Source organism: Chrysemys picta, chromosome 17, assembly GCF_011386835.1.
Source record: "Chrysemys picta bellii isolate R12L10 chromosome 17, ASM1138683v2, whole genome shotgun sequence".
Lineage (NCBI taxonomy): Eukaryota > Metazoa > Chordata > Testudines > Emydidae > Chrysemys > Chrysemys picta.
This window is the reverse complement of record NC_088807.1, coordinates 20,475,945-20,611,052: the sequence shown is the minus strand read 5'-3', so window position 1 is coordinate 20,611,052 and position 135,108 is coordinate 20,475,945. Positions and strand designations below refer to the sequence as shown.

The 135,108-nt window shown below is 60.5% G+C and overlaps 10 protein-coding genes across 18 annotated transcripts in view; 4 read left to right on the top strand and 6 right to left on the bottom strand.

Annotated features, from left to right (window-relative positions):
- Positions 1 to 3,379, bottom strand: part of LOC101937053 (protein kinase C gamma type) — a 12,071-nt gene extending 8,692 nt beyond the window's left edge. Inside the window, 2 exon segments of the mRNA XM_065570948.1 lie at positions 1,457 to 1,706; positions 2,883 to 3,379. Coding sequence (XP_065427020.1) covers positions 1,457 to 1,706; positions 2,883 to 3,049 — 417 coding nt within the window. The 5' untranslated portion in view covers positions 3,050 to 3,379.
- A 263-nt stretch (positions 3,380 to 3,642) lies between these two features.
- LOC101942255 (beta-2-glycoprotein 1-like) lies at positions 3,643 to 14,453 on the top strand. Its single transcript, XM_042843221.2, has 8 exons — positions 3,643 to 3,770; positions 6,233 to 6,388; positions 6,742 to 6,927; positions 9,794 to 9,905; positions 10,201 to 10,277; positions 10,825 to 11,004; positions 12,320 to 12,535; positions 13,384 to 14,453. The coding sequence occupies exons 1-8, from the start codon at positions 3,653 to 3,655 to the stop codon at positions 13,446 to 13,448; spliced, it is 1,110 nt and encodes a 369-aa protein (XP_042699155.1). The 5' UTR covers positions 3,643 to 3,652; the 3' UTR covers positions 13,449 to 14,453.
- A 7,795-nt stretch (positions 14,454 to 22,248) lies between these two features.
- MYADM (myeloid associated differentiation marker) lies at positions 22,249 to 28,538 on the bottom strand. Of its 2 annotated transcripts, none has more exons than XM_005312168.3 (2): positions 28,321 to 28,538; positions 22,249 to 24,542 (listed from the first exon to the last, which is right to left on the bottom strand). In XM_005312168.3, exon 2 carries the CDS (start codon positions 24,529 to 24,531, stop codon positions 23,620 to 23,622), a length of 912 nt encoding a protein of 303 aa, XP_005312225.2. In that variant the 5' UTR covers positions 24,532 to 24,542; positions 28,321 to 28,538; the 3' UTR covers positions 22,249 to 23,619. The 2 variants fall into 2 exon arrangements, with proteins under 2 accessions (XP_005312225.2, XP_042699153.2); XM_042843219.2 differs by lacking the exon at positions 28,321 to 28,538 and adding an exon at positions 26,649 to 26,670.
- A 2,991-nt stretch (positions 28,539 to 31,529) lies between these two features.
- Positions 31,530 to 44,086, bottom strand: ODAD1 (outer dynein arm docking complex subunit 1). Of its 2 annotated transcripts, XM_005312186.5 has the most exons (15): positions 43,879 to 44,021; positions 42,672 to 42,764; positions 41,320 to 41,419; positions 40,125 to 40,314; positions 37,151 to 37,273; positions 36,612 to 36,725; positions 35,970 to 36,037; positions 35,159 to 35,346; positions 34,882 to 35,016; positions 34,550 to 34,632; positions 33,953 to 34,121; positions 33,492 to 33,655; positions 32,944 to 33,047; positions 32,493 to 32,571; positions 31,530 to 32,389 (listed from the first exon to the last, which is right to left on the bottom strand). In XM_005312186.5, exons 2-15 carry the CDS (start codon positions 42,736 to 42,738, stop codon positions 32,288 to 32,290), a joined length of 1,686 nt encoding a protein of 561 aa, XP_005312243.2. In that variant the 5' UTR covers positions 42,739 to 42,764; positions 43,879 to 44,021; the 3' UTR covers positions 31,530 to 32,287. The 2 variants fall into 2 exon arrangements, with proteins under 2 accessions (XP_005312243.2, XP_042699151.2); XM_042843217.2 differs by lacking the exon at positions 36,612 to 36,725 and having other exon boundaries at positions 43,879 to 44,086.
- A 3,703-nt stretch (positions 44,087 to 47,789) lies between these two features.
- Positions 47,790 to 55,320, top strand: EMP3 (epithelial membrane protein 3 (MAM blood group)). 3 transcript variants are annotated; one of them, XM_005312169.5, is made up of 5 exons: positions 47,790 to 47,946; positions 52,517 to 52,602; positions 53,034 to 53,136; positions 53,680 to 53,820; positions 54,181 to 55,320. In XM_005312169.5, the coding sequence occupies exons 2-5, from the start codon at positions 52,525 to 52,527 to the stop codon at positions 54,348 to 54,350; spliced, it is 492 nt and encodes a 163-aa protein (XP_005312226.2). In that variant the 5' UTR covers positions 47,790 to 47,946; positions 52,517 to 52,524; the 3' UTR covers positions 54,351 to 55,320. The 3 variants fall into 3 exon arrangements, with proteins under 3 accessions (XP_005312226.2, XP_065427551.1, XP_005312227.2); XM_005312170.4 differs by lacking the exon at positions 47,790 to 47,946 and adding an exon at positions 52,224 to 52,292; XM_065571479.1 differs by lacking the exons at positions 47,790 to 47,946; positions 53,034 to 53,136 and adding an exon at positions 52,165 to 52,292.
- Positions 55,321 to 55,594: 274 nt separating this feature from the next.
- On the bottom strand, positions 55,595 to 62,653 carry TMEM143 (transmembrane protein 143). Of its 4 annotated transcripts, none has more exons than XM_024112600.3 (9): positions 62,493 to 62,626; positions 61,851 to 62,303; positions 61,016 to 61,211; positions 60,470 to 60,577; positions 59,742 to 59,936; positions 59,061 to 59,194; positions 58,423 to 58,702; positions 57,712 to 57,901; positions 55,595 to 56,959 (listed from the first exon to the last, which is right to left on the bottom strand). In XM_024112600.3, the coding sequence occupies exons 2-9, from the start codon at positions 61,955 to 61,957 to the stop codon at positions 56,799 to 56,801; spliced, it is 1,371 nt and encodes a 456-aa protein (XP_023968368.2). In that variant the 5' UTR covers positions 61,958 to 62,303; positions 62,493 to 62,626; the 3' UTR covers positions 55,595 to 56,798. The 4 variants fall into 4 exon arrangements, with proteins under 4 accessions (XP_023968368.2, XP_065427547.1, XP_065427549.1 ...); XM_065571475.1 differs by having other exon boundaries at positions 61,851 to 62,276; positions 62,493 to 62,616; XM_065571477.1 differs by lacking the exon at positions 61,851 to 62,303 and having other exon boundaries at positions 62,493 to 62,653.
- A 34-nt stretch (positions 62,654 to 62,687) lies between these two features.
- On the top strand, positions 62,688 to 71,905 carry SYNGR4 (synaptogyrin 4). The gene is made up of 5 exons (XM_008176101.4): positions 62,688 to 62,967; positions 64,830 to 64,963; positions 68,055 to 68,292; positions 69,297 to 69,433; positions 70,898 to 71,905. The coding sequence occupies exons 2-5, from the start codon at positions 64,868 to 64,870 to the stop codon at positions 71,126 to 71,128; spliced, it is 702 nt and encodes a 233-aa protein (XP_008174323.2). The 5' UTR covers positions 62,688 to 62,967; positions 64,830 to 64,867; the 3' UTR covers positions 71,129 to 71,905.
- A 1,587-nt stretch (positions 71,906 to 73,492) lies between these two features.
- On the bottom strand, positions 73,493 to 78,792 carry KDELR1 (KDEL endoplasmic reticulum protein retention receptor 1). The gene is made up of 5 exons (XM_005312172.5): positions 78,260 to 78,792; positions 76,858 to 76,958; positions 75,823 to 75,981; positions 75,389 to 75,641; positions 73,493 to 74,325 (listed from the first exon to the last, which is right to left on the bottom strand). Exons 1-5 carry the CDS (start codon positions 78,348 to 78,350, stop codon positions 74,291 to 74,293), a joined length of 639 nt encoding a protein of 212 aa, XP_005312229.1. The 5' UTR covers positions 78,351 to 78,792; the 3' UTR covers positions 73,493 to 74,290.
- A 5,540-nt stretch (positions 78,793 to 84,332) lies between these two features.
- GRIN2D (glutamate ionotropic receptor NMDA type subunit 2D) lies at positions 84,333 to 110,957 on the top strand. Its single transcript, XM_005312189.4, has 13 exons — positions 84,333 to 84,615; positions 96,460 to 96,890; positions 98,306 to 98,898; positions 99,482 to 99,596; positions 100,486 to 100,697; positions 101,066 to 101,234; positions 101,737 to 101,890; positions 102,198 to 102,323; positions 102,466 to 102,695; positions 104,147 to 104,307; positions 104,866 to 105,053; positions 105,189 to 105,421; positions 107,406 to 110,957. Exons 2-13 carry the CDS (start codon positions 96,483 to 96,485, stop codon positions 108,900 to 108,902), a joined length of 4,086 nt encoding a protein of 1,361 aa, XP_005312246.1. The 5' UTR covers positions 84,333 to 84,615; positions 96,460 to 96,482; the 3' UTR covers positions 108,903 to 110,957.
- Positions 110,958 to 121,484: 10,527 nt separating this feature from the next.
- Positions 121,485 to 128,152, bottom strand: LOC135976184 (uncharacterized). 2 transcript variants are annotated; one of them, XM_065570868.1, is made up of 3 exons: positions 127,910 to 128,152; positions 126,345 to 126,634; positions 121,485 to 126,305 (listed from the first exon to the last, which is right to left on the bottom strand). In XM_065570868.1, exon 3 carries the CDS (start codon positions 125,707 to 125,709, stop codon positions 122,239 to 122,241), a length of 3,471 nt encoding a protein of 1,156 aa, XP_065426940.1. In that variant the 5' UTR covers positions 125,710 to 126,305; positions 126,345 to 126,634; positions 127,910 to 128,152; the 3' UTR covers positions 121,485 to 122,238. The 2 variants fall into 2 exon arrangements, with proteins under 2 accessions (XP_065426940.1, XP_065426939.1); XM_065570867.1 differs by having other exon boundaries at positions 121,485 to 126,634.
- Positions 128,153 to 135,108: the final 6,956 nt, after the last annotated feature.

Below are 135,108 nucleotides of genomic sequence, written 5' to 3'. Positions count from 1 at the left end.
CACGTGTGCAAAAGTCAGCACACTCATGCCCACCGCCGACATGTCTAGCCAGTCGCGCCAACAGTCTCCACATGCACCCACCCCCACCAGTGTGTAAAGGCACCCCCCACCTAGCCTCCGGCCACACACTTGTGCAAGGGTGTCTGTGTCACACACACCCCACGTGCCATCTTGGCACCTGCACACCTATCCCCACACCCTGACACACTCGTACACAGCCCCGGCAGCTTGACACTAACACCCCACTTGCTCTTGCACACCCGGCCCCCAAATACATCCACCACCACAGCCTTCCTCTCCATCACCATGCACAACCCGTCACGCCCCCCCTTGACCCACCTCATGAGCACACACCCCCACCCACTGTCACCCCCACCCCCATGTGCACACACCCCCATCCACCCGTCACACCCCCCTCCAACCACCCCCGTGTGCATGTTTCCCCCATCATGGCCCCCTCCACACACATGGCCCCCTCTTAGAGGACACTCTAAGAACCACCCCCATCCCATCCATTTGGTCCCCCCCCCCAACCACTTAACACTCATATCCCGCCCCCACCACACTGGGCCTCACGTTGCCAGCTGGGGGAGGGGCAGAGTCCCCTAAAAACTCTGCCCCCACCCACTCTAGGACTGGCAGGAACCCCCCCTCCCGCCCACCCTGCCCAGAGCTGTTCATCGCTTGGCAACCGCTCCCCCAGTTCATCACCGACCAATCAACTGCAGAGCCACACCCCCATTCGGAGCATATGGGGATTTCCCCATTATCCCCCGCCCCCCCACACACCTACCTGCAGGAGGGGGGAGGCAGGAAGAAATCTCCCCACCCCATCCAGAACCCCCAGATCCCCTACACAGCTGCCCAGCTAACCCCACAGGCCTCCTACCCCGCACGAAGCCCCCCCCGATACCCCATAACCCCCACAGAACTCCCCTAAACACAAAACCCCAGATCCTCCACTCCCAGCCCCCACAAATACACACTCTCCTCTCAGAGCCAGGCAGAGAACCCAGGCGTCCTGGCTCCCAGCCACCCCTCTGCTCTAACCCAGCAAGGCTGATGCCAAAGCCGCCCCCCATCCCTGGCTCAGGGACTCTGACCTCCTGGCCAGACACCCAAGAGCAAAACAATCCCACGTCACTGGAGAGAACCCAGGAATCCTGGCTCCCCTGCTCTAACCGCTAGACCCCACCCCCCTCCCAGAGCCAGGGAGAGAACCCAGGAGTCCTGGCTCCCCTGCTCTAACCGCTAGACCCCGCTCCCCTCCCAGAGCCAGGGAGAGAACCCAGGAGTCCTGGCCCCCAGGTGTCAAAGAAGCTTAAGGAATAAAGCATCGAGCATTTGAAAGGTCACCCGGTATTAGCTATTTTGGGGCGTTTTAAAAACAGAAACAGAATTTTCCAGCCAGTCCCTAAAATAGCCGGAGTCAAGAAATCTAGTTCAGAGCCTAGAGCGCCATGGGGCTCTGTGCTGGGAATGGGTGGCAATGTTCCCCTCCCAACCCGCCGACATGCGACCACATCTGGGGTGCGGCGTGGGGGCTGGTTATACCATCACCAGTAGCCAGAAGAGAGGACCCCAAGGCTGAGAGTGGGAGTGACGGTCTCCCCCCGAGCATGGCTCTCAGTGGAGCAGGGGGGTCACTGACCCTGCAGGCTGGGGGTCTCTTACCTAGACACTGCAGTCCCTGCTTCCCGATCCCCCTGAAAGCAAGAGAGCAACACAATGTTACTTTGGACCTCACCGCTGCAGTGAGCTGCTCACACTCAGTTCACCCCAATACACATATTTAACATGCGCCCCACTCCTCGCCTCCCCCAACATCTGCTATGCCACAAAGTAGGAGGCTGGGAGCCAGGACTCCTGGGTTCTGTCCCAGGCTCTGAACCAACCAGTCCCTCCAGATATGCTAAGACTAAAGGAAGGGTGGCAGCAGCAAACTCATTGGGGGGAGAGAGAATGGAGTTGGGGTATACTGGGGGGGTCTCACCAGATGAAGTCCGTGCAGTGGCTGCAGAACGTGGGCTGGGAGGTATTGGGGGGCGCTGGGGGCACTAGGAGGTGCTGGGGGGCGCTAGGAGGGTTTCACCAGATAAAGTCCGTGCAGTGGCTGCAGAACGTGGGCTGGGGGGGATACTGGGGGGCGCTAGGGGGCACTAGGAGGTGCTGGGGGGGCGCTAGGGGGGGTCTCACCAGATGAAGTCCGTGCAGTGGCTGCAGAACGTGGGCTGGGGGATACTGGGGGGCGCTGGGGGCACTAGGAGGTGCTGGGGGGCGCTAGGGGGGTCTCACCAGATAAAGTCCGTGCAGTGGCTGCAGAACGTGGGCTGGGAGGTATTGGGGGGCGCTGGGGGGCACTAGGAGGTGCTGGGGGGGCGCTAGGGGGGGTCTCACCAGATAAAGTCCGTGCAGTGGCTGCAGAACGTGGGCTGGGGGGGATACTGGGGGGCGCTAGGGGGCACTAGGAGGTGCTGGGGGGGCGCTAGGGGGGGTCTCACCAGATGAAGTCCGTGCAGTGGCTGCAGAACGTGGGCTGGGGGATACTGGGGGGCGCTAGGGGGCACTAGGAGGTGCTGGGGGGGCGCTAGGGGGGGGTCTCACCAGATGAAGTCCGTGCAGTGGCTGCAGAACGTGGGCTGGGGGGGCGCTAGGGGGCACTAGGAGGTGCTGGGGGGGCGTTAGGGGGGTCTCACCAGATGAAGTCCGTGCAGTGGCTGCAGAACGTGGGCTGGGGGGGCGCTAGGGGGCACTAGGAGGTGCTGGGGGGCGCTAGGGGGGGTCTCACCAGATGAAGTCCGTGCAGTGGCTGCAGAACGTGGGCTGGGGGGGATACTGGGGGGCACTAGGAGGTGCTGGGGGGGCGCTAGGGGGGGTCTCACCAGATGAAGTCCGTGCAGTGGCTGCAGAACGTGGGCTGCTTGAAGAATCGCGCCGTGAATTTGTGGCTCTTGACCTCGTGGATCAGTTTCTGGCGCAGCGCCCCCTTGCGGCAGAAGAGCGGCTTGGTCAGGCACTCCAGCTCGGTGGGCGAGGTGACCAGCGCCATGGCCCCACCTGGGCCCCCCAGCCTCGGGCGGGGGGAAGAAAGACAAAAAGAGGAAGGGGCCCTGGAGGGATGGAGGGAAGGGAGGGACTGGGTGGATGGAGGAGTGAATAGAGAGGAGGGATGGATGCAGAGAAGGGAGGTCGAAGGGATGGAGGGATGCACAGAACAGAGAGGGGAAAGGAGAAGGCGGGGGGGACGGAGGGGTGCAGGAGGGAGAGGAGAGTTGGAGAGAAGAGGAGGCAGAGGAGGGAGGGAGGGAGAGAAGGGGAAGAGGCAGGGGACGGAGGGATGAGAGAAGGAAGGAAGGGAGGGATGAGAGAAGAGAAGGGGAGATGGGGGAATAGAGAGAAGGTAGAGGATGGATGGAGAGAAGGGGAGAAGGAGGGGTAGAGAGAAGGAAGGAAGGGAGGGATGAGAGAAGGACGGATGTGAGCAGGGAAGATAGAAGAGGAGGCAAGGGATGGAGGGAGAGAAGGAGGGGTAGAGAGAAAGAAGGAAGGGAGGGAGAGATGAGAGAAAGGGATAAAGAGAAGGAGGGATGAGAACAGGGGAGGTAGAAGAGGAGGCAGGGGACCGAGGGATGGGGGGTAGAGAGAAGGAGGGATGGAAGGGATAAGAAAAGAAGGGATGAGAGAAGAAGGGATAGAAGAGGAGGCAGGGACCGGAGGGCTGAAGGCGACGGCGGAGCGGAGGTTTCCAGCAGGCGCCGCAGGAGGCCGAGGTGGGGACGGGCGCGCCGGTAGGGGAGCTGACGGCCGGTCGGGCCGTGTGTCTGCTGTGGGGGGAGAGCAGGGCGGGGGGAGGCGGGTCTCTGACGGCTCCGGGGGGAGGAGTCGGCCTTAAAGGAGAAAGGGGCGGGGGGGCGTTCCCTGAGGGGGGCCTGAGGACACCCCCAAATGTAGAACCCCACCGTCCTGACACCCGAATCCCCCCCCAGATCCCCTCAGATCCCCCCAGATCCCAGCTCTGGGAGGCTACGGGGAGGAAAGAGGAGTGAGGTGGCTGGGAGCCAGGACTCCTGGGTTCTCTCCGGGGCTCTGGGCAGGGAGCGGGGACTAGTAGTTAGAACGGGGAGGCTGGGAGCCAGGACTCCTGGGTTCTCTCCGGGGCTCTGGGCAGGGAGCGGGGACTAGTAGTTAGAACGGGGGGGCTGGGAGCCAGAACTCGTGGGTTCTCTCCGGGGCTCTGGGCAGGGAGCGGGGACTAGTAGTTAGAACGGGGTGGCTGGGAGCCAGGACTCCTGGGTTCTCTGCAGTGACGTGGGGCTGTTTTGCTGCTGAGTGCCTGGCCGGGAGGTCAGAGTCCCCGGGCGAGGGGTGGTTAATCGATAACCAGGGGGAGGGGGCGATATATACCCAGGCCTCGGGGGCACTGGCTTCACAGGGACGTCGCAGGACCCCGCCCGTCATGCCCCACGGTGCCCCCCTCCTCCTGCTGCTTCTGCTGCCCTGGGGCAGTCACTGCACCACAGGTGAGGGGCAGGGGACCCCCCCCCCCGGGCTCCCCATCCCTTCCCCCACCCGCTGGGCTCACATGCTTCCTCCTCCCCTCTCTGAGGGTTCCCCCCGACGCCCCTCCCCCTTCTCCCCTCCCTCGTCAGGGTAACCCCCCAGCTCACTCCCCCCCCCCCACCAGCCCAACTCCTACCCCCACCCCCGCTGCCCTCGCGTCCCCCTTCCCCCGTCCTCAGGCCTGTCCCCCTCCCCCACTAGGGAACCACCCCCCGCAGGCTCCCTGCCTTGTCCCCCTCCCTTCCCCCAAGGGGTCCTTCCACCCCCTTCCCTACCCCGCACCTCCAGGAAGGGGGGCTGTAGCCTGGGGGGAGGATCCCGCACCACCCCGGGAAGGGGGCTGTAGACTGTAGGGGGGATCCCGCACCCCCCCCCACCCGGGAAGGGGGGTACAGACTGGAGGGGTTGACCCTGCCCCCCCCCCCCCGAGGCTCAGACGCCTGCCCTTGTCCCATGTGATTTTGTTCCAGGTAATTGTCCCGGCCGGGTCTTTAGACAGCCCTTTGCTAGAAACCAGGGAGGGCCCCAGTTCTCAGCTCCAGAGAACCGACCCCGGGGCCCCCACCACGGGCTGAGCAGGGTAGATAGATAGAGAGAGGGGGTGGCTGGGGATAGATAGAGAGAGAGGGTGAAGGGAGATAGATAGGGGATGAAGGGGGATGGATGGATAGATAGAGGGGGTGGATGGGGATAAATAGATAGAGAGGATGAAGGGAGATAGATAGGGGATGAAGGGGGATGGATAGATAGATAGAGGGGGTGGATGGGGATAAATAGATAGAGGGGGTGAAGGGAGATAGATAGGGGATGAAGGGGGATGGATGGATAGATAGAGGGGGTGGATGGGGATAAATAGATAGAGGGGGTGAAGGGAGATAGATAGGGGATGAAGGGGGATGGATGGATAAATAGAGGGGGTGGATGGGGATAGATAGAGAGGGTGAAGGGAGATAGATAGAGGGGATGGCTGGGGATAGATAGATAGAGGGGGTGGATGGGGATAGATAGATAGAGAGGGTGAAGGGAGATAGATAGGGGATGAAGGGGGTGGATAGATAGATAGAGGGGGTGGATGGGGATAGATAGATAGATAGATAGATAGATAGATAGATAGATAGATAGAGGATGAAGGGGGATGGATGGATAGATGGGTGGATGGGGACAGAGGGGGGCGGGTATGAGGCTGGACGGTGTAAGGGGCCAGGTGGACAGACAGGTGTCTGGGGGATGGACACCCCTCCAGGCTCCCCAGCCAGTACGGAGGGGAGAATTCTGTACCCCTCCCGGCCCCCACCCAGCAGGGCCCAGAGGCACGTGCAGACCTGCGCCTCTAGCGGGTGGCTATGGTGGGGATTGCAGGGGCCCTTCCCGGTAAAGTCAGGGGGGCTTCAGAGGGAAATGTTTGTATGCGGCCCACCCCCTGCTTCAAACTTCTCCATTTCTAACAGTACGGGGTGGGGATCCCTGTGGTAACAGCTGGCTGGGAGCCAGAGCACCTGGGTTCTCTCCCCAGCTCTGGGAGGGGAGTGGGGTCTAGTGGGTTAGAGTTGGAGCAGGGCTGGGAGCCAGGACTCCTGGGTTCTATTTGCTGTGACATCCTTCCCCTCCTTTTGCGCCTCAGTTTCCCAACCCATACAAACCACTCTAACAGCTCTCCTTCGTGTCCTGCCAGGCACAGATGGGCCCAGTCTCTGCCCAGCCCGGAGAGAGGAGCCAGCGGAGGGAACAGGCCAGACCTGCCAGAGGACCTGCACCCAGGACCGCGACTGCTCAGGCCGCAGGCAGTGCCTGTGCGATGGGGCCTGCGGGCTGAGCTGTGTGACACCCGGTAGGGGCCAGGACTGCTGCTGACTCCCAGCCCCCCTCCCAGCTCTAACCACTAGACCCCACTCCCCTCCCAGAGCCAGGACAGAACCCAGGAGTCCTGACTCCCAGCCCCCCAGCTCTAACCACTAGACCCCACTCCCCTCCCAGAGCCGGGACAGAACCCAGGAGTCCTGGCTCCCAGCCCCCCAGTTCTAACCATTAGACCCCACTTCCCTCCCAGAGCCAGGACAGAACCCAGGAGTCCTGGCTCCCAGCCCCCCAGCTCTAACCACTAGACCCCACTCCCTGCCCAGAGCCGGGACAGAACCCAGGAGTCCTGGCTCCCTCCCTCCCAACTGTTTTTGTCCTTCCCAGGCCGGACCTGCCCATGGCCCGTGCAGATTGATAACGCCGAGACGCGTTTGGCCCAGGCTTCCCGTGGCTTCGGGGCCCTCATGGAGGTGACCTGCCAGCCGGGCTTCAGGCTGTCCAAAGGGGAGGGAGTGGCGCTGAGCCGATGCCAAGGGGACAGGAAGTGGAGTCTGACGGCACCCTGCGAACGTAAGGGACGGGAACGCCACCGCCAGTCACCAGCCAGGACCTTCACCATCATCCACCCTGCAGTGCCAAGCACCGTGACCCTACCTCCAGCACCGTCACCCAACATCCGCCCCCAACCCCGTCACCCCGCCCCCAACCCCATCACCCCGCCCCCAACCCCGTCACCCAACAGCCACCCTCAACACCATCACCCTGCTCCCAACACCATCACCCAACATCTGCGCCAACCCCATGACCCCGCCCCAACACCATCACCCAACAGCCGTCTCCAACTCCACCACCCTGCCCCCAAGACCATCACCCAACATCCTCTCTGGCCCCAACTCCCACCTCTGTCACCCCTCCCCAACCCCGTCACCCCGCCCCAACACCACCACCCAACAGCCACCCTCAATGCCATCACCCTGCCCCCAACACCATCACCCAACATCCACCCCCAACCCTGTCACCCTACCCCCAACACCATCACCCTGCCCCAACACCATCACCCAACATCCACCCCCAACCCTGTCACCTCACCCCAACACTGTCACCTTCTCCCAACACCATCACCCAACACCCGCCCCCAATACCATCACCCCACCCCAACACCATCACCCAACATCTGCCCCAACCCTGTCACTCCACCCCCAACACTGTCACCTTCCCCCAGCACCGTCACCCAACACCCGACCCAAACACCATCATCCCGCCCCAACACCATCACCCAACATCCGCCCCCAACCCTGTCACCCCACCCCAACACTGTCACCCCACCCCGAAGACTGTCACCCCGCCTCCAACACTATCACCCAACACCCACCCCAGCTCTGTGACCCTGCCCCAATACCATCATACAACACAATACATCTCAACACACTCACCCCACCCTTAACATTGTCTCCCAACAGTCACTCCCAACACCATCACTCCACCCCAACACTGTCACCCAATACCAGCCCCCAATACTGTCACCTTCCCCCAACACCATCATCCAACACCCACCCTCAACACCATCACCCCATCCCAAACAGTGTCACCCAGTCCCTGCCCCATCATGATCACCCCACCCCAACACCATCACCTGACCCCAACATAGTCACCACGCCCCAACACCTGTCCCCAACACTGTCACCCCAACACCTGCCAACAACACTGTCACCCTGCCCCCAAAACTCAACACCATCACCCACTCCCAGAACCCACCACCAACACTGTCACCCAACACAAACTACCAAAACACAATAGTGTCACCCACACCCAACACCTGCTGCCAACACCAACACCATCACCGTATATCAGTCACCAACACCCCACAACATCACTTCACACCTCCAGCCTTCTCCACCTTCCACCCTGCATCATCAGCTGCCAACACTGTAACAGAAAAACCAACACACAAGGTCCTGGATTGTTTTTTCTTGTTTCCTGGTCTCTTTACAGATGTCCCAAAACTGGGGAGAGAACCCAGGAGTCCTGACTCCCAGCCCCCCTGCTCTAACCAATAGACCCCACTCCCTTCCCAGAGCTGGGGAGAGAACCCAGGCGTCCTGGCTCCCAGCCACTCACGCTGGCAGTTGCCAAGGGCAGGTTGCTCTCTAGGCAGTGAACTGATCAGGATGAGTCCCGGGGCCGATTCAAGGGTAACGGATCCCCTGGCAAGCAGAGACCTAGATAGGGAGGCAAAGCAGCTATCCTGGTCCTGCGTCCTCCCCCAGCCCGCCCCCAGGCGGAGCCAGGGGACCCAGCATCTGGAGCAAGGGGGCCGGCGCTAAATAGGGTTAAGGGGCCGCCTCCCCGGAGGGATCGAGCTCTGGGCCAGATGGAAACTGTCCCATCGCCCCCACGACAGTACACTTGGGGGAGGGGCTGGGAGCCAGGACTCCTGGGTTCTCTCCCCGGCCCCGGGAGGGGAGTGGGCTCTAGTGGTCAGAGCAGGAGGGGCTGAGAGGCAGGACTCCTGGGGTCTATCCCAGCTCTGGAAGGACAATGCGGGGTGGGGGGGGGGGCTGGGAGACAGAACCTTCACTTCCAAAATCAATTGACTCCCCTGAATTTTCCCCTCAAAGCCAGGACTCTGCCTCCTCCCCTAAAATGCCAGTGAAATAAGAGAAACTTTCCCCTCCGAGCCCCAGATGCTGCCCCCCCAAAAAAAATTAGAGCCAGATTCTCAATCTAAACTCTGAACCCCCAAATTGGGTGACCCCTCCACTCCGAGGTGATCTCTGACCCTTGGGCTCCGAAGTCTTCTTTATTCTCCCCCTCCCCCTGCCACCCAGGAGAAAGATGGAGCCTGTTGGGGGGAGGAGAACCCAGGAGTCCGGGAGAAGCAGCACGCGGGGAGGGACCTACTCCCAGCGAAACCCATGGGGTTCCCCCCCTTGTCTGGGAATTACAGCCTCGGGGGCGGGAGGGGAAGGCTTTGGAGAAGGAGAGGTGGGGCTAAATAAGGGGAGGAGCCAAATGTGGAATGGGATGGGGCCTGCTGGGAGGGGGAGGAGGCAAATGGGGCAGAAGGGGAGGCATTTACACTGAGAAGGAGGGGCCCAATGTCTTACAATGGCAAATAAGGGAAGTGCAGGGTTTAATGCGACACTGAAGGGCCCAATGGGGATGGAGTCTACTAAGAGGGAGGGGCAAATGGGAAAGGGGAGGGGCCTATTGGAAGAGGGCGGGGCAAGGGCCTGTCTCTTAAAGGGAGACTGCCCCGCCCCCTGACGGTGTTTAAGGGGAAGGAACCTAAAAAAATCTTCCCCTTGCTGAGGCCTTTAATGGCTCTTTGTGTCTGGAGGATGCCAAGGGTTAAGGGGGGAGGAACTTGGCTGTGAGACAGGGGTGACCCCCCCCCCTCAGTTGACTCCCCTCCCCCTTCCGTCCTCTGTTCCAGGGGATCTGACCCCGGCATCCTTCTGCAGCCCCCCGCCAGAGACCGACAATGGCTTTTACAGTGGCGCCTCCTACAGGGCAGGCGGGGAGGTGCGGTACAAATGCAAGCGCGGGTGAGTTTCCCCCCCCCCAGCTCTGCCGGTGCCCCTCACTCCCGACCCGCAGCCCCTGCCAGCCCAGCCCAGGGCTCCCCCCCATCCCTGCCAGTGCCCCTCAATCCCGACCTGCAGCCCCGCTAGTCCAACCCTGGGCTCCCCCCAGCTCTGCCGGTGCCCCTCACTCCCGACCCGCAGCCCCGCTAGCCCAACCCTGGGCTCCCCCCAGCTCTGCCGGTGCCCCTCACTTCCGACCCACAGGCCCCCAGAGAGCCCAGCCCCATCTCCACCCTCACCTCTCCCTCCCATCCAGGTACCGGCTGGAGGGCCCAGAGACCATCCGATGCCAGGAGAACCAGGAGTGGTCTGGACCTGCCCCGACCTGCCGCCGTGAGTAGGGGGAAGGGGGGCATGAGGGGGGTCCCGGTTTCTCTCTGTCCCCGTCTGCCCCCATGCCAGGGCTGGCCCATCCTCCCAGGCTCCAGCGCCAGGCCAGGCCCCCTCCCAGCTGGGAGGGAATGTGGGGGGCTGGGACTGTGCTCTTGGAAGGGGGTGCAAGGGAGCCTGGGGGATGCCCTAGAGAGAGAGATCCCCCCCATATACCCTGCATCCCTGTACCCTCCACATCGCTTCCAGCCAACCAGCCCCCACACCCCCATTCGCCCCACACACCCCTCCAGCCATCCAACCCCACATCCCTCCAACCATCCACCCCCACACCCTCACCCACCCCATATACCCTGCATCCCGGTACCCCCCACATGGCTTCCAGCCACCCACACCTCACACCCCCATCCGCCCCCCTCATACGCCTGCATCCATGTACGCCCCACGCAACCTGCATCTCTCCACCCAGCCCTTTGTCCTTCCCTCCCTCCACCCCCCGCCCCACTCTGTCCATGCTCAGGGCCTGTCCGTGACCCCGTCTCTCCCCCAGCCGTGTTCTGCCCGCCCCCCGGGGACATCGCTGAGGGCTACCTGGTGGCGGTGGAGAAGCCTCAGTACCGGGCCGGGGAGCTGGTCTATTACCTCTGCAAGCGCAGCTACCTGCTGGATGGCACCAACCGGGTCACCTGCCGGGGCAACGGCACCTGGTCGCCCCGGCCCTTCTGCAGAGGTACCGCCCCTCCTCCGCTCCCCTCCTCCCCAGAACCCCCAGCCGGAGCCATGGGCCCATCTACCCCGGTATCCCGCCTCCTCCCATCCCCCCTGGATCAGCCCCCGGGCCCATCTACCCCGGTATCCCGCCTCCTCCCATCCCTCCTGGATCAGCCCCGGGCCCATCTACCCCGGTATCCTGCCTCCTCCCATCCCCCCTGGATCAGCCCCCGGGCCCATCTACCCCAGTATCCCGCCTCCTCCCATCCCCCTGGATCAGCCCCCGGGCCCATCTACCCCGGTATCCCGCCTCCTCCCATCCCCCCTGGATCAGTCCCCGGGCCCATCTACCCCGGTATCCCGCCTCCTCCCATCCCCCCTGGATCAGCCCCCGGGCCCATCTATCCCGGTATCCCGCCTCCTCCCATCCCCCCTGGATCAGCCCCCGGGCCCATCTATCCCGGTATCCCGCCTCCTCCCATCCCCCCTGGATCAGCCCCCGGGCCCATCTACCCCAGTATCCCGCCTCCTCCCATCCCCCCGGATCAGCCCCTGGGCCCATCTACCCCGGTATCCCGCCTCCTCCCATCCCCCCTGGATCAGCCCCCAGGCCCATCTACCCCGGTATCCCCCCTCCTCCCATCCCCCCTGGATCAGTCCCTCAGTCCATCTATCCTGGTATCCCGCCTCCTCCCATCCCCCCTGGATCAGCCCCCGGGCCCATCTACCCCGGTATCCTGCCTCCTCCCTTCCCCCCTGGATCAGCCCCCGGGCCCATCTATCCCGGTATCCTGCCTCCTCCCTTCCCCCCTGGATCAGCCCCCGGGCCCATCTATCCTGGTATCCTGCCTCCTCCCATCCCCCCTGGATCAGCCCCCGGGCCCATCTACCCCGGTATCCCACCTCCTCCCACCCGCCTTGGATCAGTCCCTCAGTCCATCTACCCCAGTATCCCGCCTCCTCCCATTCCCCACAGATCAGCCCCCAGGCCCATCTACCCCGTCTCCCGCCTCCTCCCTGTCCCCCGGATCAGCCCCCGGGCCCATCTACCCCGGTATCCCGCCTCCTCCCATCCCCCCTGGATCATTCCCTCAGTCCATCTACCCCAGTATCCCGCCTCCTCCCATCCCCCCTGGATCATTCCCTCAGTCCATCTACCCCGGTATCCCGCCTCCTCCCTGTCCCCTGGACCAGAGCCATGGGCCCATCTACCCCAGTATCCTGCCACCCCCTGTGATCAGCCCCACTAGCCATCTACCCCGTCTCCCGTCTCCTCCCTGTCCCCCGGATCAGCCTCATGGGCCCATCTACCCCGGTCTCCCGTCTCCCCGCAGCGCGCTGCCTGGTGCCGGCCCAGCGGAGCCGTGTGCTCTACCAGGGCCACAAGCTCTGGATCCACGAGATCCCACAAGGGCAGGTCCAGCACGGGGAGATCGTCACCTTCTACTGCCGGAGCCAGAACCAGACGCAGACCCAGACCCAGAGCTGCAGCTACCAGGCCCCCGCGCGCTGCTTCGATGGCCTGCTGCCCCTGCCGGCCTGCTACGACGGTGAGGGGCAGGAGGCTGGGGGGGCAGGGAGGGAGCCGTGGGGGAGCTATGGGGCAGTGGGGGGCAGGGAGGGAGCCCTGGGGGGAGCTATGGGGCAGTGGGGGGCAGGGAGGGAGCCGTGGGGCGAGCTATGGGGCAGTGGGGGCAGGGAGGGAGCTGTGGGGGGGCTATGGGGAAGTGGGGGCAGGGAGGGAGCCATGGGGGGAGTTATGGGGAAGTGGGGGGCAGGGAGGGAGCTGTGGGGGGAGCTATGGGAAAGTGGGGGGCAGGGAGGGAGCCCTGTGGGGGGCTATGGGGCAGTGGAGGGCAGGGAGATAGCTGTGGGGGGAGCTATGGGGAAGTGGGTGGCAGGGAGGGAGCTGTGGTTGGAGCTATGGGAAAGTGGGGGCATGTAGGGAGCCCTGGGTGGGGCTATGGGGAAGTGGGGGCAAGGAGATAGCCGTGGGGGGAGCTATGGGGAAGTGGGGGACAGGGAGGGAGCCCTGGGGGGGGCTATGGGGAAGTGGGGGCAAGGAGATAGCCGTGGGGGGAGCTATGGGGAAGTGGGGGACAGGGAGATAGCCGTGGGTGGGGCCTTAGGGAAGTGGGGGCAGGGAGGGAGCCGTGGGAGTGCGAGATTTACTGTGGGGACAGGGAGCTGTAGGGAGGCAGCAGGAGAGGGGTGGGGTGGAGAGCTGTGGGGGGAGGGGTATGTCCACGGGCAGGGGTGGGGGAGGTGGATCCTGGGGGGGAAGAGGGGAATCCTGGGTGGGGGGAGATGAAGAGGGGTGGGATTCAGAGGGGAGCCGTAGGGGTTCTGGGGGTATTTTTACCGCACTCCCCTCCTCACCCGCCCTGTCTCGTTTCAGAGCCCACGTGGCTGCAGTACCAGTTCTTCCCCAAGCGGGTGGTGTCCGAGATCCGCCCCTGCTGAGCCCCCCGCGGCCCCCCGACACCCACACACAGCCTGACCAGATGGACCGCCCACGCGGCGGGGAGGAGCCAGCAGCCAGCAGGGGACCCGTTGACAATGGTCCCTTCCTGGGAGGACCAATCGTGTGAAAGCTCCTCATGCGAGGACCCCAGAGTGCAAAGACTGCTTGTGCAAAGGTGCAGTTGTGTGAGGAGCCCGTCGGGCGAAGACCCCATTGTGCAAAGGCCCCATCATGCACAGACTGCAATGCCAGGGCCCCAGCGTGTGAGGTCTCATCGTGCAAAGGCCCTGTTGTGCAAAGGACCCATCGTGCGAGAGCCCCATCGTGCACAGGCTGCAGGGCCAAGGACCCAGCGTGAGACGGTCCCATCATGCGAGGTTCCATCATGCAAAGTTCCCGTCATGAGAGGGCCCATCGTGCAAAGGTCCCGTTGGTACCAGGGCCCCATTATGCTGGGCGTGAAAGAGCTGTGGGGGGTAGGGGCAGTGGTAGGGGGCTTCCTTGTCCCCATTCAGTGCATTCCAGCTGGCACGGGGATCCAGTCCTGGCTTTAGAGCCCATCTCCGACCCCAATAGAGAACTGGGGGGGGGAGGGGCTGGCATGCCATTCCTGGGGGGAGGATAGAAAATCCGGGCAACTCCATTCCAGCTGGCAGTGGAATCCAGTGCCGGGTTTTCCCTCCCTTCCCCCGCATGTCCCAGAGGACCAGTCCACGTGCGGGGAGGGGGGGCTGGGGAATCTAGTCGTGTCCATTCAGCAGCCAGGATAATCCAGTGCCAGGTTTTCTCCTCCATGTGGCCTCAGTGAAATCCCGGCCTGGATTTTCACACCTGGAGTGGACTCCGAGCCCATCTCTGTGGCAGGAGGTGGGGGGCCGCGCCGGGGAGGTCTCTGTTCTTTGGAGGGGGAAGGGGGCGGGCCGGGGGCTGTTTGTTCACTTGTATTTATTGGCTGTGAGTTTGCCATTTTTAGTAGAGAAATAAAACAAAGCAAGACGCTGAAATCTCTCCCAGAATCCTCCGGGGCCTGGAATGGGGTGGGGAGGGAAATGCCCCACTAAGGAATGATCTTGGGGTTCGCCAGAAGAACTCCCTGCTATGGGATAATATCAGAGTCACCCAGGGAATCCCTGCTACAGCATACCAGGGTTCACCCTGGGGGAATTCCACATATAGGATAATATGAGGGGTCACCTGGGGAACTCCCTGCTACAGGATAATAGCACAGGTCACCTTGGGAACTCTCCACTATGGGATATATCAGGGTACCTGGGGGTACCCCTCTGTTATCAGGGTTCACCCAGGGAATCTCCCCCCCCCCAAGGGTAATAGTTTTCATTCTCAGGGTCCCCCCAGGATAATATTGGTTCACCCAGGATCTCCCTGCTATGGGATAATATTGGGGGGTTCACCAGGGGACCCCTGCCCTGTGGGATAATATTGGGGTTCACTCAGGAGGACCCCTCTGGGCTCATAACAGGGTTCACCAGGCGAAATCTCCCTGCTATGGGAAAATATCCGGGTTGAACGCAGGGAATTACCCCTTGTAAGCTCATTTTGGGGTTCAGCCAGGGGAACGTTCCCTTGACAGATAATTTCAGGGTTCAGCTGGGAAGCTCCCTGCTCCAAGGGGTCCCCCTTTTCCCTCCTCCCCAGTGCTTCTGCCACCACATCCCAAAATCCCTCTCCCAGCAATCCCACATGGGGGGGGGAATTCTCCAGGGCTGGGTGGTGGTGTTGTGGGGGCTCACATGTCCCCTTCTCCCAGGCAGGCGGCTTCCTGGAATAGGGCCTGGGCAGCGTCCAATGCAGGCAGCCAGGGAACAAAAGGCCAAAGACCTGATACTATTCACGCACAAACAGAGCAGGGGCACGGAGGTGAAGGACTCTGGGAGGGGGGGGGGGACAAGGATGGAGGGGATCAGTGTGTCCATCCCTGTCCCACCCCAGACCACAGCCGCTTGCCTCCCCCAACCCCAGGAGCGGCGACCCCTGCTGTTAAACCCGGGACATGTCTTTAGCCTGCGGAACTGACCGCCACATGAGCACCAGGGGCTCAGGGGCAGCAGAACCTCCTGGGCCCAGCGTGAGGTCAGGAAGGGGTGTGGGGGTTCCCTCTTCCCCCAGACGCATTAAGTGCGGGGGAGTAGTGGGCTGGAGGAGCCTTTCCTTATGGGGAGTTATGCCTCCATTGCCCATGTGGGGCATTTGGGATCTTCCTCCTTTCACTTTGATACAGCTACAGCTGACCACTATCTGAGACCGAGGTAGATGGGCCCATGCCTCTGGTCCGGGGGGCAGGGAGCGGGTGGGATACCAGGGTAGATGGGCCCGTGGCTCTGGTCCAGGGGCCATGGAGGGGGCAGGATACTGGGGTAGATGGGCCCATGGCTCTGATCCGGGGGGCAGGATACCTGTCAGCTCTGTGTTCTTGGGGAACCAGGGCGCAGTATCCAGCCTGTCTGACTCACGAAAGACCTCGACTTCCCCACCCCCAGCCTCTGCTTGCACCAAAGTCGATCAGAGACAGACTTACAAAAAGCAATGGAAAGTCCGTGGGAGACCCACTGAAACCCCTGGGACAAGGGTGACAAGATTAAGGAAACTCCCCCTGGCCTCATCTGCATGGGAGATGGGACAAGGAGGCATCTCCATCAGCTACAGACTGGAGACCAGAGATTCCAAGGCAAGAACCGCAGGGAACTCTGGGGCCAGCGAAGCAGGGAAGCACGGCATGATGGGGGATCTCTGCTCCAGATGTTAATGAGCCCACGCCTGCACACCCCCAGCTCAGCAGTTATCAGACCAATTCTAGTAACGAATCCTTTATTGGTATCCAAAATACTGAAGCTCCCTAATTGCACTGTGAGCTCCCTCCAAGGAGCATCGTCCATGGCCAGGAATGATCAGCTCCTGTTGTGTAGCCTGAACAAAACAACTTTGGTCTTTTCCCTTGAGCCATCAGTTTACTCACAAACACACCTAGTGTCTCCCCTGAACCATTGTTCTTGCCCTACAAAAACCCCTTCCCACGCTCAAGTCAGTGCTCTGATGCCTGGACCCAAACTCTGCATCAGTTCCATTGGGACGACATCTTCTCCTGACTGATCGTGCCGGGGGCTCTGTCTGTCTCCAGCACTCCGGACCCTCAGCTACCACCATCCCCTGGGACCCCCGATCGAGTCAAGCTTCACGGAGTGGTGAGAACCCATCTCTCTCTCTCTAGGTGTAGCCTTCTGACCCTGACTTGTGTGATCAGTCATAATTTTTTAAACCTTTTATAATCAAATTTAAGTTTGATTTAATATTATAACGGTTTTGTTTGTTTGGCTCCCCTATGGTTATTACCTGGCAATAAATAACTGGTTGCTTCTCGCTCTGCCCCCCCTCCCCACCCCGTGGGTGTTGTTTGGCTTCCCCACTCGCCCTGCAGCGACGCTCCTCGTACCTAAGCTAAGTATCCCGGCAGCGCCCAAAACTCCTGTGGGGTTTGCTCATCACATGGGTTCCTGCCAGAACAACTGTGACGGGAAAGTGGGGACAGGGACGTGCTGAACCTGGGACATCTGGGGGTGATAGAAGTGCTCGACCTCCCTCTCCCCCAGCCCCCGAAGAGTAACTCTAATAAATGAGCAAACCCCAAAGTACCTGGCAAAGCTGGTAACACCGTGGCTCTGGTCTAGGGGGTAGGGAGGGCGTGGGATACCGGGGTAAATGGGCCCGTGGGGCTGATCGGGCGGGGTAGGGAGGGGGCAGGCTATGTCCTGCGCTCTAGGTTGCCCATGGCCCTGAGGGTTAATGATTAGAGGCTGGAGGGGAACAGGGGCCTTATCAGAAGTCCAGGGAACAGCTGCGGTGGAGGGGGGAGGATTTCCCAACCCAGGGGGCTGGGGGAAGGGGAGTAGAACAAACAGCACAGGAAGACGTGGTTCCCATCAGCCCTTGGGGCCAGGAGGGGCGGCACCCCCTCCCCAGGGCAATCGGGGAGCCTAACAGGGGAGCCAAGGGTGGGGATGCTGTGGCACAGGTAAGGAAACTGAGGCAGAGAGAGGGGCAGCGACATGGCCAGTGTCATACAGCACAAGAATGGAAGAGCCGGGGAGAGAACCCAGGAGTCCTGGCTCCCAGCCCCAGCCCCTCTAACCACTAGACCCCACTCCCCTCCCAGAGCCAGGACAGAACCCAGGAGTCCTGGCTCCCAGCCCCGCCCCCTCTAACCCATCACCCCCACTCCTCGCCAGGAGTCTCAGAGGCGGCGTTTGGGGTGGAAGCAAAGGGGTTGCCCTGGGTGCTGTTTTCTGTTGGTCTCACAGCAGCCAGCAGGTGTCGCTGCAGCCCCAGCGTTTCAGCCGGTTCCACACTTGGGGGGGCTGCAGCCCGGGCAGGGTTGGGGCAGGGCCGGATCAACCTTTTGTGGGGCCCCCGTGGGGGCAGTGGAGCATGATGTAGGGGGGGTTGGTCCCGGGAGCGAGGGGCCGGCCAGGGGCAATGGGACATGGCGAGGGGGGGGTTGGTCCCCGGAGCGAGGGGCCGGCCGGGGGCAATGGGGTCTGCCGAGGGGGGGTCGGTCCCCGGAGTGAGGGGCTGGCTGGGAGCAATGGGGCATGGCAAGGCAGGGGTCAGTCCCTGGAGCGAGGGGCCGGCCGGGGGTAATGGGGCCTGGCGAGGGGGGGGTTGGTCCCCGGAGCGAGGGGCCGGCCGGGGGCAATGGGGTCTGCCGAGGGGGGGTCGGTTCCCGGAGTGAGGGGCTGGCTGGGAGCAATGGGGCATGGCAAGGCAGGGGTCAGTCCCTGGAGCGAGGGGCCGGCCGGGGGTAATGGGGCCTGGCGAGGCAGGGGTCGGTCCCTGGAGCGAGGGGCCGGCCGGGGGCAATGGGACATGGCGAGGGGGGGGTTGGTCCCTGGAGCGAGGGGCTGGCTGAGGGCGATGGGGCCTGGCGACAGGGGGGTCGGTCCCCGGAAGGAGGGGCCGGCTGGGGGCAATGGGGCATGGCAAGGCAGGGGTCAGTCCCTGGAGCGAGGGGCTGGCCGCGGGCGATGGGGCCTGGCGACAGGGGGGTCGGTCCCCGGAAGGAGGGGCCGGCTGGGGGCAATGGGGCATGGCGAGGCAGGGGTCGGTCCCTGGAGCGAGGGGCTGGCCGGGGGCGACGGGGCCTGACATGACAAGGGCGGCCTCGCTCTGCCCAGCCCATGCAGGGCACTATTTACAAACCGGCGGTTAGCAGACGCACAGTGGCCTGCCTGGCCCTGTGCTACCAGCATGCCCCTTCCCTCTGGGGCAGGCCCATGCCGTGCCACACAGCCCCCCTACCCAACACTGGAACACACACACACCCCTGATTCCAGAGCCCTCCTAGCCCCGCTATGCCCAGCAGCCCCCCCCAAGCTCTCCCACAAATGCACAGCGCCCTGCACGCCACCACCCCTGCCCACAGCCCCACAACTGCCCACCCACCCACACAGACTCCCCACTCCCTCGTGCCCCAACACACAGAGATCTTCCCCACCCCCCTCACAGCTCAGCACCCCCTAAGATTTGCCAGAGACTCACTCCCACACGCCCTGCCTCCAGGCCACATTCTGGGCGGGGGGGGAGGGGGTGAATGGAGGGGTGAGCGGAGGGATGCAGGAAGGGGTGTGGGCAGAGGGATGGAGGAAGGGGTGCGGGGGAGGAATGGAGGGGTGGGTAAAGGGAGGGAAGGAGGAAGGGGTGTGGGGAAGGGATGGAGGAAGGGGTGTGGGCAGGATGGAGGGAGGCGTGGGGGAGAGGGAAGGAGGAAGGGCTGGGTAAAGGGAGGGATGGAGGGGCATGGGGGAGAGGGATGGAGGGGCATGGGGGAGGGATAGAAGAAGGGCTGGGTAAAGGGATGGTTGGGGGATGTGGGGATGGATAGGGTTGTGGGTAAAGGGAGGGATGGAGAGGTTGGGGGGAGGAAGTGCTGGGGGCGATGGCTGGATGATGCCCCAGTGCATGCTGGGCTAGGGCAGTGTGGGGTGTGCTGCTCGCTGTGGGGCACCCCGAGTAGGTCCCGTTCAGCCCCCGTACCAAGCAGCCTTCAGCGGGTGAAGGTGCCTACTGAGAATAGCTGGTCCCTGACTCACGCTGTGGACGCACCCCGCTTAGCTCATGTCCCCCTCCTCCCGGGACCAATAAACCTCCCTTTCCTGAGAACAGATTGACTCATCCAGGCTAAAAACAGTTGGGGGAGGGGGGGCTGGGACTGGGAGCCAGGACTCCTGGGTTCTCGCCTTGGCTCTGGGAGGGGAGTGGTGCCTAGTGGTTAGATGGGGGGGGGGGGCGCGGGGAGGCTGGGAGCCAGGACTCCTGGGTTCTCTCCCCAGCTCTGGGAGGGGGGTGGGGTCCAGTGGTTAGAGCAGGCGGGGGCTGGGAGCCAGGACTCCTGGGTTCTCTCCTTGGCTCTGAGAGGCTTCTTGGCCCAGAATCAAGGTTCCCACATCCTACATCTGGTCGGGAACCCCACTGCGCTCCCCCCCCCACCGAGGCCGAGCAGGGCTCCAGCCGCATTTCTCAGCACAACACATAAAGACAGAACCGCTCCGGCCCACACAAGGCCAGCAGAAATCCCGGGCTGCCTCGGCCCGGGCCTTGCCCATCTGCACGTACCCGTCCTCGGGGAGAGGCTGACCTGGCCCTGGCGTGGCAAACTGGCCCGCTGGCCCTCTCACCTGGGAGGCTGGCCGGTGTATTCAGTGCCGTGCCCAGCCTCCTGGCTGGGGTCCGTATCGAACCTTCGCACCCTGGCCATGTCGGCCTGCCCTTGTCCTAGACTTGAGGGTCTTAACGAGGGTCGCTTGTTACCACGCATGCCGGTCGGTTGCCAAGGCAGCTTCGGGGTTAAGCGACCCAAGAACCTGGTATCAAACACCCCCCCTTGAGCCCAGTGGTCCCGGCGCCCCAAAACTCAGGGTGGCTGCCGGGCCACTAGGCCTCAAAGCTTTACATGAACTGTTTACGCCCGTGCCTTATGGCATATAGGTCCAGAGGCTACTGCTACACCAAATCCAATGCCACCGCTAGTGGTATGGGCTACAGGTCTAGTGGTCAGAGCGCGGGGGCTGGGCTTGGAGCCAGGACTCCTGGGTTCTCTCCCTGGCTCTGGGAGGAGAGTGGGGTCTAGTGGTTAGAGCAGGGGGGCTGGGAGGACAGGACTCCTGGGTCCTCTCCCTGGCTTTGGGAGGGGAGTGGGGTCTAGTGGTTAGAGCAGGGGGGCTAGGAGGACAGGAGTCCTGGGTCCTCTCCTTGGCTCTGGGAGAGGAGTGGGGTCTAGTGGTTAGAGCAGCAGGAGCTGGGAGCCAGGACTCCTGGGTTCTCTCCCTGGCTCTGGGAGGAGAGTGGGGTCTAGTGGTTAGAGCAGGGGGGCTGGGAGGACAGGACTCCTGGGTCCTCTCCTTGGCTCTGGGAGGGGAGTGGGGTCTAGTGGTTAGGGCAGGGGAGGCTGGGAGCCAGGACTCCTGGGTTCTCTCCTTGATGCTCTCCCCTGACTGTGGAGGACAGGGCTGGCGGGGAGGAGAGGGCAGGAAGGGGTTAACACTAGCCAGACAGCAGCGCCTCCCGTCACTCCTTCCCCAGCCCAGACAGGGCTGTTTGAAGGAATCACCTCATTCCAGGCCGGCCTTGCCCAGCCCCTTCTGGCACCAGCCCCAGGAACGCACCCTAGCCAGCTCCTCCCCGCGCTGGAAAACAGAGCCCCCCAGTTATACATAGCAATGACCTCACCCGGCGCTGGGACGTGGCCACCTCTGGGGTGGGGCGCGGGGGCTGGGTATATGCGGACCCCTTGTCCAGGGCTGAGATGCAGCTGTCTCTGGGGTGGGGCGTGGGCCTCTGCTTGTCCCAGTGGGGTGACTGGAGTTGCCAGCGCGGGAGATGGTGACATATCCTCTCTCTGGGTCTTTCCCCGGCCCATCCCTACGCAACAACAGCTGCGTTCAGACAGCTCCCCACCGAGGAAACGGAGCTCTGAGCTGGAATTTCCACTGGGCCGGACGCCCGTCCCTTCTCCACGCCCAGCCTCAGCCTCTGCGGAGAAACAAGCCTTTCACTGCCGGGGGTTGCCCCACATGGCCCCTCCTCCATGTTCACCCCACCAGTCAGCCTGCCCCCCAACTCTTGGGCGGGATCAAAGCCAGCTCTCCCTGGAGGGGAAAGGTCCCATTCCCTGCCCCCCTGAGCCAGCCAGTCCCTGCCCTGGAGCCGGATGGGAGCCAGCGCCCCCCTATAGGGGAAAGGCCCCGTGCCCCATTCCCTGCCCCCCCGAGCCAGCCAGTCCCTGCCCTGGGGCCGGATGGGAGCCAGCGCCCCCCTATAGGGGAAAGGCCCTGTGCCCCATTCCCTGCCCCCCTGAGCCAGCCAGTCCCTGCCCTGGGGCCGGATGGGAGCCAGCGCCCCCCTATAGGGGAAAGGCCCCATGCCCCATTCCCTGCCCCCCTGAGCCAGCCAGTCCCTGCCCTGGGGCCGGATGGGAGTCAGCGCCCCCTAAAGGAGAAAGGCCCCATGCCCCATTCCCTGCCCCCCTGAGCCAGCCAGTCCCTGCCCTGGGGCCGGATGGGAGTCAGCGCCCCCTAAAGGAGAAAGGCCCCATGCCCCATTCCCTGCCCCCCTGAGCCAGCCAGTCCCTGCCCTGGGGCCGGATGGGAGTCAGCGCCCCCTAAAGGAGGAAGGCCCCCATACCCCATTCTCTGCCCTCCCTGAGCCATTTTCCCGTGTTCAACTTCCTGCCCTGGCTTATCCTTATCGGCAAAGCTCTAAACAGGAGAGACGACAGACAAACACAGAAAGTACCTTTCAGTCATTTATTGTTTTCTCTCTCTATATTTATACATATATAACCCACCCCCGGTAATTTGTTACGTCAATCGTGACACAAACACTTGCAACGAGGACCATAATACCTTTTGTCTGCGTTTATACCAGTGTAAAAAATAGATGTATAAAAAAACCAGATGAATGATACAAAAAGAGAGACTGGACAGATGTAAGCAGCTAGCTACATTCTAGCACTGTGAGGCACGGGTCCGGCGACATCACCTTTAAGATAATGGCCGCCAGGACTATTTAAAACCCCTGGATAAATATTCAAGAACCAAGCAAATGGGGGTTTGGGGGGGTTTTTTTGGTTTTTTTTTTGTTTGTGTTTTTAAATATCCAGCTAGAGGGCTGATTCTGTGATTTACCTTTAAGGCTCCAACAGGCAAGGGTTTTTGACCGCCAGACAAATATTTTCATTAAAGGCTGCATGCCGTTTAACCACTAGAGGCTTTTTATTAGGAAGGCACCAGAGTGCACCCATTACCTTTAAGACTCTGGCAGGCAAGCATTTTTAACCACCAGACAAATATTTCCATTAAAGGGGAGTGGTCACCTCTTTCCCATCCTCCCTCCTGTTCCTCCCCCCACTTCTGCTGGGATTGGAGGTGTTGGTTTAAAAGGCCCCAGTGGTCCCTGGGCCCTGCCTGTCAGGACACCAATTTTTCATCCGCCACAGCTCCCGCTGGAGAAAAGGAACAGAATGGCCCGTGGTCAGCCATGATTCCTCCCCCACTCCCACCCCCAGCCACTGTGGAGGGGAGGCAACGGGCATCTTAGAGGGCCGGGCTAAGGCAAAAAGGATAACATTGTTATTACAAGGGAGTGGGTACGCCTGGACGGGGAGTACTGGGGAGGGGGGAGAAGGAAAAAGAATGAAAGCGAGAAAATGAGAGAAAAAGAACAAAAGACCAAGTGAAAGAAAAGAAAGTGAGAGAGAGCTCCAAGAAAAGAAGGAATAAATGAGAATGATCAAAAGAGAGAGAAAGAAAATAAATGAATAAATACATGACAGGAAAAAAAGGAAACGAATAAATGAATGAATGAGAGGAAATGAAAGAAACGCAAGAGAGCAAAGAATAAATAAGAAAGACAAAGAGAGGGATCAAGGAAAAGAATACCTGAAAGATAAAGACAGTAAATGAAATAGAAAAAGAATGAATAATTATAAGAAAGAAAGACAATAAACGAGAGAGAAAAAGGATGCAAGAATAAGGAAAGAAAAGAAAAGAATGAATAAATAAACGAATGAGAGGACAAGACAGACAGATGAGATCCGGAGAACCCGGTGGGAGACCAGCCCTTATCCCCAGCCCTCAGCCGGCCCAGCAGCCCCCGGCGCGGCTAGGCCTGGATGAAGATGAGCCGGGCGGAGTACACCAGGTCGGCCAGGTAGACCAGCAGGTTGATGGCCGTCAGCACGGCGACGGCCACCAACTTATCCCAGTCGCAGAAGCGATTGCTGTGGCTGCTGCACCCGGGGGGCCGGTTCGGCACGCCACCCTGATTCCTGTTGAACTTGTAGATGGGCCAGATGACGGTGGCCGTGGCATACATGAGCACAGCCAGCAGCGTGTAGCCACTTAGGAACTTATTGAAGGCACAGGGCAGCCAGCCGGTGCACTCCCCGATGCACAGCACAATGACCACCAGCGAGAGGATGAAGCAGATGCAGTAGACGGCCAGGCACCACTTCAGCCCCTCGTGTTGCTCGTAGGAGACCGGCTCGCTGATGAAGACGAAGATGATGCAGGCCACGAAGGTCTCTACCACCTTCAGCAGCCCGGGCACGGAGGCCATGTAGCCCGTCACCTCGCCCGGCTTGGCCCGGGTCATGGTCACCTCCACCGAGTAGGCCAGGCAGGTGAGGCAGGAGAAGACGGTGGCAGCGATGCGGTAGTCCTTGGTTTTGCCATAGGCGGCGTTGTGCTGGATGTGGGTGACCGGGTAGATGACGGAGGCCGAGAGGCACATGAGGGTGGCGTACATGGCGAAGGTGATGGGGAAGTTCTTCCAGGAGACGGGTATGCGGTGCTGGAGCCCGACGAACTCCACCAGCAGCACCAGCAGCGTCATGGCAAAGCAGAAGCACCAGCAGAACATGCACCAGTCACCGTTACGGCCATTCCAGCCCCCCTGGTGCACCACCAGGCTGAAGGTGACGCAGGCGAAAAGCGCCTCCAGCAGGCGGACAATGCCCACTTGCGAGGTCAGGGCCTGTGTGTTGCCCACGGACTTGACGCGCTGGATCGGCATGGCGGGGTCACCTGGGGAGGAGGAGATGGGGGAGGAGAGTCAGGGCGCGGTACAGGAATCCGGCATATGCACAAAACTGGGCAATCTCTATCCACTCCAGCAGGGGGCAGCCGGGACGGATGGACGGACACACACATTCTCTCTCTCTCTCTCTCTCTCTCTCTTTCTAAGGGGGCTGTTTCAGTGCCTCTGGTCCGAGGTAGACACCCCATCCCCAGTCACCGGCAGGGCCCGGCTGAGCTGACCTTGGGGTTCATGACTCCAATGCCCTGTGGATAGCGCCAGGCTGAAAAGCTTGGGGAAAGGGGGCTGGGAGCCAGGACTCCTGGGTTCTCTCCCCGGCTCTGGGAGGGGAGTGGGGTCTAGTGGTCAGAGCAGGGGGGCTGGGAGCCAGGACTCCTGGGTTCTCTCCCCAGCTCTGGGAGGGGAGTGGGGGCTAGTGGTGAGAGCACGGGGCAGTGGGAATGTGCATCTCTGTAGCATGAATTGAGTGGGGAGGAGAAAGGGAGATGGAGGAAGAGAGGGAAAGAGAGAGCGGCCGAACGAAGGAGTGACTGAGGGCTCTGGGCTGGGACAGAAAGATGGGAGCATGATGGGGGCCCCCCAAGGCTGCGTGGCAGAGTGGGGGATGGGTCCAAGCCACCCCGGGGGCACTGCCAGGCATAGGGCAAATTCACAGGGGGAAAGATCCCCCCCCGACCGGTCCTGGGAGCCAGTGCCCCCCCTCCGGCCCAACCCAGTGTCCTGAGGGCCAGGGCCACCCCCTCCGGCCCCGCATGGATCCTGGGAGCCGGCCCCACACATGTCCTGGGAGCCAACAACTGCCCCCCTCCCCCGGCCCCACCAATGTCATGGGAGCCACCGCCCCCCCTCCGGCCCCACCCTGGGAGCCACCGGCCCCCCCTCCGGCCCCACCCTGGGTCCTGGGAGCCAGCGCCCCCCGCCACTCAGCCCCACACCATCTTAGGAGCCAGTGTCCCCCCTCCGGACCCACCCAGTGTCCTGAGGGCAGCACCCCCCACCCTCCGGCCCTGTCTGGATCCTGGGAGCCAGCGCCCCCCATCCAGCCCCACCCAGGTCCTGGGAGCCAAGGCCCCCCCCCCCGGCCCTGCCCCAGTCCTGGGAGCCAGCGCTCCCCCCTCCAGCCCTGCCCTGGAAGCCAGGGCCCCCCCTTCGCCCCCCCCCCCCCGGTCCTGGGAGCCAGGGCCCCCTCCCCCCAACTCCAACAGCTGGAACTGCTCAGCCAGGCCTAGAAATATCTTGTCATGGAGCAGGGAAGTGGGGGGGGGAATACACATAGGTCCCCTCCCCCCGAACCAAGCGGTCAGACGTCTGCTCCCCAATATGTCCCACTGCTCCCCATTGCCACCCAATGCTGCCCTGCTCCCTCCCCACCTAGCTTCCACCCACTGCCCCCCCCCCTCTCCCTGCTTGCTTGGATGCGGGGGTGAAAGGGTTTCAGCCACTGGGGCAGGCCAGGAACCTTCAGATTGAACTGGGGGGGGGGGGGACATATGGTTTATGAAGGGGGGGCAGGGAGGAGCTGAGAGCCGGATACTTGGAGGGAGACCTGTTCCCATACCCCAGTCCTGGGGTCCCTCCACAGCGGAGCAGTGGGCCCAGCCTGATGGTAGGGGAGGATGATCTAGTGGTTAGAGTGGGGCGGGGGGGCTGGGAGCCAGAACTCCTGGGTTCTACCCCTGACACACTGTGCACCCTTTGCACCACTCCTGCCCCTCTGCCTGCCTTAGTTTCCCCACCTCTGAGGAGAGGAGGGGCTGGGAGAACCAATCACTCAGTCAAGTTAATTAGTGACAGCGGGGGTGATGGAGATGGAGATGGTGAAGGCAGTTAACGGCTCCAGTAGGAGCCATGTCACTTCCTCTCGGTCCCTCCCTCGCACAGATCCGCTATGTCGTTGTCTGTCAGGCGGGAGCGGTGGCTGGAAACTCGCCCAGCCCCGGCCTTGCCCATGACGCTGGGAGCCAGACACCGGATCCCGCTCTGCCTGGGAAGAAACTAGGCAACTGGGCTGGGAGCCCTGCTCCTCCCTGACCATGGAACCCAGGAGTCCTGGCTCCCAGCCTCCCCAGCCAACCCACTAGACCAGTGCTTGCCTGTCTCAGAGCAGCTCCCTTGGTCTCTCGGGTAGTGCTGGGCTGGGGGCCAGAGAGGAGGGGCAAAGGGAGGGGGAGGAAGGGCAGTGTGGGGGGGCAGCCTGCAGCCGCTGCCCTTATAAGGCCTAGAGAAAACCCATCCCCAGCATGTTATTTTCCACCTCCCTTCGGCATTTCAGGGCCTTGGTCACAGGCCTGGAAGGAGGCTGGGCTTCCCCAGCCAGGCGAGCGCAGCAGGACGCCTGGGTTCTGTCCTGCCTCTGTGCAGGCAGTGGGGTCTAGTGGTTAGAGCAGGGGCTGGGCGCCAGGACTCCCTGGCCCTGCTGGGCTACCTGGGGCGAGCCACTACCCCACTCTGTGCCTCTATTTCCCCAGCTGTGAAACGGAGCTCACAACCCCGCGCCTTCCTGCCCCGAGCCCTTTGAGCGAGGTCTACGGGCACCCGGCGCTGGCCCAGGGCAGTGGATCCCCATAGTGCCAACAGCCCGGACAAAAGTCCCCGCACTCCCTTCTCCAACATTTCGATTCACGCCTCCCTGGGCACTGGCCCTGCTCTGCCACAGGAAGTCCAGGTCTCGGCTCTCTCTGGCAGAACCCACGGCCCATACAACCCTGCTGATGCCAGGGCCCCACCCACTCTAACCACTAGCCCACACTTCTCTCTCCCTAGCCTGCAGAACCCGCCAGGCGGGGCTCCTGCATTGCCATGTTGTGTGACCTCCACCCCACCCCACCAGGGGCAGTTCTGAGCCCTCCCTATAGGGGGCAGCGGGACAGACGGACACGCCCCACCAGCCCGCCACCCCCTGCAGGGCCCACCCGCCAGTGGGACAGACAGACACTGCCTGGTAAACTCCTTCCCCCAGCCGTGAGCCCCCCTCCCATGTCACTCAAGGGACCAAGAGATCAGGGGATGAATTATAGGGGCTCACAGTCATCCCCCCCACAGTCCCCTCTTCTGGGGGGCTGAGATTCTTCAGCTCCCTCCTTTTTGTGGGGTAACCGCCCCCGGCAAAATATTTACCCCAGTGTTGGGCCAAAATTCCTATGGGGGGGGGAATATGTTAAGAGGCATGGGGGCAGTGTCCTGTGGTGGGGCTTTTTGGGGGGGACAGAGGGGTAGCCCCACAAATGCTGCACCCCAGGTTTGACAGTCCCGCCCAAATCTCAGTGCAACCAGGGTGTGGCTGGACCCTGAGCTGCCCGAAATATCCTGCCATCCACAGGGCATAGCAACCCCCCCCAGAGGGACCAATCCCCCCCCCCAGAGGGGCTGTCCCCAGCCCCAAATCACAACGGACCCCTCTAATCTTGCAGAGCACCAAGTCACCCCACCCGCTGCAGCCCCCCCCACATGCTCCACTCACCCCCCACTAAACCCCCCACTTTTTGACCCAGCCTCCAGAAATCCTCCCAAGCCACACACCCCTCATTCTCCCCACAACCCCCCCAAAACGGTGATGCCCCCAAACCCCACATTGGGCTGGGTCCCCCAAAAAGTTCCGCTCATCCCCCCCCCCCAAAAATAACCCCTCGGTTTCGATCCAAGCCCCACACAGAGTCTGACCCCCCCACACGCCGCTCCCAGAGCTGGGGGTCCCCCAGACACGTTTCCATTGCGCTCTAGGCGCGATGCGTAGGAAGTGGGGGGCGCATGGAGCAAGAGATTTACCTGGCTGGGGGCCCGGAGAGGCGGCTGGGGTGCGGCGCTGGGGGCCCGGAGCGGATCTGGGGCGCTGGCTGCTCCGCTGCGCGCTAGCTGCAGAGATTTGGGAGCGCGGCGCTGGGCGGGGGGGTCTCTCCGCTCAGGGCGGAAAGGGCGTGTGGGGAGGGGGCAGACACCCCGCCCAGCCGGGACAGTGGCGTACACGTGCCATCCCGGGGAAGGGTGGGGCAGCGTGTGTGTCCCCGCCCCTCCCCTTCCCGCCCACAGGCAGAGACGGGACCCCCGGGCATGGACTAGGGACATAACCCCGTGCCCGTGTCCCCCGACTCCCCCCCATGTACCCCCACCTTCCCTCACCCCGGCAGACACACCCCAGAGCTCCCCCCATGCACACAGCCCCCCATCCCCCAGAGCTCCCACCCCCCTGTGCACACAGCCCCCCATCTCCCAGAGCTCCCACCCCCATGCACACAGCCCCCCATCTCCCAGAGCTCCCACCCCCATGCACACAGCCCCCCCATGCCCCAGAGCTACCAGCCCCCCATGCACACAGCCCCCCATCTCCCAGAGCTCCCACCCCCATGCACACAGCCCCCCCATACCCCAGAGTTACCAGCCCCCCATGCACACAGCCCCCCATCTCCCAGAGCTCCCACCCCCCCGTGCACACAGCCCCCACATACCCCACTGCTCCCACCCCCCCGTGCACACAGCCCCCCATCCCCCAGAACTCCACACCCAGGGGCAGGATACCAGGGTGGATGGGCCCCGGGGTCGGATCCGAGGGGCAGCATACCGGGGTGGATGGGCCCCGGGGGCGGATCTGAGGGGCAGGATACCGGGATGGCTTGGCCCCGGGGGCGGATCCGAGAGGCAGGGCAGGATACCGGAGTGGCTTGGCCCCGGTGCGGATCCGAGGGGCAGGGCAGGATTCCGGGGTGGATGGGCACCAGGGTCGGATCCGAGGGGCAGGATACCGGGGTGGATGGGCCCCGGGGGCGGATCCGAGGGGCAGGATACCGGAGTGGCTTGGCCCCGGTGCGGATCCGAGGGGCAGGGCAGGATACCGGGGTGGATGGGCCCCGGTGCGGATCCGAGGGGCAGGATACCAGGGTGGATGGGCCCCGGGGGCGGATCCGAGGGGCAGGATACCGGAGTGGCTTGGCCCCGGTGCGGATCCGAGGGGCAGGGCAGGATACCGGGGTGGATGGGCCCCGGTGCGGATCCGAGGGGCAGGATACCAGGGTGGATGGGCCCCGGGGGCGGATCCGAGGGGCAGGATACCGGGGTGGATGGGCCCCGGGGGCAGATCCGAGGGGCAGGGCAGGATACCGGGGTGGATGGGCCCCAGGGGCAGATCCGAGGGGCAGGGCAGGATACTGGGGTGGATGGGCCCCGGGGGCGGATCTGAGGGGCAGGATACCGGGGTGGATGGGCCCCGGGGGCAGATCCGAGGGGCAGGGCAGGATACTGGGGTGGATGGGCCCCGGGGGCGGATCCGAGGGGCAGGGCAGGATACCGGGGCGGATGGGACCCGGGGGCGGATCTGAGGGGTAGGATACTGGGGTGGATGGGCCCCGGGGGCAGATCCGAGGGGCAGGGCAGGATACTGGGGTGGATGGGCCCCGGGGGCGGATCTGAGGGGCAGGATACCGGGGTGTCTGGGCCCCTTAGGTGGATCTGGGGCAGAGAGGTGAAAAAGGAAGTGATCCAGGGAGGGTGCAGGGCAGGGCCGGGCCCTGCAGAACGGTTGTTATGGTGTTGCTCAGAGAATAAAGGTGTTTCCTGTGATTGCGGTAACTGTCACATCACTTCTGCAGTAGTGTCCCCAGCAGTGCCCCAGCCGAGGACTCCAGCGCTGCGAGCTTCGTCTCAGCAGTGCCCCACAGGCGGTAGCTGTGTTTGGTGGGACTGTTTTTGGTTTCCATGGTGACGGGAGTGGGGGATGGGGGAGGGGCTTCCCAGCTGCACTCCACATCTGGCCCAACTTCTGTTACCAGCGGGTGGGGCAGGGGTGACAGCAGCGCCCCTCCCCCAATACCGGGATGTCCCACAGGAGGCCCCGCCCCTACAGGATCTCAATATTTGGTTGCCCAGACAACCCTAGTGCCACCCCCAACTTCCAGCATCTGATCCAGGGGTTCTAAAACGTCATCGCACCCGGATCCGCTTCTGACAACAAAAATTACAGCCCCTAACGCCAGCCCTGCCGACCCCATTACAACGGGGTCGCGACCCACCGTTTGATAACACCCCTCCTGACCCCTATCGGGCCCCTCTCCCTGCCAGTGTGGCAGAGGGGAGCAGGGTCTAGTGATTAGAGCGGGGGGAGGGGGCTGGGAGCCAGGACTCCTGGGTTCTCTCCCCGGCTCTGGGAGGAGAGTGGGCTCTAGTGGTTAGAGCAGAGGGGGCTGGGAGCCAGGACTCCTGGGTTCTCTCCCCGGCTCTGGGAGGGGAGTGGGTTAGAACAGGAGGAGCCTGGGAACCGACAGAGCGCTCTGCGCTGCCTTTTAGCTCTGCAAGCCAGGAGGAACCCCCACAAATGAAAATTCCCAGCCCCCTCCCCCCACGACTGGCCAATCTGCCCCACCCCCCACACTCCCTCCTCAAGGCAGCCACTGGTTCCACTTCCCCTTTCCTTGGTGGCAGCAGAGAACAAAAGGTTCATTCACCCCCCAGCCCGGGCCCAAAGCTCCTTCCTGGAAGGGGGGGGCAGGGAATGGGGCTGGGGGCCTCTCCCCTGTGGGCACTGGCAGAAAATGGGACATGGGGCCTTTCCCCTCTTGTCAGGACCTGCCCAGAGCTGCCTCCTGTGCCCAGAGCCGGCATTGCAAGAAGCAGCCAACACCTTTCAGCAGCTCTCCTCCGGGCCCCTGCCCTCAGTCCACTTGGACCCCATTGGTTACAGCACGGACAGCGAGCCAGGACTCCTGGGTTCGCTAATTGGGCTCTGGGAGATTCTGGGCAGCAGGGAGCGGGGCAGGGGCTCAATAGGGGGCGCTCTGCTCTGGCTGTCAGCGCTGGCCCCAGTGCAGTGCTAGGGGACATCAAGCCAGCAGGCCCCGGATACCCAGCCCCCACACCCCACCCCAGAGGGGCCGCATCCCAGCGCCGGGCGAGGGGTCCCCGGATAACCAGCCCTCGCGCCCCACCCCAGAGGGGACGCACCCAGGGCGTGGGGAGCTCACACAAACGCCCAGCAGGGGGCAGCACTGTTTCACACAATACAACCTTGTGGCATTTATTACTGATTCCATCCCTCCACTGATACAATCCCACCGCTGGTTCCCATGCAGCATTCTTCACTTTGGGGTTGGGGGTCTGCCCTCTCCCGGTTCGGGGGGGAGGGGGAGGAAAAATTTCCATCTCACCAGGAGGGGGCAGCCTCACTCCGTATCTGGGCATGCTCCTTGGGGACCATCTGGCTGTGGTATGAGGGGGGCATGGTGTGCATGGGGGGGGAGGGGTCGTGCATCTGGAGCAGGTCAATTTCAGATTGTGAAATTAACCAGCTTCCATCCATGATTGATTGGCGGGAGAGACCTGAAGATTAGACAAGATTCCCAGAGTGGAGGTGTGGTTTGGGGGGGGACAGTGGGAGGGTCTCACCTCGCCCGACACCCACACCCTGCTGTTGGGCCAAAGGAACCGGCCACTTCAGCAGATGGAAAGGGGGACAGCTTGATCTGGTGTGGGGGAGGCGTCAGTACTGGGGGTTCCCACCATGGCTCCCCGAGATCTAGGGCGACAGGCAGCCCGGGAAGGCAGAGGGGACGATGGTGGCGGGGTGCGTTCAACTGGAGAGGCGCAGAGGTGGAATCCAGTCCCAGGACAGTGCAGATGGGGACAGGGCTGGGGGGGGAAGGTGGAGAAAGAGGGGAACAAGGGGGTGGAGGGAAGCAGCACACACTACAGGAGTCTGACCGGGATGCTATTTGCCAAAGGAGACCCAGCTCTGACCCCAGCCTCTGCCTCAGGCCTCCATGGGCCGCCGGGCCCCCCCAGCCGCCCGCAGCCCCCCCGGCTCGGTGAACTGGGTCTTCTTGGGGGACGGTGTCTCCTCCTTGCTCAGCACCTGTGGGGAGGCAAACAAGATAGCTTGATTCAGGAAGAACTGGGGAGGGAATCCAGGAGTCCTGGCGCCCAGCCCCCTGCTCTAACCACTAGGCCCCACTCACCTCCCGGAGGATGCGGTCTCTCAGTTCACTGTGGGTGAGGGGTCGCTCCTCTTCCTCACTCCCAGCTTCATATTCCTCCCTGGGGAGAAGATAAAGAGAATGAGGGGGCTAAGTATGTGTGAACCCCACTGCCTCCTGCGGGAGATAGAACCCAAGAGTCCTGGCTCCCAGCCCCCGCACCCTGCTCTCACCACTAGACCCCACTCCCCTTCCAGAGCCAGGAGAGAACCCAGGAGTCCTGGCTCCAGACCCCCATCCTGCTGTAACCACTAGACCCCACTCGCCTCCCAGAGCCGGGAGAGAACCCAGGAGTCCTGGCTCCCAGCCCCCCAGCTCTACCCCATCCCTCTCCTGGGTCAGGTCTTTCTAGACCATATGTGCTGTGGGTGGCAGGGGGGGAGCCCCCCCCCCCAATCCCATGGTTGTAGGGGGTTGGGGACACGGTGCTTACCCAGCAGTGGGGGGCCGCAGGGGGTACGCTGTGGGGGCGTAACCTGCCATCTGCCCCAGGAGCAGTCGAGCCGTCTCTTCGGGGTCGTAGGGCAGATCGTAGTTCTGGGGGGAGGCGGAAAAGGTTGGGGGATGGTCTGGGGGTGGGGAGCTCATTTCCTGCCCCCCCACATCCCCCTCAGATCATCCCATCCCCCTGATCTCTGCCCCAGCACACATCCTCCCCACCTCATCCCATCCCCCCCATCCCATCCCACTCCCTGCACCCCCTCACTTGGGACACATCCCCCCAGCACCGACCCCCGCAATTCCTCCCACCTGACATAGACCTGCCCCCTCAATCCTTCCCCCAGCACAGATCCCCCGCCCCTGGTTTCCCCATCCCATCCCATCCCCCAACGCCCCCCTCCCCGGCTCCCCCTCAGCTGGCACGGTCCCATCCCCCACCACTGTTGCCAGTACAGATCCCCCCCAGCTTCACCCCATCCACAATGTCCCATCCCCCAGCACCCCCCCATGCAGAACTCCCCCCCGCCCAGCTACCCGTACCTTGGAGGCCAGGTAGGAGCGCATGGCCAACAGCTCGTGGGCCCGCTGCTCCAGGAGACCCAGGAACACGGGGATGTTCCCATCCCGCACCACGGCCGAGCCCCCCAGTGCCTCGTCCAGCGCCGAGCACTGACAGTCCAGCTTCCTGAACAGCGACCTGATCCCTGCGGGGACAGACAGCCCGGACGCCTGGGGTCTACCCACAGCTTGAGGAGGGGGAGCTGGGAGCCAGGACGCCGGGTTCTATCCCTGGCTCTGGGAGGGGAGTGGGGTCTAGTGGTTAGGGGAGCAGGGGGGCTGGGAGTCGGGGCTCCTGGGTTCTCTCCCCAGCCCTGGGAGGGGATTTGGGTCTAGTGGTTAGAGCAGGGGGCTGGGATCCAGGACTCCTGGGTTCTACCACCGGCTTGCAGGGACGATGCGGGTCCCAGGACACGCCCCTCCCCCCCCCCCCGGCTCCGTACCCTCTTTGAGCTGTTCCAGGGTTTTCCTGGCCACCTTCTCTTTGCTCAGCAGCTGCTGGGCCTCCTGCACGACAGCCTCCTGCTGCATCTCCAGCGCCTGGGTCTGCGCCCGCTGCTCCTGCTGCTCCTGCTCGTCCTGGACCCGCGCCGCCTGGATCTCCCGGCGCACCTGGGAGGCCGCAGAAGGGTACAGGGAGGGCATGGGAGGGGGGAGAGGCAGGCAGAGCTGGGTATGGCCCTCGGAGGGGGGGCGGGATTTGGCATGGCCCTGGAAGGGAGCAGGGTTGTCTCTGGGGAACAGGGCCCCGGGGGCAGAGCCATGGGGGACAGAGGGGGAAGGGCTGTCTATGTGGGGGCAGTGCCACCATGCGGGGCATGGGGGGCAGGACAGTCTATGGTGCAGAAGGCCTTGGGAGAAGTTGGGAGGATGCAGGGCTTTCTGTGGAGGGGCAGGATGCTGGTGGTCAATGGGGGACAGGGTCTATGATGGGGGACAGTGGGGGGCAGGGCTGTCTGTGGGGGGCAGCGCCACCCTGGAGGGCGTTGGGGCAGGGCTGTCTGCGGGGGGCAGAGCTATCGGGGGCTGGCCCCCCTCACCTGGGCGATCCGCTCCCCCAGTCGCTCCAGCTCGTTGTTCTGCTCGTTGACGTAGTTGAACTGGGCGAAATTCCGGTCCTCAACTGGGAGGGGGAGGGAGGTGTCAGAGCCCCTGACCGAAAAGAGCCCCCCCCCTCCCCCGACAGACCCCTTCCCCCTGACTGGAGAAACCCCATAGACACACCCCCCCCCGGACCAGAGAGACATCTCCCCCCCTGACAGACCCCTCCCCCTCCCCCAGAGTCAGGTCCCCCATCAGAGCCCAGCCCGCGGACTGGAGAGAGAGCCCCCCGCCTGGGGCCGGATCCGAGCCAGCGCCCCCTGCCCGTCACCTGCTATGAATTTCTCCACCAGCACATCCAGGTCGTCCTCCCCTGTCATCTGTTGGATCTGCTTGAAGGCAGCTTCATAGGACTCCAGCAGCTCCTCCCTGGGGTCCCGGTGCTTCCCCTCGGCCTCCTCTTGCTCTGAACGGGGAGTAAACCGGACACGGTCAGAGCCCCTCAGCCACCGAACCCAGGAGTCCTGGCTCCCAGGCCCCGTGCTCTAAACACTAGACCTCACTCTCCTCCCAGAGTCAGGAGAGAACCCAGGCGTCCCGGCTAGTACCTCTCCTGCGCTTGGCCTCCAGCGCCTCCTGGGTGAACGTCCGCTCCTGCACCTTGACATCCAGGAAGTGGCGTAAGCGCCGGTCGTGGTCCAGGACCCGCTGCAGCTCCTTCATCTCGGCCCCATGCTGGGCCAAGTCCTTCTCCGCCTTCTCCCTCAGCTGCCCCAGCTTGGTCTGGGCCTCATCCCTGCAGGACGGGAGGGGAGCAATAAAAGTGGGTACCCTGCCCACAAACAGCCTGCAAAGCCCTGGACATAACCCAGGAGTCCGGGCTCCCAGCCTGCCCCCCTGCTCTAACCACTAGACCCCACTCCCCTCCCAGAGCCAGGGAGAGAACCCAGGCATCCTGGCTCCCAACCCCCAATCCCCTGCTCTAACCACTAGATCCCATTCCCCTCCCAGAGCCAGGGAGAGAACCCAGGAGTCCTGGCTCCCCCACTCTATGCAGTAGGAGATACCAAGACCCCGACCCTGCCCTTCCCGGGCTCCCATGGAGGGTGCAGGGGGCTCAGTTTCCACAGCCCGACTAGCCCTTGGCTTCTGCTGGAGGGGGCAGTGCCCTGAGGCAAGATCAGACAGGCCCGTGACATGTGTGCGGATGGGGTGGCCGATCCTGAGTGCACGGAGCAGCGGGTGGGGGGGAAGATTGTGGGGCCAGCAGAGGGGCACCCTGGAGACAGGAGGGGTTGCTGTGGGTCTCCTTGGCACCATGTGTCCAGCAGGGGGCACCAGGGGCCAGCAGGGGGCGCTGTGGGCCAGCGGGAGGCGCTGTGGGCCAGCAGGGGGCGCAGTGGGTGCCGGGGGCCCTACCTAGCATCAAAGGCCGAGGAGGAGGAGTCGATCACGGCTCCAATGGCTTTCCGCGTCTCCTGCAGCTCCTGGGAATCAAAGGGAGAAGGTCATAGGCTTCTCTCGGCCAATCAGCTCCTTCCGTTCTGGCCCCGTGTCATAGCGGGATCTCTGTCAGCCAATCAAATCCCTCTGTTCTGGCCCTGTGTCACAGGACCTTCACTGGCCAATCAGACCTCTCCATCCCACACCACTTTCTTAACAAGACCTTTGTTGGCCAATTAGATGCCTGCTTCCCACTGGGACCAGCATCAGCCAACCACAACCCTTCATTTTATGCACATCACCGGGGGGAGGGGTCCTATCAGACACCAATCAGAGCCCAACTGGTGGGTGGGGCCAAACCCTGTGTGCACCTCCCAGTGATGCCCATTGGTGCCTCAGTTTCCCACATTGGGCTCTGTGGGGACTGATGGGTCCCTGGTCACCATGTGACAGGCTGGGTACAGGGGGTACGTGCAGCTTGAACCATGAAGGGAAAAACGGGGTTAACAACCACCACCACCGGCTCTAACCTTTAGACCTCACTCCCCACCCCCAAGCCGGGGAGAGAACCCAGGCGTCCTGGCTCCCAGCCCCCCGCTCCTCTGGCAGAGCTCTCACCCTCTCCAGCCTGCGGTAAAGGTGTTCGAAGCGCCCACGTTCGATGCGCAGGGTCTCCAGCTCCTCGCGCAGGCTGGCGTTCAGCGCCAGCTGGGAGTTGAACCGGGCTGATGCCTGAAGAGAACCAGGGGTGCTGGCATTAGCCCCCCTGAGGGCCCAGGCACCTGGTGAAGCCTCCCAACATGGAACACAGCCTCACTCCCTGGGGCCGGCAATTACACCCCATTCCCCTCCCCGAGCCGGGAGAGAATCCAGGCGTCCTGGCTCCCAGCCCCTCTGCTCTAACCCCTATCCTCCACTCCCCTCCCCGAGCCGGGAGATAACCCAGGCATACTGGCTCCCAGCCCCTCCGCTCTAACCCCTATTCTCCACTCCCCTCCCCGAGCCAGGAGAGAACCCAGGCGTCCTGGCTCCCAGCCCCTCTGCTCTAACCCCTATCCTCCACTCCCCTCCCCGAGCGGGGGATAGAACCCAGCCCCCCCTCGCCTGCTCTAATCACTAGCGTCCCCTCCGGCAGTGACAGCCCTGCCCGCCGTCACCTTATCCAGCTGGTTCTCCAGGGTGCGCACCCTCCTCTGGCCCTGGGCCTTGTGCCGCTGGCTGACTCCTGCACTGCCCGCCTGCTTCGCCAGCCCTGCCAGCCGCTTCTCCCAGCTCCGGATCTGCCGGGGGGGGACACACCGTTAGGAACCACAGCCCGAGCCCCACGGCCTCACTGCCTTGGGTGCCCCATAGCACCCCCAAGAGCTTCTGGGTGATGCCCAGCAGTGCCCTTTGGGATGGATAAAGGAAGGGGGCACCAAAGCCAACCGCCAGCCAGAGGAAGGGGGACATCTTGGCCTGATCCCCCAGGCTCTGTCCCAGAGCATGCTGGGATGCACTGTAGCATCATAAGAACACAAGAACGGCCATACTGGGTCAGACCAAAGGTCCATCAAGGCCATTATCCTGTCCTCTGACAGTGGCCAATGGCAGGTGCCCCAAAGGGAATGAACAGACAGGTTATCATCAAGTGAGCCACGCCCTGTCACCCAATCCCAGCTTCTGGCAAACAGAGGCTAGGGACACCATCCCTACCTATCCTGGCGAATAGCCATTGGTGGACCTGTCCTCCATGAATCTATTTAGCTCCCTTTTGAATCCTGTTATAGTATTGGCCTTCACAACAGCCTCTGGCAAGGAGTTCCAGAGGTTGACAGTGTGTTGCGTGAAAAAAATATTTTCTTGTGTTTGTTTTAAACCTGTTACCTATTAATTTCACTTGGTGGCCCCTTGTTCTTGTATTATGAGAAGGTGTAAATAACACTTCCTTAATTTACTTTCTCTATGCCACTCATGATTTTATAGACCTCTATCATATCCCCCCTTAGACGCCTCTTTTCCAAGCTGAAAAGACCCCGTCTTATGAATCTCTCCTCATACGGCAGCCGTTCCATACCCCTAATCATTTTTGTTGCCCTTTTCTGAACCTTTTCCAATTCCAATATATATTTTTTTGAGATGGGGCGACCACATCTGCACGCAGTATTCAAGGTGTGGGCGTGCCATGGATTTATATAGAAGCAATAGGATCTTTTCTGTCTTATTATCTATCCCTATCTTGATGATTCCCAACCTTCTGTTCGCTTTTTTGACTGCCGCTGCACGTTGAGTGGATGATTTCAGACAACCATCCACAATGACTCCAAGATCTCTTTCTTGAGTGGTAACAGCTAATTTAGACCCCATCATTGTATATGTATAGTTGGGATTGTTTTCCAATGTGCATTACTTTGCATTTATCAACATTGAATTTCACCTGCCATTTTGTTGCCCAGTCACCCAGTTTTGTGAGATTCTTTTGTAGCTCTTCGCAGTCTGCCTGGGACTTAACTATCTTGAGTAGTTTTGTATCATCTGCAAATTTTGCCACCGCACTGTTTACCCCTTTCTCCAGATCGTTTATGAATATGTTGAATAGGACTCGGCCCAGTACAGACCCCTGGGGGACACCACTATCTACCTCTCTCCATTCTGAAAACTGGCCATTTATTCCTACCCCTTGTTTCCTATCTTTTAACCAGTTACCAATCCATGAGAGAACCTTCCCTCTTATCCCATGACTGCTTACTTTGGTTAAGAGCCTTTGGTGAGGGACCTTGTCAAAGGCTTTCTGAAAATCTAAGTACCCTGGATCCCCCTTGTCCACATGCTTGTTGACTCCCTCAAAGAATTCTAGTAGATTGGTGAGGCGTGATTTCCCTTTACAAAACCCATGTTGACTATTTCCTAACAAATTATGTTCATCTGTGTGTCTGACAGTTTTGTTCTTTACAATAGTTTCAACTAATTTGCCTGGTACTGAAGTGAGGCGTACCGGGTGCCTGTAATTGCCAGGATCACCTCTGGAGGCCTTTTTAAAAACTGGCGTCACATTAGCTATCCTCCAGTCAGTTGGTACAGAAGCTGATTTAAATGATAGGTTACAGATGACAGTTAATAGTGCTGCAATTTCATATTTGAGTTCCTTCAGCACTCTTGGGTGAATACCATCAGGTCCTGGAGACTTATTACTGTTTAGTTTATCAATTTGTTCCAAAACCTCCTCTAATGACACCTCAACTTGGGACAGTTCCTCAGATCTGTCACCCCAAAAGAATGGCTCAGGTTTGGGAATCTCCCTCACATCCTCAACAGTGAAGACCTATGCAAAGAATTCATTTAGTTTCTCTGCAATGGCCTTATTGTCATTGAGTGCTCCTTTAGCATCTCGGTCGTCCAGTGGCCCCACTGGTTGTTTAGCAGGCTTTCTACTTCTGATGTATTTAAAAAACCTTTTGCTATTACTTTTGGAGTCTTTGGCTAGCTGTGCTTCAAATTCTTTTTTGGTCTTTCTAATTATATTTTTACACTTCATTTGCCTGAGTTTATGCTCTTTTCTATTTTCTTCATTACGATTTATCTTCCACTTTTTAAAGGACGCCTTTTTGCCTCTCACTGCTTCTTTTACTTTGTTGTTTAACCACGGTGGCTCTTTTCTGGTTCTCTTACCATGTTTTTTAATTTGGGGTATACATTTCAGTTGAACCTCTATTATGGTGTCTTTAAAAAGTTTCCACGCGGCTTGCAGGGATTTCACTTTTGGTACTGTACCTTTTAATTTCTCTTTCACTAACCCCTACATTTATGTGTAGTTCCCCTTTCTGAAATCATTCAAGGCCTTGTGGGTAATTCCCCGCATAGCATTGTGGGATAGAGGAAGAGCCACACCGAGCCTCTCCTCCACGCCCATCCCATCCTGTTCACTCACCAGGGAACAGGAGAAGGGGGGAGCCCTGCCAGGGACACAGTCTGATTGCCGCAGCCCCACTCCCGTCCCCAAGCCAGGAGAGAACCCAGGTGTCCTGGCTCCCAGCCCCTCTGCTCAAACCATTAGACCCCACTCCCCTTCCAGAGGCAGGGAGAGAACCCAGGAGTCCTGGTTCCCAGCCCCTCTGCTCTAACCACTACATCACCCTACCAGTCCAGTGGTACCTCCTGGTCTAGCTGGGTCACCGTCCTCCTCTCGGCAGCCGCCTGCTCCTCCACCTGGTCCTGGTTCCGCAGCAGGGTGCGTAGGCTGCCGGCCTGCTCCTGCTCCCGCTGCCTGTTGGCACGGCCCTCCGCCACCCGCAGGTCCCACAGCAGCCCCTTCCGCTCCTTCTCTAGCCGCTGCAGGTCGGCCCTGTCGGAGACACCAGGGTGGCCAGCAGAGATGGGCGGCAGGGAGAGGCGCCGGGTGGCAGGCAGCGCTGGGGTGGGATGGTGGCAGTGGTGGGGCCCCATGGCGCAGGGTGGAGGGTAGGCGGGGTATGCTGGGGCCCAGCACGCAGGGGGCAGCGGGGGCTGGATCTACTGGAGGGTGTGGAGCATCGGGGGAAGAGGATGGAGAGAACTTGTGGGAGGGTGTGCGAGCTAGTGTGTGTGATTGTGTGTGTGTGTGATGTGGTGGGTGTCAGTGTGCGGGATCAGGTGGGAGATGGTGTGTGCGTGATCTGGTGGGTGTCAGAGAGATCTGGTGTGTGATCTATGGTGATCTGGCATGTGTTGGCGGGATCTAGTGTGATCTGGTGTCTGCGCAGTGTCGTGTGCGAGTGGGATCTAACATGGGATCTTGTGGGCAGGTAAGTCTGGGTCACCTGGTATGTGTGTGTGAGCTACGGTTTGAGTGTGGGTGTTCAAGTGTGCGAGTGTGATCTAATGTGAGCTTGTCTGACTGTATGCCTCTGTGTGATCTACTGCGTGTGATCCAATGTGGGACTCATGTGTGTGATCTCGTCCGAGTGAGTGTGAACATGTGGGGGGAGCGGGGCGGAGGGCAGTGACCCAGCCTAGTGTGTGTGTGTGTGGGGTGGGAGAGTGTTGCTAGGCCCACGTGGGTCGTTAGGGGGCTGAGTGTTACATCAATAACGCATCAGTGTGCAGAGGGGAGTGTGTCAGTCTGTGTTACGGTGTGTGGGGGGTGTCAGTTGCGTTGTATAGGTTTGTGTGTTGAACCTGCCTCCCAGCCCGGTGACCCCGACCCCTGGAATGTTTCCTGGGTCCCTCCCTCTAGCCTGGTGACCCCACCCCCTGGGGTCATTCCCAGGCCCCTCCCCCCAGCCCAGTGACCCTCCTCTCAGGGATAATTCCCAGGTCTCCTGCCCCAGCTCGGTGACCTGGGCCCCAGGGACCGCAAGGGGGTACATACAGCTGCTTGCGGATGGTCTCCTGGGACTGCAGGGTGTAGGCATGGCGGTCACCCTCTAGCAGCCGGAACTGGCGCTGCAGCTTGGCCAGCTCGCTCTCAGCTGGGGGGGGGGTGAAATGTGGGGGGGTCAGAAAAGGGGGAAGGGAATCGTTAGAGAAGGCAGCAGATGAGTCTGAGGCCTTTGTCATCTGAGGACAAGATTATCTTGTCACACCAAGGCCCCGTGACGTCACGCCAAGGCCATGCCCCATCATGCCAAGGCCCCATCATGTCATGCCAAGGTCTGCCATGGCCTCACCCTGTCACGTCAATACCCCATCCCATCACGCCAAGACCCCTTATCATACCAAGGTCCCACTTCCTCATTCCAAGGTCCCACATTTTGGGGTGAAGCATTGGTGTCATCCCAGCCACAAGACAATGCTCCGGACTGGGACAGAGTTGGGGGTGGGATATCAGGGGATCAGAGGGGCTAAAGGCAGAGGGCAGGGCCAGGTTCTCATCTCAGCCCCCGCCTCAGGGCCAATCCAGAGTCACTCCTATTTGCAATGGGGACAAAGCCAGGTTCTGATCTCAGCCCCCTGGGGTCAATCCAAAGTCTGTTAAGTTCAGCAGTCTGACTAAGTGGGGTGCTGCCCCCATCCCCAGAGGCAGGATTGGTCCTCTGGCCACCAGCCCTGCTGCCCCCCTCCCAGATGCCTTCCCCACAGCCTCTGGCTGCTGGGATGGCTCATCCCCAGGGCGGCCTGGCAGGGGGGGAACCCCTCACCCTGGCTGGGCTGATGGGGTAGTGCTGGGAGGGCCGGGGTACTGTTACCGCCAGCTCCTGGGACCGAGGGCATGGGGCAGGGATCGGACAGAGATGTGGGGCAGGGAGAGAAAACAGGGAGGGCACTAGAGTGGTGGGGTCACGAGAAGGGAGCCCCATGTGGCACTGGGACAACAGGCTGTGAAGGCGGGCACCCAGGGGGCTAGATAAAGGGGCGGGACCATGCTGGGGGGCACTGGAGCCAGAGCACAGGGGACAAGGCCGCACGGGGGGGCATCAGGGAGGCAGAGCACAGAGGGTGGGACCATGCAGAGTGCGTGGGGGGGGGGGCAGGAAGGTCATGTGATGGGTACCGGGGGTAGAGCACGGAGACGGGGCCGTGTGGAGTCACTGGGAGGACAGTGCACGGGGGCGGGGCCACACATGGGCACTGGGGGTGCAGTGCACAGGGGGCAGAGCCACGCAGAGGGCACCGGCGGCAGGTCCACGCTGGAGGCAGCGGGGTAGCTCCCATTCTGTCTGGTGGCAGCCTGGAGATGCCAATTCCTAGACTTCCCACAATGCCCTGGGGCAGAGCCTTTACCGATGCCCTCCAGGTCCAGGTCGCTGCCCTCCGAGCGGGTACTCGAGGCAGATCGGTGCAGCGGCATCTTCTCCTCCTCCTCTTCGCCGACAGCTGGCCAAGAAAGAGAGTGGGGAGAGAGAGAGAGAGGGCTTTTAACTGGACCCCGGCTGCCATGGCCCAGAGAGAGACAGGGGTGCAGGGGGCGTGGCTGGACACTGGGGGCACGCCGGGGGTGCCCAGCCCAGCACTGGGGCATCAGGAGAGGGGGCAACCTCCCGAGGCTCTGGGGCAGGCCTCGCACTGTCAGGCATGTGGCTGATTCTGGGGTGGGGCATCACAAGCCGAGGCTAACGCTGCCCCCGTCTCCCACCTCGTGCTTTGGAGGGGCTGGGGAAGGCGTGGGGCTGGTGCATAGGGGCTAGGAGGGTTTAAGGAGTTGGAGGGTGGAATGGGATTGGGGGGGGAAGGTTCAGGGAGCTGTGGAGTTTGGAGGGGGGTCATTTGGGAGCAAAGGATCAGGTGGTTCTGTGGCTGGGGGCAGATTCAGGTGGTCAGGGTGAGTTTGGGGGAAGGTTTGGAAGCTCAGGGGAGAGTTTGGGGGGAAGGTTCAGGTGGTAAGTGGGAATTTGGGTGGGTTATAATAAATATATGGAGATATACCTATCTCATAGAACTGGAAGGGACCCTGAAATGTCATCAAGTCCAGCTCCCTGCCTTCACTAGCAGGACCAAGTACTGATTTTGCCCCAGATCCCTAAGTGGCCCCCTCAAGGATTGAACTCACAACCCTGGGTTTAGCAGGCCAATGCTCAAACCACTGAGCTATCCCTCCCCCCTTGGGTTCAGGGGGTCAGTGGTGAATTTGGGAGGAAGGTTCAGGGGGTTGGGGTGAGTTTGGGGGAAAGGTTCAGGGGGCTCAGGGGAAAGTTCAGGGGTCAGGGTGAGTTTGGGGGGAAGATTTGGAGGCTCAGGGGAGAGTTTGGGGGGAAGGTTCAGGTGGTAAGTGGGAATTTGGGGGGGGTCAGGGGTCGGTGGTGAATTTGGGGGGAAGGTTCAGGGATCGGGGTGAGTTGGGGGAAGGTTCTGGGGGGTCAGTGGTGAGTTGGGTACAAGGTTTGGAGGCTCAGGGGAGAGTTTGGGGGGAAGGTTTAGGGTGGGGGGGAGATCTGGGATCCGATTTCCTTCCTAGCCCCAGTACCCCCCACCCCTGGGTGCTGGGATTTACCTCACTCTCCGGCAGCCAGTCCAGGGGGGATGGTCAGTGGGCTCGGGGGGAGCCCAGCCCGTGCCAGGCACAGGGAGGTGCGGGGATCACGCCTGGCCTCTCCTCGCCTGCCAGCATCGCCGCCCCCCACACCCGCACCACCCGAGTTGTTAGCAACCGTCTCCAGGAAGCAGAAATACCTCAGCCAATGGGGGGAGAGGACGGATCCCTGGGGGTGGGAGAAAAGGGGGACGTGTCAGATTAAGGAGAACAGGAGAGCCATGCTGGAAAATCCCCTTTATTCCCCCCACCAACCCCACACCTCCCTTTCCCCCACTCCACCCCACACCCATCCCCTCTCCCCACCGCACCCCAATCACAAACACACCTCCATCCCTCCCGCCCCCAGCCATGCAGAATGTTTACACTGCAGGGGACTGGGAGCCAGGACTCCTGGGTTCTATCCCGGCTCTGGGAGGGGAGTGGGGCCTAGTGGTTAGAGGGAGTGCAATGGCTGGGTTAACAGGGAGGCATTTATTTCCGAGCCAGGGAGCCCCCAGGTGCCTGAACCGGGGATGCCAGGTTGGGGTGGGGTCCTGCTGGGGTGCGGGGTGCCAGGATGTGGGGGAGGAGCCGAGGGGCTGTGGAGCTGGAGGCTACAGGGTGAGGGAGGACACGTGACACTGCTCCCTTCCCCAGCGGCTCTGTGTCCGGATGGGATGGCTGCTCTGTCACAACCACAGGGGGGCGCCACTGCTGCTCAGAGTTGTTTCATTTCACCTGGGTGCCCTCAGGTCGCTCTAAGACTCTGTCCCGTGTCCGCCCCCTCCTGTCATGCCAACATACCATCATGTCATGCCAAGACCCTACCCCAAAGACACATCAGGTCACACCAAGACACTGTCCCATCTCACCATGGCCCCAGAAACGCCCGCCACACCCCAGCTACAGAGGCCATGGCAAGCCAAGGACCCGTCATGCCAAGGCCCCATCAAGTCACACCATGGCCCCACTACACCACGGTCCTGACAGGTCACACCGAGGCCACATCACTCCAAAGACCTGTCACACCAAGGACCCGGCAGATCATGCCAAGGTCCCAGCAGGTCATGCCAAGGCCCCAGTGACCCCGTCTCGTCAAGGTACTGTCATGCCAAGACCCTGTCCAGTCACACCAAGACCCCGTCACACTAAGGTCCTGTCACGCCGAGGCCCAGTCACGCCAAGGCCACGTCAGGTCACACCAAGGCCCCGGCAGCTCACACCAAGGCCCCATCACGCCAAGGCCCCGGCCGGTCATGCCAAGGCCCCGGCAGCTCACGCCAAGGCCCCATCACGCCAAGGCCCCGGCCGGTCATGCCAAGGCCCCGGCAGCTCACGCCAAGGCCACGTCACGCCAAGGCCCCGGCAGCTCACACGAAGGCCCTGTCAGGTCACACCAAGGCCCTATATCCTGCCCTGGGGGGGTGATGGGGTCTCACCAGGAGGCCAGGCCAGGGGGCGGGGCTAGGCCAGGGGGCGGAGCCTGGCGCCACTCCCTCCCCCAGGCTCCTGAATCACCACTCTGAGCAGGGCCAGGCCGACATTGCGCATGCGCTATCCCAACAGCTCCCTTCTTCCTTCCCCCACCCTCCACCGAGGCCTCGCCCAGTGCGCAAACCCCGCCCCTTTCCGCTGCCCCCGTCCTCCCGCGGGCGCCCCGCGCATGCGCGGTTCCTCCTTCCCTTTTCTGTGGCGGGAGTCGGGATGCGAGTTGTGTGCTGAGACTGGGAAGTGGACGGAGGGCTGGGCCTGGGAGCATTGGGGCGCCACGTGCACAGCTGGGGCGCTGGATGCATTGGGGCATGTGCATAGCTGGGGGGGGGCGGGTGCATTGGGAAGCAGGGTGCACGGATGGGGGGGACAGGTGCACGGGTAGGAGGCCAAGGGCATAGGGAAGCAAGTGCACAGCTGGGGGGCTGGGCGCATTGTGGCACGTGAATAGCTGGGGGAGCCCGGTGCATGGGGGGGGGGATGCACAGCTGGGTTGCCGAGTGCATTGGGAAGTGGGGTGCACAGCTGGGTTGCTGAGTGCATTGGGGAGTGGGGTGCACAGCTGGAGGGCTGGGTGCATTGGGGAGTGGGGTGCACAGCTGGGGGATCTGGATGCAAGGCGGGGGGATGCATAGCTGGGTTGCCGAGTGCATGGGGGAGTGGGGTGCACAGCTGGGTTGCCGAGTGCATTGGGGAGTGGGGTGCACAGCTGGGTTGCCGAGTGCATGGGGGAGTGGGGTGCACAGCTGGGTTGCCGAGTGCATTGGGGAGTGGGGTGCACAGCTGGGTGCATGGGGGAGTAGGGTGCACAGCTGGGGGATCTGGATGCATGGCGGGGGGATGCACAGCTGGGTTGCCGAGTGCATTGGGAAGTGGGGTGCACAGCTGGGTTGCCGAGTGCATGGGGGAGTGGGGTGTACAACTGGGGAGGCAGGTGCATGGGCAGGGTCCTGGTACAGCTGCATGAATACAGCGAGGAGAGGGTGGGGCTGCTGGGGGCTGCGTGACTCACATGGGCCTCTGGTCACACACACACACACACCACGCGACACCCCAGCACAGGAAACCACCAAACCCCAACACCCCACCCACCCATCTGTGTTTGTCCCATCACAGCAGTTGCCATTCTGCTTGCGGTGCCTGTTGCCAGGGCACCGCGTGCCTGATTGGGCAGGGGACAGGATGTTGGGTGGGGAGATGATGATACCTAGGTCTGCTTTCCTATTGCCCGATCTCCGCCCCTTTGGGCTCTCAGCTTGGGCTACCTGGGGTCTCCACCGGGGGCCCCCACAACAGCCAGGCGGGGGGCGGGGGCGCAGCTGCATCCACGGGCATTTGCCTCCTGCTCACTGCTGAGTTCTAGACCCCGTTCCCTTCCCAGAGTTGGGCTAGAACCCAGGAGTCCTGGTTCCCAGCCCCCCTGCTCTAACCACTAGACCCCCACTGCCTGCACAGAGCTGGGGATAGAACCCAGGAGTCCTGGCTCCCAGCCCCCCTGCTCTAACCACTAGACCACCACTGCCTGCGCAGAGCTGGGGATAGAACCCAGGAGTCCTGGCTCCCAGCCCCCCTGCTCTAACCACTAGACCCCCACTGCCTGCACAGAGCTGGGGATAGAACCCAGGAGTCCTGGCTCCCAGCCCCCCTGCTCTAACCACTAGACCACCACTGCCTGCGCAGAGCTGGGGATAGAACCCAGGAGTCCTGGCTCCCAGCCCCCCTGCTCTAACCACTAGACCCCCACTGCCTGCACAGAGCTGGGGATAGAACCCAGGAGTCCTGGCTCCCAGCCCCCCCCCCCCACCCCATCCGCGCGTTTTAACCACTTCCCAAGATAAAAAGCTGTTTATTTCTATTCCTGGTTCCCCAGCACCGGCTCCTTATTTTGGGCAAACCTCAATGGGGAAGTGAAAGCCCCAGTTGCCCAGGGGAGGGGGAATCCTATTAACCCTTTACAAGTGGGGTCCACTCCACAGACCCCATTAACCTGCCCTCTTTGCTGTCCAGGAGTGGGGTCCCTGGCTGGCCCGGGGGGCGGGGGGGGGGGGGGGGCTAGTGTCCCATAGCCCTTCCCATCTGCCGTCCATTCGGGGGGGGGGAAGGGTTAGCAGTGGTGGGGACTGTGAAATTTACGGGGTTCTGTTCAAATGTTGGGGGGTCTTTTATGACGGGGCACAAACTCCTGCAGTTTGCTTCCCCACGTTACCTGGTGGGGGAATTTGGGGAGGAATGATTTTTGGCGGGCAGCAAAGTCTGAGTCTGTGTGTGTGTGTGTGGGGGGGGGATTCTGGGCATTGTTCTGGGGGGTTAGCACGTTGAGGGGGGTGGAAAGCTCTGGGGTTTCCCTGCGTTCGGGGATGCCCCCCCGGGGGGAGGGGAAATCTAGGGGGCTGTACTTCGCCAGACACACGCCAGCCCCGTCCGGCCCCTCCCTTCTGGGGCGGCTGCCAGGGGTAGGGCTGGAGAGGGGGGGACGATTCAGACGGGCAGAGAGAGAGGGTTAGAGACAGCCGGCGCGAAAGAGGAGAGACCCCCCCAGCCCGTCTGCAGCGCCAGGTATCCCCCACCCCCTCCCGCGCGGGGGATCTGCCCCCTGCCCCCCTAAACTCCCTTCTGCGGGATCTGCCCCCTGCCCCCCTTAACTCCCTGCTGGGGGACCAGCCCCCTGCCCCCCTTAACTCCCTGCGGGGGGACCTGCCCCCTTTCACTCTGTCCTGGGGGGACCTGCCTCCCTAAACTCCCTGCTGGGGGACCAGCCCCCTGCCCCCCTAAACTCCCTTCTGCGGGATCTGCCCCCTGCCCCCCTTAACTCCCTGCTGGGGGACCAGCCCCCTGCCCCCCTTAACTCCCTGCGGGGGGACCTGCCCCCTTTCACTCTGTCCTGGGGGGACCTGCCTCCCTAAACTCCCTGCTGGGGGACCAGCCCCCTGCCCCCCTTAACTCTCTGCTGGGGGACCTGCCCCCTTTCACTCTGTCCTGGGGAGGACCAGTCCCCTGCCCCCCTTAACTCCCTGCTTGGGGACCTGCCCCCTTTCACTCAGTCCTGGGGGGACCTGCCCCCCTTAACTCCCTGCTGAGGGACCAGCCCCGCCTAACTCCCTGCTGGGGGACCTCCCCCTTTCACTCTGTCCTGGGGGGACCTGCCTCCCTAAACTCCCTGCTGGGGGACCAGCCCCCTGCCCCCCTTAACTCTCTGCTGGGGGACCTGCCCCCTTTCACTCTGTCCTGGGGAGGACCAGTCCCCTGCCCCCCTTAACTCCCGGCTTGGGGACCTCCCCCTTTCACTCTGTCCTGGGGGGATCTGCCCCCTGCCCCGTTAACACCTTGCTGGAGGGGAGATGTCTCTGTCTGTCTGTCTTACTGGATCGGTCTCGATGTGGACATTTCCTTTGCGGAGTGTAGAAGTTCTGCGCTGGCTGCTGTGTGGGGAGGGGGGGCGGGGGGAGGATCCCAGGGCACTGGCTGCCCCCCTTTCCATGCTCTTGGTTTAGAGGGGAAGAAACAACCCCTGAACCCCTTGCCCCGTGCACTATGCGGCCCCTGGTATCCCCTCCCACCCACAGCATCCCTGCCCCTCCACAAACAGCTAGAGCCCCTCCCCCAACACACACAGCGACCTCACCCCACCCAACCCCCCCAGCACCCGCAGTGCCCCCCCAGGTATACCCAACCCCCCCAGCACACACAGTGTCTCCCCACCCCACCCAACGACCCCAGAACATGCAGCGCCCCCCCCGATATACCTCCCACAGCACTCACAATGCCACCCCACCCAAACCCCCCAGCACCCGCAGTGCCCCTCCCAGGTACATCCAACCCCTCCTGAGCACACACAGTGCCTCCCCACCACACCCAACCCCCCCAGCACACACAGCGCCTCCCCAGATATACCCTCCCAGAACACGCAGTGCCTCCCCACCCCACCCAACCACCCCAGAACACGCAGTGCCCCCCACAGATATACCCAACTCGCCCAGCACACACAGTGCCTCCCCACCCCACCCAACCACCCCAGAACACGCAGTGCCCCCCCAGGTACACCCAACCCCGCCTGAGCGCACACAGCCCCAGAGGAGGGCTCTGTCTCCGGATCCATCCAGCCCTTGGACTCTGCTCCAGTTGGTGTCTGTGGACCCCCATCCCACTAGAAGCTGGGCTGAGACCAACAGACACCCACAATGGGGTAGAAGCCGGTGCCCCCTGGAGGGGAAAGGCCGCGTGTCCCATTCCCTGCTCCCCATAACCAGGCAGTCCCTTCCCTGGGGCCAGGGGGGAGTCGACGCCCCCTAGAGGGGAGAGGCCCCATGCCCCATTCCCTGCCCCCCTGAGCCAGCCAGTCCCTGCCCTGGGGCCTGGTGGGACCCGGCGCCCCCTAGAGGGGACAGGCCCTGTGCCCGTTCAGTGAGGCAGCCAGTCACACCCAGGCCAGCACCACTGCAATCAATGGTCAAGTTGTTTGTGTCTCTTCAATGGTGTCTTGATTTAGAACAGAAAATACTAACTTGTGGCTGAATGGCCCCGGGCTGGGAGCCAGGCCGGTCACCAGTGCCGCCGGGCAGGGCTGGGGCTGCCTTTGAGGGGGTTACTGTGACTCAGAGTGCCCCACAGTGCCCCTGTGTGGGTGCCGTGCTGCAGGGAGTGGGGCTGGGGGCTCAGCAGGGGGGGCTGGGCTGTAGGGAGTGGGGATGGGGGTCAGAAGGGGGCGCTGGGCTGCAGGGAGTGAGGCTGGGGGCTCAGGAGTGGGTGCTGGGGAGCAGGGCAGGAGGCTGGGGGCTCAGGAGTGGGTGCTGGGGAGCAGAGCAGGAGGCTGGGGGCTCAGGAGGGGGCGCTGGGCTGCAGGGAGTGGGGCTGGCGGCTTAGAAGGGGGCACTGGGGAGCGGGGCGGGGGGACTCAGCAGGGCGCGCTGGGCTGCGGAGAGTGGGGCTGGGGGTCAGAAGGGGGGGCTGGGCTGTAGGGAGTGGGGCTGGGGGTCAGGAGGGGGCGCTGGGCTGCAGGGAGTGAGGCTGGGGGCTCAGGAGTGGGTGCTGGGGAGCAGGGCAGGAGGCTGGGGGCTCAGGAGGGGCCGCTGGGCTGCAGGGAGTGGGGCTGGCGGCTTAGAAGGGGGCGCTGGGGAGCGGGGCGGGGGACTCAGCAGGGCGCGCTGGGCTGCGGGGAGTGGGGCTGGCGGCTTAGAAGGGGGCACTGGGGAGCGGGGTGGGGGGAATCAGCAGGGCGCGCTGGGCTGCGGGGAGTCAGGCTGGCGGCTTAGAAGGGGGCACTGGGGAGCGGGGCGGGGGGCTCAGCAGGGCGTGCTGGGCTGCATGGAGTGGGGCTGGCGGCTCAGAAGGGGGCGCTGGGGAGCGGGGCGGGGGGCTCAGCAGGGCGCGCTGGGCTGCAGGGAGTGGGGCTGGCGGCTCTGAAGGGGGCACTGGGGAGCGGGGCGGGGGGCTCAGCGGCGTGCTGGGCTGCAGGGAGTGGGGCTGGCGGCTCAGAAGGGGGCGCTGGGGAGCGGGGCGGGGGGCTCAGCAGGGCGCGCTGGGCTGCAGGGAGTGGGGCTGGCGGCTTAGAAGGGGGCACTGGGGAGCGGGACGGGAGGCTCAGCAGGGCGTGCTGGGCTGCAGGGAGTGGGGCTGGCGGCTTAGAAGGGGGCGCTCTCCCCAGTCAGCACAGACTCTATGGGGCGTTGTGCTCACAGATGCAGCATGTTTGAAATGAGCTGTAATACTGAGTCTATGCTCTGTAAATATCCCCTATTTCCCCCACAAATTGGGGGGTGAACCCTGCCACAGTCACAACCGATTCATTTTGGCCTGCCTCAATTCACCGGCGGGGGGTCCCCGTATACCCAGTACCCGCGCCCCACCCCAGAGGGGCCGCATCTCAGTGCCCAGTGAGGGGTCCCTGTATACCCAACCCCCACGCCCCACCCGCAGAGTAGCTGCATTTGAGTGCCAGGTGAGGGGTCCCCATATAACCAGCCCCGCATCCCACCCCAGAGAGGCTGCGTCTCAGCGCCGGGGAAGGGGTCCCCGTATAAAGAGCCACCGGCACAGAAACATGAGGTGGGGGGAGCTTGCCTGAATCCAACCCCAAAGGCCGATGGAGTCAGGGAGAGGGCGGGATTCCCACACGCCCCAGCTGAGAGGCCAGCAACAGATTGGGAATTCCAGAGTAGGAGGAAATATTCAGTACTAAATTGATGGGCCCTGGTATCCCACCCCCTCCCTGCCCCCCAGATTAGACCCCCGGGCCCATGAACCCTGGTATTCCGCCCCCTCCGTGTCCCTCAGATCAGACCCCCAGGCCCATCTACCCCGGTATCCTGCCCCCTCCCTGCCCCCAGAACAGATCCCCAGGCCCATCTACCCTGGTATCCTGCCCCCAGAACAGACCCCCGGGCCCATCTACCCCGGTATCCCACCCCCTCCCTGCCTGCCGAATCAGACCCTCAGGCACATCTACCCTGGTATCCTGCCCCTTCTCTGCCCCCTGAATCAGACCCCCAGGCCCATCTACCCCAGTTTCCCGCCCCCTTCCTGCCCACCAGATCAGACCTCCGGGCCCATCTACCCCGGTATCCCACCCTGCCATCTGATAAATGGGGAGGTTGGGAGCCAGGACTTCTGGGTTCTCTCCCTGGCTCTGGGAGAGGAGTGGGGTCCAGTGGTGCAGATGGGGGCGGGATGCTGGCTAGGCATGTCCTACGGTGGCTGTGGGGAAATCCAGCCCCACACCCAGTGCTCACATGATCCTGGAGCATCTGGAACCCATTAGGGGAGGCTGGGACAGAGGGATGTTTGTGTGTGTACATGGGGGGGGGGAGGGGAGTCAGAGATTCGGGGCGGGACGGTGCCGGGGTGGGAGGGGGGCTGGGAACTTCCCGCCTCAGAGTTAGTCTTCCCCCTTGGATTGGAACCGGGAAGTGCGTGGGGACGAGCGGGAGACTGGGAAGTGGGGTGCAGAAGGACTGGGGGGTAGCCAGGAATCTGGGGGGACAGGGGTGTGGGCTGGCTCCTGGCTGGTTGGGGGAGGGAAGGCCTGGTGGGTGTCCTGACGAAGGGGGTGTGAGGATCTGGTCCAGGCCTCAGGAGGTGTTTGGGCATGGCCAGGTTCCCCATTGACACCCCCTATCTCTGACCCCCCCAGCACTCACCATGAGCTTCCTCCTCTTTGCCATCTCGGCCCTGCACGTCTTCATCCTCGTGCTGCTCTTCGTCGCCACTCTGGACAAGGTGAGATGCCCCCACTCCCAATGCCAGACAGAGGACCCAGGAGTCCTGGCTCCCAGCTCCCCTGCTCTAACCACCAGCCCCCACTCCCTCCCCAGAGCCAAGGAGAGAACCCAGGAGTCCTGGCTTCCAGCCCCCTCTGCTCTAACCACCAGCCCCCATTCCCTCTCAAAACCAGTCAGAGAAACCAGGAGTCCTGGCTCCCAGCTCCCCTCTTTTAACCACCAGCTCCCACTCCCCTCCCAGAGCCAGGGAGAGAACCCAGGAGTCCTGGCTCCCAGCTCCCCTGCTCTAACCACCAGCCCCCACTCCCCTCCCAGAGCCAGGGAGAGAACCCAGGAGTTCTGGTTTCCAGAGCTCCTGCGCTCTGGACCCCAGGCTGGGGGAGGGGAGGGCATCTCAGGGTCCTGTGCTAATCCCCCTTCTCCCCCCAGTCGTGGTGGGTGCTGCCGGATGATGAGACTGTCAATCTGTGGTATGACTGTCTGTACGACAACAACACCCAGAGCTGGGTGTGCGCCTCTGTTGCCGACAGCCGTGAGTGGGGGTCCCGGAGCAGGGAATGGCGGGAAGGGGGTGGTAAGCATGAGGAGGATGGTAGGGGAGTGCCACGGGGTGATGATGGGATGGGGCAGTCCCAGATATTCTGGGCCAGCCATGCCACACCCCAGAAGGGCCGCATCTCTGTGCCAGGCAAAGGGTCCCCAGATAACCAACCCCTGTGCCTCACCCCAGAGGGGCCGCATCTCTCTGCTGGGCAAGGGGTCCCCATATACCCAGCCCCCGTGCCCCACCCCAGAGGGGCCGCGTCCCAGTGCCGGGCGATGTCCCCATATACCCAGCCCCCACGCCCCACCCTAGAAGGGCCACATCCCAGTGCCGGTGGAGGGGTCCCGTATACCCAGCCCCCATGCCCCACCCCAGGGGGGCCGTGCCCCCGTATACCCAGCCCCCACGCCCCACCCCAGAGGGGCCGTGTCCCCGTATACCCAGCCCCCGTGCCCCACCCCAGAGGGGCTGCATTCCAGCGCCGGGGGAGGGGGTCTGTGGTCTCACCAGTGGCTGTTTTTCGGTCCCCAGAGTGGCTCCATGCCGTCCAAGCCCTCATGGTCCTGGCTATGCTCTTCTCCAGCTTTGCCTTCGTCCTCTTCATGTACCAGCTCTACACCATGGAGCGCGGAGGGCTCTTCTATGCCACCGGCGTCTGCCAGCTCTTGGCCTGTGAGTGCCCAGCCCCGCGCCATGTGACCAGCCCCCGCGCCCTGCCCCAGAAGGGCCGCATCACAGCACCACTTTTCTCCCTGGCTCTGGGAGGGGAGTGGGGGCTAGTGATTGGGTTGGGGGGGCGGGGCTGGGTGCCAGGACTCCTGGGTTCTATCCCCGGCTCTGGGAAGGGAGTGGGGGCTAGTGGTTGGGTTGGGTGGGCTGGGAGCCAGGACTCCTGGGTTCTATCCCTGGCTCTGGCAGGAGTGGGGGCTAGCAGTTAGTGGGGGTGGGCTGGGAACCCAGACGCCTGGCTGCTCTGGCCTGAAGCTGCCCCTCACCCCTCCTCTCTCTGTTGTCCCCCGTCCCCCGGTGCAGGTATCTCGGTGTTCACAGCCGCCTTGATCTACACCATCCACGTGGGCAAATTTCACCTGGACCGGCAGCCGGGTGGCTCCTTCGGCTACTGCTTCGTGCTGGCCTGGCTGGCCTTCCCCCTGGCGCTGCTCAGCGGCGTCATGTACATCCACCTCCGCAAGAGGGAGTGACCCCCACCCCTGTCACAGGGGGGCTGCTCCTGACCATGGCCCATGCCAGTGGAGGGGGAGTCACCCCCAGGGGCTGATCCCTTCCCCCTGCCCCACGGCGGCCTGGCCGTCACACGCTGCTGGGGGCCAGGAGCCTGTCCTGGTCACACCCAGCTCTCTTCGCCTTGCCCATGCCAGAGCCCCCAGGGTCAGGGCCCCCTTTGCATGGGCACCTGCTCTCCTCCTGCCCATGGCCAGGGCTCCCTCCTGCCTCCATGATAAGGCCCCATGGCCACCCCTGCTCCCCTCTCCGCAGCCCGTTGTGGGTGGGACAACCCTGGTCATGGAAGGGATCCCCCCCGGCTGGGGTGACACTGTCCAATCATCTCATTGAACATGCTGGGGATGGGGTTCCCCTGGCCATGCCTTATAAATATGGGTGCCACGCATACAAATCTGGGGGGGATCACACCCCTTGCCCATGCCTGGCAGAGATGCCCTGGTCTCAGACCACCACCAGACACATGCCCTGGTGTCAGATCCCCCATGGGCACACACCCTGGTCTCAGATCGAGTCAGCGCCGGCTTCCTGCGGCTGCAACCCCTGGCTCACTGCTTCATTCTGCTCCCACTTGGGCCTCTGGATGGGTGGAGCTGGGCACCAGGGCATTGGTGCCCAACTGAGGGCCCCCCCGCTCCCATCAGGGCATCTGCTCTCACCATCCTGGTCCAGAACGTGGCTTACAAATGTGGGCTCCACCCCTTCGTGACAGGTGTGGCACCCTCCCCTCCACAGAAAGGAGGTAGGCACCAGGGGGGTGGTCCTAGGGGAGGGACACCCCTTCTTCCCCAAGGTGGGGATTTCCGGGCTCCCATGGAGCCTTCCTTTGGCAGCATCTCAGTACACGGCTTCTGTCCAGCCCCGTGCCAGCCGCAGCCCCGCGCCAGGGCTCCATCATTTATACCTTTGGACAATAAAAAAGTGACCTTATTGATCCGCCTGGTGGCTTTGATAGCACTTATGCATGGAGCAAGGGATTGTGGGTACAGCCAGGCCAAGCGATTTGTGGCAGAGCCACAAACACCCCCGTGTGACTGATTCCCTCCAGGAGCAAGGGATTGTGGGTAGGGCCGGGCCATGTGGTTGCCCCCCTGGCCACACCAACTCTCTAGGTCACCCAATGGAGGTGGAAATCACCCACGCGCCGGGGAGGGGGGGGCAGCGGCTTTGCCCCCAGGCTGGCATGCCCTGCGAAGATCAGGGATCAAACAAGAAACCTCTTTATTGCACTGCAAATACAGTAGAAACTCCCTTCCCCGCCGAGAGGCTTTCAGGCCGGGGAATAAAGCTGGGCTCCTAGGGCTAAGACATTTTACCATCGCTCAGCGGGGGTGGGAGCCTGCGCTCCGGCAGGGGAGTGGGGTCTAATGCTCAGAGCAGGGGGGGCGGGAGCCAGAACTCCTGGGTTCTCTCCCCGGCTCCGGCAGAGGAGTGGGGTCTAGTGGTTAGAGCAGGCTCTAGGGAAAGGTGCTGGCTTAGAGCCTGACTAGTTAGGAGTCAACGTGGCCAGCTGCCCCCCTGGCGTGAACTGGCCCTGGCTCCATGGGAGGCAATGGGAGGTGTGCTGCATGCAGCCCCACCCCTGGCGACTAAAGTGCTTTCAGTTCGGGGAGGAGGCCCAGCGTTCTTCCACTCCTGCCTGAAAGTCTCTTTCTCACACACAAATCGAGGCCAGGCGCTGTGAAAATCGGCAGCAGAGGAAAGCGCGGGAGGAGCCCGAGCGAAGCAGCCCCTGCCACCCCGCCGGCAGGTCTGAAATCACGGCCTGAATTCTGCATGCAGCCCCGCTGGCTCGGGCGGGCCGATCCCGCTCCTCTCGCAGCAGTGCAGACGCTCGCTCCAAGAGAGGCGCCGGGTGCGAATCCATGTGCCACCGGCAGCCAGCGCTGGGGTCCGGGCACACAACAGGGAGGGTTCGGCCGGGTGGGCTTTGGGCGCACTCTTGCCGCCAAAGAGAAGGGGGATCCAGGGTCCAAATCCCTTGCTGGGGAGGGGGCTATAATAGGGCCAGAGCCCTCTGGGCTGAATGGGCTTTGATCCATTGGTGTCAATGGACCGGCGCTCCCCTGCCAATTTCCCAGCATCCTTCTTGAATGGTGGCCAACAGAACCCCTCGGGCACCAGGCGGCCTAGAGGGGGTTAATGACCCAGCAATCCAGCCCTGGCAGTAGCTGGGTAACGGCAGGGCCATGCCAAGCATGGGAGTTGGCGGGACTCCCAGAATGCACCAGGAACATGCTTAGAGTGTGTGCACGGGGGGGGGGGGCTCAGTTCTCCTCCCCCCCAAGGTGTTGCATGCTCGATAGAGGGCCCCCTCCGGTGCTGTCCCTGCCCTTCCCTCCGCAGTGGCTGTAGTGCAGCTGGGAGAAGGGACCGGGGGTGCCCACACTGCAAACAGCCAGAGGGCGTCAGTGGGACCCAGGGGCCATGGCAGGATCGGCCTGGTGTCCCCCCTCTAGGCTGAGCAGGTGCCGGCAGGCGCGGTCGGCGCAGAAGGAGACTTCCAGGCCCGAGTGGAGCTGCAGCCACGACTGGACGTGCTCCTGAAGGCCAGCCACGATCTCAGGGTCTGGGGAGAGAGGAGGCCTGGGTCACCCCTGGGGAGAGTGCCCCCTGCTGGGGAACCCCCCCCCACTGTCAGCCCTGCCCATAAGAGCGCCCCCTGCTGGGGAACCCCCCTCACTGTCAGTCCTGAAACACCCCCCCCTCCAGTGAGAGCGCCCCCTGCTGGGACCCCCCACACACACTGTCACCCTGCCCCGCCCATGAGAGCGCCCCCGGCTGGGGAACCCCCCCCCACACTGTCAGTCCTGACCCCGCCCCCATGAAAGCACCCCCTGCTGGGAACCCCCCCTCACTGTCACCCTGCCCTGCCCATGAGAGCACCCCCTGCTGGGGAACCCCGCCCACACTGTCAGCCCTGCCCCCCCATGAGAGCGCCCCCTGCTGGGGAACCCCGCCCACACTGTCAGCCCTGCCCCCCCCATGAGAGCGCCCCCTGCTGGGGAACCCCGCCCACACTGTCAGCCCTGCCCCCCCCATGAGAGCGCCCCCTGCTGGGAACCCCCACACACAGTCAGCCCTGACCCCCCATGAGAGCGCCCCCTGCTGGGGAGACCCTCCCAGTCTTAGCCCTGCCCCTCCTGGGTGATATAGCCCTCTGCTGGGAGACCCACACACACTCTCAGCCCTGGGGTCCCCCCAACCTGATGGGGAGACACTCCCACTCAGCCCTGCCCCCTGAGTGAGAGCACCCCCTGCCGGGGAGACCCCGTGTCTCAGCCCTGCCTCCCGCTGAGAGCGCCCCCTGCTGGTCCCTACCTGCAAGGCTGTGCGGGGGCCGGGCTGGCAGCCGGCCCAGGAAGCTGTGTGCCAGGATCAGCTCCTTGGCATGCTCCTCCTGCGCCCGCAGCACCAGCGCCCCCAGCAGCTCCGAGTTGTTGGAGGTGCTGCGGTAATACAGCATGTGCGCCAGCTCCAGGGAGTGGATGTTCCGCCGCTGCCCGAACACCTGCGTGGGGAGCACGGGGTCAGGACGCCTGGGTCCTAGCCCCTGCTCGGGGAGGGAAGTGGGGTCTAGTGGTTACAGCGGGAAGCCCGGACTCCTGGGTTCTATCTCTTAGCTCTGGGAGGAGAGTAGCTGCAGTGCCAAGGCCCGGCAACTCGGTGGCTCCTTTCAGACGCCGACGGGAGCTTTCAGGCCGTGTGGTCTCATGGGTAGGGCACTGGAGCCCTGGGTGCTCTTCCCAGCTCTACCCCTGACCTGCTGTGGGACGCCGTCAACTCAATTAGTCAAGCCGTGCCTCAGTTTCCCCTCTTCCTCTCTGCCTTGTCTATTTAAATTGTGAGCTCTTTGGTGCAGGACCTGTTTCTATGAGAGTACAGAGGACCCAGCCCAACGGGGTCTGCACGACGCGATGGGGGCCCCGATCTCGGGCGGGAGGCGGGGTCTGCGCGGCGCCCAGCATGACGGGGGCCCCAATCTCAGGTAGGAGGGGGTCTGTGCGGCCCCGACCTCGCCAGGGCACCTACCTTCCAGGCGCGGAAGGTCATGAAGGCGGCGAAACAGAGCAGCAGGAAACTGGTGCCGATCTTGAGGTCGGACAGCACCACCATGCCGACGTTGACGAAGAGGACCAGCCCGCTCACCACCAGCGTGACGTTCAGCAGCGTCTTGTAGAAGATGGACGTGCGGATCCTCACGGCCGGCAGCAGCTGCTCCAGCGCCTCCAAGGGGATGTCCTTGAAGCACTTCAGCACCAGGTGGGCGTTCCTGGGCCGGGCCGCCACCAGCACCCGCTTGAAATAATGCCTGGGGGTGGGCAGCACCATCAGCGGGGTGGGATCTAGGGCCAGGCACTGTGGGTGCAGCCCCCCAAATCATGGCTCGGGCCACGACCGACAGGGGTAGGGAAGGGAGGTCGCGACCCTGGATGAATCCGTGGGGCCAGCACTGATTGCTGGAGGAGAGCCCTCCACTCCACTCCTGAGGCACTGGGGTCAACCCTGACTCTGAGGGGAGAGCACCCCCTACTTTGGGGTGAATGCTGACTGCCAGGGGAGAGCACCCCCTATTAAGTCCCCTGCCCCATTCCCTCAGCACAGCACCCCCAAGCCATTCTGCTCCTAGAGATCCTGGCTGGAGGGGTTAGAAGAGGGGGCGTACTTGCCTTTCCGCGGGGGTCCGTGCCGTGCCGAACAGCCCCTTCCGAGGCCCCAGCGTGGATTTAATGGGGAGGACTCCAACACGCTGGCCAAGGGCCCAGAACCGGATGTACTCGTACTGATCCAGGTTGACCGAAACCTGGGGAACAAAGGGAAACCTACAGTCGCAACACACAACGGGACGGGTTGCTAAGCCTGGGTCCTCCCAACACGACTGGCCCTCGAATGCGGCCGCTTCTGGGGAGGACCACAAAACCTGGTTATACGGGGACCCCTTGCCGGGCACAGAGACGGGGCCCCTCTGGAGTGGTGCATGGGGGCTGTTTATCCAGCAATCCCTTGCCCAGTGTTGAGACGCAGCCCCTTTCGGGTGGGGCACAGGGGCTGTTTATACAGGGATCCCTGGCCTGTTGTTGAGATGCAGCTGCCTCTGGGGTGGGAAATAGGGTTTCTTTATTGCACAGCTCAGGGAGAGAAGGGAAATCCTGTATACCTGATGGGATTATAGGCAGGCAGGAGGGTCTATCCTGAAGTGGTAACCAAGGGAGGGGCAGTTGCAGGGGGCAAGAGGCCTGCTGGCTCAGTAGCAGGGCACGGGATCAGGGGCAGAAAGGAATTTGCTTTTCCCATGTGTTATACTGGGGCAGTGCCGGATGGGCCGTTCCCCTCCCCAGAGGTGGCCGCACCTGGACGTCATCCTGAGGGTGATGCACGATGAGGGCGTAGGCTAGGGCATCCTCCGACAGGCTGTTGAAGTTGGCTTGATCCAGCACCGGTTCCAGCTCAGCCAGGACCTGCCGCTCCTTAGCCAGTCGCTCGGTGTCGCTCAGAGCCAACTCTGGCAGGGTGTCCCGGTCGGGGTTAATGGGGTCATAGAGAGCCTGTGGAGGGGCAGCAGGAAGGTACAGCTGTGTGGGACACCCGGCCCCAAGGATCCCACAGCACCATGTCTGAAAAGGGATCTGTTCACGCCACGCTGAGATGCGGCCAGCCCTGGGGTGGAGCGCTGCGGCTGTTTATACAGGGACTCTTACCCGGTGCTGAGATGCAGCCAACTCTGGGGTCAGGAGCAGGGTCTGCTTATACAGTGATCCCTGACCCAGTGCTGAGATGCAGCTGCCTCTGGGGTGGGGAGTGGGGTCTGCTTATACAGCAATCCCTCACCCGGCACTCAGATGTGACTGCCTCTGAGGTGGAGCAGAGACTGTTTATAGAGAAAATCTACAAATGGGCCCTCCTACCGAGCCCCTGCCCTGCTCCCTACAGCACAGACCCCCTAGTGCTGCCCTGGGGTCATCGCTGACTGCCAGTGGAGAGCGCCCCCTACCCACCGTGTTTTCTTTCACCGGCTCCCATCTGAGCCCCAGCCCGGCTTAGCTATTCCGAAGGGGACTCCGTACAACAGACACCTTACCTGCAAGCGCACCAGGAGGGAATGGTAGCGATGCAGGAGGGAAGAGTCCACCCGCGCCACGAAGGTCAGGAAGGAGGCGCGCTCGGCGTCGCTGGAAGAGTGGAACTCCTGGAGGGACAGTTAGCGCCAAGTGTGGATTCACCAGGGACCAGCATCCCTGGATCTCAGAGGTATATCCTGTGCTGTGTGCGAGAGCCGTCTCCTGTGCTGCTCCGACCGCCTAATTGAGAGGCAGGCACCTCTGGGGTGGAGCGGTATGGCTGTTTATATAGAGACCCCTCGCCTGACACTGAGCTGCGACCGCCTCTGGGGTGGGGCTGTTTATACAGGGACCCCTCGCCCGGTGTTGAGATGCGACCACCTCTGGGGTGGGGCTCTTTATATAGCGACCCCTCTGGGGTGAGATCGGCTCTGACTCAGAGGGGATTGCCCTGTACCAAGTCACCCACCCTGCTGCCGCCAGGTGTTTCCCAACGGTCTCCCCTCAGCGTGCTGCCCCAGCCTGGCCCTGCTTCGCTTTGTGGCCCCCCGGGGAGCGCCCTGTACCTTGAGAAGGGTGCTGACCAGCTGCCCCTTGGTGAAGGGGATGAACCGCTCCCTGTATTGCTCAGCCCACCCCTGGGGCTCCACAGGCTTCCACATCCTCCGGTACTCTGCCATCCGGGAGGCGAGGGAGGCCGTGCCGCGGCGGGGCGGCCCCGGCACCCCTGTCCCCAGGGCGGCCCAAGCCACACCCAGCATCCTGCAAGAGAGGGAGGCATCAGCCCGACACAACACAGCCACCATAGCCCTGCAGTGGGCAGCTCCAGCTCTGTGGCCAGCTCGGTCCTCAGCCAAACTGCGGGTCTCGGGGCCGGTTTATATAGGGATCCCTTGCCGGGCACTTAGGTGCGGGTACAGGGGCTGTTTGTACGGGGACCGCCTCACCCGGTGCTGAGATGCGGCTTCTCTGGGGTGGGGCACAGCGGCTGTTTATACAGCAGCCCCTTGCTTGGTGGTGAGATGCAGCCTCTCTGGGGTCGGGCATGGGGACTGTTTATTCAGGGATCCCTCGCCCAGGAACCGGGCTGAGACCCAACCACTCAGTTCACACATGGGCCAGCAAGCAGAGGTCAGATGAGAATGACTTTTAGCACTCAGTTTGGGAGAGAGGGGAACCAACACGCTCTGGAAGAGGCAGGCCCCATGTCCCATTCTCTGCCCCCCCCTGAGCCAGTCAGTCTCCTGTCTTGGGGCCAGATGAAAGCCAGCACTCCCTGGAAAGGCCCTGTGTCCCATTCCCTGCCCCACTGAGCTGGCCAGTCCCCCACTCTGGGGCCAGAAAGGAGCTGGTGCCCCCTAGAGGGGAAAGGCCCCATGCCCCTGTTCCCCAACCACCCACCGCCGCCCAGCGGCCATATCCCTGGCCAGTGCGAGCCTGTTTCTCTGTTGCATCCGTTCCCAGGAGTCAGGTCTTGGGAGACTCTTCAGATTCCTCCATGGCACCATTTAAACCCTCTGCCCCAGCAGAGAAGCGGGTAGGGTTGCAGGAGCTGTGAGGGGGGGGGACCCCAGGAGAGTTCAAAGGTCGCCCGCCCCAGGGCAGGAGTAGCAAAGTTGGCTTGGCTGCTGTGCAAGGTTCAAAGGTCACCGAGGGTGTCTTGCCACTGTGCAGGGTTCAAAGGTCGCCAGCCGTGAGTGCAGGGTTCAAAGGTCACTGGCCATGGGTGCAGGGTTCAAAGGTCACCAGCTGTGGGATGGCAGCACCGAGGGCGTCTTGGCCGCTGTGCAGGGTTCAAAGGTCGCATCCATGCACCCGGCTTGACCGCTGCAGGAAGGTCAGAGGTCACCAGGCCTGCAGGGACCAGTCACAGAGGTCAAAGGTCACCAGGCACCACCTGCAGCGGGGGGCCACGTGCCCCCCTCCCGCCCAAGCCACGTGCCCCCTCCGCCCAAGGACCGCGACCCAGCCAGGCCCCTGGGGCTGGGTTAACAACGTGCAGAGCAGGAAGAAATCCCCATGCAACAGCAGCAGCCCCCTAACCTTGGGCAAGGCGGTGTTGACATTGAGAGTCTGCGCATGCGCACCAGAACCTCCTCTCTCGCTCTGTCCCCTTCCCTCTGCCCCGCCCGTGCCTTTCCACGGTGCGCATGCGTGCCTTCCTTCCTGCCTCCCAGGCTGCGCGTGCGCACCGGCAATCTCGCTCGGCTCTGCCCTCCCTCCCTCCCTCTCCCTTTCCCGGAAAGCCCGCGCGGCTGATTCGAAAACCCGGCGCGCGCTCCTGCTTCTGCCCTGGCTTCGGCCCAACCCACTCCAACGGGCGTTTCCAACCGCCGCCTCAGCGGCAGAGTTCGAAATAGGGGCGTGGCCAGGGTCTAGCCAATCAGGCGTCGAGCCCTTCGTTTCTCTTTCTCTCCCCTTCCCCCTCCCCTCGGGGATGCGGGGGGCGAGGACGCGCTTGAAGGGAAAAGGCGGGAAAAGGGGACTGAGGAGAGACTTTGAGTGGGGATAGGGACAGGTGAGCAGGGAGCTGGGTCCCTGAGGCGAGAGTCCCCTGGAACCTGCCATGAGCCCCCCAGTACCGGCCCCCATAGAGAAGCCACAACTGTGGTCATGCCAACCGCCCAGTGTCAGAGAGACATGAGGGGGCAACAGCTGAGGTCATGCCAACCCAACCCCCCCATGTCAGAGAGAGCTTAGGGGGGCACAACAAGGGTCATGCCAACCCTGCAGTGTCAGAGAGACATGAGGGGAGCACAGCTGGGGTCATGCCAACCCCCAATGTTGGAGAGAGCAGAGGGGGCACAGCCGAAGTCACGCCACCTATGTCAGAGAGAGCTGAGGGGGGCACAGTGAGGGTCATGCCAATCCCACAGTGGGAGAGAACTGAGGGGGGTACAGCCAAAGTCACGCCAACACAACCCCCCTATGTCAGAGAGAGCTGAGGGCGGTACAGCGGGGGTCACGCCAACCCCTCAATGTTAGATAGAGCTGAGGGGGGGCACAATTGGGGTCCCACCAACCTCCCAATGTCAGAGAGAGTTGAGGGGAGCACAGTCAGGGTCACGCCAATCCCCCGAATATCAGAGAGAGCTGGGTGGTGATAGGGGGCAAAGCCGGGGTCACGCCAACCCCTCTAACATCAAAGAGAGCAGGGCTGCGAATTGAAAGGGTACATAGGGCATAGCTGGCATCATGCCAGCACTGCTACTGTCAGAGATTTGGGTTGGGATGTGACAGGTGCTGGGGTGATGGCAACCTCCTTGCATCAGATGGTGCACCTGTTTGTGAGGGAAAGCAGGATGTGATGGGGGCACAACTGGGATCACACCAATCCTGCCTCTGCCAGAGACACGCTAACCCCACAGCCAGGGGTGGGCCAGAGAGCAGAGCCAGGGTTATACCAACCCCACCACGATCAGGAAGAGCCTAGAAGTTAGAGGGTCAGAAGCAGGGCTGGGGTCTCACCCCCGTCATAGCAGCAAAGGAGATCAAGGGTGGTAGCAGGCAATGCTGGGATCATGCTAACCCTGGTGCAGTCAGGGACAGGTCAGAGGGCACAACTGCGGTGATGCCATAACAAGGTCATTGGAGTTAAAGGAGAGGTGGGGATCACACCAACCCTGCCTTGTTTGGGTGCAGCAGGGTAGGGGGGGCTCAGATGGCAAAGACAGGGCCATGCCAAGCCTGCAGCTGTCAGGAATGATGGCAACGTGAGAGGCCGGAGGGAAAAGCCAAGATTATTCCCACCAGAGGGTCACGCTAACCCCATCCTCACCGTGGTCAGGGACAGCAGGAATCTGAGGGAGTCAGTGTGGTGTCACCCCTGCCATGTTCCTGGATACTCACCTGGGAGGAGGTCCCTGGCTGGGGAGGATCAGACAGCAGAACTGGGGTCTTGCCAACCCCAGTTCAGGCAAACTCTGGCATGGTCTGAGATAGTGGGATGGGTCAGCACAGAGTCCATGAGCCCCGCCACAACCAGAGTTACCTGGCTGCCAGGGGTCAAAGGGCAGAATCAGGGTCAAATCCCTGTGACTCACAGATACCTGGGAGGGGGGGAGGGCTTAGAGGGTAAAGTGAATGTCATACTTACTCCACCAAGTACTCTGGAATGCCTCCTGCCAAATCCCCTGCAGCCAGGCAGGGTTAGTCAGAAGTAGGAGAGGGATGAGCCGGGCTTACATGAACTCCATGGAGGTAAATTAGGGGCATCCCGCTGAAAATAGGACAGGGGAGCATTATTAGGGTTCAGCCGTTGGCCCTTTTTCCTGTGTGACTGAGGGAACTAAAGATCACCTAGCAATGGGAACACTAGACACCTCTCCTTGCTGTCTATCACCACTTCTAATCTCTTGTCTGTTGCCTTGCATCCTGAAGATCAATCTTCACCCTGAGGCAGGTGAGAAGACAGCAGGATGAGGAGGGTGAGCTTGAGTCCGCCGGAGCTCTCGGAGAACAACGTGGTCCACTTCCTGAGGCAACCTCGGACCATTGCTAGGATCCTAGCTGGGGTGAGAGAAACCAAGAGAAAAAGCCCACCTCCAGGCCCCGGGGGTGGAGATTTAGCCTCACAACCAACACTGGCTTAAACCTTGACAAAATATGCCCTAATAATTATGAACATGTATATGATAGTAGCGGTCAAAAGGCCCCAAGGAGGATTTGGTCCCATTGTGCTCGGTGCTGTCCAAACTCAGAGTCCTAGAGAGCTTGCAAACTGAAGTCCTCCATTCCCAGAGCAGATGGATGGACACAACAGACCCCTACCTACACCCCCTCTCATGGTGTTTCCAATTCTGTATGAAACTGGGGCTTTTGAAAATAAAACACCCCAAAGTAATAAATGTTTTCAAACTTCAGAGTTCACTCAAGCTTTGGGGAAGACGCCCAATCTCTTCATATTTCAACCAAGCCAGGCCAGCCCATCTGTCTATGTAAAAGGGGTGGTCCTACTGGACTGGATCTCAGGTGTTCTGGGTTCTATTCCCAGCTCTGCCACTGGCCTGCTGGGTGACCTTGTCTCCCACTCTGTGCCTCAGTTTCCCCATCTGTGAAATGGAGATAATAATACTGACTTCCTTTGTAAAATGCTTTGATATTGATTGATGAAAAGTACTAGCTAGAAGCTGCTTATCACTTTCTTTCACTGTTCATTGACTAGCAATTGATTCCTCCAGTCACATTAATTTTTGCTTCGTGGCTGGGATGCAAGTCTGGTGACAAGTGCTCAGGTCCTGCAATCATTATTATCAGTGTTCATTATATCACAGAGATGCCTCAAGGCCCCAGAACACATTATAAGCTTTTTGGAGTAGGGACTGCTTAAAATAGACAGGCAGGACTACAGCCCCCATTTCATAGAGTGGGACACAGTTATGAGGACACACAGAGCCTAGACTTGAACTCAGATCTACTGAGTCACAGTCTGTTGCCCTCCCCCAAGAACATCCTCTCATGAGAGCAAAGCTTATTCTTTTTTGCTACAGCAGAGTGGGAGGCCAGTGTTCAGGCACCCCCAACAACTCCTGAGCTACAAACAGAAAAGGTGTCCAAGGATTTCTCTGCCCAAGCTGATAATCTTTTATCAGAGCCCAGTGCTGTGAGGCGCTGAGCAACCTCAGCAACTGTTGAAGTAGATTGGAGTCACAGAATCATAGAAATTCAGGTCTGGAAGGGACCTCGAGAGGTCACCTAGTCCAGCCCCCTGCACTGAGGCAGGACCAAGTAAACCTAGACCATCCCTGACAGGTGTTTGTCCAATCTAGATGATTATGATGGACCCTTCTGGCTTTATAGTCTATAATCTGTTCTTAAAAACCTGTAATGACAGGGATTCCACAGCCTCCTTTGGAAACCAATTCCACAGCTTAACTTCCCTTAGAGTTAGAACATTTTTCCTAATATCTAACCTAAATCTCCCTTGCTGCAGATTAAGCCGATTACTTCTTCCCTACCTTCAGTAGACACGGAGAACAGCTGATCACAGCCCTCTTTATAACAGCCCTTAAGGTATTTACAGGCTGTTCTCAGGTTCCCCCTCAGGCTTCTTTTCTCTAGACTAAACATGCCTAGTTTTGTAACCTTTCCTCCTAGGTCAGGTTTCCTAAATCTTTGATCATTTTTGTTCCTCTTTATTATTTATATTGTGGTGGTGCCTAAGAGTCCCAGCCACAGAGCAGGACCCCTCTGGCGCTAGGTGCTGTACAAACACAGGACAAACAGACAATGCTTGCTCCAGAGAGCTTGACTGCTCACCACTTCATTTTAGGTTTCAGAGTAGCAGCCATGTTAGTCTGTATCTGCAAAAAGAACAGGAGTACTTGTGGCACCTTAGAGACTAACAAATTTATTTGAGCATAAGCTTTCGTGGGCTACAGCCTACTTCATCGGATGCATGTAGTGGAAAATACAGTAGGAAGATATATATATACACAGAGAACATGAAACAATGGGTGTTACTATACACACTATAAGGAGTTAAGGTGAGCTTTTATCATCAGGAGAGAAAAAAACTGTAGTGGTAATGAAAATGGCCCATTTCCAGCAATTGACAAGGAGATATGAGGAACTGGGGGGGGGGGGGGGGGGGGGAGAAATAAGCATGGGGAAATAGTTTTACCTTGTGTAATGGCCCATCCACTCCCAGTCTTTGTTCAAGCCTAATTTAATGGTGTCCAATTTGCAAATTAATTCCAATTCAGCAGTCTCTCGGAGTCTTGTTTTTGAAGTTTTTTTGTTGTAATATTGCGACTTTTAGGTCTGTAATCGAGTGGCCAGGGACAGTGAAGTGTTCTCCAACTGGTTTTTTAATGTTATAATTCTTGACGTCTGATTTGTGTCCATTTATTCTTTTACGTAGAGACTGTCCGGTTTGGCCAATGTACATGGCAGAGGGGCATTGCTGGCACATGATGACATATATCACATTGGTAGATGTGCAGGTGAACGAGCCTCTGATAGTCTGGCTGATGTGATTAGGTCCTATGATGGTATCCCCTGAATAGATATGTGGACAGAGTTGGCAACGGGCTATTACAGAATCACACAGTTTGGGATTGGGGACCCATTGTGGTGGGTGCTGAACAAATAGAGACAGTCCCTGCCTCAAAGATCTTACAGTGTAAAAGAGGAGCTGGCAGGACAATCATATTACCCACCAGTTGCCACAGCCCTACACATAAGAACATAAGAACGGCCGTACCGGGTCAGACCAAAGGTCCTTCTAGCCCAGTATCCTGTCTACCGACAGTGGCCAATGCCAGGTGCCCCAGAGGGAGTGAACCTAACAGGCAACGATCAAGTGATCTCTCTCCTGCCATCCATCTCCATCCTCTGACAGACAGAGGCTAGGGACACCATTCCTTACCCGTCCTGGCTAATAGCCATTAATGGACTTAACCACCATGAATTTATCCAGTCCTCTTTTAAACTCTGTTATAGTCCTAGCCTTCACAACCTTCTCAGGTAAGGAGTTCCACAAGTTGACTGTGCGCTGCGTGAAGAACTTCCTTTTATTTGTTTATTATTATTTATTATTATTACACAATCCCAGCAGTGTGTCTGTCTACCTGTGGTTAACTCTTTCCCTTTTTGCCACCCCAGCTCTTCTCGCTTATCATATTTGCCTCCCTGGTGACCGACGGCTACCAGAATTTGACAGCTTCATCCCAGCTGCGCTGCGTGCTGAATGACAATAGGGTGGCCTGCAGCTATGCCATCACAGCCGGAGTCCTGGCCTTCCTGCAATCCTTCCTCTTCCTGGCCTTCGACGCTTACGACAACATCATCATTAGCCAGAAGGTCAAATCTGTCATCCTGAGTCTGGACCTGACCTTCTCCAGTAAGTGATTACTCCCCCAAATCCAAACGTCCCTCTATGGGGTGGTCACCAACAGCTCAGCATAGCACAGCAGCAAGCTCCTCTTCACTCACGCACTTTCAACCTTTTCCACTTTGGCCAGAGCCAAAGGGCTTCAAATCTTGCCATTGAGACATCTTTGTTGCTGTCCCACTTCCCAGCTGGACTGGATCAGACCCATTGGTCTGTCTTCATCCTCTGCCAGTACCACATCAGATCAACTGTCTATTAAGCATGGTATCCTCTCCGCAGACATTTTCAATCAGAAAAGCAGCCCGTTTAAGGCAAGTACCCCCGCCATCAGGTCTGAGCAGAGGCGCGGTATCCCTAGCTCACCTGATCAGGCTAACGATCCGTCTAGTCTGCTGCATCTGCCCACAGTCTGCCTGCTGCACTGGATCACACCAATAGTCCTTAGCTAGTGTTTTTCATCAGTAGACCTCAAAGTGCTTCACAAAGGGAGGTAAATATCATCATCTGCATTTTACAGATGGGGAAACTGAGGCAATGAAGTGACTTACCCATGGCTGAGACAGGAATTGAACCCAGGTCTCCTGAATCCCACCTCAGGGGAGTCCAGTGATCCATCTAGCTTGGTATTCTGTCTCCTTCTAATGTCTCAGAGGAAGGCAAAACACCTCTTTAATACACACACCAATTTTCCAGTGATGTTCATCGGAGATAAAAATGCCCCCCAGCTCCTCAGGCAGCTTATCCCCTGGAGCAGTAGGTGTCATTGAGTTTCTCATTCACTTGGTTGTACAATAACCACCGGAGAGCATTTTATGATATTTTTCAGCTGCTTTATTCTTTGAAATGCAGCCCCATTCTCTCAGTCCCGTGTGGAGGTTTGCCTCAGACAAATGGGAAGGGGAACACTCACCCTGAGCTTTTGCATGGACCTTTGACAGCTCCATTCCCACCTCACCATAACTCCCCAACACACCTGTTTGCATTGCCCATAATCCCGCTCCCTGTCTTTCCAGTCATCTGGTCATGCATATGGTTCGTTGGCTTCTGTTTCCTGGCCAATCAATGGAACAGGTCTGCTCACCACTACCTGCTGGGAACCAGCTCAGCCCGCGCCAGCATTTCCTTTGCTTTCTTCTCCATCCCCTGCTGGGTAAGAAATTCTCACTTCTCTGTCTCGACTCCAGTCCTTTCCAGAGCGAATACACCCCGTTGATCCAGCAATCATAGCAGAGCCCCTGCTGCGCTGCCTTGTAAAAGGAATGTTTCACTACTGGGCAGGAAAGAAAGGAGATTTCCCCTCTTAACTGAGACAGAATTGGCCCTTTCTGGGAAATAGCACTAACTTAAGAATGAAAGTGGTATAGGGGTGCTACTGTGATTCCTGTCTATTTCTTTCTTCCTGCATTAGAAGGCTCATCACTTAACATGGTTGTAGCACTTTACATTTCCAAAGCAATTAACCCTTTTAACACACTCTGGAGGTAAGCAGGTATATGGGGAAACAGAGGCACAGAGCCAGCTGTGGTAAGAAGCCAAGTGCGCCTGGCTCATTTGCTGGCAGCACCCATGTTTACCCCACTAGTCCACACAGGTTCTACCCACAGCTGTGACTTCCCATCCTGATGACAGGAATCCTTGGCTTGTTTCATACCAAGACACCACCCCCTTTATATTTTGCCAGTTCACCCTTCTTCACGCCTGCCTTGAGAGGTGCCAGAAAGAAAGCCTGATGCCTTTGTCTTTAAGGGGAGCAGCAGCTGCTGAGCGCCTCTTGGGATCAGGCCCTTAACAGACACTTGCAAATGGGTGACTCATACTTTCCTCAACGGGCTGCGGACCTAGTCACTTGCTCTCAGGAGGGGCCTTCTCACCAGATCTGTTATGGACCTTTCCTGTCTCTCTCACTCATGCGCAGGCACCAAATGAATTGAATGATTCAGGATTCAGCTAGTATTCCAGATCAGGAAGTGGGGGATTCCAGTACCAGAAGGGGGAGCCTTCATCAGGAAGGGCTGAACTGACCAGTTTACAAACTGAGGGCCAGATCCTTAGCTGGAGTAAATCAGTTGTTACTCCAGTGAAGTCAACAGAGCTATATGGATTTACACTGCCCGGGGAACTATCCCTGGAAGTCATTCAGGGCCTGTCTTCACTGCAAAGTTAATCTGAGTGTTGCCACTAACTTGAGTCCCATACACACAACAGCCCTTGAGTGTGGGGTGGTGTTCCTGGCCCAAGAGGGGGCATAGGCTAAAACTCTAGGAAGCACAGCTCATCAGCTCCTAACACCTCTTTCCAGTGTAGAGGCAGGCTAGCTCCACTCAAGTGCTGCTACCCCCCTTTGCCCAGAAAGGACAGACAAGTTCTCCTGTAATTCACTGGGAAAGAATAGAGAGCAGCTCAGTTTACTGCAGTGCTCAGAACCGCCAGATGTGCCCCCCGAGGTCCGTGCACCGCACATGTGCCAATGCGGACACAGCTGGTAGTTGAGTTGTAATTTGAGTGTAGCTAACCTGAGTTAACTCTGCAGTGAGGCCATTCCTTAAGCCTAAATGGAGATGTTCGGACTAAGAATGACATGTGTGTGACAGGTCTCCCCATCTCTGCCTTGCAGGTGTACCTGGGCTACCGAGCCCTGAGGGGCCTGTGGGCTGAGCCCCCCATTCCCTACAAAAAATCCTTGGACGAAGGCGCTGTGGCCCTGACCACGCTCTCTTCTGTCACCACCACCTCCATCTCCAACAGCATGGAGTATCATAGCCCCACCGAAGGCAGAAGAGCCAGCTCCACCCCCTTCCCGCAGACTCCAAGGGGAAACCGGCTCACTTTCCTGAATGACAATTAGAGATCTATTTTTTTCACCCTGCAGTAAATAAAGAGAGGCTTTTGCTTTCTCAACCAGAACCTGAGTGGCTTAATTCAAATCATAAGGCAAGAGGGAAGGAGACTTGAGACACAGAGAAGCAGTGTTGAGATGAAAGCCAACAACCACGGGTGTCAAACTCATTTGATGCAAAGGGACAAATTCCGCGTATAGTTCTGGCCCTAAATACAGGGCTCCATTCCCCCGCCACCCCGCTGATGCCAATTGGAAGTTTGCAAAGATCGAGGATAGAATGTGTCTAAATTAGTTACCGTTCTTTGTCACATTTGGTGACACGAAAGTGAGAAAGATATACCCAACTCCTTAGAGGTCAGTGGTATTTCTGCACTCTTCCTTTCCCCCATCCTCCTTTCTCTCCCTCCTTCTTATCTTTGTGGCTGTGCTGTTCTTTCTGCCGCATTTCCTTCCCCGCACCAGCTGCTTCTGCTAAAAGGACCAGCAGCAACACAGTTACATTGACAATGTCGCGGCATTTGAATCAACATGTCAACAAGGTGCAGGAGCAAGGAGTTCATGCATCTCCAAGCTGTTGTTTCAGGCTGCCTGCAGACTCAAGTAGGCAGCGCTGCTTTGGTTTAACCCAAGGGTGAAAGTAGTTACAGGGACTTACCGGTACAGGGCTGGGCTGGGGCTGGCCCCCGGAAGGGGCGTGGCCTCGGGCGGAAGGGACGGGGGCGGGGGTCAGAGCCAGCCCCGGCCCACCTCATACCAGTAAGTCCCTGTAGCTGTTCCCTTTGCCCCCCCTACCCGGCGCTTTAAGGGTCCTTTGCCGCGGCAGTGCTTTAATGTTGCTGCGCCCCAAACCGGCAGGGCCGCTGATGCGGGAGGGGCGCAGCAGTGTTAAAGCGCTGCTGTGGCAAAGGACCGTTCTTAAAGCGCTGCAATGGCAGCGCTTTAACGTCCCTGCCTCTTTTGCCTCCCCTGTCGGGGGCCCTGCCAGTACGGACCCTACCAGCAGGGCCGCTGACTGGGAGGAAGGGGCAGGGATGTTAAAGCTTTAATGTTGCTGCCCTTCCCCCACCCAGTCGACGGCCCTGCTGGTAGGGTCTGCACCAGCAGGGCCCCTGGCAGGGGAGGCAAAAGGGGCAGGGGCAGGGACATTAAAGCGGTGCCGCGGCAGCGCTTTAATGTGGGGTGAATACGGGCCGGTACGGGTTCTTACCGGTACGCCGTACCGGCCAACTTTCACCCCTGGTTTAACCTCAGTTCCCAGGGGAAGGTTTTCTTCACAACCAGGAGCGCTGGAAACTTACTTTTAAAAAAATGGGTAAAGCTGAGATTTTGCATCATCTGAATGTGGCATAGGGGCTGTAAGTTCATTTGAAACCCCTGGAACAGGACTTACTTTGAGCTGAGCGGAAGTAAGTGATTCCCAAAGAACTCAGAATTACTGCTGGGCAGAAAATGGTTTCTATTGCCACAGACAATTTCCACTTTTGGGCAGGAAAAAATAAATCAAAACCTGAAATCTTCAGTTCAAATATGCTGCTGCGGTGTCTCATGGAATTTGTAGTTTGGGTGCCATTCTGCTCCATAAGACAGGCTCCCTGGTTGGATTCTATCTCCCATGATGTACGATCGTCTCTCCTCTCACTGAAGGGAGGTGGTGCATCATGGGAAATGAAACTCAGCTGGGAAGCCCAACCCATAGAGGAGACTGGAAATATTGAGGCACCCAAACTACAATTCCCATAAGGCACTGCAACAGCATCTCCATAAGAACTGCCATAGTGGGTCAGACCAATGGTCCATCTAGCCCAGTATCTTGTCTCTGACATTGGCCAGTACCAGAGCTTCAGGGGGAATGTACAGCACAGGACAATTTTGGAGAGATGCAGGCCTGTCTTCTCATCCCGCATTCTGGCAGCCAGAGCTTTCAGGTCGCCTGAAACATAATGTTGCGTCCCTGATCATCTTGGCTAATAGCCAGTGATAGACCTATCCTCCATGAACTTATCCAATTCTTTTTTGAAACCAGTTATACCACCTTTGGCCATCACAACATCCCATGGTAATGAGTTCCACAGGTTAACTGGGTGTTGTGTAAAAAAATCAAATAAAAATATTTCAGGTTTGAAGCATTCGTTTTTGGATGAAACAATTCAAAATTACCTGTAGAAAAAACAGACCCTTTTTCAACAAAAATTCCTTTAATCAAAACCCCACTTTTCCATGAAAAAAAAAAAATGTTCCAATGAAAAACATTCAATGGCACACACAGCAACACCATGTTTAGGACAGGAAGCGATGGGGAGCCCTGTATCCAATCGAAACTGCCAGAATAACAGAGGGGAGACAAAGAGGTGACCACACACAGGACAGGAAAACAAAGCAGGTTTCTCTTTTATTGATTTTTTTTCCAAAAAAAGGCACTAAGTTGATTAAAAAAAAAATGGTTTTCTTCTGTTTATTTAAAGTGAACAAGGAATTAACCATCAATTATGTACAAAACAAGGAGATTTACAGAGTTTAGTGTGTTGCACCCTCTTTGCCAATAAAAAAGAAGGAATAAACAGAGACAGATTCAATTCCCACCTCGAAATGAAAAAAAATGGATTTTTATCAAAAGGAACCAGAGGCTATTTCAATGCCTTCCCTGTGGTGTGAAATAACACCCCCACCCTATGCCTCGAAAACAGCACCCCAAAAAAACCTGGCCTCCATCCGAGCAGACATTGGCGAAACCGCGCCGCAGGCACCAAAGACCTCAGCGAGCCTGTCTGGCTACACAACCGGGGAATCAGCCAAGAGGGAAGAGAGGAGCCCATTTAAAACGTCCCCGGCTGTTTATAAAAATAAGGGAAGAGGGAGAAAAAGAGAAAGGGCAGGGGAGATGGGGTTGGGTGTTTTCAAAAGGCAAAAAACTACAAACTCTCAAACCCAGAGATCCGTCTCGACCAAAAAAGGCCTGTCGACTGTTTCCTCCCAAATCCCCACGGTCTCTCGCTCGAGTGGCTAACAGTTCCAGGTGACAGTAAATACAGGAGAGCTCAGCTCGACTTGTGGCTGGTTCAGTTGGTCAAAAAACAAAAAAAAAGAGTCAGAAACGGTACGTGTCTGTCGTCTGCATGTGAACAGGCTTCCTCCTAGGGGCTGACGGAGAGCAGCGGGAGCAGGAGGCCACTACGCTGGCAAACTCAGCTTCTTCCCCTTTAGAACTGTGGGAGGAAGGATTTCAGCGTTTCTTACACCTTTGGTCTCAAGGCATTTTACACCTTCACCCACTGAGAGGCAGCCCCTTCTAGGGTGGGGTGTAATAGCTGGTCACAAAGGACTTGCTGACCCAGAGGGGACATGCAGCCACCTGTGGGTGAGGTGCAACAGCTGCTTGTACAAGGAGCCCTTTCTCAGCACTGAGATGCAGCCACCTCTGGGGTGGGGGCATGGCAGCTAGTTAGCAGCACACAGCCATGTTAGAAAAGTATGACAAACGAGAACAGAGATCAAATGCCAAGTCCTGAATTTTAGGCACTCAAACAAGGGCCTGATTCGCAGAGGGGCTGAACACACTCAGCTCCCATTTACCTTGGAGCACCTGGTCCCTCTGACAAAATCCAGCCTCTTCCCCAAAGTGGATTTTGATGCCTAACTTTAGGCAGCAGCATTTGACAGGGTTGGCTGGCACGGTGGGCTGGCATAGCAGGGGCGACAGGGCCATGGGATAAAATTGCCACTGTACAGGGATTTGCCAGTCCGACTCCCCCAATGAAGTCCCACAGAGCCTTTAATGACCACACCACAGATCCCCGCTGAATTACCAGTGTTAGCCCCAGAAGCACAGGTCATTCGGCCCCAGCTCCTCACACATGCCCACCCTGGGAGGCGGGTGAGCACGGCTGTTTCCAGAAGTGCTAACTGGGGTATAGCGAGGGAAAGCAACTTGTTTTCTCCCCAGACCACACAGCGAATCAGTGACAGAGCCAAAATAGAACCCAGAAGTCCTCACTTCCAGCTGCCCCCCTGTAACCACTAGACCCCACTCCCCTCCAAGTGGAAGGACAGAACCCAGCAGTTCTGGCTCCTAGCCCCCACTGCTCAAACCCACGAGACCCCACTGCCCTCCTACAGCTGGGGATAGACCAGGAGTCCTGGCTCCGAGCCCCCCCTGCTCTAACCGCTAGACACCACTCCTCTCCCAGAGCTGGGGAGAGACCAGAGGAGTCCTGCTCCCAGCCCTCCAGCTCTGATCACTAGATCCCTGTCCCTAATCTCCGCACGCACCTTTTGTGATGTAGAGGTAGAAGAAGTCGCAGTAGAGGATGGTCTGCACCAGCCCGGCCACGATGGCGATCAGGTCAAAAAAGCCCTCCTGCTGGTAGCGCCAGATCCAGTTGAAGAGGTAGAGGGTGCGGTAGATGCCCAGGGCGAAGAGATAGTGGCTGGTGATGGTCTCCGCCTCGCCCGTCTTGCTCACCATGAACAACTGCGGCAGGATGGCCACCGACTCCAGGTAGATGGAGAATGTCCAGAGGATCTTAGGACCCACGCAGCGACGGGGAGAGAACCGGTTAGAACTTGCGCCGGAGTCCGTGGGATCCCCCCGCGCCAGGCTCTAGGCGGGGAGACGCCCTCCCTCCCTGCCCGCCCCCAGAGTAACCAAGCCCCGCCCAAACAGCCTGGCGGCGCCCCCACTGAGGGTGTGGGGCTGCCGTTACCTCCAGTGGAGTGAAGTCGTGGTTCACCAGGAAGGCCAGCACAGCCGTGGGCACCACAAGGAACTCCACCCGGAAGGTGTCGTGGTTCCCGTCGTATGTGGCCTTGAACTTGCTGTAGATCAGCCACACCGTGGCGTAGGAGCAGGCGATGTACACGACCTGGAGACAAGAGGCGGAGCTGGGTGGGAGCCCAATCCTTCCCCGCTGGTTATCCCGGGCGGCGGGGGAGCAGCCGCGGAGAGGAGCCCGCCATAGGCACTGCACAAACCCAGCACAACGAGGTAGCCCCCACCCCAAGGTGCAATGACATGGGTTGTATGCCTCTAGTGCAGACAGGGACCCTTCACCCAGCGCTGAGATGTGGCCCCTCTGGGGTGGGCGCTGGTTATATGGGGTCGCTTCGCCTGGCACTGGGACGCGGCCCCTATGGGCTGGGGCATGGGAACTGGGTATATGGGGACACTTAGCCCGGGGCTGGAATGCAGCCCCTCTGGGCTGGGGCATGGGGACTGGCTATATGGGTACCCTTTGCTGATACATGGTCCCTCTGGGGTGGGCGCGGGGGCTGGTTATACAGGGACCCTTTGCCTGGCGCTCAGATACAGCCCCCCTTGGATGGGGCACGGGGGCTGGTTATACAGGGACCCCTCGCCCGGTGTTGAGACGCGGCCCCTCTGGGGTGGGACTGATTATACAGGGACCCCTCGCCCAGTGTTGAGACGCGGCTCCTCTGGGGTGGGACGTGGGGGATTCTTACATGGGGCCCCCTCACCGGTGCTGAGACGCAGGTGTGGGGGCTGGTTATACAGGGACCCCCCGACTGAGACATGGCCCCTCTATGGTGGGGTGCGGGGGCTGGTTTTATGGGGACCCCTCACCCGGCACAGAGACAAAGAACCAAGCATCCAACGGAAACCCAGGGGAAGGCGGGCGGGAGCTGATGAGGGGTGTGTGCGAGGGGGTCGGAGAGGGCCTGGGGGGCAGATGGCGGGAGGGGGGGCTGGGGAGCCCCCAGGCACAGTGATCAGGCCTTACCTTCATGGAGGTGTTGTAGAAGGAGATGAAGTTGGTGACCAGGTCCAGGTAGCGGGTGGTGAACACGACAGCAAAGAGAATCTGGCTCTTCCCAGAGATCCCTGCCCGGGGGGAGAGAGATGAAGTGGGGGTCAGGGGGCTGCGGGTCGGGAGTGAGGGGCACCTGCAGAGCTGGGGGGGGGGAGCCCAGGGCTGGGCCAGCAGGGGGGCTGCATGTCGGGAGTGAGGAGCACCAGCCATTCCGGGCCTATTCTATCCAGGGCCTTTCCCATCTGCCCTGCCCGTAGATCGCTCTGCAGTCCAGGGGAAGCTGCTGACGCCAGCCTGGGGCTGCCCCACACATACCAGGCCTCTGGCTTCACCACATCGCAGCCCCCTGCAGTGTGTGTGTGTGCCTGGGGGTCTGTGCCCCATACAGACGTTCCCAACAGAGAGGATGGGGGGGGGGGGGCAGCAGGAGTGTAATTTGTGGGATCTCTGACCCCTCTCTCACCCAGCTTCCATATCACCACCTTCCTCCCCTTTCCCACAAATCAACCCCCCCCCCAAAGCCATTGGGGGTGGAATGACCCAATCATTGGGGCTTTAGATACCCCCTTTCCCCAGCCCTCCAACACCCCCCAGAGGAGGGGACATAACCCCTTAAACTTCCCCCAAAGGCAGCTCTTCAAGTGGGGAAACCCATTTCCTCCCGTACCCCAAGTCCTCCACCTTCCAGAACCCCATGCCCCTCAAAAAGGAGCCCCCAAAACCCAGCCGAGGCTATTCCCACCCCACCTCAAAAATACACGAGTGTGGGGGTGCACTGAACCCCGCAAATCAAAGGGCCCATCCCCCCCTTCACGAGGGGTGTCCGCTCCCCAATATGAAGTTTAATTATCCCCCAAATCTCTCCCCCAATTAGTTCTCCAAATAAGTCAATTCCAAGTCCGATCTCAAAAGGGGGGGGGGTCTGTTTGTGGGGTGAGGAGGCCCCCAATTTACTTATACACCTCCGTGCTCCCCTATAGTTTAGGGGCTACCTTGCTCCCCCAGAGTTCCCTCCACTTCCCAACTCCCCCCCAATCAAGGAGCCCCCCCCCATTTTGGCTTTATCGCACCCTCGCCCCCCAAATTTGCAAACCTGAGGGATGACCAGGCCGCCGAAGGATGGGCGGGCTGGGGAGCCCGGGCGCCCCCACAATGCCCCCCAAAGCCCAGTGACGGAGGGGTGCGCTGGGGGCCATGCACCCCAATAACTTCCCGTTGTCACATGGGAGGCGGAGAACCACCCTGCTCCGGGCAAGGGGCTGGGCTGAGCCAGCGAGGACCCCTCCAAAGTGAGCCCGGGGCAGTTTCCCAGGGGAGACCCGGAGGGGTAGTTTGGGGGTGCAGAGCAGGGGTAAAGGGGGGGCCTCCTTACCCGCACAGGACCTCGTCTTCCAGATCTTCATCAGCAGGATGATAATAGCCAGAAGGTGGGAAATGTCCCCCAGGAATCGGAAGATGTTCATGGCGGCTCGGGGAGGGGGCGCCGAGGGGGTTTTGGGGGGGCTGGCTGGCGAGATGGGGGAGGGGCGCCCCTTGCTGTCTGGGAAGGGCCCGGCTGGAGTGTGTGTGGGGCTGAGGAAACAAGGCCCGAGCAGGACGAGGAAGGAGGAGCAAAGAAAATCCCCTCCCCCCCGCGGGGCTGGGCTGAAAGCGGGGAGAGAGATGACAACGTGTCCTGCCCCTCCCGGAGCCGGGGAGAGAACCCAGGAGTCCTGGCTCCCCCCCGAGCGAGAACCCAGGAGTCCTGGCTCCCGCACCCCCCGTTCTAATCCCTATACCCCCCCCAGCCGGGGAGAGAACCCAGGAGTCCTGCCTCCCCCACCCCCCTGTTCTTCTAACCACTAGACCCCACCCCCCTCCTGGAGTTGGGAGGAGAACCCAGGAGTCCCGGCTCCCAGGCCCCACAGCCCTGCTTCAGGAAACCAAGCTGAAAGACCTGAATGCCACCCCACAGCTCCCCAAATTTGCTGTCATCCAGGTTGCCCCTCTCTTTCCAACAATCCTCCCCCTACCGGCCCCATAGAGGATATCCAGAGTAAATGGGGCTTTGGGAGGTCGTCCCCCTCCTCTGTTCTCAGCTCAGGGACACCCCTCATGCCTGCCCCCCAAATCTCAACCCAACCAAATACACAGTGATGTCACCTTGACAAGCACCTCTGGCCCCGATGCCCCAGGGGGGCGCTAGGGGGGCGCTGGGCTGCAGGGAGCGGGGCGGGGGCTCAGTAGGGGGCGCTGTCCCCCATTGTCTATGCTGGCCTCAATGCCCTAAGGCAACGCTAGGAGGCGCTGTGCTTTTGGAATTGCCACATTTCTCATAAAATGAGCACATCGGAGTCAGGACTCCTGGGTTCTCTCCCAGCTCTGGGAGGGGAGAGGAGTCCAGTGGTTACACGGTGGGGGGCTGGGAGCTAGGACTCCTGGGTTCTCTCCCTGGCTCTGGGAGGAGAGTGAGGGCTGGTGGTTAGAGCAAAGAGGGCTGTGAATTAGCTCTGTGGTTCTCCCATCCATATGGTGGGGGGGTATAACGTCTCCCTCTCTCCCCCAGGTTGCCCCAAGGGAATGGGTTCATGCTGTATGGGCATCTAGCCCCCACCCCCAAACAACCCCCCAGGTACAGCCCAGCTGGGCTTTGCCCATCCCCTGGAGCCGGAGGGTTGAGCCTGGGGGGAAGGTGTTTCTGCCAGGCTGCGGTGGAGCATCTGTCAGGGGGCATAGCTAATGGGGGGTGGGGTGATTTGGGGGTCCCCCCCCCAGGCTCCAGCTTCGTTGGATGATCAGCACACAGGCTTGTGCCACCCACAGCTCTCCATGCTGTGCCTTGCAGGAGAGCCGGGCCGGCAGTGCCCAGCCATGGGCAGAAGCCGGGTGGAGGAGTGCGAGCTGCCAGGTCACCATGCCCTGCTTGCAGTTGATGCAAGGAGCAGCTGGGAGGGGTGTGCCTGCCAGGGCTGGAGAGAGATGGTGGAGAAATTATGCTAAACCCCTGCTCTACCCACTAGACCACACTCCCCTTCCAGCCCCCCTGCTCTAACTCTCCACATGCCTTTTCCAGGGACCCCTTGCCCTGAGACGGCGCTGAGACAGGGGCTCTCTGGAATGGGGCATCGGGTCTGTTTGTACAGGGACTGCTTACCCAGGGCTAAGATGCGAGGCCTCTGAAGTGGGGTGCAGGGGCTGGTTATATGCAGAGGCTGGTTATACAGGCAGGGCTGCCCAGAGGATTCAGGGGGCCTGGGGCAAAGCAATTTTGGGGGGCCCTTCCATAAAAAAAAGTTGCAATACTATAGAATACTATATTCTCGTGGGGGCCCCTGTGGGGCCTGGGGCAAATTTCCCCACTTGCCCCCATCTCTGGGTAGCCCTGTATACAGGGACCCCTTACCCAGGGCTGAGATGCGGCCCCTCTGGGGTGGGGCACTGGGGCTGTGTAACAGCCACACAGAACGTTTAGGGCAGGAAGAGAAAGAGAATCCTGCATCAGATGCAGGCTCCAGCGGGGGATATAGGGAGGGCTATGCGGAGTCCCTCAGATTGTGGCATGGCCCGGACACCGGGGTCCGCTAAGGGAAAAAGGCTCTGTGGCCCATCCATGATTCTCAGTTAATGTAGCCGAGCCCCTTCTGGCCAGCAGGGGGCAGCGCCAGCTCAGGAACAGGCCTAGCCAGCCTTGGTGTGCTACCCAGCCAGCCGGCCCTGGGCAAACTCCAGCCACTGGTGTGTGCAGACACAGAGGGGTCGCTTCTGCCCCACTACATGGGGACGGAACCCTGGCATCCTGCCTCCCAACCCCCGCATGTGCTGGGGCAGACAGAGCCAGGCAGCAGAATATAGACAGGCCATGGGCCAGGTTTTCCCAGCACTAGCCACTAGGCCCCACTCCCTTCCCAGGGATAGAACCCAGGCACCCTGGCTCCCAACCCCACACGCTAACCACTAGGCCCCACTCTCCTCCCAGAGCCAGAGATAGAACCCAGATGCCCTGGCTCCCAGCCCCGCCCCCACTCTAACCACTAGGCCCCACTCCCCTCCCAGAGCAAGGGATAGAACCAGGTTTCCTCATAAGCTCATCTGTCCCCATGGGCTGCCCAGCAGCTGGGGGCCCTGGAGGCAGTGCCCTGGGCTGGGGGTGGGGGGAGTGATAGAGGAGAGGGGTGCAGGTGTTTATTGCCTCTGGCTAGAAAAGTGGGGAGGCAGCTGGTGCTGTGGGGGAGCTGGCGTGGGCGGGTACTATTCCCCTCACGCTGCCAGGGTCGAGCAGCTGGCGCTCTGCAACAGTCATGCTCCCCTGTTTGCTAACTACACTGGTTAATTGCTTTCCGATCCACATGAGGGGAATGGTAAGCAGGACAGCCAGCCTGCTGGGGGGTGGGGGGGAACCAGGACTCCTGGGTTCTCTCCCTGGCTCTGGGAGGGGAGTGGGGACTAGTGGTTAGAGCAGTGGGGGCTGGGAGCCAGGATTCCTGGGGGCTTGTGAGAGGAAATTCATTGAGGTTTCTAAAAGGCCTCGGGTAGGCACTTAGAAAAGGCTAAAGATAGATTAATAACACCAGTTATAGCTTTTATAAAATGCAGCTGCCTCTGGGCTGGGATGCAGGGGCTATTTATACAGGGACCCCTCGCCCAGCACTGGAACGTGGCCACATCTGGGGTGGGGCGCGGGGGCTGGGTATACGGGGCTCCTCACCTGGCACTGAGATGCAGCCCCTCTGGGGTTGAGTGCAGGGACTGGTTATATGGGGACCCTTCACGCCGTCCTGAGATGCGGCCCTTCTGGAGTGGGGCATTGGACATGGAGGCTGTGTAACAGCTCACGGGAACATCTGGGGCAGGAGATGAAGTTTCCCGTTGAAATGTCAGGAGAATTATGGGCACCACTTTTGGAGTGAAAAAGCCAAGGGACGGGGCGCTTGGCACCACTAGTAATAATACAGTGCCCCCAGGCCTGGGCAAGCAGCGGGTCACCGGTGGAGCTGCATGTGGGATGAGTTCCCCTCCCGCACTGTTCCTGGTGCCTAATGAAGGGGGTTTAGGGAGATGATTAAGGGGGCCATGGAACGCCAGGGGCCAACTGCAGGGCACCAGTGGCTTAGCACCACCTCCCCCCTTGAGGGACGGTCAGATCAGCCCCCCGTCCCCGCAGCATCCCAACTGCCCTAGGCCCTTTCCCCACTCAATCTCCTTCACCCCAGCCCTCCCAGAGCCAGGGAGAGAACCCAGGAGTCATAGCTCCCAGTCCCCCTGCTCTAACCACTAGACCCCACTCCCCTGCCAGAGTGGGGCTGGGACTGATCGGCTGTCTCCTCACACCCAGCTGGCGCTCTGCCGTTACATTTTCTATCGGCCGTGTCTATTTTTTCCTCCTTTCTTCCTCCTTCCCTTGTTCTCTGCAGAGAGCCCGAGCGTCACGAATGGGGGACGGGGCCTTTGTTCCTGTGAGCCGCCTTGCTCCCCGCTGCTCCTAACCAGCCCCAGTCGCAATCCGCAACAGCTTCCATCGTCGTGCCGGCTCCAGCGGGGCGTGGGGACTGGCCGGACAGCACCGAGAGAGAAGACAGCTGGACTGAGGTGCTAGGGGGGTACTGGGCAGGGGGTCAGCAGGGGGCACTCTCCTCTGCCGGTCATTGCAGACGCCGGTGCTCCAGGGCCCGGCTGTGCTGCAGGGAGGGTGTTCAGTAGGGGGTGTTCTTCTCCCCTGGAGGTGCTGCCCCAGGGCTAGGCATCTCCCCGGCTTGGCCCACACGGGTGAATCTTTCTGTAAACACCTACCCCATAGGGGCCTCTAGGTTCTGCCCCCCTGGCTTTGGGGTGAAACCTGGTGCAAATTTACCCCTCTACAGGCCTGTGAGCTTCTGAGCCCCCCCAGAACCACCCAGCCCCCCATAGCACAGCTCCCTTTTGGTTCAGGGCTCTCTGCCAGCCAGGGGAGTGTCCCCCTTTTTAGCACCACAGCCTCTAGGTTCAGCCCTGACTGCAAGGGGAAGCTATCCCACTCACACACCCCTTACACCAACCACTTCCCATCTGGTCTCTCCTCCACCCTCCTAATTTCCTGGGCCCTGCTCAGCTTGTAGAGAGCAGCTGGTATCACAACTCAGGGTGCTATAGGGGCAAATTGGTGGCTGGCTTCTCTGGACATGGGGGAGGGAGGGAAGTGTGGAACTTTGTGTATCTCCCACACACACCCCTCAGAGACATACATCCCTTGCACACACATACGCACACCCTCCTCTGCTACACACAGACCCCTCTGCTACATACACCCCTTGGACACACATACACACAAAAACATACCCCTCTACTACATACACACATGCACACACACCCCTCTGTCAGACAACCTCACACACCCCTCTGCTACATACACCCCTTGGACACACACACACACCTCTGACACATACACCCTCACACACCCCTGTGCCACATACACCCTTTGGAGACACACACACACACACACACACACACACACACACACACACACACACACACACCCCTACCTCTACTACATACACACATGCACACACACCCCTCTGTCACACAACCTCACACACCCCTCTGCTACATACACCCCTTGGAGACACACACACACACACACAACCTCACACACCCCTCTGCTACATACACCCCTTGGACACACACACTCACACCCCACTGCTACATACACCCCTTGGGGACACACACACACACACCCCTCTGCTACATACACCCTTTGGACACCCCCTGCCCCTCACCTGCTTACCTTCTCTCATTGCCTTGCTCTGATGGGGGGACGGGACCTCAGACAGCAGGGCTGGGTGGGTTGAGATTTGGGAGATGGGGGGGGGGCAAAGGGATATCTATCTCTTCCCACAGCCTCCCCCCTTTCTGCTCCAAGCTCTCCCCTCCCACTGCGCTCCATCCCTCTCCCTTCACAGCCCCCCTTTCACTACAGGGGTGATTCCTGCCCCCCACCCCTCTTCCTCCGGCGGTGGCTGGCTTGGGGGCCCCCCTCCTCTTCAGGCAGCCACGGCCCGCAGCGCCGGGCTCCAACCTGCGCTCGCCTGGCTGGGCGGCGATGGGCTGTGAATGTTAATGACCCTGGCGCTGTGTGTGTGAGTGTGAGTGTGTGTCCCAGGCGGTGTGTGTGTGTGTGTGTGTGTACGCGCCAACCGGGGCGGGTGTAGCTCTGCGTTAGAGGAGTCAAACCACCCGCTCCCCCCCGTCCCCACTGCGCGCTCCCCGGGCGCACGGAGAAAGGTGACCCAAGGGGAAGGGGAAAAAACCAGCCAAGCGGTGTCCGGGCGAGCAGGGAGGAGACACGGGCCGGCGGATCGGCCATTCTGGAAGGAGGAGAGGAGAGGGGCCCTCCCCGGCCCCCCTGCCGGAGAAACTGGGGCGGGGGGGGAGGATCGGGGCTCCGGGCGCCCGGAGCCGAAGCAGACGCGTTTGGCATCGCGCTAACTTCGGATGCAACATGTGTAGCGGCTGCCGGGCGGCGGAGCTGGGGCTGCTGCAACCTTGAAGAGGGACAGACGGGGGGCGGCGATGTCGCCTCCTGGGAGCTTTCCCCGCGGGGGGGTTTAGCCTGGGTTTTCTCCAGGCAGGACAAAGTGGGGAGGGGGGGAGGGGGAGGGAATCCGCCGCTGCCCGGGTTGCGGAGCGGGTGTTGCTCCGGATTTTGCACGGCTCCGGCTCTGCTGCAGAGGTTTCTGAGCTCCCAGCCCTGCTGTGCAACGGAGGTGTCATGAAAAGGTAAGAGGCTTCCCCCTTCCTCCTGGGCTAGGGCTGGGACACACTCACACCCCCAGACAGACTCACTGACACACACACACACACACACACACACAACCTGACACACACACCCTGACGCCCTGACACACACACTGACCCTGACACACACACACTGACCCTGACACACACACAGACACACAAACATCCTGACACACACACACAGACATTCTGACCCACATACACAGACACTCTGACACACAGGCACCCTGACACACAGAGACACATAAATAGACACCCTGACCCTGACACAGACACAAACACTCTGCCACACAGACACATATCAAAACACAGAGACATCCTGACAGACAACCTGACACAGACACCCTGACCCACAAATAGACACCCTGACCCAAACAGACAGACATACACTCAGACACCCTCACACACACACACACAGAGGTTATTATGCAGGTGCAGTAGGCACAGACGGATTGTGCATTTCTGGGCTGTGTGAGTGGCTTGTGGCTGTGCAGAGGCCATTTGGCTGTCAAGCAGCAGAGAGAATTTCTCTTTCATTATCTATTTATCCATCCCCAGACACAGCATCTATCTATCTATCTATCTATCTATCTATCTATCTATCTATCTATCTATCTATCTATCTATCCCCATCCACCCCATCTATCTATCTATCTATCTATCTATCTATCTATCTATCTATCTATCTATCCCCATCCACCCCATCTATCTATCTATCTATCTATCTATCTATCTATCTATCTATCTATCTATCTATCCCCATCCACCCCATCTATCTATCTATCTATCTATCTATCTATCTATCTATCTATCTATCTATCTATCTATCTATCCCCCATACATCCCATCTATCTATCTATCTATCTATCTATCTATCTATCTATCTATCTATCTATCTATCTATCTATCTATCTATCTATCCCCATCCACCCCCTCTATCTATCCCCACACAGCCCATCTATCTATCTATCTATCTATCTATCTATCTATCTATCTATCTATCTATCTATCTACATCCACCTCCTCTATCTATCTATCCCCATACACCCCATCTATCTATCTATCTATCTATCTATCTATCTATCTATCTATCTATCTATCTATCTACATCCACCTCCTCTATCTATCCCCATACACCCCATCTATCTATCTATCTATCTATCTATCTATCTATCTATCTATCTATCTATCTATCTATCTATCTATCTATCTATCTATCTACATCCACCTCATCTATCTATCTATCTATCTATCTATCTATCTATCTATCTATCCTCCCCTGCCCAAACTGCAGATTTTCTAGCTGTTTCCCCCCAGCAATGTGACTGTCTTGTCCCCATTCTCTGGGGCTGATCCCTATTTCCGCCTGGGGCATTTGGCTCCCCTGGCGGAGCAGGAATCGGGGCATCCCAGTCGCCTTTCCCAAAATGCCTCTCTGAAAGACAGACAGCCCCCTGCGCCGTTACCCCCTACCCCTGAGGCCGACGCTTTGGGGAGCTGAAGATCACGGCATTCCCCCGGTCCCTGCCACCTGTTCCTTGTGAGACAGGCACTATTTTCATTCTCGGCATTTCACCCGCCTTCTTCCATACATGACTGGTCCATATACCCTCAGTGGTGCTTGTATCCTGTCCAGATCAGAGCTGGGAAGCAACCCAGCAGGAAGCATAGCCAGACCAAGCAGTGCATGGGTGAGGCAGACAAACAGGGCTTCCTTCGGGTCCGGACGCTGGTCCGTATACACGCGCTAGTCCGTAGAGGCAGTTGTCATGCAGGTAAGCTGCCTCTTGTCTATAGGAGAAGGTGGAACCTGTCCTTAGGTGATCCTGTGAAGATCTCTGAGATAGGTTAGATGAAACTGGTCCATATAACTGGTCTCTACAGTGGGAGGTTGAATGGTTCCATATAAGCAGTCTCTATATTAGAAGGTACTCCAGCAAGATTGATTTGTCCATATAAGTGGTCTCTATACTATAGGGGAGTGCAGTGAGGGTGAAATGGTCTCTATGAGTAGTCCATATAACTAGTCTCTATGCAAGTGAGGGGTTTTGTGAGGGTGGAGTGGTCCATATAACTGGTCTCTATACATGGGGGAACTGTGAAGGTCTGTATGAACAGTCCATATAACCAGTATCTGCGAGTGATGGGGTCTGTGCAGGTGGAGCGGTCCATATGAGTGGTCCATATAACCAGCCTCTATGCAAGGGAGTGATTTCATGAGGGTGGAGTGGCCTATATAACTGATCTCTATACAAGGGGAGGCTCTGTGGGGGTGAAGAAGCAGTCCATATAAGTGGTCCATATAACCCAGTCTCTATGCTAGAGGGATTTGTGTTGGATGTCTGGCATTGGATAGCCAGTGTGTATGGAGAAGCAGTCTCTGTGTAAGGATGGAGCGGTCTGTATGAGCAGTCTATATAACCAGTCTCTATGTAGGGGTGGACTTTGTGTGGGTGGAATGGTCCATATAACCAGTCTCTATACAAAGGGTGTGGGGGTGGAGCAGTGTGTATGAACAATCCATATAACTAGTGTCTATGTGTGATGGGGGTTTATGGGGGTGGATCAGTCCATGTGCGTGGTCCATTGAACCAGTCGCTATGCTAGAGGGATATGTGTTGGGCATTTGGCATAGGGACGGGTAGGTTGTCTATACAGATAGGCAATCTCTATGCAAGGACTTGGATAGAGCAGTGTGTATGAACAGTCTATATAATCAGTCTCTATGCAAGAGGGGGTTCTGTGGGTGGGAAGAAGTCCATTGGAGTGGTCCATATAACCAGTCTCTATGAGACGGGGGCTCTGTGGGGTGGAGTTGTCCATTGGAGTGGTCCATTGAACTAGTCGCTATGCTAGAGAGGTTTGTGTTGGGTGCCTGGCATCAGTTCGGATAGCCAGTCCATATAGACTGGCGGTCGTTACACAAGAGCCTGGGGGCTCAGTGGGGGCAGGACAGTCCCTATCACTGGTCACTATAGGAGGGTGTACCTGGACGGGGTGTAAGAAGGATTTGAGTGGCAGCAGGACGAAATAGGAGTGATTTCTCAACTGGTCATTGTAATAATCACCACCTGTCTGGAGGTGAAAGGAGAAATGTCTCAGTCCCTTCAGGGAGCTGGCACTCTCCCTGTTCTGCAGTGAGAGAAACTGAGGCACACAGAAGGGAAGGGTCTCACTTGAGGGAGCTAGGATTTGAACCCAGGAGTCCTGAAGCCCACCCCATCCCCCACTTCAACCACTCTACGTCCCACTCTCCTCCCAGAATCTGCCCCCACATCCCTTTGCTCCCCTTCCCCTGGGGGCATCTTTCTTTCCGTCACACAGTCTGGAGCGGTTCACAGCCGTGCGGACGCACCTCAGGGCAGACAGGGCATGGGCCCCAAACTGGTGGTGAGTGTTGTAATCCAATTGTGCCAGCCACGTACCCAGTGGGAACCCCTCAGGCCCTACCACAGCCTTAACACAGAGTCACCGACAGTGCCGCTGGGCGCGCCAGTCTGTCTTGCCATCCAGGCGAGCCTGCCCTTGTGATAGATGGTCCCTTACACCAAAACTCGCAGCAATATTCAGGTTGCTCCCAGTCCCCAAGGCCTGGTCACTTACCCCAGGTCAATTGCACCTGAGATCTTGCAGCATTGACAACGCCTGTAGCCAATCCTGGAATAAACTAACTAAAGATTGATTCATTAGGAGAAAGAAATAGAGCAAGTGACAAGGTTAAAGCAGGTAAACACACACACACACACACTAAACTAACTAAAGATTGATTCACTAAGGGAAAGAAATAGAGCAACTGACAAGGTTAAAGCAGGTGAACACACACACACACTCACACACAAATGAGATACAGTTTTAGGTAGGGGTGCCAGAACAGGGGGCCTGGCCTCATCGCTTTTTATCAGGATGAGCGACGGAGGTGAGGGGGCAGAGAGGAGCGAGCGGGGGGCGGGGTCTTGAGGGGAAGAGGTGGCAGCGGGGCCTTGGGTGAAGAGGCGGTGTGGGGGCGTGGCCTCAGGGAGAAGGGGTGGGGCTTTAGGGGAACAGGCAGAACCAGGGGCGGGGCCACGGTTCAGGTGCCGATGGCCCACCCTCGTTTAGGAAGATTCCCCCGCTCCTGGTCTTCGGGTCCAGGACAGTAGCTGCTCTGATGTGCAAGCTCTGTATGACCTTGAGGACTGACCCAAGCCAATTACCTTGGGGATCCCTTGCTTATGCTTAGAAATACGCCACAGTTTTCTTTTGCTCAGGGATTTTTATTCCCTCCCCCCGGAGTTCAGAGCTGTGATGGGACGTCCCCTCTTTGTGGGCATCTGGGGAGCCCTCACCAAAGTCTTTTGTCCCCTGATGTTCCATAATGGTTTGTCTGGCGTCTGCCGGCCTTCTTGTGCTGGGCAGGAGTCGATGCCTCGTGGGGTGGACTGGGATTTCTCTCCTGACTCGGGGAGGGGGTGTCCCAGCTTCAGAGCAAACAGGTTTAGAGTTACAGAGCAAATATTTTAAATATTACCTGGGAAGGTGGGACACAGGTGTGATAAGTGAGATTAAGGCAGGCAGCAATTTACAAGCATTTTGTATTAAATCTGCTGCCTGTTTTACGGCTGTAACACACCAGTGAGCCAGGCTGGTTTCCAGCGACACATTTGTCAGTGTTCAGTGAGGCGCGCTGGCACCTCCTCTGCCAGTGTCACACTTCCCTTCTTCGCGCCAACTGGCAGCACCCCATGCCCCCATCCCAGCAAATCCCCAGTCCCAACCTCCTTTCTGGGGCACCTGGACTCCTGGGTCCTGTGACCTCCCCCTGCTCAAAGTTACCCCCCTTCTTCTCAGACACCCACCCGGACTCCTGGGTCCTATCCTCAGAGATCATCCCTGGCCTGGGGCACCTGGATTTCTGGGTCCCCATCAACACCAAGGTCTCCTCAGCTTTCCCTTCTGAAATGCCAGGACTCCTGGGTCCTCCAACCCCTGCCCTTCCCTACCCCAATGTCGGGGAGACACAGGGCTAGTGCGGGGGGAGACACTCCCCCTTCCAAGGAACTCCCAGAAACAGGCATTCATGCACAGTCAAAGCACACACATAAAAAGAGATACCAGGGATTTGTGCACCTACAGTCGGACTCTATATACCCCCCTCACAAGCGGAGTCCAGAAACAGACAGACAGACATACACAGTCAGACGCAGAGCCCAGAGACAGGCAGTCTCACACAGTCAACAGGCAATCACACACATACAGTCAAACACAGAAGCCAGAGACAGATGGTAATGCACACACAGTCAGACGCAAAGCCCAGAGACAGGCAGTCTCTCTCTCTCTCTCTCTCTCTAACACACACACACACACTCAACAGGCAGCACTCACACATGCACACTTGGATCTAAGCCCATTGATATTTGAACTATGGGCCTTGAATTGGGCTTTGCAGTTTCTGTCCCAGGGCAGGACATCAAACCCCACAGCCGGTTGTATTATGTCCAAGTTGGCCTGTCACCTGTAGAGAACAGAACAGCTGTTCCCTTCCTCATGGGGTGGCCTTCCCACAAGGGTCCTGCTGTCACATGGGAGTAGTGTGAATTTCACATGGCAAAGAGATTTTGGCATGTTCCAACCAGTTGACGTCAGTTGGAGGAGCCACTTGTAGCTAGGGACAGAATCTGTGTGCAAATTACAATGCATCTGCGCACACAGCCAATACAGCATGTAGTCGACATCCCACCCAATATTCTCTGCATGTCACAACTCCGCCTGTAGTGTTACACTCGTGTGCAGAGAGAGTGTCTTGAGAAATGTAACTACATATGCTCTGAAGGACACACACATGTTCAGACTGTACCTCCACACCCTCATAAAGATGCCGTACTTACACACTGGCATGCTATAGGTGCACACCCTCTCTGACTGTAACCACTCGCTCTCTCGCTCTCTCTGTCACTCAAACAGTACCTATACACTATCATAAAAACACCTTCACACTGGAGCTACATACACTCATAAATACCCTCTCTGACTGTGCCTACATACTTTTGCACTGTAGCTACATCCCTTCATGCTGTCCTTACACACCTTTCCAGACTACCCCTATAACCATCCCTAGTGTAGCTACACACAATACTCTACTGATACACAGCCTATAAATGTATTTTCAGGCTGTACCTACACACTTTCATAGTATAGGTAGGTACACAACTGTGCCCTCTCAGGTGGAAGCCACATAGTTTCACACTGGACTGACACCTACATCCCTTCATACTGTATTTACACCCCAACATAAACATATTTTCAGACTGTATCCATAAACCCACAGATTGTGCCTTTGCACCTGCAACAATACATAGTCACGCTGTACCTACATTTTTACACTGTGGTTATACATCCATATAAATACACTTGCAGGCTCCAGCAACGTATATACAGTACAGTTACCTATTTTCACGTTGTACCTACACAACATCATAAATCAACTTTCTCACTGTACTTATACATCTTCAGATTTTCAGGCTGTACCTACACATCCCTATAATACACAGTCACACTGTATCTACACCTGAGCAGACTAGAAAAACACTTCCCCCCGTACCCTTTCATGCTGTACCTACAGCAACTTCAGGCCACAAGTGTGAGGCAGTCACACTGATCCTATAGCTCATACATAGCACTGTTCACCATCAAACACCACCACTGCAGACACCTCAGCAACAGGCAGCCTACATCCATCTCTTCGCCTGTCCCCTTGTCAATCGCTCCACCTGTCTTTTTGTCCATCCCTCCACCTGTCTCTCTGTCTGTCTCCTTGTCCATCCCTCCACCTGTCTCTCTCTCCATGCTTCTATCTGTCCCCTTGTCCATCCCTCTGTCTGTCTCTGTCCATGCCTCTGCCTGTCCCCTTGTCTGTCCGTCTGCACCTCTGCCTGTCCTCTTGTCTGTCCCTCTGCCTGTCTCTGGTCCATCCTTCCTCCTGTCTCTCTCGCCACCTGTCCCCTTCTCTGTCTCTCTGTCTGCACCTCCGCCTGTCTCTCAGTCCATCCTGCCACCTGTCTTTCCTATGTCGCCAAGGCCTCTGTCTGCCTGTTTTCCTCTCCCCCCCCCCCCGCAGCTCTCTGGCACGATCCCCCACCCCACCCCCTGCTCTAGTTCCCAGAATAACCCTCTAATAGGTATTTATGAGAATGTTTCCCCTGCCCTGGTTGAAGCACAGAGCCCGGCTATTAGCCGTTCTGCTATGGCCGAGCTGAACCAGCTGCAGCGAGCGAGACCAGCCCCTTGATTAGGATCCAGAAAAGGGGGAGTAGAGGGGGGGAGGGAGAGAGAGAGCCACCAGAAAAAGTCTCTTTGCTCCCTCACTGCACAAAAGACAGCCTCTGTCCAGGGCACTCCCTTGCTTGGCACTGAGACAAGGCCCCTCTGGGGTGGGCGTGGGGGTTGGGTATCCGGGGACCCTGGGCCCGGCTCTGGGGTGAGCGTGGGGGCTGGGTATCTGGGGACCCCAGGCCCGGCGCTGGGATATGGCCCCTCTGGGGTGGGCGCGGGGGCTGGGTATCCAGGGACCCCTCGCCCGGCACTGGGACACAGCCCCTCTAGGGTGGGCGCGGGGGCTGGGAATCCGGGGACCCCGGGCCCGGCGCTGGGATATGTCCCCTCTGGGGTGGGCACGGGGGCTGGGTATCTGGGGACCCCGGGCCTGGCGCTGGGACACACGGCCCCTCTGGGGAGGGCGCGGGGGCTGTGGGTGGGTGGCCGCATGTCCCATCACCCCAGGGCCGTGTAGGTTTCCATGTTTCCCTCCAGCTGAGACACGAAGCGAGCCGGGGAAGAATGAAAGCGAGCGAGGCCGGCGCGGCGCCGTGGCCCCAGGGGGGAGAGGAAATCAATACCCTGCCAGCAGGCGCAGGAGAGGGGCGGGGGGCGAGGGGGGATGCGCGGGGCAGAGAGCGGGAGGAGGGGGTGAGAGAACACAGACGGCAGATGAATGAGGGCTCCTGGAGCGGGACTGGCTGGCTGGCTCGATTGGCAGGACTCCTGGGTTCTCTCCACGGCTCAGGGAGGGGAGTTGGGCCTAGTGGTTGCGGGGGGAGGCGGGTTGGGAGCCAGGACTCCTGGGTTCTCTCCATGGCTTGGGGAGGGGAGCGTGCTCGCGTATCTGTATCTTAGGGTGTCTCTCTGTGTGTGTTTTTCTCCATCTAAGCCCTTTGGGCTGTTTGTATCTGGCGGAGTTCAGGTGTAGGTTTCTCGAGGGAGGGGGGTGCGTTAGTATCTATTGTCCAGCATTTTGGGGAGATGCATGTGTACATGTATGTGAGCCATGTGTGTCTGATTGGGGGGGCAGGGAAGGGAGGGGGCAGGATACCGGGGTAGATGGGGACATGGCTGTGATCAGGGATGGCAGGGACAGGGTAGGATACCAGGGTTATACATGGCCCTTGTCTCCGATCAGGGATGGCAGGGACGGGGCGGGATGCTGGGGTAGATGGGCCCGCGTCTCCGATCAGCGATGGCAGGGACAGGGCGGGATGCCGGGGTAGATGGGCCCTTGTCTCCGATCAGGGATGGCAGGGACGGGGCGGGATGCCGGGGTAGATGGGCCCTTGTCTCCGATCAGGGATGGCAGGGACGGGATGCCCGGGTAGATGGACCTGTGTCTCCAATCAGGGATGGCAGGGACGGGGCGGGATGCCGGGGTAGATGGGCCCTTGTCTCTGATCAGGGATGGCAGGGACGGGGCGGGATGCCGGGGTAGATGGGCCCTTGTTTCCGATCAGGGATGGCAGGGACGGGATGCCCGGGTAGATGGACCTGTGTCTCCGATCAGGGATGGCAGGGACGGGGCGGGATGCCGGGGTAGATGGGCCCTTGTCTCCGATCAGGGATGGCAGGGACGGGACGGGATGCCCGGGTAGATGGACCTGTGTCTCCGATCAGGGATGGCAAGGACGGGGCAGGATGCCGGGGTAGATGGGCCCACGTCTCTGATCAGGGATGGCAGGGACAGGGCGTGATGCCCGGGTAGATGGACCCGTGTCTCCGATCAGGAATGGCAGGGATGGGGCGGGATGCCCGGGTAGATGGACCCGTGTCTCCGATCAGGAATGGCAGGGATGGGGCGGGATGCCCGGGTAGATGGGCCAACGTCTCCGATCAGGGATAGCAGGGACGGGGCGGGATGCCCGGGTAGATGGACCCGTGTCTCCGATCAGGAATGGCAGGGATGGGGCGGGATGCCCGGGTAGATGGGCCAACGTCTCCGATCAGGGATAGCAGGGACGGGGCGGGATGCCCGGGTAGATGGACCCGTGTCTCCGATCAGGAATGGCAGGGATGGGGCGGGATGCCCGGGTAGATGGGCCAACGTCTCCGATCAGGGATAGCAGGGACGGGGCGGGATGCCGGGGTAGATGGGCCCTTGTCTCTGATCAGGGATGGCAGGGACGGGGCGGGATGCCGGGGTAGATGGGCCCTTGTTTCCGATCAGGGATGGCAGGGACGGGATGCCCGGGTAGATGGACCTGTGTCTCCGATCAGGGATGGCAGGGACGGGGCAGGATGCCGGGGTAGATGGGCCCACGTCTCCGATCAGGGATGGCAGGGACAGGGCGGGATGCCCGGGTAGATGGACCCGTGTCTCCGATCAGGAATGGCAGGGATGGGGCGGGATGCCCGGGTAGATGGGCCAACGTCTCCGATCAGGGATAGCAGGGACGGGGCGGGATACCGGGGTAGATGGGCCCACGTCTCCGATCAGGGTTGGCAGGGACGGGGCGGGATGCCAGGGTAGATGGGCCCACGTCTCCAATCAGGGATGGCAGGGACAGGGCGGGATGCCCGGGTAGATGGGCCAACGTCTCCGATCAGGGATAGCAGGGACGGGGCGGGATGCCCGGGTAGATGGACCCGTGTCTCCGATCAGGAATGGCAGGGATGGGGCGGGATGCCCGGGTAGATGGGCCAACGTCTCCGATCAGGGATAGCAGGGACGGGGCGGGATGCCGGGGTAGATGGGCCCTTGTCTCTGATCAGGGATGGCAGGGACGAGGCGGGATGCCGGGGTAGATGGGCCCTTGTTTCCGATCAGGGATGGCAGGGATGGGATGCCCGGGTAGATGGACCTGTGTCTCCGATCAGGGATGGCAGGGACGGGGCAGGATGCCGGGGTAGATGGGCCCACGTCTCCGATCAGGGATGGCAGGGACAGGGCGGGATGCCCGGGTAGATGGACCCGTGTCTCCGATCAGGAATGGCAGGGATGGGGCGGGATGCCCGGGTAGATGGGCCAACGTCTCCGATCAGGGATAGCAGGGACGGGGCGGGATACCGGGGTAGATGGGCCCACGTCTCCAATCAGGGATGGCAGGGACAGGGCGGGATACCGGGGTAGATGGGCTCTCGTCTCCGATCAGGGTTGGCAGGGACGGGGCGGGATGCCAGGGTAGATGGGCCCACGTCTCCAATCAGGGATGGCAGGGACAGGGCGGGATACCGGGGTAGATGGGCCTGCGTCTCTGCACAGTGGTGTCGCTGGGGGGGTTAAGCCCGGGATCTATGGAATCTGTTATCCTTTATGAGCTGTAATTTCCGGAGCTGGCAATCAGTGAAAGTGTTTCTATTCCCGGGCGGATAATCAGGGCCGGCAGTTTACTCTGTTAATCAGCACCTTATGTTAGCGCCTTCCCGCCCCCCAGAGCCAGCTGTGGGACAGCAGGAACGTGCTGCTAACCAGACTGCACAGGAGGGGGTGGGGAATGGGAGATGGGGCCTCTCCCCTCCAGGGGGCGCTGGCTCCCATCCAGCCCCAGCGCAGGGACTGGTTGGCTCCGGGGGCGGGGGGAGAATGGGACATGGGGGCCTTTCCCAGGGATGGGGGACCCTGTATGTGTGCTGGGGATGACCGTGAAATATTTAGGAACCTATATAATGTTCCCTCAGTTCTGCTGCTGACAAGAATGATCCCCGGACGCCTGGGTTCTGCCTTCCTCCTCCACCTGTCCTCACTCCCATAAGGCATCAGAGAGCCACAGAAGTGGACTTTACACAGAGGGAGCAACTCGGACCATTAGACCCCTCCCCCTCCCAGAGCCAGGGATAAAACCCAGGCGTCCTGGATCCCAGCCCCCTTCCCAATCACTAGACCTCACTCCCCTCCCCGAGCTGGGGAGAGAACCCAGGAGTCCTGGCTCCCCTGAGGTGGATGCTTCTTGGGGTGGGAGTGGGGTGTCAGGTCCCCAGCTTGAACGAGGTGGGAGCCGTATGTGTATGTGGAGGGGGAGGGGTGGAATTGCCGCAGGGGGGCCTTTGGGAGATGGGGCTAAGCGGGGGAAGGGCTGTCTCTCTTTGCCCCTGCGCCCCGCCCCGGCCAATGGGTGGGGCTGGGCTGGCCCTTGCCAGGCAGGGAGCCCATCCATCAATGCAGGCCCTGGCTCAGCCGGCAAGGCAGAGAGCAGTCTGCTCCCACCAGGCTCAGGGGTGAGCCGCAGGCCCATCTACCCCGGTGTCCCGGCCCCTCTGTGTCCCCTGGATTAGATCCTGGGGCCCATCCAAGCCTGCAATCCATTGTGTGGTTGCACCCAGTCACTTAGCAGTAGCTAAAGTAGCGCCCCCAATGGGGCCTTTCCCCTCTAGGGGGCGCCAGCTCCCATCCGGTCCCAGGATGGGGGATGCTGCATAGTCACATGAGCCTAATTCTCTCTCTCTTTCCTTCCTTGTCTCCCCTCCTCTATCTCAATCCTTCCCTCCCCACCCATCCCCCCTCTTTTATGCCCCCTCTTACTTCCCTTCTCCCTCTCCCCTTCCCTCTGATTCCCCCTCCCCTGGAATCACCCTCCCCCTTCGATGCAGGGGAAGTGGTGAGGCCCTGCGAGATGAGCCTGTCCCCTGGCCCCCCCGCTGCTAGGATGCTCTTTGTGCTGGCTCTGGCCTGCGCCAGCCCCTTCCTGGATCTGCGCCCGGACGGGCCGCGCTCGCTCAACGTGGCCATCATCTTCAGCGGCTCGTCCTACACGCCCGAGAGCGCCCGCTTCGCCCCCACCGCCTTCCGCAACTTCTCCATGGAGGTGAACCCTGTCTCGGTACTGCTCAACGACACCAACCCCCGCAGCCTCATCGTGCGCCTGTGCGACGTTCTCTCCTCCCTGCGCATCCACGGCGTGGTCTTCGAGGACGACACACGCACTGAGGCCGTGGCCCAGATCCTGGACTTCATCTCGGCCCAGACCTCAGTGCCCATCATTGGCATCAACGGGGGCTCGGCCATCGTCCTCACACCCAAGGTGAGGGGGTCGCTGGGCTCCAAGCCTGCCCCTATTTGCCACACACTTATCCCTGTAATCCCCACCCAAATGCCCAACTCAATCCAACCATGCTCAACTCACCCCACAAAACCACACTCAACCCAACTGGAATCCCGCTCAACTCAACCCAACCCTAACCCAACCTGAACACACTCAACCCCTACCCAATCCATCCCAAACCAACCACACTCAACCCAACCTCAACGCAACCAATCCCAACCAGACCACACTCAACCCAACCCCATCCCACTCAACTGAACCCAACCCCAACCCAGCCTGACTACACTCAACCCCAACCCAACCACACTCAACTCAACCTAACCACACTCAACCCAACCCCAAACCAACCCCACTCAACTCAACCCCAAGGACAATCAACTAAACCCAACCACACTCAACCCCTGCCCATCCCATCCCAACCTGACCACACTCAACCCCAACCCAAGCCATCCCAAACCAACAACACTCAATCCAACACCAACCCAACCACACTCAATTCAATCCAACCACACTCAACCCAACCAAACCCCAACCCAACTCAACCACATTCAACCCATTCCAACCCAAGCCAACCAGACCACACTGAACTCCAACCCGACACAACCACACTCAACCCATCCCAATCTCACCTCAAACCAACCTCAATCCAACTCAGTTCATTCACACTCAACCCAACTGCAACTCAGTTGACTCATCATCTTGACCCAAACTTCAGTGCCCAACATTGGATTCAACAGGGGTTCAGCCATCATGCTTACATCCAAGGGGAGGGGGTTGCCAGGCCCCACACCAATACCTATATGCCCCCACACTCATCCCTACACACCTCACCCATATCTCCTGATTCCAACCTAACCCTAACTCAACCCAGTGCATGCAACAAAACTCAACCTAACCCAACCCAACCCAACTTACCCAACACAACATAACACAGCCCATCCCGACATAATGGAGAACAACATACACATCCCTTCCTGACCCAACCCAACCCGCCGAGCCCAATGCAACCCAAACCAATCAACATAACCCAACCCAACCCTATACACTCAGTCTAACCCAGTGCAGCCTATCATCTCAGCCCACACCTTCATGCCCCTGTGCCTACCATTGGCAGTGTAGACGTCAGGTTTGGATTGAGACACATCAGCGGACCTGTGGAGGGGTAAGGGGAAGCCCAGGTGAGGAATTTTACAGAGGCTGTGGTTCAGGTTTGAGATGTATCAGCAGAGCTGCAGGAGGAGGGGCAGCCCAGGGCTAGGCTAGCAGGGGCCTGTGGGTCTGGACTGAGGGGCATTGGCAGAGCTGGGAGGGGGAATCCCACGGCTGGGATGATAGGAGGCTGCAGGTCAGGATTGAGGACCAGCCCCTGACCTCCCCATTTTCTCCCTGCCCAGGAGAAAGGCTCCACCTTTCTGCAGCTGGGCTCATCGACGGAGCAGCAGCTGCAGGTGATGTTCGAGGTGCTGGAGGAGTACGACTGGACGGCCTTCGCTGTCATCACCACCCTCTTCCCCGGCTACGAGGACTTTGTGGATTATATCGAGGTGCTGACCGACAGCAGCTTCATTGGCTGGGAACACCGGGGCGTCCTGACCCTCAACCTGACCGATGACCCTGACGGCTCCCGGCTCAGGCGCCAGCTGCGGGAGATCCCTGCCCAGATCCGCCTGCTCTACTGCTCCCGCGAGGAGGCGGAGAGCATCTTCCAGGCAGCGCGGGACGCCGGCCTCACCGGACCTGGCTATATCTGGTTCATGGTGGGCACGAACCTGGGTGGCACTGACTACATGCCTGAGCACCTGCCCGTCGGCCTCTTCACAGTGCTGTCGGCCGGCTGGCGGGACGACCTGCACCACCGCGTCCAGAACGGGGTGGCCATCATTGCCAAGGGTGCCGAGGCACTCTCCAGGGACTACGGCTTCATTCCCGAGTTCAACAACGACTGCCGGGCACCCAACCTCAGCCAGATCCATGAGAACCTCCACCGGTGAGTTGAGGGAGGCGGGGGACAGAGTGGGGGATGGAAAGCTGGGAGAATGTGGTGCCCATCAACGCGATCCCAACTCAACTCAACCCCAGCCACAACCCAACAGAACCAACTCAGAGGGATGGGTGGGCAGATCTACGGGAATCTGGTGCCCATCAGTGTAATCCCAACCCAACCCCACCCCGTGCAACCCACCTCAACCCCAATCCACCTCAGTCAACCCCAACTCAATATAACCAACCCAACAGCAAATCCACAACAACCTGTACTGATGAGTGTGATGGGGGCAGATATGCCCATCAGCAGAATTCAACCCAACGCCAATCCAATTCGCCCCAACCCAGTCCAGCCACACTCAACCCAACCAACATAACCAACCCAATGGGGAAGGGGACAGATCTATGACAACCTGCAATGCCCTGGAGACTGGAGTAGAAGAGGAAATGGGACATGGGGCCTTTCCCTTCTAGGGGGCACTGGCTCCAGGGTAGGAGTTTACCTGGCTTAGTGGGGCAACAAGACAGAGGGGCACCAGCAGAGCTGGGGGGTTCTGGGTCCCCCTTAACTCTCTCCCCACCACCAGGTATTTCATGAACATCACATGGGGGCAAAAGGATTTCTCCTTCAATGAGGACGGCTACCTCATCAACCCATCGCTGGTCGTCATCTCCCTCAACAAGGAGCGCACTTGGGAGGTGGTGAGTACCTGACCCTGCCCACCTGTCTGTCCCGCCCTCTGCCAAAGGCTTACCCTGCCCACTGCTGGAGCCCCACCCTATCCCTCTGCCCCACCCCTTACCAGAGCTCCACCCTATATCTATGCCATGCCCCCAGCTCTGTGCCCCTCCCCCTAACAATGTCTCCCAACCTCCATCTTTCTGCCCAGTGGTTTGGAGGTGGGTTTGGGGTCAAGCTTGGAGGGACAGGTCTGGGGCGGGGGCTGAGTTTGATGGGCAGGTTTCGGGGGTATCAGTGAGTTTGGAGGGAGACTGGGGATGAGTCTCAGGGAGACTGGGGGTGAGTTTTAGGGGGAAGATTTTGGGTTGAGTTTGGGGACAGGCCTGAGGGGTGTCAGTGAGTTTGGAGGGGCAGTTTCAGGAGATTGGAGGTGAGTTTTAGGGGGAAGATTTTGGGGTGAGTTGGGGGCAGGCTTGGGGGGTGTCTGAGTTTGGGGGCAGGCCCGGGGGGTGTCGGTGAGTTTGGGGGGTGTTGGTGAGTTTGGAGGGGCAGTTTCAGGAGATTGGGGGTGAGTTTTAGGGGGAAGATTTTGGGGTGAGTTGGGGGCAGGCTTGGGGGGTGTCTGAGTTTGGGGGCAGGCCTGGGGGGTGTCGGTGAGTTTGGGGGGTGTTGGTGAGTTTGGAGGGGCAGGTTCAGGGAGATTGGGATGATTTGGGGGAAGGTTTGGGAAGCATGGGGTGATTTGGGGGGCAGGGTTGAGGAATTTAGGGGGTGAGTTTAGAGGGGAAGTTTTGAGGGGCAAGGGTGACTCTGGGGTGTATCCGGTGGTGCTGGGTGAGTTTGGCGGGACCAGGGCTCAGGCCCTAGGCAGGGACCCCCAGTGAAGCCCCTCCCCCCATCCCCGTGTAGGTCGGGAGCTGGGAGCACCAGATCCTACGCATGAAGTACCCGGTCTGGTCGCGCTATGGCAAGTTCCTGCAGCCGGTGGACGACGACCAGCACCTGACGGTGGCCACGCTGGAGGAGCGGCCCTTCGTCATCGTTGAGAACATCGACCCGGCCACCGGCACATGCATCCGGGACTCGGTGCCCTGCCGCAACCAGTTGAACCGCACTGACAGGTACCCACGCTGCAAACTTCCCCATGGCAGTGCCCCCAGCCGGGCACGCTGACTAGCGCTGCAAGCTTCCCCTCGGCAGTGCCCCTGGCAAGGAGCTCCACCCAGTGCTGCGAGCTTCCCCGTGGCAGTACCCCCGGTGCTGCGAGCTTCCCTGTGGCAGTGCCACTGGCGCTGTGAGCTTCCCAGTGGCAGTGCCCCTGACAGGGAGCTCCACCCAGTGCTGAGAGCTTCCCTGTGGCAGTGCCCCTGGCGGGGAGCTTTGCCCAGTGCTGCGAGCTTCCTTGTGGCAGTACCCCCAGCGCTGTGAGCTTCCCCACAGTTGTGCTCTCTGTCCATCTCCATTTCTGTTTTGCTCCCTCCCCCTCCAGTCACCCCACGGACCCACTACTTTTTGAGAAGAAATGCTGCAAAGGATTCTGCATCGACATCCTCAAGCGCCTGGCTAAGACCGTGGGCTTCACCTACGACCTCTACCTGGTCACCAACGGCAAGCACGGCAAAAAGATCGATGGGGTCTGGAACGGCATGATCGGGGAGGTGAGACTCCCTGAGCCGGGGAGAGAACCCGGGAGTCCTGGCTCCCAGCCCCCCTCCTTCTAACCACTAAGCTCCACTCCCCTCCCCGAGCCAGGGAGAGAACCCAGGAGTCCTGGCTCCCAGCCCCCCTCCTTCTAACCACTAAGCTCCACTCCCCTCCCCGAGCCAGGGAGAGGACCCAGGAGTCCTGGCTCCCAGCCCACATAGGTTGGTGCCACTTTCCCCTTTCTTGGGGATCCTCAATTTCTCTGCCTCCCTCCAGAAATCCCTGGGCACCTTGGGGGTTTCTTTCAAAGACCCCCCAGATCTCACCTGGTTGCTTCCCCTCCCCCTCAAATCCTTTCCAGAAATACCCTGCTCGCTTTGGGGTCCCACCGTAGCTCCCCTGAACTGCACAGCTGGGTTACTGGGTAAGACGGCCTAGCATTGCATGGGAGAGGGAGAATGTCCCTATGAAGGCTCCGCCCCCCTCGCTGACTCCTCCCCCTTGGTCTTCCCCAAGGTGTTTTACCTGCGTGCAGACATGGCCATCGGCTCCCTGACTATCAACGAGGAACGCTCCGAGATCATCGACTTCTCCGTGCCCTTCGTCGAGACGGGCATCAGCGTCATGGTCTCACGGAGCAACGGGACTGTCTCGCCCTCCGCCTTCCTGGGTCAGCGCCTGCCGCCACCAGGGGGCGTTGTGGGAGCAGGGCAGAAACGCTGGCTGTGTGGGGAGCTCCAGCTACTCTGGCCCCAGCCTCTGCCAGCAAGGGGGGCTGTGGGGAATAGAACCCAGGAGTCCTGGCTCCCACCCCTCACCTTGCTCTAACCACTAGAATCCCTTCCCACCCAGATCTGGGAGAGAACCCAGGAGTCCTGGCTCCCCACCCCCTTTCTCTAATCACTAGGCCCCCCTCCCCTCCCAGAGCTGGGCATAGAACCCAGGTGTCCGAGCACTGACTGTTCCTTCCCCCGCAGAGCCCTACAGCCCAGCTGTCTGGGTGATGATGTTCGTCATGTGTCTGACCGTGGTGGCCGTCACCGTCTTCATCTTCGAGTACTTCAGCCCCGTGGGTTATAACCGCAGCCTGGCCGACGGGAAACGTGAGTCCCACCCTCACACCTGCTGCTCCGCCTGGGGACAGCAGGGGGCTGCGGGTCGGGAGTGAGGGGCACCAGTAGGGCTGGGGGGTGGGGGGGGCACAGAGGTGCTGTGCGGGCTGACCCTTCCCATGATGCTTTGCAGGCACGGGGGGCTCCAAGTTCACCATTGGCAAGTCCATCTGGCTGCTCTGGGCTCTGGTCTTCAACAACTCGGTGCCGGTGGAGAACCCCAAGGGCACCACCAGCAAGATCATGGTGCTGATCTGGGCCTTCTTCGCCGTCATCTTCCTCGCCAGCTACACGGCCAACCTGGCCGCCTTCATGATCCAGGAGGAGTACGTGGACACGGTGTCGGGGCTGAGCGACCGCAAGGTGAGGCTCCCGCTTCTGCTGCCTGCCCAATCCCCGTCCCCACGGACCACCCCTCCCCTGCTGCCGGGAGCCGGGTGCAATCAATCCCTGGATGCTGTGAGATCCAGCCTGCGGTGATCCCGGGATCTCGCTGGGGTCAATACAGGCCTAGGGTGCAACAGAGCCCGTCTAGACAGATCCGCTCGATCCCTGGATCTCAATAGAGCCAATCCAGCCAGATCCAAACACCCCACCGGTCTCGCTAGACCACAGGTCCAGTGGGTCCATGGATCTCAGCAGAGCCGATCTAGACTGATCCAGTTGATCAGTGGATCTCAGGAGAGCCAGTCTCATGAGATCCAGTCACTTCATAGATCTGATCTAGTTTGTCAGACAGTAGATCTTGCTAGATCCAGTCTAGCCTGATCATCTGATTGATCCATGGATCACAATAGAGCAGTATCACTAGATCTAGCTGGTCTATGGGTCACGGTAGATCCCAGGTGATCCATGGGTTGCGGTAGATCCTGTATGGCCCAGTCCAGCTGATCCGTGGGTCGCGGTAGATCCTGTATGGCCCAGTCCAGCTGATCCGTGGGTCGCGGTAGATCCTGTATGGCCCGGCCCAGCTGATCCATGGGTCGCGGTAGATCCTGTATGCTCGGCCCAGCTGATCCGTGGGTCGTGGTAGATCCTGTATGGCCCAGCCCAGCTGATCCGTGGGTCGCGGTAGATCCTGTATGCTCAGCCCAGCTGATCCGTGGGTCGCGGTAGATCCTGTATGGCCCGGTCCAGCTGATCCGTGGGTCGCGGTAGATCCTGTATGCTCGGCCCAGCTGATCCGTGGGTCGCGGTAGATCCTGTATGGCCCGGCCCAGCTGATCCGTGGGTCGCAGTAGATCCTGTATGCTCGGCCCAGCTGATCCGTGGGTCGCGGTAGATCCTGTATGGCCCGGCCCAGCTGATCCGTGGGTCGCAGTAGATCCTGTATGCTCGGCCCAGCTGATCCGTGGGTCGCGGTAGATCCTGTATGCTCGGCCCAGCTGATCCGTGGGTCGCGGTAGATCCTGTATGGCCCGGTCCAGCTGATCCGTGGGTCGCGGTAGATCCTGTATGCTCGGCCCAGCTGATCCGTGGGTCGCGGTAGATCCTGTATGCTCGGCCCAGCTGATCCGTGGGTCGCGGTAGATCCTGTATGCTCGGCCCAGCTGATCCGTGGGTCGCGGTAGATCCTGTATGCTCGGCCCAGCTGATCCGTGGGTCGCGGTAGATCCTGTATGGCCCGGCCCAGCTGATCGCCATAGACACAGTTTAGACAGAGCCAGTCGACCTGTCCCAGCGCTTCGAAAGTGCCTCACTTCCTGGTGGGGGCAGGAACACGCGGTGGGGATGGAGGGGGACAAGCCTGAGTAGACAAGTGTTTAGGGGCCGCACGCCTCCCTGCGGGGAGTGACTAATCGCTGCCCCCCCAGTTCCAGAAGCCGCAGGACCAGTACCCGCCGCTCAAGTTCGGCACCGTGCCCAATGGCAGCACGGAGAAGAACATACGCAGCAACTACCCCGACATGCACAACTACATGGTGAAGTACAACCAGCGCAGCGTGGAGGACGCCCTGCAGCACCTGAAGTCGGGGTGAGGGCTGGGCTGGGAGGGTGGGCGAGGGCAGGAGGTGGGGCAGGGCCAGGAGGGGGCGGGGCCCGAGGGAGATGGGGCGGAGATGGGGCAGAGCCAGGAGGAGGGGGTCGGCCAGAGGGAGATGGGAAGGGATGGAGCCAGAGGGAGATGGGAAGAGGATGGGGCCGAAAGAGATGGGGCAGGGCCAGGAGGAGGGGGCGAGGGCAGGAGGAGGGGCAGGACTGGAGGGAGGTGAGGCAGGGCCAGGACAAGGGGGGCGGAGGGAGATGGGAAGAGGGAAGGGCCAGGAGGAGATGGGGAAGGGCCAGGAGGAGGGGGCAGGGCTGGAGGGAGGTGGGGCAAGGCCAGGAAGGGTCGGGGCCACAGGGAGATGGGGAAGAGGGCGGGGCCATGGGCAGGGGGTGGAGCCAAAGAGGTGAAGGGCGGGGGGAAGTGGGGCGGGGCTGGGAGCTGGGGGAGCAGGCAGGATTAGAAGGGTATTACCCTGCCCCACACCTCTAACCCCTGCCTCCAAAAAGCTGCCGTTGTCCCTCCCCCCCCCCCACTGCCCCCCAGGAAGCTGGACGCCTTCATCTACGACGCGGCCGTGCTGAACTACATGGCGCGGAAGGACGAGGGCTGCAAGCTGGTGACCATCGGCAGCGGGAAGGTCTTCGCCACCACCGGCTACGGCATCGCCCTGCAGAAGGGCTCCCGCTGGAAGCGCCCCATCGACCTGGCGCTGCTGCAGTTCCTGGGCGATGGTACGCGCCGCCCGGACGCCTGGGTTCTCTGCCCGCGCTGGGAGTGGAGTGGGGGCTAGTGGTTACAGCGGGGTGTGTGTGGGGGGGTCTGGGCACCCGGACACCTGGGTCCCATGCCTGCCTGCTGCCTTGCAGACGAGATCGAGATGCTGGAGCGGCTCTGGCTCTCGGGAATCTGCCACAACGACAAGATCGAGGTGATGAGCAGCAAGTTGGACATCGACAACATGGCGGGCGTCTTCTACATGCTGCTGGTGGCCATGGGGCTGAGCCTGCTCGTCTTCGCCTGGGAGCATCTCATCTACTGGAAGCTGCGGCACTGCATGCGCCACACCGGGCGGCTGGACTTCCTGCTGGCCTTCAGCCGGGTGAGGGCGGCGCTGCCTGTCTGCCCGCGGGCGCCCCCCCGCATCCCGCCCCTGGGCGCCCCTCCCTCTGCGTCCCGCCCACCGGCGCCCCCCTGCATCCCGCCCGCGGGCGCCCCTCCCTCTGCGTCCCGCCCGCCGGCGCCCCCCCCAATCCCACCCGCGGGCAGCCCTCCCTCTGCGTCCCGCCCGCCGGCGCCCCCCCCCACATCCCACCCACGGGCACCCCTCCCTCTGCGTCTCGCCCACGGGTACCCCTCCCTCTGCGTCTCGCCCGCCGGCGCCCCCCCCCACATCCCACCCGCGGGCACCCCTCCCTCTGCGTCTCGCCCACGGGTACCCCTCCCTCTGCGTCTCGCCCACGGGTACCCCTCCCTCTGTCCCCCTGCATACCTCCAGCTACCCACCTGCAGGAGACCCTCCCTCTGCACGCCGGCACCTCTCCCTCTGCCCCCTGCTGGCTGACATCCCACCCTCTGTCCCCCGCCTGCTGGCACCCCTCCCTTTCGTGGGCACCCCTCCCTCTACCCCCGCCCGTCAGCACCCGTCCCTCTGCCTCCCTGCATACCTCCATCCACCCACCTGCAGGCACCCCTCCCTCTGCCCTCCGCCTGCAGGCACACCTCTGTCCCCCATCGTCAGCTGCCCATCCCCCATCATCTGCCCGCCCCCATCTTCCACCAGCCCTACATCCACCCCCTATCCTCTGTCTGACCCCCCGTCACCCCCACCACACCACCGCCCATCCCATCCATCCCCCCATCTTCTGCTCCTCTTCCATAGGGTTACCATATCTAATAAATAAAAAAAGAGGACCCTCCACGGGCCCTGGCCCCGCCCATTTCCCCACCCCTAGCCCCGCCCTAACTCCGCCCCCTCCTCCCTCCCACTCCCAGCCAGGGGGAAAGGGCTGCCCCAGGGCTACCGGCTTCTGGGTTTGCCGGGCAGCCCCCAGACCCTGCGCCCCCGGCCGGCGCTTCCCCAGCGTAGCTGGAGCCCGGGAGGGGAAGCGCCCAGCCGGTGGCGCAGGGTCTGGAGGCTGCCCGGCAAACCGTGAAGCCGGTAGCGCTCGGGCTTTGGGCAGCCCCTATGCCTCCGGACCCTGCGCCCCCAGCCGGGCACTTCCCCTCCCGGCTCCGGCGGCGCAGGGTCCGGAGGCCCGGGGGGCTGCCCGAAGCCGGTAGCGCTCGGGCTGCCCGGCTCTTAAACAGAGCCAAAGAGTCGGGGAGGAGCAGAGCCGCCATTTTCCCGGACATGTTCAGCTTTTTGGCAATTCCCCCCGGACGGGGGTTTGACTGCCAAAAAGCCGGACATGTCCGGGAAAAAGAGGACATATGGTAACCCTACTCTTCCATCCATCCCCTCTCTCATCCTTCCCCCCCCACCGCTCCAGCTGCCCTCCCTCCCTCCAGCCACCCACCGTGGTGTCGCAACAATAACGGCCCCCCCTTGCTGCAGCGGTGTCCTTGTAACAACAGCCCCCCCTTGCTGCAGCGGTGTCTCTTCAATAATGGTCCCCCCTTGCTGCAGCGGTGTCACTGTAATAATGGTCCCTCCTTGCTGCGGCGGTGTGACTTCAATAATGGTCCCCCCTTGCTGCAGCGGTGTCACTGTAATAATGGTCCCTCCTTGCTGCAGCGGTGTGACTTCAATAATGGTCCCTCCTTGCTGCAGCGGTGTGACTTCAATAATGGTCCCCCCTTGCTGCAGCGGTGTGACTTCAATAATGGTCCCTCCTTGCTGCAGCAGTGTGACTTCAATAATGGTCCCCCCTTGCTGCAGCGATGTCAGTGTAATAAAGATCCCTGCTCTAGCATACCCTGCAGCGGTGTTGCTGCAATAATGGTTCCCCCAGATAGTGTTGCAGCAATAGCACTCCCCTGACACTCTCTGGGGCAGTGTCACGGTTATAGCGCTCCCCGCTGGGCAGAGCAGGTGCATTATCAGTCCCACCCCCTGCCTCACTTCTTCTCTCCCCCACCTCCAGGGCATGTACAGCTGCTGCACCAGCGAGGACCCCAAGATACCGGACCATCAGCAGCTGCCCATCCTGAACCACAGCTACCCCCCGCAACGCGGGGGGGCCACGGCCTTACCCAGCCCCCCCGCCCCGCCCCTGCCCTGCAGCAGCTTCCTGCCCCGGGACCGGCGCATTGTGGAGCGCTGGCGCCATGCCCGCAGCCCCAACTGCTACAAGGACCTGTACCCCCCGCCCGCCCCCTCGGAGCCCCCCAAAGCGCCCCCGCAGCGCCACGGCCTCCAGAACGCCTTCGCCGAGGGCTTCCACCGCTTCTACGGCCCCATCGAGCCCGAGGGGCTGTCGGACCACCTGGGGGCCGCCGGCGGGGCCCAGGCCAAGAAGCTGGGGCCCTGCCAGCTCTCCCCGCCCCTCCGGAGCCTGGAGAACCCCCCGTCCTACTTCGCCATCGTGCGGGAGAAGGAAGGTCCCGACCCGGGCGCCTCGGCCTGGCAAAGGAAGTCGCTGCGGGGACTGTACGAAAGTTTCCAGGCGGGCAAGGCCGGGAGCCGGACGCCGGAGGCCAAGAAACACAGCGGTGGGGGGCTGGGCAGCAGCTATGCCGCCCAGGGCCCCTGCGAGGTGGAGTGCGGCCGGCCGGCCCAGGAGCCGGGGCGTTACGGCTACACCCGGCTCTCCTACGAAGACGAGCGCAGCCCGCCCCTGGGGGCGGCACCCTGCGGGCGGGAGCGGCGCTACCGGCGCCCCGAGGAGCCACGGGACAGCGAGAGCCAGCCCTTGCTACGGCCCACCTGCCCGGCCGGCCGGTCCCACGTCTGCCGCAGCCGCTCCCGCCCGCCGCCTGCCGGCTTCCCCAGCCAGAGCCACTACGTGGAGCTCTCGGACTCGGACTCGGAGCCGTGCGAGCGGGATGGGCCGTGCCCGGAGGCCTCCCCCCCGGCCGGGGCGCCCCCGGCCGACGGGCACAGCTGCTGGTACGCGGCCCCCGATTTCTTCTGCACCTACCCCTCCCGGGAGCCCCCGCTCTTTGCCCCACACAAGCCTGTGCGCTACTGGTCGGCCGACAAGCTGGCCCCCTGCCGCTCGTGCCACCGGCTTTGCCAGCACTGCGCCAGCCTGGAGCTGCTGCCCCCCCCAACCCCGCCTTGTCGCAAGGAGGCCCGGGGCTACTTCAGCCGCTCCGAGGAGCGTCTGGAGCGCTGGCTGGACTGGGAACACCGCCTCTGCGGCCCCTACGGCTGCCTGGCACCCCGGCACCACCATGGCCTCTACCGGCGCTGCCACCACCACCACTCCTGCGAGCTGGGCCCGGCCAGTTCCCTCCTGCACCCCACCTCCCGCAGCCTGGAGGACCTTAGCTCCTGCCACCTTGTGCGCTGCGGCCTGGCTCCCCACCGCCTCGGCTTCTCCCCGCCCGAGTGCCTCCCGCCCCGCCTGAGCCGCAGCGGGGAGCTCTTTGCCCGCCGCGGCTCCGCCCACTTCTCCAGCCTCGAGTCTGAGGTATGACCCAGCCATGGCCGCGGGGGCGGGGGCGGGGGCAGGCAACGTGGGAGCTGCGGTGGACCTGGGGTGTATGGGGCCACGGCAGCTGATGCCACGGACGTGGGAACAATGCCACAGCTGCTCATGCCACGGAGGCCACCGCAGACCCGGGGGACGGTTTAGCTCCCGCCAGTGCCAAGGATCCATGGCGCGGTGTGGGGGGGTGTCACACGCCACAGTAGTGACGCTGCCACGGGGGGGCGGTGCCACGCCTGGTCCCACAGACCCATGGAGAGGCGGAGTCTGCCAAGGACCCTGGAGAGAGAAGGGAGCCGCCCGTGGGAACCGGGACGATGGTGGCCCCTGGCACCACGAATCCAGGCCGAGATGGACCCAGCTGTCGTGCCACGGATCCGGACGTCGCAGAAGCGGGGGTGGGGGGCGTCCCTGCCACGTCGGGGCGGCTGCCCCTGGTATCAGAAACCAGCGAGAGCCGGGATAGTGTCCCCCCGCCCCCACCCCACAGTGCAGCCAGAGGGGGATGGGCTGGATCCATCCACCAGGGAGCTGGCGGGGGGGGGTATCAGCCACATGGCCACGCTGCCCCCACCCCCGTCTTGTTTCCAAAGGGCTCTTCCACTGCATCGGGGGGGACACAATCTGGGGCGGTGGGATCGCAAAGGTGGGGGCTGGCGTGAAAGTAAAACATCGCGTCTGTGGCAGGTGGGGGGAAGCCTGGCCAGGACTTCGCCATGTGTGGGCCATGGGGGGGGGTGCCGTGGTGTCCCCCCCTTTCAATACACAACCGGGAGTAGCTGTTTCACCTTTTTAAAATCTCTATTTTTCGGGGGAGACAAAACTGTGATTTAAAAACCTGCAAAACTGAAACTGTGATTACCACCACGCCCCCGTCCGCCCCCTCATCCAGCGCTTCCCCCCTTTGTCCTTTTTCACTGGCACCTTTTTCACTGACCCCACCCCCCATCTTCCAGTTTATCCCCCCTCCCCATCCCCTCATCCCCCAACCCCTCTCCATCCATCCATCCCCCAACCCCTCTCCATCCCCCATCCTCCCACACCCCTCTCCAGCCATCCCCCCAACCCCTCTCCATCCCCCCACACCCCTCTCCAGCCAGCCATCCCCCTACCCCCTCTCCATCCCCCCAACCCCTCTCCATCCTCCATCCCCCCACACCCCTCTCCATCCACCCCCTCCATCCCCCATCCTCCCACACCCCTCTCCAGCCATCCCCCCAACCCCTCTCCATCCCCCCACACCCCTCTCCAGCCAGCCATCCCCCTACCCCCTCTCCATCCCCCCAACCCCTCTCCATCCTCCATCCCCCCACACCCCTCTCCATCCACCCCCTCCTTCCATCCATCCCCCCAACCCCCTCTCCAGCCATCCCCCCACATCCCTCTCCATCCACCCCCTCCTTCCATCCATCCCCCCAACCCCGTCTCCATCCAATCCCCCCACACCCCTCTCCATCCAACCCCTCCACCCCTCTCCATCCATCCCCACACAACCCCCTCCTCACATCCATCCACTCCCGTGTCCATCTGCCTTTGGTTCCCCTCACCCCGGTTATTTTCTTGGCTGTTGTTTCTTTTCAGCCATGGGGGCAGTTGGGGGGGGCAGGGAAGGGGCTGGCTTTGGGCCATGCTAACTGCTTGGGGGGGGTTTCTGGGGAGGGGGAAAGGAGCAGAGGGGACCGGAGCATCTGGGTACCAGAGGGGTGGGGTCTGGCTGGAGGGGGCAGGGTCTGGGGCCTGAGCTGTGTGTGTGGGTCAATGGGGAGCTCTCCAGCCAAAGCCATGGACTGAGGTGTGGGGGAGGGAGGGGAGGGACAGGGGCTGTGAGCCCTGAATTTGTTGGACCCAGGTGTCCTGGGAGAGTGGGGGGGGGATGTCAGTTTATCTGGGGGGGAGGGGTTCCTGGCCCCCCCAACCCAGCGTGGAGTACAGGGGGGGTCCAAACTCAGCCCCCCCCCGATGCACTGCATATGGGGTGAGGCCAGGAGCGGGGGGTGTCCAACACTGTCTGAACGTTCCTAATAAAGGCTTTTCTATTCCCGCTGGGCCGCAGCCCCGTGTCCTGTGTGTCGCAAAGGGGGAGCTGTGGGGTGGGAGCTGTTGCGGGGAGAGCTCCCGGCTACCCCAGACCCATCTCTGCCAGCAGGGGGCACTGTGGGGTGGGGGGGCTGGCCTAAGGCCAGACACCTGCCTGAGTCTGCAGAGATCCTGGGGGGAGGAGCTGGGAGCCAGGACGCCTGGGTTCTCTTCTCAGCTCTGGGAGGGGAGTGGCGCCTAGTGGTTAGAACAAAGTGGGGCTGGGAGCCAGGACTTCTGGGTTCTCTCCCTGGCTCTGGGAGGGGAGTGGGGCCTAGTGGTTAGAGCGGGGGGGGGGGGTGGACAGCGCCACGATTGGCTGGAGCTTTGGGGGAAAAGTTCATTTACATAGAAATTAAAAATTAAATTAGTGAGAAAATCTGTAATTCAGCTGGAAAATGTAATTACAGCGGGACCAGGGGCCCGGCGCTGTGACAGCGGGGGAGTGAGAGACGCACGTGACTCAACGCACCCTGGCAAGCCAGCTGTGGCAGCACCCGCCCACCACCACCCGCCTTACAAGAAGGCCCAGCTGTGTGTTCACACCAACCCTAATAGACATCCAGGCCCCCAGTACTCGCCCAACCACAGCATGAAAAGAGGACAACATCGTGCAGGCAAACCAGCACGGTGACGCACACCAACCACCCAGACTACAGTCGCACAGCAACGCATGCACAATCACCACACAAGACCTAGGCTAACCCTGCACAGCCACAGACACCAAAACCTAGACTACACATGCACAAAACACACACAATCACACCACCACCACCCAAAGACCTAGACTGCACCCACCAGCAACACCCACAATCATACCACTACACACCAACTCCTAGACCACACCCGCCCAGCAACACCCACAATCACACCACTACACACCAACTCCTAGACCACACCCGCCCAGCAACACCCACAATCACACCACTACACACCAACTCCTAGACCACACCCGCCCAGCAACACCCACAATCACACCACTACACACCAACTCCTAGACCACACCCGCCCAGCAACACCCACAATCACACCACTACACACCAACTCCTAGACCACACCTGCCCAGCAACACCCACAATCACACCACTACACACCAATCCCTGGAGTACACCTGCCCAGCAACACCCACAAGTACAACTAGACTACACCTGCCCAGCAACACCCACAATCACACCACTACACACCAACTCCTAGACTACACCTGTCCAGCAACACCCACAATCACACCGCTACACACCAACTCCTAGACCACACCTGCCCAGCAACACCTACAAGTACACCAACACCTAGACTACAGCCGCCCAGCAACATACATAGTCACATCACCACACCCCAGCACCTAGACCATACCTGCAGGCTATCACACACACAAGCACACCACCACCCACCAACCCCTGGACTACATCCACACAGCAACACACACACACAACCGCACCCCTGCACACCAGCAGCCAAATGCTATCCTGTGGGGTGGAGGAGCTGGGAGGTGAATGTTGATCCTGTGGCTGCCTCTCAGGAGGCGGGGGGCAGGGAGGGAGCCCTAGAGCTGAGGTGAGGGGACTGACCCTGTCCCATCGAAGGAGGCGGGTGCAGAGCCCAGCTGGGCTGAAGGATCAGTCGGTTCTTGTTTGTGTCGGCCGCCACCCAAGGGCATCGTTACCCTGCAAGGGGTGAAAGGCTTCGTCGGTGGGTCGAGTCACTGCTCGGGCTGCAGCAGGCCAAAGAGAAACTGAGGCAGGGCTTGTAGCGCACCCTGCTGTATCTGGAGCGGGTGCTAGCCGATGGTACGTCAAGGCCCAGCAGCCTCCATCCGGACAGCCACGTACCCACACAGGCTACAGCCGCCCACCTGAACTCCCCCCCTCCCGTGTGACCCCCCATTGTTCCTATACCCCTCCCACACCCCCTATAGGGGCAAAGAGCACCCTATGGGGCTGCCCCCCCCCATGTTCCCTGGGAGATCCCATGGCTGGGCTAGCAGGGGGCTGCGATTGGGAGTGAGGGGCACCCTGCTTTGGGGGGAGGGAGGGTGGGGGGCTCAGCGTCATCTCCCTCAGGTAATTCCCTAGCTTGGCTCCATCCCCTGCCCCAGAGCTCAGAGTTGGAGCCTCACCCCCCCACATACACCCCCCCAAACCCCCTTGGCTGATGGTAAATACCATCTGTTCAGGCAGGCTGGCAGCCGGCCCCACGCCGCGTGTGTTTATCTTCACACCAGCCGCGAGTGCAAATATCACACCCGCCTCATTAGAGCCGCTGAGACCAGCCAGGGCTAGGCCAGGAATCCCCCCCCCCCCCGACCCTCCCAGCGAGATCCCCCCCCCCAGGGAACAGCACTATGGTTCCCCACAGCCCCCACCAGTGAGATCCCCCCCCAGGGAACAGCACTATGGTTCTCCCCCGCCCCCACCAGCGAGATTCCCCCCCCCCCCCAGAGAACAGCACTATGGTTCTCCCCAGCCCCCACCAGTGAGATCCCCCCCCAGAGAACAGCACTATGGTTCCCCCCAGCCCCCACCAGCGAGATCCCCCCCAGAGAACAGCACTATGGTTCCCCCCAGCCCCCACCAGCGAGACACCCCTCCCCAGAGAACAGCACTATGGTTCCCCCCAGCCCCCACCAGCGAGACACCCCTCCCCAGAGAACAGCACTATGGTTCCCCCCAGCCCCCACCAGCGAGATCCCCCTTCCCAGAAAACAGCACCAGGGGTCCCCCCAACTTCCCAGCGAGACCCCCCCCGCCAGGGAACCCCACCACAGCGGTCTCCTTCCACCTCAGCAAATAGTCCCTGTGGCTGTGTTGGAGGGTGCCAGATTTTGGGGGGGAGCTGTGTACCCCCCCGGCATGTGGGCCATGGTGCAGCTGGGAACATGGCCGGGCCCTAGCACAGGGACGCTCCCGGGGGGGCCGCACTGACACGTCCCTGGCTCGCTGCCCACGCGGCTCTTCACGCTCCGTCTCCTGCTTCTCCCCACCGAGGTGCTTACAGCGCGCGGCCTTCGCCCGCTGTGGGCACCGACTGGGGAAAATGAGGCACAGATGAGTGCGGGGAGGGACTAAAATAATGGGAATAGAACCCAGGAGTCCTGGCTCCCAGCCCCCACTCCCCTCCCAGAGCCCGGGAGAAAACCCAGGAGTCCTGGCTCCTCTGCCCCCTCCACTCTAACCTCTAGCCCCCACTCCCCTCTTCCTCCTTCTCTCAACTTGCCCCAGGATTTAATGAGCTCGTCTCCCCCCACACACACAGCTGCTGCCCCCTGCCCCAGTCCCCACAGTGCCCCCCGCTGGGTGAGGCCGGGGCTGGGGCAGCCGGGATCTCTGGGAGGGAAGATGTGCAGGGAGGGACCCTCTTTCTACCTCTTCTCCCCTCCCTTCCCCTCTGTTCCCATCCCCCTTTCCCGGCCCGGCCTCCTCATCCCTCCCCCAACACACCTCGGAGAGCCTGGCTGGCTGCCCCAGGGCCTGGGCCCCCCCTCATCCCCAGGGTATAGTGGTAGCTGGTGCCCCCTAGAGGGGAAAGGCCCCGGGCCTTTGATTGAGACGTGTCTATGTGTGTCTTGGCGTGTGTAGTGTGTGCATGTCTCAGCATGTGTAGCATGTGGCAGATGTGTAGCGTGCGTCTGTGTGTTGGCGTGTGTCTCACCATGTGCCCTGTGCATCTGAGCTTGTATAGTGTGTCTCGGCGTGGGTAGTGTGTGTCTGCCAGTCACTGTGTGTCTCGGCGTGTGTGGCATGTCTGCGTGTCACCGTGTGTCTTGGCATGTGTCGCATGTGCCTGTGTGTCACCGTGTCTCATCATGTATAGTGTGTCTGTGTGTGTCACTGTGTGTCTCAGAATGTGTGGTGTCTGTGTGGCACCGCGTGTCTCAGCATGTGTGGCGTCTGTGTGTCACTGTGTGTCTGGGTGTGTGTAGCATGTGTCTGCGTATCACCATGTGTCTTGGCATGTGTAGTGTGTGTCTGTGTGTCACCATGTATCTCAGCATGTGTAACTTGTCTGTGTGTCATCGTCTGTCTCTGTGTATGTAGCATATGTATGCATGTTACCCTGTGTCTCGGCGTGTGTCTGCACTTCACCGTGTGTCTCAGTGTGTGTAGTGTGTGTCTGCATGTAATTGTGTGGCTCTGCATGTGTCTTCATGTGTCTGTGTGTGTCTTGGCACGTGTAACATGTCTGCTTGTCACCATGTGTCTCGGCGTGTGTAGTGTGTCTGCGTGTCACCATGTGTCTCGGCTTGTGTAGCGTGTGTCTGCGTGTCACCATGAGTCTCGGCATGTGTAGCATGTCTCTGTGTGTCTTGGCATGTTTCTGTGTGTCGCCGTGTGTGGCATGTCTCTGTTCTCTCCCCACCCTTGCTGGGCTCCATCCCCTAGACGCCTGTGTTAGCTCTGTAATTATTTCCACGCTAAATGCTCGGCTCCGGGACACAGGATTTAGTTCCCGGGGGATTGGGGGGGGAGGGCTGAGAGCTGGGGGGGGGGGGGGCGCCTGTCTGGGATTTTAATTAGCTTAGCTGGAAAATTCTTTAGCTTGGAGCCTCGAACCTGAGGGGAGAGGAGGAGTGTGAAGGAATCAGGAGGAAGGGGGCGCGGGGGGTGTGTGTGTGTCTCACACACACACACTCAGTCACCTGCTGCTCCATGCCCCAGTCACTGCAGCTGGGGAGAGAACCCAGGAGTCCTGGCTTCCAGGCCCCCACACTCCTGTGCTAACCCCTGGACCCTACACCCCTCCCAGAGGGGGGACAGAACCCAGGCCACACGATCCCCCGTCCAGCACTGTCTTCAAATACACCTGGGTGTTAAATAGCTGCCATGTTCCACCCCAGAGGGGCCGCATCCCAGCACCGAGCAAGGGGTCCCCGTAAACCCAGCCCCCGCACCCCACCCCAGAGGGGCCGCATCCCAGTGCCAGGCGAGGAGTCCCTGTATACCCAGCCCCTGCGCCCCACCCCAGAGGTGGCTGCGTCTGTGCCGGGCGAGGGGTCCCTGAGTTGTTCAGTTGTTTTCTCGTCCGTTCACGTCCTTTGTGACCTCAGCTGTCACAGCGCCTCAGCCGCCCGGTTCCGCATGAGGCCCCAAGGTCCCTGTCACTGCGGGGGCCTGGCTCAGCGCCCAGCCGTGTGGTACAGATGGGCTGGGCTGGGCTGGGTTGTGGTAATGTGGAGATACGGAGGGCGGCAGGGGAGGGGCGGGGGATCGGGCCGGCTGCCGCACCCTGGGAGTTTCATCCAGTGTCCAGAAGCTCTGAGAGAGAGAGAGTGAGTGTGTGTGTGCACGCGAACCATCCTCTGCTGCAGGGGAGTGGCCCCGCTCTGTGGGTGTGCGCTGCCCGTTCTGTGTCAGAGCCCCTGTACTGACCCGGCTGAGGGAGATTCTCCTTTAGCTCAGCAGGTCAGGTCTGAACATGGGACCTATGTAGGTTTAGCTTCTAGACGCTTGGGGGTTTCCCCAGCCCTGCCAGCTTCCTAGCGCTGGGCCCCTCGGCGTGGGCTCCCGGGCTCTGGTGCCAGGGTTTCCCCAGGACTCAGGCGCTCTGCAACCTGAATCGCACGGCTCTGACCTGGGGCTGGAGTAAGGCGTCGGGCCAGTCAAGCCATACACACCCCCAAGATCTAGAACCTCAGGGTAGCGTCTCCCTTCCTGGGGTCTAGAACAGCAGGCAGCTTTCCCCTCCCGTAATCTAGAACCTAACAGCAGATTCGCCCGCTGTTGGGATCTAGAACTTTGGGGCCCTTTCCTTCACCCGGAGATCTAGACACGCAGGCAGCTTCGCCCCTCCTTGGAGCGGGAACTTCCGGGCAGATTCTCCCCCCTCAGGGTCTAGAACTCGAGGCGTTCCCTCACCCCTGGCTCTAGAACTACAGGGTAGGGTTCCCCCTCTTTGGCTCTAGAGCCCAAGGGGTTCCCTCACACACGGTTCTAGAACTCACAGGTGGCTTTTCCCTTTGGGGGATCTAGATACCACCAGGCTCCCCTCATCCACGGATCTAAACCATCAGGGCTGCTTTGCCTCCCTCTCACTTGATCAAGAACTTAGGGGCAGGGTCTTTCCCCCAGGTCTAGACCGAAGGGGCTGGTTTCTCCTCCTCCCCCCGCCAGCACAGGGGGGGCAGATCTGGCTTCCGCTGATCTAGAACGGCGGGGTTGACGTTGCCCCTCCCGAGCCTTTTCTGCACAGGAGGCAAAATCCAGCAGCTCACCCCCCCCCCCCCCCCCCGCCCCCGGCATCCATCCATCACGCGCCCCCGAGGGAAGCCGCCCGATGAATAATTTAGGCCGGCATTTACCATGACCGAGGCGCGTTAGTATGCGCGGCCTCCTCGCCGGAGGTGAACTATCGTTTAGTTGGGTAACGAGCGCAGCGCCCCCCCCCACCTCGCCACACGCCATCTAGGGCCCAGCCAAGTGCTGACAGCCAGGGGAGAGCCCCCCAACCTGGTCCCCGCCCCACAGCGCCCACTACTGACACTACTGACCCACCTGCCCCACTCCCCACACCACAGCGCCCCTACGGACGTGCCTGCCCTGCTCCCCGCACCCCCCTAGCGCCTCAATGGGGCCAGCACTGATTGCCAGGGGAGAGCCCCCCGACCTGCTCCCTGCACCACAGTGCCCCCTAAAGACTCACCTGCCCCGCTCCCCGCACCACAGCGCCCCCTAGCACCTCAATGGGGCCAGCACTGACCGCCAGGGGAGAGCCCCCCAACCTGGTGCCCGCCCACAGCGCCCACTACTGACCCACCTGCCCCACTCCCCACACCACAGCGCCCCTACGGACGTGCCTGCCCTGCTCCCCGCACCCCTAGCACCTCAATGGGGCCAGCACTGACCGCCAGGGGAGAGCCCCCCAACCTGCTCCCTGCACCACAGCGCCCCCTAAAGACTCACCTGCCCCGCTCCCTGCATCACAGTGCCCCCTACGAACCCGCCTGCCCCGCTCCCCGCACCACAGCGCCCCCTAGCACCTCAATGGGGCCAGCACTGACCACCAGAGGAAGGCTCCCCCTGCTCCCCATAGCACAGCACCCCCTAGCACCATGCTGGGGTATCCCCAACCCACCTACACTCCCCCCAGTCCCTCTACAGCCTCCATGGGTTCAGATGACACCTGTTCCTTCCACCGTTTCCCCCCACCTCCGCCGCTGGCTCAGCACCAGGGTGCCCCCCCCCAAGTCTGCCTCCCCTTATCAGCTCCCCCCCCCAGGGACGGGATCGCAGGCGGCCTGACAGGAGCCGCGGCCTCACGCGGCGAGAATCCTAATTAACAGGGTTTATTTATAACAATGAACAAACAAACAAATCTGTGCTGCGAAGCCGGGAGGAGGAGGAGGAGACGTGCCCCCCCCCCCCCCGAGCACTGAGATGCAGCCACCTCTGGGGTGGGGTGCAGGGGATCTCTCCTTTCCTTCCTGCCCTGTTCCTCCTCTGCTCAGCCTCTGTCCTACAGCCCCCGCAGACCCAGTCACCTTCCCCGGGGTGGAAATGGGGCCCGGGGCTTGTCTCCTCTAGGGGTCGCTGGCTCCCATCTGGCCCCAGGGCAGGGAGTGGCTGGCTCAGGGGGGCAGGGAATGGGGCCGGGGGCCTGTCCCCTCTAGGGGGCGCTGGCTCCCACCTGGGCCCCCAGGACTCATTCATGTGTTGTTTTTCCTTCTTTCTCGTTCCCTCATTCATCTCTCTCCCCTTCCCCCCCGTGTCCGCGCCCCGGATCCGCGGCTGACGCCAGCACAGCCGGCAGTGACAGGCCTGTAATTATCAGCTCCGTCTCTCGGGCTGGTCCCTGAGGAATAAACAAGACCCTGTTGCCCCCCCCCCACGTGAGAGCTGAAGTGAGGAGGGCCGAGGGGGGGGGAGGTTCAGGGGGACGTGTGGCTTCCCTGGGGAAGGGGGACAGGGGATCAGGGGAGTGACAAAGTGCAGAAAGGAAGACAAGGAACGGAGAGGGATGGGGCCCTGGGGGGGGGCCATTAGTACTGACGGGGACGGATGGGCGTCATGGCAACTGTACCACCTGCCAGCGGGGGGCAGTGTCTGGGGGGCGTTAGAGAGAGAAATGACACCCCCCCCCCAGCGGCGAGCTGAGGCATTGGGGCCAGCGCTGGCTGCTGGGGGAGAGCGCCCCCTGCTGGCCCATTGCCCCCCCAGTAATGGCATCAGCTGGGTGGGTGGCTCGACACGGGAGGGGGGGAGCGATGCCAGCTGTAGTGTCGCCCACGCGATGAGTCCATCCATCACCCTCGGCGCGGTGTCCTGCGCTGGTCTCCCACCAGGCGGCTGTAGCTACAGTCAGCTGGGGGTTGGGGGGACAGGGACAGTCGCCATCAGCCTCGGGGAGGGGAGGGGAGGGGACAGGGAACAGAGTGAATGGAGGAGCTGCCCCCCACTCCCCCCCCAAAAAACGGTAACACCGAGCCCCAGCTAGGCCAGGGGGTCAGCCCCAGCTGGGGTTGAAATCAGGGCCAGAGACCCCCCACACTCCACCCAAGCGGGTCCAAAGCAGGGTGACCCCCTGGGATGTGACCCCCTAAATGTGAGCCACACCAGCTATAGCAACACCCCAAAGTCAGACAGAACCCCCAAACTTCCCCTGAACCTCCCCCAGCCCCCCCACTTCACCCCAAACCTTCCCCTCAAACTCACCCAAATCTCCCCCCCAACCTTCGCCTCAAACTCAGCCCCTGAACCTTCCCCCCAAACTCACCCCCAGAACCTTGCTCTCAAACTCACCCCCAACCCTTCCCCTCAAACTCACCCCTCAAACTTTCCCCTCAAACTCACCCAAATCTCCCCCCAAACTCACCCCCAGCCCACCAACCTCACCTCACCCCCTGAACCTGTAGATAAATCTCTGATAATTTTCATATGACTTTACATTGTGCCTCTTCATATAACCTTGGGGTGGGTCTACCCACATGTGACCTCTGTTTTCATGGGACTTTGTATCAAAGCCTCATTTAGAAACTTTGCATTGCCCTTGGTATAATATTATAGCCCCTAAGGATAGAATAAGATAGAAGAAACATTTCTTTTTGCTAGCAGTAGAACAAGAGCTCTCTCCCCCGCCCCCCCCAACTCTTAATCAATTGCCCTCTTGAATGAATGAGGTGTGGATGAGCAAGGCATGGAAGGCAGCACCTCCAGACAGCCTCAACTGTTGGAGAGGGGCTGGGAGCCAGACCCAAGGACAATAAAGTGTCAAGTGGGTTCATTAAAAACAAGCAGACATACGTCGGGGGTTAGAAGCCAGCACCTTCTTTTGGAAACACCCTCTTTGCAGCATTGGGACAACACTCAAAAGAAAGCAGCACAAAGGACCAACGGACACAGACACAGAGTTTGAATCTGGTGTAGACTTGCATAAGAGGAAAGCTGCTGTAAAAGTGAGGTGTCTTGCAGAGGACCCCGGGTCTCGTCTTGTCAACATGGGAGCATCGATCCGGATCGGCAGAAGCCCGGCTCCACCCCCTCCCCCATCTAACTCACCTGGCCAGTGAAATTAAGGGGAGCAACTAATTGGTAACAACAAGACAGAGTGTGTTTGTGTGTGTGTGTGTGAGTGTAAGTGTAATATATTATATGCATATGATACAGTGTTAATGAATACATGTATTACTAATAAATGTGGCGTTTTGTCTTATTTCCCCTGAAAAGATCCTGGGCAGTACAACAAACCTTCCCCCCAAACTCACCTCCAGCCCACCAACCTCACCCCCTGAACCTTCCCCTCAAACTCACCCCCAGGCCCCCAAACCTTCCCTCCCAAACTCACCTCCAGTCCAACCTCACCCCAAACCTCCCCCTCAAACTAACATCCCCCCCAACCTCACCCCCTGAACCTTCCCCTCAAACTCACCCCCAAATCTCCCCCCTCAAACTCACCCCCAGCCCCCCAAACCTTCCCCCCAAACTCACCTCCAGTCCCCCAACCTCACCCCAAACCTCCCCCTCAAACTAACATCCCCCCCAACCTCACCCCCTGAACCTTCCCCTCAAACTCACCCCCAAATCTCCCCCCTCAAACTCACCCCCAGCCCCCCAAACCTTCCCCCCAAACTCACCTCCAGTCCCCCAACCTCACCCCAAACCTCCCCCTCAAACTAACATCCCCCCCAAACTCACCCCCGAACCTTCCCCTCAAACTCACCCTCAGCCCCCCTGTCTAGGCTCACTCCTCACTCTGTCACTCCGAGTGCAGAGGGTGGGGGCCCCTCAAGGACTCTAAAAATGAATACTGGTCACTCCAGGCTTGTATTAAACTCCCAAGGTTACAGCTTCTCTCTGACCTTGGATGAGTAGATGCTGCCACCACCCAAGTGCAGAACCCATTTGAGAGCCCAGGAAGCGCACTTGGTAATTCCTTCCTGTGGGGCACCCTCAAGTCCTTTCACCCACCCTCCGGGGACGAGCGGAGAAAGGAAAATAAATCAGCTGTTGCCACCAGCTAACTAAAAAACATGCGCACAAACCTCTTAAGACACAGAAATCCAAGCCCTGTTCTTAAAAAGGGTAAAGTTTATTTTTTTAAAAAGAAAGAAAATACATCTGGGAACTCAGGCTATTGCTAGATTTTCAGAGAGTAATTCCAAGGATTAAGCACCCAGACTAGCTTTCTTGGGGTCCAGTTTAAAGGTTACAAGCAAGACAAAAGCAACTGGGGTTAGCCCAGAGGAACCCACAAGCCAGAAAGAAATAAACAGAGATAAACCTAATTGCGTCTTCCTAGACATTTCCTGATCTACTTACATGTCTGGGTTTTCAAATGAGTAGTTTCTAGGTATGATGCTGATGATTTTTCATGCTTGTCCCCAACTTCTTACAGCATCGCTCTGCCCTGTCTGCCTCTCCCCGGAGAGCAACTACAGACAGACAAAGGGGAAGTTTTCTCTCAATTTAAAGAAGCTCTGGCCTCCCATTGGCTCTTTTGGCCAGGTGCCCACTCACTTCCTGTTACCTGTGTAGAGCGGGGAGACTTTTAACCCTTTACAGGTAGAGGAATGAGAGAGCAGCTACTAAGAGGGATTTTATAGCTACTGGCTGTGCACAAAAGGGAGGTACCCTCCCCCACTTCATTTATCACACGCCCCCCCAAAATCACAGACGGTGCTGGCCAGCCTGGTTCAGGTCGGGTCCACACCAGCTGGAATTTCTTCCTGGAGGTTTAGGAAACAGAGTTAATAAGATACATGCACCTCTAATTTCACTAATAATTACATGAAGAACTAAACAGTATTTCCACATTTCAAGGACTACAATGACTTCGAATACAGGGACATTTTCACCTGGCTGATTCTGGGAAACCTTCCCGGGAGAGTGCATCGGCCACTTCGTTCGAGTATTTCAAAATCACAATCTTCAAGAGCTAAACTCCACCAAAGACGTTTTAGGTTGGTCTCTCTGACTGTGTGAAGCCACTTCAGTGCAGCATGGTCAGTCTGCAGGTGGAAACGCTGTCCCCAAAGGTATGGCCGTAGCTTCTCCAGGGCATACACAACGGCGTAACATTCTTTCTCCAAGACTGACCAGTGGCTTTCCCTCTCAGAAAGTTTTTTGCTGAGGAACACGACAGGATGGAATTGTTGATCTGGTCCTTCCTGCATTAAAACTGCTCCTATACCACGCTCGGACGCATCTGTGCTTACGACAAACGGTTGGTCGAAGTCTGGGGCCCTCAATACAGGGTCAGACATAAGGGCCGCCTTAAGTTGGTTAAAGGCTCTCTGACACTTCTCAGTCCACTGAACTTCATTTGGCTGGTTTTTCCTGGTCAGGTCGGTCAGTGGGGTGGCAATTTGGCTGTAGTGTGGTACAAATCGTCGGTAATACCCGGCCAAGCCCAAGAAGGATTGGACCTGCTTCTTTGACTTAGGGACAGGCCAATTTTGGATAGCATTTACCTTAGCCTGTAGGGGGTTGATAGTTCCTTGACCCACCTGGTGTCCAAGGTACGTTACCCTGTTTAGACCTATTTGACACTTTTTGGCCTGAACGGTTAATCCTGCCTCCCTTATGCGCTGGAAGACAGCTTGGAGGTGTCCCAGGTGTTCTGCCCATGAATCTGAGAATATGGCCACATTGTTGAGGTAGGCGACTGCAAATTCCCCAAATCCATCCAGAAGGTTATTGACCAATCTCTGGAAGATGGCAGGCGCATTTCGCAGTCCAAAAGGGAGCACATTAAATTCATACAGCCCGACATGGGTGATGAAGGCTGACCTTTCCTTGGCTGGGTCATCGAGCGGCACTTGCCAGTACCCCTTAGTTAAGTCTAAGGTGGAGATGAACTGGGCACGTCCCAGTTTCTCCAAGAGCTCATCTGTGCGTGGTATTGGATAGTTCTGTGGGCACGTTACAGCATTTAGCTTACGGTAGTCCACACAAAAGCGGATTTCCCCATCTGGTTTGGGAACCAGAAACACTGGAGAGGCCCATGCACTCTCAGAGGGGCGGATTACACCCATCTGTAACATGTCCTGGATCTCCCTCTCGATCACAGTTTTGGCTTGCGGAGTCATCTCGTAGGGTTGGGCTCTAATTGGGTGAGCATCACCCGTGTCAATGGAGCGGCACGCCTGTTCGGTCCGTCCTGGGGTGGCTGAAAACATTGTCGCGAAGCTGGTGCACAGCTCCTGGATTTCCTGTCGCTGCTTACGCCCAAGGGCGATGGAGAAGCTCACCTCTTCCACGCCACCTTTGCTTTTTCCTTCATAATAAACTTCTTCAGGCCACTCAGTGTCGTCCCTCTGCTGGGCTGTAAAGCGGATAACCTTGAATTCTCGGGAACAAAAGGGCTTTAGAGAATTAACATGGTATACTTTAGGTTTTAGGGTAGGGTCTGGGAATGCTAGGAGGTAATTAACAGCTCCCAGGCGCTCTCGGACCATAAATGGCCCCTCCCACGACGCTTCCATCTTAGTGGCCTGGAGCGCTTTCAGGACCATGACTTGGTCACCTACTCTGAAGGACCGCTCTCTGGCGTGTTTATCATACCAGGCCTTTCGCTCTTGTTGAGCATCCTGTAGGTTTTCTCGAGCAAGGGCTAGAAAGTCCTTGACGGTGTTTTGCAGGTTGGTTACAAAGTCCAAAATGTTAGTTCCTGGAGAAGATGTAACCCCCTCCCATTGCTGCTTCACCAACTGTAATGGCCCCGTAACTTCATGACCATAAATGAGTTCAAAGGGTGAAAAGCCCAAACTGGGATGTGGTACAGCCCTGTAGACGAAGAGCAACTGCTGCAACACTAGGTCCCAGTCATTGGAGTGTTCATTCACGAATTTATGTACCATGGCCTCCAAAGTCCCATTAAACTTCTCCACCAGGCCATTCGTTTGATGGTGGTAAGGGGTGGCCACCAAGTGGTTCACCCCATGAGCTTCCCAAAGGCTTTTCATGGTCCCTGCCAGGAAGTTAGCTCCCGAATCCGTAAGGATCTCTGAGGGCCAACCTACCCTGGCAAAAATGTCTGCCAATGCCTGGCTCACGCTTTTAGCCCTGGTGTTGCTTAGAGCTACTGCTTCCGGCCATCGGGTGGCAAAATCCATGACAGTCAGTACATACTGCTTTCCTCTGGGTGTCTTCTTAGGGAAAGGACCCAGAATATCCACGGCTACTTGCTGAAATGGGACCTCAATTATGGGGAGTGGCTGGAGAGGGGCCTTGACCTGGTCTTGGGGTTTTCCCACCCTCTGGCACACCTCACAAGACCGCACATAGGCAGAAACGTCCTTGCCCATTCCCTCCCAGTGGAACAACTTCCCCAAATGGCCTTTCGTTCTGTTCACCCCAGCATGGCCACTTGGATGATCATGGGCTAAGCTCAAGAGCTTTACCCGATACTTAATGGGAACTACCAACTGTCTCTGAGGAGGCCAGTCCTCCTTGTGCCCACCAGAAAGCGTCTCCTTGTATAAGAGTCCCTCTTCTACAACAAACCTGGACCTGTTCGAAGAATTGAGAGGCGGTGGGTCGCTCCGTGCCACCATCCAAGCTCCCTTGAGGCTCTGATCCACTTCCTGCTCGGCCTGGAACTGCTCCCTGGATGCTGGAGACAGTAGTTCCTCGCTGGGTGGTGGACTTGGGCTGGGTCCCACTGGAAGCGATGCAGCTGATGGGGGTGTCTCCGTCGACCGGAAGCCGCTCTCCGCTGGGGCACTGGGTTGTATTTCAGGCTCCGGTGGAGCTTCTTGCGCTGGTTTAGCTGCTGCTGCGGGTGCAGGCTCCGTGGTGTCCTTTGGGGCTGGCTCCCCGGACCCTGGTGGGGTTGCTAGGTCGAGGAATTTGGGGTCCACCAGGGATTGGTGGATACCTGACACCTGTGCTCCAGTGTCTCTCCGCGCAGTCAGCTTCCTCCCGCCCACACTCATAGTTTCCCTTCGCTCTGGGGGTATTAGTGAGACATCTGGGCCTGAAGAAGACTCTCGGGGGGACCCCGGGGTGCTAAGTTGCAGTCGGCTGGTGCTCTTGGGGCACTTGGCCTTCACATGCCCCAGTTCATTACATTTGAAGCATCGCCCGGCTGACTGTGGGCTGGGGCGAGGTGGGTGTTTGGAGAGTGGGATGGTGGGACGAGAGGGCATCTGGGGTCTCCTTGGCTGTGTGGAGGACTCCTCCCTGCGAGGTGGGGCCTTGGGCTGACCCCGATGGTGGGGTGTCATCTCGGGTTGCCCCTTCTGGTATCTGCACCAACTGCTACTGGCTTTCTTCTTCTCCGCCACCTCCATCCATTTGGCTCCAATCTCCCCGCCTCCATTACAGTTTTGGGGTTCCCATCTAGGATGTACCTTTCTATTTCCTCAGGAACACCCTCCAAGAACTGCTCCATTTGTAGTAGGAGACACAGATCTTCCAGAGACTTAACACTTGTTCCTGATATCCAGGCATCGCAATTTTTTTCAATGAGGTAGGCGTGTTGTGAAAATGTCACGTCTGGTTTCCACCGTAGGGCTCTGAACTGCTGACGGGCATGCTCGGGTGTTAGCCCCATCCTAATTCTGGCCTTTTGTTTAAAAAGGTCGTACTCGTTCATGTGTTCTTTAGGCATTTCAGCGGCCACCTCTGCTAAGGGTCCACTGAGCTGCGGCCTCAGCTCCACCATATACTGGTCGGTAGAGATGTTGTACCCAAGGCAGGTCCTTTCGAAATTTTCTAAGAAGGCCTCAGTATCATCGCCTACTATGTATGTGGGGAATTTCTTGGAATGGGGAGCGGTACCTGGAGAAGGACTGTTAAGGCTACCTGGTTGACGCAGCTTAGCCCTTTCCATCTCTAAGCGCTTCAGCTGTATTTCCACCTCCAAGCGCTTCAGCTCCGCTTCTGCCTCCAAGCGCTTCGCCTCTCTTCTCTCCTCCGTTTCCACCTCCAAGCGCTTCATCTGTAGGAAGAAATTCCTGTCTTCTGCAGTCAGAACTCGGTCTGGGTTAAGGGCATCCCTCCATCTTGGCACCTGGATCTCGGGTGGGGGAGGGCTGACCCTTCCTTCTCGGGAAGTCTCTGGTCCCCCATCCCCTCCCTGCATTTCTGTCATGGGCCTGTCTTCTCCCTGACGTGCCGCTTTGGGGAGACTTGTTGCTCGAGGGTCTTGGTGCCGGACCACAACCTCATGCACAGGCTGCCTTACTCTAGCCTGGTTATTTCGTTGCCACAAAGCTAGAAATGAAAAAAATAAATAAATAAACTGCTTGTTGGGCTCCCTGGCTTTGCAGGCCTTTGCCTGTTCCCCCTCAGGTACAAAGAAAAGAAAGAGAAATAAAACCTCCCTGGCTTTGCAGGCTGCCAAAAGGAAAAACGTGTCCTTTTAAAATCCTGAGGTTTAAATGATCCCACCGCTCTGCCAGCATGTCAAGGCAGATTCCCCACTCTGGCACTTTGAGTGCAGAAGGTGGGGCCTGCAAGGACTCTAAAAAGTAACACTGGCCACTCCAGGCTTGTATTAAACTCCCAAGGTGACAGCTTCTCTCTGACCTTGGATGAGTAGATGCTGCCACCACCCAAGTGCAAAACCCTTTTGAGAACCCAGGAAGCGCACTTGGGAATTCCTTCCTGTGGGGCACCCTCAAGCCCTTACACACACACACACACACACACACACGGGTTACCATACGTCCGGATTTTCAGGCCTCAAATCCCCATCTGGGGGGAAATCCCAAAAAGCCAAACACGTCCGGGAAAATAGGGAGGGGCTGGCGCCGCTGGGTGCTGGGCCGGGGGTGCTGGGCCGCCGGGGCCGGGCCGGGGGGCCGGCAGTGCTGGCCCAGGGGTGCTTGGCCTGGAGCTGGCCCGGGGCCGGCACCCCAGGGCCCGAGCCAAGCCAGACTGGAGACGCTGGGGCCGGGGCCGGCCACCGGAGGGAGCCGCTTGGTTGGGGGGGGGGGCAGACTGGGCCGCGCCTCCTCCCCCCAGCTTACCTGCTGCCTGCTTCAGGCTTCCCGCAAATCAAATGTTCCCGGGAAGCAGGGGAGGGGGTGGAGTTGGGGCATGGGCAGGGCTGGGGGCCCCATGGAGTGTCCTCTTTTTGGACACTCAAAATATGGTAACCCTAACACACACACACACACACACACACACACACACACAAAGGGGAAACAAAACAAAACAAAACAAAAAAAGACATCAACTTTTGCCACCAGCTAATTAACCAACATGTGCACAACCCTCTTAAGGCACAGAACTCCAAACCCTGTTCTTAAAAAGGGTACATTTTATTTAAAGAAAAAAAAGGAAGAAAATACATGTGGGAATTCAAGCTAGTGCTGGATTTTAAAAGAGCAGCTCCAAGGATCAAGCACCCGGAATAGCTTCCTTGGGGTCCAGCTTAAAGGCTACAAGCAAAACAAAAGCACGTGGGGTTAGCCCAGAGGAGTCCACACGCCACAAAGACATAAACAGAGATAAACCGGATCTAAACGTCCTTGATCTACTCACATGTCCGGGGATCAAATGAGCGGTTTCTAGGTATGATATTGACGGTTTTCCAATTCGGCGCCAAGCTTCTTCCAGCAGAACCCCCTGCCCGGCCGCCTCCAGCCCAGAGACAAGAACAGACAAAGGGGAAGTTTTTTCTCAGTTTTAAAAAAGTTCTGGCCTCCCATTGGCTCTTTCGCTCAGGTGCCCACTCCCTTCCCTTTACCTGTGCAGAGCAGGGAGACTTGTTAACCCCTTACAGGGAAAGCGAGTAGAGAACAGCTACTAACAGGGGTTTTATAGCTACTGGCTGGCTGGGGGTCCACAAAAGGGAGCTTCCCCCCCCCCTTCATTTATCACACCCCCAATTCACCCCTGAACCTTCCCCCCAAACTCACTCCCATCCTCACCCCTGAACCTCCTCCTCAAAGTCACCCTGAACCCCCCAAACTCACCCCAAACCTTCCCCTCGAACTCATCCCCAGCCCCCGAACCTCCCCCCAAACTCACCCCCAGCCCCTCAAACTCACCCCTGAACCTCCCCTTCAAACTCACCCCCGAACCTCCCCCTTCAAACTCACCCCCAGCACTCCAAACTCACCTCCGAACCTCCCCCTCAATCTCACTCCCAGCCCCTCAAACTCACCCCCGAACCTCCCCTTCAAACTCACCCCCGAACCTCCCCCTTCAAACTCACCCCCAGCCCTCCAAACTCACCTCCGAACCTCCCCCTCAAACTCAACCCAGCCCCCCAAACCTTCAGACCACCCCTCACCCAGAACCACGCTGCCCTGCTCCACCCACTAGACCCCACTCCCCTCGCACAGCTGGGCAGAGAACCCAGGCGTCCTGGCTCCTGCTGGTCTAACCACTAGACCTCACTCCCCTCTGCTTTCTTTTACCTCATCCCCATTCCCTGTCTGTTTTCCACCCTGCCCTTTCTCCTTTTCCCCTCCCCCATCTTGCTACCCCAGCAGACCCCTCCCCCACCCCAGCCCCCCCTTGCTAACTGCTCCCTGTGTGTCTAATGTAGCTTCTGCCCCCTCACACACACCCCTTCCCCGTCCCTCTAGCCCCTGGCTGGCTGGATAAGGAGTCAAGGCTGGAACTAGGGGTGCCTGGGGGGCTGCCCCCCAGGGAAGTGGTTTCCCGCATATACGGGGTTTTCAGGTTGGCTCTCCGCACCCTCCCTGCACAGATGGTTCCCGCATCCCAGCGGGGAACCTGCCCTGGCTTGTTCAGCCATGGGGCAGTCCCCGGCGAGACACCCCTGGGTTTCAGTGCTGGGCCGTAGGCCTGGAGTAATAGCCCCGTCTGGGGACCTTTGACCCTGGCGGGGGGTGGGCAGGGAATAGGGCACCAGCCCCGATCTGGCCCCAGGGGAGTGAGGCACGCCATTAGCACAATCACTTTGGATCAAGATGTTGCGGGGCGGAGGGAGAGCCAGCCCCCACCCACCATTGGGCCAGATGGGAGCCAGCACCCCCTAGGAGGGAAAGGCCCCACACCCCATTCCCTGCCCCCACCCCAGCCAGCCAGTCCCTGCCCTGGGGCCGGATGGAAGCCAGCACCCCCTAGAGGGGAAAGGCCCCATGCCCCATTCCCTGCCCCCCTGAGTCTCCCGCCCTAAAGTGAGGGCGGTGGGGTGGCTGGTTATCAGGGCTCACCCCCCCACCTTACTGTCAGCCCAGCCTGGACACACACCACAGGTAATTACTGGTTCGTTAGCAGCCAAGCAAGCTGAGCAGATGGGCCAGGAGAGCTGCTCGCTGTGGAGAGGCAGGGTAGAGCGCAGGGAGGTTACCGAGCAAGCTTCGGGGCCAAGGAGGGAGAGAACCCAGGAGTCCTGGCTCCCAGCCCCCCGGCTCTAACCACTAGCCCGCACTCCCCTCCCAGAGCTGGGGATAGAGGTGGACCCATTGGGTGCCCCAGCCCTGGGCTCCCAGCGCTGGAAGCAGCTGTGTGTGTGTGTGTGTGTGTGTGTGTGTGTGTGTCCCTGCCGCCCCCTGCTGGAGGGGCTGGGCCCTGGTCTGTGTGTGAGTGTGACCCCCGTTTGCTGGCGTGTGGGAGTGCACACCGTAAGGGGTGTGCTGTGTCGTGTTGCAGTTGTGTATCGCTGTCTGTGTTGCGTTGTGGTGCATTGTGGTGGGACCCCTTACCCGGCACTGGGACGTGGCCCCTCTGGGGTTGGGATGAAGGGCTGGTTATCCAGGGATCTTGGCAGGGCGTGGGGCTGGGGACAGGCCACTGGAAAAGGCAGAGCGGCGGCAGGGCGGGGAGGGGCAGATTGTGCGGGGCACATGGACAGTGCGGGACAGAGATTTGGCCAGGGCGGCCCTGGGGCGGCAGCAGGAGCGGTAGGTAGACAGCGGGATGAGCCGGCAGATAGAGGATTTAACATCCCTGCCCTGGGCTGCATGGGAGCCGGGGATCCCTAGAGGGGAAAGGCCCTGGACCCCCATTCCCCACCCCCATGAGCCAGCCAGTCCCCGCCCTGGGGGATCAGAGCCAGCGCCCCGCCCTGGGGGATCAGAGCCAGCCCCCCGCCCTGGGGGATCAGAGCCAGCGCCCCGTCAAGGGGACAGGCCCTGGCTTTCTCCCATCCTGGCTGGTGTCACTGGGCGGCATTTCTTCAGCCCCAGGCTGCCTCGGCCTGCCAGAACATCTGGGTTAAGGCGAGAGATGGAACCATGAGTGCAGGCCCTGGGGACATCTGTAAACAGAGGCCCCCCCCCCCCAGCGCCCCCTAACCACAGCACCTGGGGGCAGCCCAGGGCCGGGCTAGCAGGGGCTGCGGGTCGGGGGTGAGGGGCACCGGCAGAGCTGGGGTGGGGGCAGCCCAGGGCCGGGCTAGCAGGGGCTGCGGGTCGGGAGTGAGGGGCACCGGCAGGGCTGGGGTGGGGGCAGCCCAGGGCCGGGCTAGCAGGGGCTGCGGGTCGGGGGTGAGGGGCACCGGCAGGGCTGGGGTGGGGGGGAAGGGCCGGGCTAGCAGGGGGCTGCGGGTTGGGAGTGAGGGGCACCAGCAGGGCTGGGCTGGGGTGGGGGGGAAGGGCCGGGCTAGCAGGGGCTGCGGGTTGGGAGTGAGGGGCACTGGCAGGGCTGGGGTGGGGGGGAAGGGCCGGGCTAGCAGGGGCTGCGGGTCGGGAGTGAGGGGCACCGGCAGAGCTATGGGGGGAGCCCAGGGCCAGGCTAGCAGGGGCTGCGGGTCGGGAGTGAGGGGCACTGGCAGTGGTGGGGTGGGGTGGGGTGGGGGGGAAGGGCCGGGCTAGCAGGGGCTGCGGGTCGGGGGTGAGGGGCACCGGCAGGGCTGGGGTGGGGGGGAAGGGCCGGGCTAGCAGGGGGCTGCGGGTTGGGAGTGAGGGGCACCAGCAGGGCTGGGCTGGGGTGGGGGGGAAGGGCCGGGCTAGCAGGGGCTGCGGGTCGGGAGTGAGGGGCACTGGCAGGGCTGGGTGGGGTGGGGGGGAAGGGCCGGGCTAGCAGGGGCTGCGGGTCGGGAGTGAGGGGCACCGGCAGGGCTGGGGTGGGGGGGAAGGGCCGGGCTAGCAGGGGGCTGCGGGTTGGGAGTGAGGGGCACCAGCAGGGCTGGGCTGGGGTGGGGGGGAAGGGCCGGGCTAGCAGGGGCTGCGGGTCGGGAGTGAGGGGCACCGGCAGAGCTATGGGGGGAGCCCAGGGCCAGGCTAGCAGGGGCTGCGGGTCGGGAGTGAGGGGCACTGGCAGTGGTGGGGTGGGGTGGGGTGGGGGGGAAGGGCCGGGCTGCGGGTCGGGAGTGAGGGGCACCGGCAGGGCGGGGGGGGGGGGGGTGAGGGGAGGATCTCCTGCCTCAGCCAAACCCACCTGTGGGCTGGGAACCTTACAGTCCTGGCACCCCTGTGTCTGCCTGCCCCCTCCCCCTCCCCCTCCCCCTCCGCCATCTCCTTCCCGCTCCCCTGTCCTCCATGTCCCCCCCTCCGACCCCTCCCCCACTGTCTGGGCTGCTCTGACATCTCCCTCCCCCTCCCAGCCCAGCGGGGAGCCCCGACAGCTCAGCCTGGCTCCTCCCTGGGGAACCCCCTGCCCAGCAAACACTGACAGGCTGGCAGCAGGGGAGGCGGGGAGGGGCGGCTCCATAGTGGGGGATGTGGGGGCAGGGCAGAGTAGAGGGGGTCAGCCCAACAAGGGGCGCTGTCACCGGGGGGGCGGGGGGAGGACCCCAGGGCTATGGGACATCTCCCCAGCCGGTGGTGCTCTCACCGGGGGAACCCTAGGGTCACAGGGCGTCCGCCCAGCCGGGGGCGTTCTCACCAGGGGAACCCCAGGGTCACAGGGCGTCCGCCCAGCCGGGGGCGCTCTCACCGTTGGGACCCCAGAGTCACAGGGCGTCTGCCCAGCCGGGGGCGCTCTATCCTAGACAAGCAGGATTGGAGGCCATGTGGGGATGGGGTTTGTTCCAGATCTGGGAGGCAGCGGGGGCAGGAGGGGGGACACGCTTTCGGAAGTCCCCAGCAGGTGACCCTGTGATCCCAAGAGGGGTCCTGGGGGCTGATTTAGCTGCAATGTCGGGGCAGGGGAACTAACTGAGTGAAACCTGCAACAACCAGCACCACGGGCACTGCTTGGGCACTGCCAGCTTCGGATAGAGGGGCACCGGCAGAGCAGGGGGAGGAGACCCCAGGGCTGGGGCTAGCTGGGGGCTGCGGGTTGGGAGTGAGGGGCACCGGCAGAGCAGGGGGAGGGAAATCCAGGCCTGGGCTGGCAGGGGGCTGTGAGTTGGGAGTGAGGAGCACATTGAGGGGGATGCCCAGGGATCCCCTAATGGGCCATGTTATGTGTGCTGGGGGGAGTAATCTGTCACGGAGTGTGGGGGAGACCAGGCCCTGCACCCCCGGCTTCCTGCGATTCACCATGACTCTCAGCCAGCCAGTAAAGCAGAAGGTTTATTTGGATGACAGGAACACAGTCCAAGGCAGGTCTTGCAGGCACAGACAACAGGATCCCCTTTAGTTAGGTCCATCTGGGGGCCCCAGGGAGGCCACAGCCCTATTGGTCGGGGCTCCCCTCTTTATTCCCCAGCCAGCTCCAGAACTGAAACTCCCTTCAGCCCCCTCCTTTCTAGCCTTTTCCCGGCTCCTCCCCCAGCCTTTGTCCAGTTTCCCGGGCAGAGGTGTCACCTGGCCTCCAACCCCCCTCCTGGGTTCTCAGGTGATGTGCTCAGGTGTCCTCCCTTCCCCAATGCAGACAGCCCCAGCACAACTCCCCTGCATCCTTCCCAGGTCAGTACTCCCCACTCAGCATTCAAATCACACATCGAGAACAGTCCCGCTTCGGCACAGTATCTCTGGCCCTGCCCCCGCCCCTGCCCCTGCCCCTGCCCAGGGGATGTCCAGAGAGCTGTTAACCCCCCTTCTGCTGTTTCACCCCTTGGGTCCCTTCCCCCTCAGTGCACCCAGGGCTCGGCCCCACGTGCTGTGGGTGTGAACTCACAGCGACCCCTGGTGGCCGCTCGCTGCAATGGAGAGTCTCTAGCGATGGCGATTCTATCCCGACCCGCAGCTCCCTGGGCTCCCCTCCTGCCACTCACTCCCAACCCGCAGCCCCCTCCTAGCCCAGCCCTGGGCCCCCCCAGCTCTGCCCGTGCCCCTCACTCCCGACCCGCAGCCCCCTCCTAGCCCAGCCCTGGGCCCCCCCAGCTCTGCCCGTGCCCCTCACTCCCGACCCGCAGCCCCCTCCTAGCCCAGCCCTGGGCCCCCCCAGCTCTGCCGGTGCCCCTCACTCCCGACCCGCAGCCCCCTCCTAGCCCAGCCCTGGGCCCCCCCAGCTCTGCCGGTGCCCCTCACTCCCGACCCGCAGACCCCTCCTAGCCCAGCCCTGGGCCCCCCAGCTCTGCCGGTGCCCCTCACACCCGACCCGCAGCCCCCTCCTAGCCCAGCCCTGTGCCCCCCAGCTCTGCCGGTGCCCCTCACTCCCGACCCGCAGCCCCCTCCTAGCCCAGCCCTGGGCCCCCCCAGCTCTGCCGGTGCCCCTCACTCCCGACCCGCAGACCCCTCCTAGCCCAGCCCTGGGCCCCCCCAGCTCTGCCGGTGCCCCTCACTCCCGACCCGCAGACCCCTCCTACCCCAGCCCTGGGCCTCCCCAGCTCTGCCCGTGCCCCTCACTCCCGACCCGTAGGCCCCTCCTAGCCCAGCCCTGGGCCCCCCCAGCTCTGCCGGTGCTCCTCACTCCCGACCCGCAGCCCCCTCCTAGCCCAGCCCTGGGCCCCCCCAGCTCTGCCGGTGCCCCTCACTCCCGACCCGCAGACCCCTCCTAGCCCAGCCCTGGGCCCCCCAGCTCTGTCCGTGCCCCTCACTCCTGACCCGCAGCCCCTGCTAGACCGGCCCTGGGCTCCCCCCAGCTCTGCCGGAGCCCCTCACTCCCGACCCGCAGACCCCTCCTAGCCCAGCCCTGGGTTCCCCCCAGCTCTGCCGGTGCCCCTCACTCCCGACCCGCAGCCCCCTCCTAGCCCAGCCCTGGGCCCCCCCAGCTCTGCCGGTGCCCCTCACTCCCGACCTGCAGCCCCTGCTAGCCCAGCCCTGGGTTCCCCCCAGCTCTGCCGGTGCCCCTCACTCCCGACCCGCAGCCCCCTCCTAGCCCAGCCCTGGGCCCCCCCCAGCTCTGCCGGTGCCCCTCACTCCCGACCTGCAGCCCCTGCTAGCCCAGCCCTGGGCCCCCCCAGCTCTGCCGGTGCCCCTCACTCCTGACCCGCAGCCCCTGCTAGACCGGCCCTGGGCTCCCCCCAGCTCTGCCGGAGCCCCTCACTCCCGACCCGCAGACCCCTCCTAGCCCAGCCCTGGGTTCCCCCCAGCTCTGCCGGAGCCCCTCACTCCCAACTAGGCCAGGTTTTAGGCTGCGGCGTCCTCTGTCCTATCGCCTTCGCTGGGATCATAAATCGCCAATGAGCGCGGCCTGAAGGCCTCCAGCTGGGGCCGCTTAGCTGTGAAATTTGCTGTGCTCATTGGAGCGGGAGGGTCGTGGCCCCGCTGCAGCCAGCGCCATCACTCATGACACTTACCTGTGAGCTGGGGGGCCGCTGGGCCAGCTCTGGGCGCGGAGACTGGTTGGGGGGGGCACAGCAGGGAGCTCCACAGGGGATGCGCTCTGCTCTGGCAGTCAGTGCTTGCCCCAGAGCAGAGCAACGGGGCACTGTGCTGTAGGGAGCGGAGCGGGCGGCTTGGCAGGGGGTGCTGGGCTGCAGGGATCAGGGCAGG

Excerpts from the sequence above, each read along its gene's own strand:
- LOC101942255 (XM_042843221.2), top strand. The coding sequence starts at position 3,653 with ATGGAAGGGATAAGAAAAGAAGGGATGAGAGAAGAAGGGATAGAAGAG. Across the intron at positions 3,771-6,232 it reads AGGCGCCGCAGGAGGCCGAG|GCACAGATGGGCCCAGTCTC; the intron begins GTGGGGACGGGC and ends GTGTCCTGCCAG. Across the intron at positions 9,906-10,200 it reads CGGTACAAATGCAAGCGCGG|GTACCGGCTGGAGGGCCCAG; the intron begins GTGAGTTTCCCC and ends CCTCCCATCCAG.
- MYADM (XM_005312168.3), bottom strand. The coding sequence starts at position 24,531 with ATGCCGATCCAGCGCGTCAAGTCCGTGGGCAACACACAGGCCCTGACC.
- ODAD1 (XM_005312186.5), bottom strand. The coding sequence starts at position 42,738 with ATGCCGCTGCACCGATCTGCCTCGAGTACCCGCTCGGAGGGCAGCGAC. Across the intron at positions 33,656-33,952 it reads CCTGGAACAGCTCAAAGAGG|GGATCAGGTCGCTGTTCAGG; the intron begins GTACGGAGCCGG and ends CTGTCCCCGCAG. Across the intron at positions 32,390-32,492 it reads GAGACCGCATCCTCCGGGAG|GTGCTGAGCAAGGAGGAGAC; the intron begins GTGAGTGGGGCC and ends GCCTCCCCACAG.
- EMP3 (XM_065571479.1), top strand. The coding sequence starts at position 52,180 with ATGGGGGGGGGGAGGGGAGTCAGAGATTCGGGGCGGGACGGTGCCGGG. Across the intron at positions 52,293-52,516 it reads CCTTGGATTGGAACCGGGAA|CACTCACCATGAGCTTCCTC; the intron begins GTGCGTGGGGAC and ends TGACCCCCCCAG. Across the intron at positions 52,603-53,679 it reads TCGTCGCCACTCTGGACAAG|AGTGGCTCCATGCCGTCCAA; the intron begins GTGAGATGCCCC and ends TTCGGTCCCCAG.
- TMEM143 (XM_024112600.3), bottom strand. The coding sequence starts at position 61,957 with ATGGTGCCATGGAGGAATCTGAAGAGTCTCCCAAGACCTGACTCCTGG. Across the intron at positions 61,212-61,850 it reads GATATGGCCGCTGGGCGGCG|GATGCTGGGTGTGGCTTGGG; the intron begins GTGGGTGGTTGG and ends CCTCTCTTGCAG. Across the intron at positions 60,578-61,015 it reads TGGTCAGCACCCTTCTCAAG|GAGTTCCACTCTTCCAGCGA; the intron begins GTACAGGGCGCT and ends CTGTCCCTCCAG.
- SYNGR4 (XM_008176101.4), top strand. The coding sequence starts at position 64,868 with ATGAGGAGGGTGAGCTTGAGTCCGCCGGAGCTCTCGGAGAACAACGTG. Across the intron at positions 64,964-68,054 it reads TTGCTAGGATCCTAGCTGGG|CTCTTCTCGCTTATCATATT; the intron begins GTGAGAGAAACC and ends TTGCCACCCCAG. Across the intron at positions 69,434-70,897 it reads TCTTCTCCATCCCCTGCTGG|GTGTACCTGGGCTACCGAGC; the intron begins GTAAGAAATTCT and ends TCTGCCTTGCAG.
- KDELR1 (XM_005312172.5), bottom strand. The coding sequence starts at position 78,350 with ATGAACATCTTCCGATTCCTGGGGGACATTTCCCACCTTCTGGCTATT. Across the intron at positions 76,959-78,259 it reads GAAGACGAGGTCCTGTGCGG|GGATCTCTGGGAAGAGCCAG; the intron begins GTAAGGAGGCCC and ends CCCCCCGGGCAG. Across the intron at positions 74,326-75,388 it reads CTACCTCTACATCACAAAAG|TTCTAAAGGGGAAGAAGCTG; the intron begins GTGCGTGCGGAG and ends TTCCTCCCACAG.
- GRIN2D (XM_005312189.4), top strand. The coding sequence starts at position 96,483 with ATGAGCCTGTCCCCTGGCCCCCCCGCTGCTAGGATGCTCTTTGTGCTG. Across the intron at positions 101,235-101,736 it reads GGAACGGCATGATCGGGGAG|GTGTTTTACCTGCGTGCAGA; the intron begins GTGAGACTCCCT and ends GTCTTCCCCAAG. Across the intron at positions 102,696-104,146 it reads CGGGGCTGAGCGACCGCAAG|TTCCAGAAGCCGCAGGACCA; the intron begins GTGAGGCTCCCG and ends CTGCCCCCCCAG.
- LOC135976184 (XM_065570867.1), bottom strand. The coding sequence starts at position 125,709 with ATGGAGGTGGCGGAGAAGAAGAAAGCCAGTAGCAGTTGGTGCAGATAC.